General features: G+C 40.9%; 5 protein-coding genes across 13 annotated transcripts in view; 4 read left to right on the top strand and 1 right to left on the bottom strand.

Moving 5' to 3' along the window:
- The window catches only part of ebf1a (EBF transcription factor 1a), a 311,927-nt gene extending 281,237 nt beyond the window's left edge, over positions 1 to 30,690 (top strand). For 2 of the 5 annotated variants that reach the window (XM_072439800.1, XM_072439799.1), the window contains 9 exons: positions 764 to 894; positions 3,265 to 3,391; positions 16,191 to 16,279; positions 21,926 to 21,991; positions 23,511 to 23,670; positions 25,280 to 25,459; positions 26,955 to 27,152; positions 27,434 to 27,502; positions 28,872 to 30,690. In XM_072439800.1, the coding sequence (XP_072295901.1) occupies positions 764 to 894; positions 3,265 to 3,391; positions 16,191 to 16,279; positions 21,926 to 21,991; positions 23,511 to 23,670; positions 25,280 to 25,459; positions 26,955 to 27,152; positions 27,434 to 27,501 (1,019 nt within the window). In that variant the 3' untranslated portion in view covers position 27,502; positions 28,872 to 30,690. Of the gene's footprint in view, positions 1 to 763; positions 895 to 3,264; positions 3,392 to 16,190; positions 16,280 to 21,925; positions 21,992 to 23,510; positions 23,671 to 25,279; positions 25,460 to 26,845; positions 27,153 to 27,433; positions 27,503 to 28,871 lie in introns of those variants that run through there. The other 3 variants (XM_072439801.1, XM_072439803.1, XM_072439802.1) reach the window with 3 other exon arrangements.
- A 32,355-nt stretch (positions 30,691 to 63,045) lies between these two features.
- On the top strand, positions 63,046 to 78,625 carry clint1a (clathrin interactor 1a). The gene is made up of 12 exons (XM_072439783.1): positions 63,046 to 63,214; positions 66,944 to 67,048; positions 67,485 to 67,581; positions 67,665 to 67,773; positions 70,256 to 70,420; positions 70,501 to 70,693; positions 71,639 to 71,852; positions 71,943 to 72,033; positions 72,981 to 73,052; positions 73,530 to 73,804; positions 75,081 to 75,264; positions 76,570 to 78,625. The coding sequence occupies exons 1-12, from the start codon at positions 63,174 to 63,176 to the stop codon at positions 76,872 to 76,874; spliced, it is 1,851 nt and encodes a 616-aa protein (XP_072295884.1). The 5' UTR covers positions 63,046 to 63,173; the 3' UTR covers positions 76,875 to 78,625.
- Positions 78,626 to 81,197: 2,572 nt separating this feature from the next.
- lsm11 (LSM11, U7 small nuclear RNA associated) lies at positions 81,198 to 84,572 on the bottom strand. Its single transcript, XM_072439781.1, has 4 exons — positions 84,098 to 84,572; positions 83,035 to 83,174; positions 82,538 to 82,621; positions 81,198 to 81,724 (listed from the first exon to the last, which is right to left on the bottom strand). The coding sequence occupies exons 1-4, from the start codon at positions 84,531 to 84,533 to the stop codon at positions 81,491 to 81,493; spliced, it is 894 nt and encodes a 297-aa protein (XP_072295882.1). The 5' UTR covers positions 84,534 to 84,572; the 3' UTR covers positions 81,198 to 81,490.
- Positions 84,573 to 85,022: 450 nt separating this feature from the next.
- Positions 85,023 to 88,533, top strand: thg1l (tRNA-histidine guanylyltransferase 1-like). Of its 2 annotated transcripts, none has more exons than XM_072433775.1 (7): positions 85,023 to 85,221; positions 85,499 to 85,693; positions 85,768 to 85,944; positions 86,301 to 86,470; positions 86,558 to 86,646; positions 88,020 to 88,127; positions 88,245 to 88,533. In XM_072433775.1, coding segments are annotated over exons 1-7 (900 nt in total). In that variant the 5' UTR covers positions 85,023 to 85,219; the 3' UTR covers positions 88,404 to 88,533. The 2 variants fall into 2 exon arrangements, with proteins under 2 accessions (XP_072289876.1, XP_072289885.1); XM_072433784.1 differs by having other exon boundaries at positions 85,055 to 85,091; positions 88,245 to 88,532.
- Positions 88,534 to 93,076: 4,543 nt separating this feature from the next.
- On the top strand, positions 93,077 to 120,821 carry adam19b (ADAM metallopeptidase domain 19b). 4 transcript variants are annotated; one of them, XM_072439779.1, is made up of 23 exons: positions 93,077 to 93,235; positions 95,074 to 95,174; positions 95,323 to 95,399; positions 103,499 to 103,577; positions 103,749 to 103,825; positions 107,071 to 107,278; positions 107,368 to 107,433; positions 108,261 to 108,332; positions 110,205 to 110,371; positions 110,499 to 110,583; positions 113,087 to 113,226; positions 113,313 to 113,490; positions 113,575 to 113,664; positions 114,543 to 114,738; positions 116,618 to 116,726; positions 117,091 to 117,307; positions 117,422 to 117,499; positions 118,100 to 118,208; positions 118,288 to 118,417; positions 118,815 to 118,917; positions 118,995 to 119,312; positions 119,597 to 119,694; positions 119,895 to 120,821. In XM_072439779.1, exons 1-23 carry the CDS (start codon positions 93,148 to 93,150, stop codon positions 119,899 to 119,901), a joined length of 2,793 nt encoding a protein of 930 aa, XP_072295880.1. In that variant the 5' UTR covers positions 93,077 to 93,147; the 3' UTR covers positions 119,902 to 120,821. The 4 variants fall into 4 exon arrangements, with proteins under 4 accessions (XP_072295880.1, XP_072295879.1, XP_072295881.1 ...); XM_072439778.1 differs by having other exon boundaries at positions 95,320 to 95,399; XM_072439780.1 differs by having other exon boundaries at positions 95,317 to 95,399; positions 119,603 to 119,694.
- Positions 120,822 to 144,179: the final 23,358 nt, after the last annotated feature.

Below are 144,179 nucleotides of genomic sequence, written 5' to 3'. Positions count from 1 at the left end.
TAAACCAGCACCATCACTTAACCTGATTGTGAAATATTATGTCAAAAATAAACATTTGTTAAAAATAAATATTTGCTCTCATAGCCAACAATGCAAAGTGGCTGTTGTATGGCATAACCGTACTGGGGGGGAAATGCATGTCCAACCAGGAAGTAAAATGATAAAATTCACCAAAATTGACAAACTAGATAAAACAGGGGAAAATATTTGCAAATTCTTCATAATAATCATGTTAACCTTTTATATGGACTTCACTTCAAGCCCACTGTGTCTATTTGTGGAATTGTATCTCATTGCTCACCACATAAACCCGCGTCATTGTTTGTGGTCATGACTGGACAGATACAGCAGGTCTGAGGCAGAGAGCTGAGCAGGAGCTAAGTGCCTGGTGTAATGAAGGCCGTGTATGTGGAGGGCACATCCACAGTTGGCAGTGCGGTGCTCCCCGGTCGCGTGGCCTTTGATCAGACACTCAGCACACCTGACATTTACACGCCCGCACGCCTTGCCACGTGTCGTAAAACAAGCGCACCGCACTGCCCTCACTCATGGGGCAGGGGTGATGTTTAATAACGGGCTCGGTATAATCACTCTGATTAGTATTCCTCACTCGGGCCCCGACCCCTGGGAGCCGAGCGGAGAGGTGATGTGTGTCTAATGTATGTGTGTAAAGTGATGGCAGAAAATGTCCATGTTACCAACCTTTATGGGCTGTCATAAGGATACTAAGGGTCTAATCTATTGTGGCTGTGAATCTCTGCAGCAACCCCCAGCATTAAAGCCATCAGCCCCAGTGAAGGCTGGACCACCGGGGGCGCAACGGTCATCATCATCGGGGACAACTTCTTCGACGGCTTACAAGTCATATTCGGAACCATGCTGGTCTGGAGTGAGGTTAGTCACGTTAATGGCCTTTTTAATAGGATTGTATGGATCAGTTGGACATAAATTCCAGGTCATATAAAGACTGTAGATAGAGCCGCCTCCCATCCTGAGGTGAGCGATGGCAATAGCTGGTCAATGGTTACCTATTGGCCTTTGCTAATGAGTGTTTGTACGACATCTTGTGTAAGATAACTTATAATATTAAGTGAGTTATGGAAATGTTTAGAGATGGGCTACGTCTGCAATGGGTAATTTTTAAGGATTTACACTCACTGCCACTTCACTGCAGCTGAATGTAGTAGATCTTGCATAATATCTGCTGTAACTACTAAGCAAAATATATAGTTATAGGAGACAGTAATGGCTACATATTTAAATCATTTTATGGCACTGATTATATTAAACGTTTCTTAGACAGTCTGTTAGTGGTATATATATAGTATGGAGCGTCAAACTTGAAACTAATAGAGTTAAGTGTATGCCTCTAAAAATGATTAGTGATTGAATGCCATAGGCTACACGGCTGCCTCATATCGACACGCCTTTGTTTAACAACACTATGGACATTCAAAGTTAAAGCAATTACAAATTAGCTAAATTATTTACCTAAAAAATGCTGTCACAAATGTTGACTTTTTATTTTATTTGTGTAACATTTTATCAGGTTTTATTGCACCTGAGAAAAGTTAAGTATGCCATCCCTCACTTGTAAACTTCAGGTTGCTGGAAAGAAAAGTTTTCGACCTAACTTGAAAGAACTTGAGCATTGGACCTTAAGACATCTTCCTTCGATTTTTACCTTATTCATTTCCCCACTAAAAACACCAACTTGAATCCTTGTAAAAGCACTGTGGTGATATTTTCTTATACTTTATGTATTAATCAATAATGAAATGCTAATCATAGACTGTAGAATTGCTATATAGCTTAACATATGCTCAGGATCCTCAATGCCAGCTCCTATTTTATTCACTGCGTCCTGCTGCCTTCCTGTCTTTTATTATGTTGGTAATGAAATGTGCGCTGTACAATACCAATCCCTTCTGGAGCATCTGCCACATGACTAAAATGTAAATTCAGTGTATGTGTGAAATTGAAGGTCAGCTTGCGGTGGCGCTAAACAGCTTTCTCTTTAGTAAAGGAATAATTCTATAAAAAGCTCCTATATTGTCTCACGGAGAGGTGAGCCGGGGCAGACAATGATAAAATGAAAGCCCGGCTAAGTGAGCAATGAAAGGGACATTTACAGCAGCACACACGCCATACACACACATGCACATAGTGTACACAACGGCAGCAGAGTTGATAGCTTTTGAGAGCCCGCTAGCTTTGAGTGCTATAGTACTGGTCCTGTTATAGTTGGCTTCAAAGACCCTTCAACATGCGTACCTGCTGCACATACACAGAACTGTGCAGAAAAAGTATGTGACAGGTTTTAAGAAAGGCTATGAATAAAGAAAGGAGTGGGCAAAAACACACCAATTTGTAAAGCAAATGAAAAAGTAGAGGTACTAGTCTTACTGTCTTACTGCTATGGAAATCATTGGTAAAGATGTACTTCCCAGACCATGACTCAATTTATCTTCTAGTTCATGTGTAGGATGTTATGGTTATAATAAGAGGGAAAAACAACACAATTTATAGATTATACACAATAACTGAACAGTGTAATATTTGATTCTATTATTCTCATCCCACACATTATTGTTCCTCAAGTTTGTGACCAGCTTTATGAAATCCAAACGTTCTCACAGAAAAAATCAGTAAAGTCAAGTAAATAAAACAAGTACTTTACATTTAGAGAATAGATTGACTCAAAAGTAAATACAAACTACTTCCTCTTCCTGCGTTAAGACACCGGAGGCAAGGTTGGAGAAGTGTCATGCCCAAGGACACAACAAATTGTGCATCAATGGTCCGTGGCCAATTTAATTCCCTCAACAGGACTAGATCTGTATTGTCGGGGATCATGCTAATTGAGTTGCATCGGTGCCATTGTGGTGCTTTAATATTTCGCAGACTCTGTTGACAGACACAGACACAGGGCCAAACACAGACGAACAATTTCCATATATTGTGTAACAGTAAATATGCAGAGAAAGGTGTGTTTTATTCATAAACTCTAAACTGCTTTTGAAGCTCTCTTACCGGCTTCATGTCAGCCCTGATAACCATCCTAGGCCTCCCGGTGACATTGCCTTGGGCTGCATGGGCCACCTGAGGGCTTTGGCGCTAACGCATCATTTTCAGGCTGATTATACAAAGCAGAAGAGTCAAAAGCTGCAAAAGGCCCGGACGGTCCCCCTGAGTGCATGTTTTAACGCTGCTGTTTGGTTGCATTAATCTTTACGCCCTCCCTCTCTCTCCCTTTTCCTGTAGTTGATCACTCCGCACGCCATACGAGTGCAGACTCCGCCCAGACACATCCCGGGGGTAGTGGAGGTCACGCTGTCCTACAAATCCAAACAGTTCTGCAAAGGCACACCTGGGCGATTCATCTACACAGGTAATGAGCTAATGTACCAACATCCTCCTTTATACAATTCAACTTTCACTCCCTCTGGTCTCACATGCAGGGATTAGGTTTTTGTTTTAATGTAGATGTTGTGCATGGGATTTTGTTTTAGCAATGCAAACTGCGCTATTTTATTGTCTAAATATAATGCTGTATATTATCACCCGAGCAGCAGATAACACCTTCAAAGAGAAATCAGCATGTTCTTCTTAAAAATGTCATAACAAACCTTTTGCTCTTTCATGGTTAAACAAAAGATGACATTTAGCACTAGGGCTCTTATCAATCCATCTTAAACATTATTTTTTTAAAGCCTTAAAGTGACCAGAGTAAAAGTAAATGTAAAGCCATTGTTCCTCGACGTTAGAGTTTATTTTTTATTAAGACAGAGATCCACGTTTATAGAGAACCAAAACACAAAAGTGCTCTGCGGTTTGATGAGGGTCAGTTTGCCTTGTTGCGAGCTGATCATCTAATGAAATAATTTCAAAACATACACTGTTTGGATAATGAAGCATGTGCCTGGAGCCTCAGGCAGGAGTTCCTAGTCCCACGCATTTGTCACCTCGGATCTTCTCTGTACAAATGAATAATTTAAACAATGCAATAAAAACGGCCAACATTATTTTATGAAGTCTTTGCAATATCTGCTAAAAGCATCTTGGAAAACACATTATTTGCTGTCATAGCTCCGCTCTGTTGCTCCGTGGCAAATGTGCATGCTAAACAATTTTGAATTCAATAACGTGACTCAATAAGAGAAGAAAAAGCCTGTAGACATCATTGGTGAAGCTGCGTTTGGCCTTTTTTATGAAGCAGGTGAAGGTCACGAGGGAGGCTTAACCTTTTGATTAGAGGGATTATTGAGATTTAACCCTGTCGAACTATGAATCAGTACCAAACAGGGGAACTCGGAGACTCTTCATAGCACAACACAAAACATGCATAGCTCCAGTGTTACAACAGAGCTCATAGATATGGTGTGGTGGTGAAAAGAGTGGCAGAGAGAGCAAATGTGAAGCAGTGATTAACCAATGCAAGGCCACAGGTCCCGAGGGAGGCCGCGAATCACAATAAATCTGTCTGTAATCTCAACCGCTGATAGACTTAGGGCCGTAAGCCTCGCCCGCAATTGCCAACATTTGACAAAATCACAATTGAGAGAGCATGTGTGTCATATTGCAAGCGTGTATTTTCTGCGACTCTGTATATGTCCCAATTACTGTGCGAATCCAAGTCGATGCATCACAATTACAGCGCGACTCAGGTCAAATGAAAAATGCTTGATATGTTTATTTGGATATGACATGGGTGTTGAAATGCATGCCATAACATTTGAATGCATGAAGGTGTGTTGATTGTTTTGTTTATGGAGTCAGTGAAATATTTTTGTTTATGCGCCCAATGGTATTAGACGTTACTACGAGTCCACAGTCTTTACAAAATGCATTTCATGTCCATGTAAGTCACCTAGGAAGCGCTTTCTGAAGCAACTCTTTCTGCTTATCAAGACTTGGGACTGGCAGAAACAGCTTTTGAAGTATAAATTATTGTCTTTGAATAGGAAAAATTGACCCATTCTTTGATACTATTGGGGACCTTCTCTAGATTTTGAACTGCGTAGGTTTACACTTCAGACTTTATTGATGCACAAAGAAAGTTACTTGCATAATGTTTAAAAAAAAAGGTAAAAAAATAAAAATAAAAAAAAAGATTCAAAATATATATGCATATATAAAGCCAATACATTAGTTAATTTGCAAAAACAGCTCAATTTAAAAAAGTAATTGGAGGCTTCCAGTTTACTTTTTGTATAGCAATGTTTTCTAAATGTTTTCCTTTCTTCATCATTATTTAGTTGATAGTTGTTGCGTTAACAAAAAGAAACATTTGGACAATTTTTCAAAATGGGGATATATATGTCTTCATGTGAAAGCAAAACATAAATACATTCCCATGTTCCCATGTGAAAATTGCAAGATAACAGCCACAGCAGCCTGGAGTCTGAGCCTTACCGCCGGACTCAAGTTGGACACTATATGTTATTTTACTGCCCTAAAAGAACAGCCTCTGCATACACATGGCATGTAACTACATTATACAACAGAGGGCAGATGGGTAGGCTGCCGCTGCCGTGCCAGAGCTGCCCAACAGCCCGCGCTCTGCCAAACCCGAGCCGTGTAAATGAAAGTGTGCGCGGCCTTCTAATGTGCCAGGCAAGTGTGAACCGTATGCATAAAAGCCCCGTCTCTCCCCTGCCCTTCTCTCTTTCACCTTGTCACATCCACTTATTCAAAACTTGCTTTCTTTCAATAAATGAATTCCCCTTCTCTCTCTGCCTTTGGGCTTTTGCGAGGAAGTAAGGAGAATCTCAACAGGTGAGCAATAGAGAGGGGTCACCCACTTGGAGACACTGAATGTGCTGCTGTTGCCAAGTGCTGGCACCTTCACAGCAACACAGTCAACCGTGTCCAGGCATAGGTCCCATTTTGACTCTTCACACAGCTCGCTTAAGCCAGTGCCCGGGACTTTCTCTGACTATTTGTAGCTCTCCCTTTGCTCTTTTATCATCCTGTGTATTTACTGGCTTCCTTGAGGCACACATTAACTATCTTGATCAAGTGTTTTTGGTTAGCAGACAACAATTAGTGATGGAAAGTTATTTAATCTGCATGTATTTAGAACAAATTACATGAAATGCAGTAAAAAAGCAACATTGTCTTAAGGTGTGTACTTGTTTTGTCTTGGTTTGAGTCTGCAGTTTAATCCTGATGCAGATTTGGTTTGGTCCTGGTCATGTCCTGGATTAGACCTGGTCCAGATTTAGTTCCAGAATAAGACCCAGTGTAGTACCAATTTAGATGTGGTGTGTGTAGCCTTAGTTATATCATACTGTTTATATAGTAAGCTAACAGAAAATATCACAGAAACTGTTTTTGTAGAGCACAATTTGTACACAAAAAAATGCAAAGCGCTTTACAGAACAGGAAGAAATGCAGTCTAATGACAAAACAAATAAAAACATAAATAATATAAGGTAATGGATGGTAACTGTAGCGTAGGAGAAAACAAGGATTATTGATGATTTAATAAAGTGAAGTTATTTCTAGTACTAATGGATGAAGTTATAGGAATATTAGTAGCAGTAGAAGTACTTGTAGTATGAAACTTTATTTTTGTACTTTTAGCCAGTAACAATTTGGCTTGGTTCTTTTGAGTACTTCCACCTCTGTAGACAACAACTCGGCACAAAGCCTTTTGAGAGGAAGTCGATTCAAATGTAGATCTAAAAAAAGGTAGAGGAGAAAGGAAAATGCTAGAAGAGACGAGCGGTGGATTACCATGGGCTATGTTGCCCTCCTGGGTCTGTTTGGCACCGGTTTGCGCCCAGTTGCCAGTGGGTACTAATCATGGAGGATTGGCAGCACTGTGTGGCAGCTGGCAGCGATGGCGTCTACACACACAAACACTCACAAACATGCATAAACTCATATACGGCGCACACACGGGCAGCCACACACATGCGCACACTGAATTACATTGGGGACAGCTGGCATTGCTAATCAACTTCTGCTGAGGAGAGGAAAGCGAGCAGCTAGCAGACCTAATTAAGTCAACACATTCCCAATACTGCTGCTGCCGCTGCTCCACTGCAAACAGCCCCTACCCAGCAAACTGCTCTGCGCACTCCAACGTGCTGTCGAGCAAACTTTCTTCCGGGGACCTACATTCCAAAGTGCTAGAATCATCATGACCCACCTTTACCTGGCACACAAATTTGTCCTTCACTTTGTACCTTTTTCTATTGTTTCAGAGCACTCACTACAATAAGCCATGCACTGGAACGAAGCCAACACTTCAAGCATATTAGAGTTTCCAATTATTTCTACTTTAATGTATGTCTAATCTCATTTGCCAAAAGAAGCAATAGAATTTCCCTTTTTTTTTATTTAAATTGAGTATATTTTTCAGTCAGGACAGAGAAGACAAGTGAGACTTTGCACCGTTGAGGAGCTGTTACAGTAATGTCCTCTGTTGTCTCGGAGGACTCCTTCACCATTAGACTCTGCAAAGCCCCAATTAGTCTCATCAAAGGCAATTAAGCTCTCCACAGATAAGAGTAAGACTATGTTTTTCTTCCAGTGTCTTCTCATCCCCTTGTGTCCTGTGCAGTGCCCTCTGCCTTACACCAGCTCTGGGCCAAGTGCTCTTTGCCGTCCTAAAGCGCCTCTTCTGTGTCATTACCCAACCCCCTGTTTGCTTCTTTACAAATGCATGTTCATGTTTGGTTCTGTATCACCTCACACTGAGCTGCTCAAGCGTTCCTCAATGAAGTGCTGCCTTTTCTTTTCCCTGTGCGATACAGAGGGATAATACTCTGTGGCCCCACGTGCATGTTTGTGCGTGCAACTGTGACACCGGGGTGCTGGACGTAGATTGGGGGGAGTTGATGAATCGTTGGTGTCGTTCAAAAGCCAATCCCCCCTCCTCAGTATGCAGTGTGTCTGCTTAGTGCTTCCTCTACTGCGGAGGCTGATATTAAAAGGCTGTGCTGGCTCACATTAAGGCCCCAGCTCCACGCGCAGCCGCTCTCACACACGCACTAACATTAGGAGGAGTTTTTCAGCGCCGAGTGCAGATTAGGTGAGGAGGAAACATCACTCAAAGGTAGTGAGGAACAGGAGCATGGAGAGGAAAGACAAAAGTCAAGAACAGAATTTAAACCAGCTGAAAGGCGCCTGACACTTCTGCCTCTTGCCTGGACTGTGCACTAAATGATCTCAGGGAGAGGAGCAGGAACTGTCATTCAGGCACTTTGCACACAGGAGAGTTAAACACTGGCTTCTTTAGAACAAGCACGTTCTTGTATGTTTCATTTAAATGTAGATACAGTAATACATTGGCGTTATAATCGAATAGTTTCACGTTCTGCCATTGCACCACCAAAACAAAGCATGTCCTCGTCCATTATTAATTTTTCAAAATAAATTAATTACTAATGTAGGATTTTAGCAAAATTCATTATTTTAAGAAGGTGATGGCAGATAACCTCACAGACAGATTGCATACAATTCCCAACATCACTGTGGTGCCTGTGAGCACTTAACACATGACCAATGACACACATGTAGTCATTTGGTAATAAAGCGCTGTGCGACAGGAGACGGTCAATTACTCGTCTCGCTGCTATTTGTGAATGCTGTCTTTTATTGAGCCTGGGTGGAGACCTGCGGTTGATTAAAACGGCTGGTCTCCAGCTGGAGACGGGGACCGGCTGAGATAGCTGCACACATTTACTGCAGACGGGCCTAACAGTGAGGAAATTCACACCTCGATTTGAGATTGAGATTAATTTTCTGCACCATGTGGCTTGTCTTGCCTCTTTAGCATGCTCCCGTTCTTATTACACCAGCATCTGCTCAATGATGATGATGTAAATGAATGTGGAACCAAGATTATTTTATACCCTGCTGAAATGAGCAGTGTTCACATGGGGAATGATTTCTTATGTTTTCTGACGTCTTAATTCAAGCATGCACTTTTCATCCATGTTTCCTGAATTAGCATTTTCCCTATGTGAATGCTACTGTCAGGTATTGTTAACAGTTGACAGCCACTTTTTGCAAGATAATTAGAGTTTTGCACTGCTAGCGTCCACACCTCCATTGATTTGTAGATCTTTTAGCGCCCTCCTCCCTGGTGCGAGCGCTTCACAGCCTCAACCTTTCCCTTCCTTTTGCAGCCAAAAGCTCATCTGTTTTCGGTGTATGAATTTCCAGCCATGCATTAGTCTCCCTGACATGTTCAAGCGATGCTTTATTTAGCTTGTCGGATTCTGCAAATAAACGCAATCTCGGGGTTTATGGAAAAATGGATAAAAATTAGATTGTAAGGTATTGATCCGGATTGTGAGTAGACGGTGGGGGTGTTGTATGTGTGTGCGTGCCGGGGTGATGGCGATGGGGGGGCAGCTCTCATCTGTGCGAAGAGGGAGGGGCGAGGGGGTAGAAATGAAGCCGTAATTCAGGGCTATTGAACCCCCTGCCACTGGCGGCATCGATCGGCGAGCAGCGCTTATGAGATCACACCTGAGCACTGGAGACTGCAGAGAGGAGGGGAACGCGGGGGCTTTAGATGGGGGTGAGGGGGGCAAAAGGGGGAGACGAGGAGAGAGTGAGAAGGAAACAGAAGGTGGTGATATGATCAGCTCTTTAGCCGCTGTCTAAGGCCTGTTACAGTGTTAACATCAGGACTCCGAGGCAATTACCTATAACCCTGTAACTACAACAACATCTACCTGCTCAGCTTCAATCGCAAACACACTTTACTGTGCAGAACTGTCTTTGTGAGGATGCACAGAGTAAACATTACCATCAGTGTAGATCTGCATTGTGTCCACTGAACTCCTGTGTAGACGCAGGCACCTTTGGCACAGTCTCAATGGACGTTCACTTTGCAGTTACTTTGCAGTTTTATACGACAAGATGAAGCGTGATACGGCAAAAAAGTATCATATTGACATCCAGTGTGTTATAAAAAAGGTAGAATTATGTTAGTTGTTTTCCAAAAATATTAGTTATCAAGCAAGTGGGCTTATTGTATCAGTCCAGTTCAAATAGGGAAGGATTTGTGAGGTTTAAACCAAACAAAGGGTGTAATCCAAGGTTGTCAATAATACAATACAATACAATCGTAAGAACTAAAAAAATATAATTGGGAGAATGGTGGCAGCAACGATGAGTAATTTCAGCTCAATCTATGTCAAACAACACGTAAAGTATCTGGCTGTTTATGTGATAATAACATACATTTTTCATTCAGAATGTTTGATTTCATAAAGCTAGACTCATGAACAAAATCTCATAGTGTGACATCCTTAGCACAATGTTTTGAGCCCAGTTTGATTCTGATATCGACTTGATTTGGTCCTATTTTAGAACTGTTTAGCCATGGTCTTGTCCATGTTTACTGTACTTAAGCGTTTAGTCCTAGTTTAGTCCCAATTTTAATATGGTATTTGTGAATGCACCCAAAAAACTAAAAAAGCAGGTTATTTATATATTTAATCCCTAAATCCCAAATCTGAAAATACTTGGACTGAGGTCAAATAGCACTCAACCTCGTTCACAATTACTGAAAAGCTGTGGCAGACCTTCTCCTTCTGGACACTTACTGCAGCTTCCTCCTCGGCTCTATCTCTCCACTCAGTTACCATTCGTGTGCTCTGACCTCTCAATTATCCCTCACCCCCCCATCTCCTGCTCTTAGCACCCCAAATACCCCCTCCATCTCTCCCCCCCCCCCCCCCCCCCCCCCCCCCCCCCCCCCCCCCCGGCCCAGACCGTCGCCCCACCTCCTCGTCCCTCTCCCCCTGCGGTTCTGTGGGTTATTATAGTGAAATATGAAGCGGTGTGGATTCAGGGCTTCATGAAATTTCCATGAGCATTGATCTGATCTGATGTGGGTGATTGCTAGGTGAATCCCTTCAGTCCAGGGCTGTTGCTCATCTATTCATTTATTTATGGCAGTTATGTTTTACTGGCTTTGATTTGCTCTTCTGGAGAGCGACAGCTAAGGATTATAAATATACCTGGATGGGCCAGTGTGCTCTGAATCCGGGAGTGGACTGTATTTCCAATAGGGCAGCACAAGTGTTTGCTAAGTTATAGTTGCAATAATTGAGCGTCCTTCTTTAGTCTATCAAAGGTGGTAGAAGTTCACCAAATCTGAAGTAAAAGTGTGACAACGTAGCATTACCAATTGAAAGTACAGACTTTTTAAAATGAAATGTACAATATATTTTCACTGATTAACTGACATCAGATCTAAATGCTGATGATTTTAATTATTTACAGTGCAGAAATTCCAGTTAGTTCAAATGTTCTAGCCTGACAACTGCATTTGAACTTCACAAAAGCGTATAATTTGTGGTGAAGTAATAGATCAGATCAAATGAAAAACTATTGTGTGGTCAACAATGTCCAGTAAAACCTAAAAATCCATTGTAATAAATAAATAAATAATATAAAATACAGGAGTAAATGTCTGTCAAACAGGCTCTAATATCACTCACATGTGTCTGAGTGGTTTTCATTTGCCAAAACCACCTAGATTTTTTTTATATTTTGTGATATTCTTGTTTATACATTTTTAAAGGGTATATAAGTGGTCAATTAGTACAAATGTGAAATGTGTTTGAATTTGGAACTACGGCTGCTGTCACACCAAATACTTTGTGTGTATAAAATGTGTCCAAATATAAGTCCTTATCGTCATTACAAAATCCATTATTGTCATCACAAATTGGTATTTTAGTCTATTATTATGCAGCCCTAATTGGCAGTACTTCCTTTTCGCGGCAGATTTTATGCAATAATTCTTGTTGTGAAATCTACCATATTGAGAATAGATATAAACCATACAAATTTAATCCCTGAAGAGCCACATCCAGGTAGTTAGCAACGCATACTGTCCCCCACATCCTTCTACCTCAACTTTATGGTCCTTGAAAATGATATCGCTTCCTTCCTCAATTACCAAAATTGTCTCTTTATTTGTTATAAGGGGTATCTGTGCATGTCTTGGGCTTTTGATGCTATTGTTCACTTGAGGCTCATTTGGCGCGTTGTGGAGAACTGATAAAAAATTCATCATAAAAACAAAAGCCTGGGAGAAGGAGAGAAGGATGTTGTCGGAATCCCTTCTCAAACTGCGGGCCTAATCCAGGGCAAATCCTTCTTAAGTCTTTAGCGAGATCAGAGACGAGGGAAGAAATGTCAAATATTTGTCCTCAGAAATAATTCAGACTTTATTTGTTGCATGTGATCGTCGCGTTGTTTATTTTATCAGTAGACCAGCTGGCCCATAATGTGGAGAAATCAAGCCTCTCACTGGCAACTCTAGTGTTCCTCTTAACTGTCATGTTTATTCCTTAATTTGTATGAGTTACAGAAACCAGAGGCAAAGTACATGTTTTTGTAAGAATTTTGGCTGCATTTATTTGACCTTTTGAGTAGAAACACACACAAACACAAACTGAAACGCACTATTACAGTATTTTTTAAGTACATTTCTGTTTGATAATTATGATTTCACCTTTTTTATTTGAGCGCAAACTGGGATCATTCATTGTGAGTTAAAATACTTTCTTTGTTTATTGGACACATGTAACTAGCTTCAGAGCGTTTTTATAGTTGTAATAGTGACAATAAGTACAACTGTATTTTTGTCCAGTATGGCTTATGATATATGTTCGATTATAATTTAAAGCAATGTACTTTTACTTGAGCACAAACTGGATCCGTCCGTTGGGAGATCTGCCCAAACCCGCCATTGTTGCCTTTTGTGTTTATATGTTGCGAGCCGTGGCGCCTTAGTGCCATGGTGGAGTCAGGTCCAGCAGGACAGCTTGTACTCATAGCCTCTGGGGGCCTGTTTTCTGGGGCCGCCTAGTCAGCCTGGCCGCTCAGATGTGAGAGGAGCAGGGCACCAACCCCCGGGACACGTCCAAGCTGTGACCCACAGGGGAAACAGACGGGCGGCACACACACATACGAACAATACTCATGCATAATGGGCCCGATTTGTCCAAATGATTACAATGGAAACAAATGACGAGTTGTACGAGCAAAGTTATGCAGCCCCCCCAAACTTTGCATAGATGGTGTGTCAAGAGACTTAGACCGGAGTGGAAGACTCTGGAAATGTATGTTAGTCCGTTATACATAGGTCAACTAAGCATGGTTCTGTAATTTATCCAGGCATAGCGGACGTGCACACAGAATTAGATTCATCAACACCTTAAGGCTATGTTTCACTTATGGGGATTGACTATAGGTGGACAACATTTACCATGACCTTGTACTGTATATATGGCAGTGCATAACAGACAAGAGTAGATAAAATTAGTACAAAACATGACCCTTATTTCTGTTTATTATTTATACAATTGGGAATTTAACCAAAACTATCAATAAGTAGTATAATAAGTAGTGGTTAAATGGTTTGTATTAGTAATAGTAGCTTCAGTATGAGCAGCGGGACTGAGCAGTGAGTAGTAGTTCTTTTAGTAATGACAGATGTAATAGAAGTAGTATTAAGGCGAGGCACTGAATACCAAAAAAACTTAAATTTAAAGATATCAATTTGTATTACATGTTTTTTATCATGTAAGATTTCCATATAGAAGTAAGGCAATTTATATGTAAAAACTGCCATAATTGCATATATTTGGTACATTTAAATCTGAAAAATGGAAACAGCCAGGTTTAAATGTCTTTATTCATTTAGTTGATATACAGTATTAGTATGTAGTATTCCTGCTCAGTTTTTGTGAGTTAAAACTGGAATAAATCAGGTTTAGAATGAGATATCCACAAATCATTCAGTACGATCAGTCAAAATCTTGTGTCTCTATGTGAGAAAAATGCACTTTGAGGACACAGCCTTTGTAGTTACAACATCTCATGTGAATATATGGATGCAATTTAATTAAACAAAATAATAAAACATCTTTAGATGCAGATTGGACAATTTAGTTGTTTCATACTATTGTCAAATACTATTTCATATTGAATTCAGTATTTCCTGACTTTATTTTGCTTTTACATGGGAAGTTTGGTTGAACAGGACATACAAAAGAGGTGCGGCATGTTGTATACGCAATTTTAGTCCAGTTTGACCTCAAAAAGTACCTACTTCCTAAATGTATGTCCTGACAAGGCAAATAACACTGAGACTTCAAGGAGGAGGAGAAAAGGGACCAGCTTGGAGTACTTTGGGAAAGAATTATATCAAGAGCACTTATCCAACGATCCTCCTGTGAAGTGTTTGTACTACGAGCCTCAGATCTTCATTGTATTTATTCTAATGTTTAAATATTCATGCTAAATCTTCTCATATTCAATTACGGCAGCGCGACCACAGCATGCCGAGAGTGCTTTCTCCTCCTCCTCCTCCTCCTCCTCCCGCTGCATGATCTGACTGTCTGTAGTAGACGGAGTAGGTGTATGCGCGCTGTGTACGTGTGTGTTTTAGCCCTGTTCCCCGGAGCGATCGAGCCTTTGTTATATTGAAACCAGGCTCTGTAATTGCTTATATTAGTCGCTGATCAACACAGGACCACGGGACACACACAGAGACATGCATTCACACAAACACTAAAGCAACTCTTGATTCCTGACAGTCTTTTTATTAAGAGCCAAAGCAGGCGACGGAGAGAGATTCATTACATCACAGGCAAACAAAGACGCGGCGGACTTAATAGAATAGAGGACACCCACCATTTTCAACATGTTTAGCTTAATGTGGAATAATGAGTGGGAAAGATGCATAATTCGGTCATTTCTGCTGTAGAGTGACTTTTCTCATTGAGCTGTTTGCCCCACAACTTTGATTATCTTTCATAATTAAATGGTGTCTGTATTGGTTCTTCCCAAAGATTTAAACCAATTATTTTTAATTGACAGATGTTTATTGGTGCAGTATTAAACATTCAAATGCGGGTAATGAGGTTCAAGCTCAAGTCACTCAATTACACCTTTAGCCAGATGCGATATCCATGGGTTTCAGAATTATTCAAAATTAGACCGTTGGCGTAGCAATTACTAATTTCGGGGGAAAATATCAAATTGTTTGAAGGGTGAAAAGTTCCCAATTTGAGTCAGTGTCAAAACCTGCTTCTGGGCGAGCTCACAAATGTTGTTCTCTTACTACGGCAATATGCAGGTGGACAAAATACATTTAATATGCTATGAATGTCTGTTACCTTTAAACAGGTATATTTTACGTTAAATATGAGCTCAACATTCATGAAAACACAACATTTAACTGCTAATAAATCTAAGCAAACAGATCAATAAGGCGAAGAGATTTTACACGTCTTAAACAATAAATATCATAAAACTGTCTCAAAAGACTGGCTACAACTGACATAATAGTTTCAATAGTGTTTGACCTTTTAAATAATGAAAATAGTAAAGCGACTATCATGACTAAAATTCTGCAAATAACTGAAATTGAGGAATGCCATTTGTCTATAAACTGAAATCCATGAATAAACAATATTAATACAGAAGAAGGGCATCTGGCCTTATTTGTGTGTGAATAACTGCAATATTTGAGGGAAATTGTTTTCTCCACTTACCCTAAGAAGGTCACGGGCTCGATTCCCGATGGGACTTTTGTCTGTGGAGTTTGTTCACGGGTTTCAGGAGACTGGTCCTGGAGCTCGAAAGGTTCCCCCTGTAACATTGAAGGGTGGGTCAAATGTAGATAACAAATTACTGTATGGGATGCTAAATTACTCCCTACCATACAAAAGGGACAAGCTAAAATGATTGAAAAAAAATGTGTTTAATGTTTTTGTTACTTTCCAACAGCTTGGTGGCTTTGGCTTTGATTTGCCCTCTGCAGATTGTGTGTACATGCTGTAAAATTCACAATAAACAAAACCATATCCAACCAATTTGGCCGTTGTAAGAACCTTCAGCATTTATTCAGAGTGTTGATCGAATTTTCATTGCCTCCAGTTTCCTCCCCCCTCATAATAAGTCTATGGAGTCCAAAGCAATGCATTACTAGTTAAATTGATCAATTCAAATTGCCTTTACGGGCAAATACAACGATGAACGGTTGTTTGTCTTTTCTGCTATTAAAAGGTGATTGCCCTGAGTGAACGATACCTTGTGTCCTAAATCAGCTTGAATTGGCGACCCTGAATACTGATCAGCTGTAGCAGTAACACTAATGAATGTCCTCTCCTCTCGCTCTCTCTTGTTTTTGTATGCAGCGCTGAACGAGCCCACCATAGACTATGGCTTCCAGAGGTTACAGAAGGTCATCCCCAGACACCCGGGAGACCAGGAGAGATTACCCAAGGTACTGTGTGCATCTATAACAACTGCTCTTATGTGTTCACTCTTGCGCCGTTTGTCAGGAGCAATTACTTCATTGGATATCATGTCGGCAACACAGGAATGTATCGACAACTTCTAAGGTTTCACTAGTTTATATATGGAGATGCAAGGACAACATGACCTAACGTACAGAGGAGTAATTGTAGAAGAGGCGGCGAATGACACTGCGCCGCTTTCAGCTAAACATTTTATCATATGTTCATGGTCATTTTCCGCCCAAACAAACACTTTATTTGCTCAGCGGAAGGCACAAGCAGCTCTATTCATCCTTCTCGGCGAGCGCGAGGACGTTTGGACTGGCAAAGAGCTGGAGGAAAAGGAGGTTGGAGAGGAGGGAGTGCTGGTGGAGAGGCAGAAGGAGGTTAGGTGATCCATCATAGCTGTCCACTCTTACCTCCTGCTGGGTCAGTGGATCGAAGTCAACCCCGGGTGGACTTTATTACTTCCAGCACGTACACACAGACACACGCGTGCACAGGCGCCAGATACGCACCTACACACAGCCGCGGCAGCCAGGGGGGAAGTCACCACTGTTCATGGCGAGATGAAGAGGCCAGCGAGATGCAAGAGGAAGATAGAGAAATTACTTGTCCTCTTTGGGTGTCATGTCCGCCCCGGGTACAAGACTGTGTCCCGGAGCGCTCTCGTCTTTAGCCTATCAACCCCCTGTTTCTGTTAAACATCTTTGAATCCATCCATCTCTTCTCAGTCTGTCTCCACCCCGCTCTAAAGGAACAGTGCGAGCTAGCAGGTCCGGCTGTTCATTTCGGCTCTATTGATTTGTGCCTTTATTGAGGTAATAACAGTTTGTTGACCACAATTCTCTCAACTGTTGGCCTCAATCATTAGACAGTGCCAGGACTCGGGGCGTGCGATTCCAAATTCTCGCGGTACACAAATGTCCAGTTGCCGCTACCTACGGGGCAGGTTCTTGTTTGGGAGTTCTCTGGTCAATTTTTAATCGAGATCGAATTGATCCAGAGTTTAATGTATTCCAGTTTCTCAGAGCCTTTTTACAAGAGGTTTCCTAATGAACCTATACACTCACGTAACGATCCGCTGTCCAGCTGGTAACCAGAGCTGGTGAGAAAGAGAGAGCTGCACCAATGGAGGTGCAGAATACAGATGTCTCATGATCAAGTCTTTTTACTTTGATACTATATGGCTGGGCAATATCACAAATTATCACAATATTTCATACGGTATTGATTGATCACAGTTTTTTATTCAAATTTGTTGTTGTCCTATTAAAAAAGCCTTCAATATAGATGTTCAGAATATAAACAAGACAGACTTTTAGTATTTGCTATTTACAACTGTCAAATTTCTTCCTCTCTGCTCCAACCATATATTTTTTACTGATTGTCTGTGGACCTCTCAATAAAGAAGACCCAAGCAGATCATTTACAATAGAATAAAAACAAAAAATAAAAAAGGTTACACAACAAGCGCTGCAAACCTGGAATGTATTTGCAATAGGGACATATAGTAGTGGAGTTGTTAGTAGTAACATTTAAATACTCACACATTTATTGAAGTTAACCTGCACGTCATCCTGCCGCTTTAAGAGAGTTGTCACATCAATTGAACCCAACCTTTAGTTCATTCCATAGTGTTTGGACGGCAGGGTGTTCAGGTGAAGCTATGGTGTAACCGGGGTCTGTGCCCGGCTAATGAGTGACCAGGCCTGTGCTCTGGATCAGGTTCCCCTTCCTGTTGACGTCTCCGCGGAGCTGACTTTACGGGAAGAGACCCCGCGCCCAGGAAATGGTCTCCTCTTACAGCAGCAGCGCGAGGCAGGCAGCACGACGCTAACCACATTTATCTGTTTATCAGAACGACTCTGGAGCGCTGCCTAATCGCGTTTAGCCACTGGACAGATCCCTTCGCTAACGAGAGACTGATAGGTACGGACAGAGCGCAGGACCTGGAGAGGAGATTAATGGAGAAAATGAGAAGGATGGAGAGAGAGAGAAGAGATGTGGTCACAGGTGAACTATGGGAGAGGACAAAAAATGTTGTTGAATTGCGACTTAAAGTAAAGTTGCATATTTACAGGTTGTGGATCAATTAAACAACCAATTACTGTTCATAAATAGTATCAAGCATTTCCTACATCCAAACAATTATAATTTACATGAACGTTGTGCTTAAAATAACATAAAGTTAATATAGAACATAATAATTTAGTAAAAGAGGTTATTTTTTCTTGAGTAAATTCCATATTAGATTAGATATTAGATAGAATTCTCCAAAAAGTTACTCTAATTATGTTGTTTTTTGTGTCTACATAATGTTACCCTCTTTCCGCTCTTCAGTGTTTAGACATGATTGGACCCATGTGTTGAGACATAGTTTGCCAAGTTGTAAATATTCTGCATCGTCCGTCTTTGCCAAGGCAGAAGTTGGTGAGTCTTTAGCTAATCTCATTTGATTAACAACGATCAACAACAAGCATTCCTCTACACCAAATCTCCTCAGATCCCTCCAAATCTGAAATTACATCCACGTTATTGTCAAACAGAAAATAAGTAAGACTTATGTACAGCTGGCACAGTAGGATTACTACAAGTGATACTTTTGAAAAACATTGTTGGAAAAGTCTGCATTTATGTTGTGGCGTCATATGAGCAAGACATAACTCTGAAATTACAATAAAGGAGAACTATGTCACTTTTCTGGTGGAAGGTCTGTCTCCATGGAGATGTTACTTTGTCTGGAATGTTCCACAAACAAATCAATCTCCTCGGAGACTGGTCACGCTTTTGGAGATGAGAGTCATGCTTTTCTTTTACTCTTTTCAATAAAAGTGATAGATAGATGCTTGAAGGATACGTTTAATGCTGTACTGTGGAACATTCTAGCGTAGCCAGGGAGTCAGACCCCCCACCAGAATATTTGCATAGTTTGTGGGAGTGGTTTTGAAACTCAATATCAGAAATGAAAAACTGAACAAAAAAGAAAAAAACAAAAATTAATTCAGACTCTTGATTTATAGTATTTTTTTTGTCAATTTCACATGGATTTTTTTTCTTCTTCTCTTTGGCTGCTTGGTTTCATTAGACAGTGTAGCGCAAAATGAGGGTAAGAGAAGGGAGGACATTCAGCAAATTGCGGACGCCAGAAACCGCTCTCAAAACGCTGAGCCCGGGCGAGTTTATGCTGCTGCTTCAACTACTCAAACTGTCAGGACGCCTCCACTTTCAATGTGAATGTTATCCACCTTAAATGTATAGACATACTGTACCAGAGAAAGTGTTTCATGTGTCGTCCTGTACCAGATGGGGTCCGTTTAAGCCCTAACTACTCACCCGTCACCCCTCCCTCATCCACCCTTCCCATCTATCTATCTCGCAATCCCTGGGAGGCATGGGGCGTCGAGGTACAGCAGTGAGGGAAGGAAACGAGGAGCGGCGCATACATACTAAAGAAGCAGTTACCATCCTTGGGCCTGTATGTCTCTCAATCACCCGCGCCGGGCCCACACTCTCTCTCTCCTACCCCTTTCCCTTCCACCTGCCTCCCCCCCACCAGATAGTGCTGGTAATGGGAGGTTAACACAGAGGCAGCGCTCCCATTATTGAGTGAATTTAGCACCTTGGACAGCGCTCTACAATCTTTATTGCTTTGCTGACCCTCTCGTCATGTCCTGGTCGGCCATCTTTGAGTGTGTGTACGTTCGCCGGTGTGTGTGTATGCCATATGAGGTCTGATTGAAAGGCGGCGTGTCACCGAACAGAGCGCACACATGCTCCGGGGCTTGTTCACAGCGAGGGAGACACACGGGAGGGTATAGCCGCGCAGCGTGAGAGTGCAAGGAGGGGAAGGGGGTGTGGGGGGAACGGCAATTTTCTGGTTGTCGCGCCTCCAGCATTATATCCTGGCCCCGGCACATTAACTTTTAAAAAGGGTTTGGTAGGGCTGTAGGTGTCTACATCATCACAACCGTATAAGAGCGCCCGCAGTCACAGTCATCCACGGCAGCGAGAGAGAAGAATAGAGAGGAGATACAAGCAGAGGAATAGAAGGGAATGAAGCGGGGAAACCAAACGGATAAATGTTTGATCTGGGAAACCCCGCTCTGAGCTGCTCACCTCAGCACTATGTTCTACATTTGTAACACCAGGCAGAGACAAGGCACTTCACTCGGATCATTAGCAGGGGATGGGAACACAAAAGGTGCACTAGGCCAGTCTAAAGTATTGTAACAGCGTTCGTTTGGTTTCTCAAATAGTAAGTATTATGTAATCGCATACTGCTGGGGAAACATGTCAGGAGCAGTGGGCAATCACAGAGCACAGATACTCTCCCCCACATCTTGTACTTGACTTAGGGGAGTGTTTCTCAAACTGTGGTGCACACTGGTGGTATGTGGTCTACCACTCATATGCATTTTAAGTATTTGTTTTATTTAGAGACAAAATTGTTAAGATTTTTGAGGTGAACAATACTTTGAAAGAGGTTTCAGCTCATTTGAGATCGGATTAGCCCTAGTTTAGACCTTATTTAGTCCAGTATTGGATCTGGTCAGAAACCCAAATATTAACTTTTTAGGGTCAGTTGTAGTACACGCTCATTGGGAATTTTTAAGTTGGATTTCTGAAAAATAGCATAATCAATATATAGTGTCCAGATACATGTATGTGTTAGGTAAATATTAGGTCACTTTAAATTGGGTTTAATTGATACATTTGAGTCTAAAGTCTCTGTGTGGATTCTGCGGCAAACTAAACTACCACACTAACCACTTTGAGGAAATTGAATGATCATATTCATCATTATTATTTTAAATACTCATAGTACAGATCTTTACACTGGGCTCACGCCATACACTCTGGCCTCCTCTCCACATGTATACACTGACTTTTTTTTTAGATTACAGCGACTTAGAACTAAGAACCAATGTATCCTGGAAACAATGACCTGCCCGCAACTCGCAGCAACAATCAAAAGCTCATGAAATCAGATTTGTTGACATAATTATGGAGTCCACAAAAGACCCACTAGATTTACCATTGCTGTCGCAGCTCACCCACATCCCCTTTGTCTGTAGATTGTTTGATCATGCCTATGAATTTCCACGTGTCAATTTTCATCCATAAATGACCACAGTGAGTGACATCCAAGCTCCAAACAGCTTTGCAAAAATTCCTGTACTTCAAGCCTGGACCAATTGAGCGGTCTATTTTTGTCAAATGAGCCTCGGGGCTTTCGTGGCGAGACGCAGACATCCCAGTTGACGAGGGCAGTTGTGCAGCCGATGATATGTTTGTGTTAAATGAGATTGATGGCTGATCATGGCGTGGAGATTCACAATGCGGCCGTGACAGTGGAGGGAGGAGAAGACGTAGAAGTTGCTTGACTGATAGAGCGATATGGGCTCATGTTTTATTCACTGATAACACTATCTCGCCCCTCGAACTGCCCCGGCTGCTAACACACAGTCGGGACAGGCTCCATTTCTCTTGCTCCGTCTTCCTCCTTCTTCTCCTCTCCCTCTTTTGCATTCACAGCACAACGCCACAAGTGCAATGCAATAAAAGTGACTGAACTCTTTGCATTGCCACCTTCCTGATCAATCCTCTGCTCTTTTTGCGCTTGATTGTAGGAGGTGATTTTGAAGCGAGCGGCCGACCTGGTGGAAGCCTTGTACGGGATGCCTCACAACAACCAGGTAAGCCCACACACACAGTATAGGTATAAGCCAGTATAAATGTTGACTGAAACATCGATATCGCTCTAAAAAAATATGTTTGCTGGTCGGAGTGCTGCAGCTGGCATCAAAGACAGTGCCTCCACCCGTCCTGTTGCGCCCCACTGTGCAGCGGCAACGCCAGGACCCACCGAACAAGCACAAACATGTTGGAGCTTGTTATTCAATAAGTACAATGGGAGGAGATGTGATAAATACAAAACGAGCAGGAGGGGGAATTGCACTGGAAGTAGAGTCTCTGGGGAGCCAAGTCCTCAGTGACCATTCTGCAGTTTGAACTTTTTAAACTTGCTGCAATCTTGTAGTAATAAACATAATTTGGTATTATGTAATGCATGTTAAAGGCTTTTCTAGTGTCTAGTGTAATTTGTAGTATTAGCGCAACTGTCTTGCCAGTGCTATATTTGGAAAGCCTTGCTTGCACAGCCATTTTTGTACTGAACTCTATACTTTGTTGTATTATAGAGTTTTGTAAAATACAGAATAATAATTGCTAATGTATATATTGAATCCCCAAGGTTTTTACACCTTCACATCTGATAGTTGATACTGTATACCTCTGCTTATTGCATACTAGAAATCACTGCACTGCATACAACACTTCCAGAAGTTCCAAAAAATATGTTAACAATAATAATGCTTTAGTCTTCCTGTAAATAACTATTTTTTTTAAGATTAACATTTTTTCATTCACTCCACACTGGTGATGATTAGCTACTGTAGCCCTATTGTAAAGAGATAAATAAAGTCATCTGCTCCTTTTGAAATCTCACAATTCACTGTGATTGGTTAAATCCTGCTGTCACTCAGAACTTGACAGAGGCCGACCAATAGGATAAGTGTGTGGAGAAAAGTGCTGCATTAAATAAAGAAATGGTGAATCACAACGTGACAATTTCATTAAAAATAGCCGATCGTCACAAGGATGACATCAAGATTTGATTTTTATCACCGTTTCACCCAGCCATACCCACGACCACCACTTACCACTCACTCACTCACCACATTCAAACCAGGCAAAGTGGCACCTAGCATTCTCTGCGATCTCCCATCCAAGTGCTAACCCGGCCCAACCCTGCTTAGCATCGGTTGTATAGTCCAACACTTGATTAGAATCTAAACAACTACAAAATATATAAAATATTCTAAACCAACACCTCGCTCTGATGCCAAATCTGTATTAAAACTGTTTTCTGACTGAGGATGGAAACTGGATAGGCAGCATCAAGCTAAACAATTGATGAGGCTGTTAATGAGCCCTGCCTCCATTTACTGGAAGCAATCCCAGCTCTCCCAGTGACCACTGATAAAAACCACTCAGCCTGCTAGGTTTACAGTATCACTAGTAGACATCTTACATACTCGTGAGGCCATAAAGGCTGGCTACATCATATTTTCTCTGTCCTCTGCTCGTCTCTACCCTGCAGTGCTGACCAAAGCTGTTTTTTTCCCCCTTCTTCTTCCTTTTTGCCATTGTCAGGAGATGATTTTGAAACGAGCTGCAGACATCGCGGAGGCACTGTACACAACGGTCCCGCGGGGGCACAACCAGCTCTCAGGTCTGGGCAGTGGATCAGTGCATGCGGGCATGATGGTCAACTCCTTCACCGGGTCAGAGGTGGCACAAACGGCCAACCAAGGTGAGAGACGGGGAGATAAGTTTACAACATGCACAAAACTGTATTCTCTAATGGAAATGTTTAAGATACTTTTTATGGTACAATGTAATACATTTATTTCTATTCTACTATGGTTCAGTCATTCATTTCAATAAAATTATAAGAAAAGTCTGTAAAGTAAAGGCAAAACTCCCAAATTTAAAAACTGGTTGTTTGTCAAGCTTTTAGTATACCTTTGTTTTCACATTAAAGGTGATAATGCTTTAAAGTAAGGTTCTTTGGTAAACTATTTATATGGCGTTAATAAACAAAAGTATATTAATGCATTATAAACAATTTACTGAGGAACCTTATTTTTAAGCGTTACCAAAAATGTTGACAACATAAATGTACATAATTTAGATATCAATTCAAACAGTTAAATTATAAAAGTTTTAATAAAATATATCCAAAAAGAATAAAACTAGAAACATGGACTTGTAAGTTGGAACACAAATCTAGCTAAGAAGATGCATATTCAATACTCTGTCCAAAGGTTGATGAAGTCGTGCCCCAAAGAGTCATGGGTCAGATCAGGTCCAATGAGGTTACGAGGGAAGGGCATCTGGCGTTATGGTGTAGCTGCATTTAGATGGAAGATTTTAGGTGTGAAGAGAAGCGAAATAGTCAATACAAATGTAATACAGAGTACCGTAGTGAAACTGAGGTTGTACTTGTGACAAATTTGGCAAAAGAAATAAACAGAGAAGGAGGTAAAAGACGCCCCTAACGAGAGGACACTTGAATTGTGTAGAAGAAGAAAAGGAGGAGGAATTGGGGAATACTGGGAGCGTGTGCAAGGTGAGAGAGTGACGGATGGAGCAGAGGAGAGTGGTGGATATGGAGTGGGATGAGTGGGTCCTAGGGGTGTGTATATTAGACTGAGGTCGGCCCCCGCCTGACAGAGAGGGATGTGGGTGCAGTCAGCGCTCATTCATCACTCCTATCAGGGGAACAGCGTCTCAATACATCCAATACACTTCATGTGGAAATATGTATCATCTTCGCGAGTGATAATATACTCCACATACATTGTACCGGCTGCTTGGCTGTTCCTTACTATTATTAGAGTCCTCAGGTGTAGCCCTTTGTTAGCCCGAAGCAGGTAAAAGAAAATCCCACTGTCAGCGATTATTTATAGTTCATTCATTTTATCTTTATTATTTCAGAGTGGTAAATTAAAATGAGGTCTTGTCAGAAATATCACTTCACTTCTTTATAAATTAGAGTTCGACAGCGCAGGCCTGTTACAGTTAATTGCCTTATCAATACATCTAATTCTGAACAGGAGCCATGAGGTTAATGACTTGGTGTTTGAGTAGTCAGATTGCACAACATAGTTCCTGCTCGTATCTTCCTCCTCTGCTCTGTCCAAAGCGCTCCCGCTCTCCCTCGCCATATGCCGTCTAAGATTTCTACTTTGGGCTTACATTGGTGCAGCCATTAACCGTGTAAGGAAAAGGGTAATTGGCACCAGTGCATGTAGTGCTTTCTGAGTTTGTTTTGTCTGCCATCTGCTAAACTCTAACCCCAGTTCTTCTCTCTGTCTCTCTCTCTTTCTCTTTCTCTTTCCTCTCATCTTGCTCCATAGGTTTCAGTAGGAGTACAAGCAGCGTGTCCCCCCACGGTTATGTCCCCAGCACCACTCCTCAGCAGAATAGCTACAGCTCTGTCTCCACTAGCATGAATGGCTATGGTAACTCTGGCATGGCAGCCCTGGGCACCTCGCCCAACTTCCTCAATGGATCAGCAGGCAACTCGCCCTATGCTAGTGAGTAAACACAACACTAACAACATACCTATTACGCATGGTCTGTGGTGTATTACGGGTCGCAAATATGTTTTGTATTCTTGCATTGGAAGTGCTTTGTTGTTATACGGTCAGATATCGGTCAATTTCACATTTTCCAACTTTGAACAAGGTTGAATGGAAAAACTGTACGACAAATTGTATGCCTGTAATGCTTTTTGTTAAAACAATGCTCTTACAATAGTGCATTCCCATCCCCGTTTGCAGCTGTGCACAGGGGCTAAACTCTGAAACAAGGAGCTGAGTTAATGGCTGTGAGAACATAAAGATTTTGTCAGTAAACACAAGTTGAAGTGTGGTGAAAGTGAAGCATCAGGGGAAGTTCAGCTGGCTCATCTGTTTCTCTAAGAACAGTCAAATACAAATCCCCCTTTATTGGCCAAGGGAACATATCACCTAGTGCCCCCCTTGCGCACAGCACACACTCACCCTCTACATTAAAGACCCTTGATTAAATCAATAAACTAATTGCTAGAGAAGCAATTCCATTTCAGCTCTTTGATTCCTGGGTGTTAACAAGTATTTTAACAGGCTCATCGGCCCCACACAGACACTTTCAATCAATGCCCCCTCGGCCTGCCTTTGTAGGTCCAATTTTCATTAATTGATTAGTTAGGCTCCTTCATAAATGGATTATGACTTTATTGCGAGGATTTGTCAGGAAGAGCCATAAAGGCTAAGTGTTGGATAATAACAACAATAAAGGCAGGCGCAGATATCGGGGCAGGTGAAATACGACTTGGCTGATTGTAAAATCACTGAGGGGGAAAATGCTCTTAGACTATCAGCAGACAAAGACAAACCGAGACGAGAGGGATGATGTCAGAGGACGATTTGAGACGTGAGGATTATCTACAACAGTCAAGACCAAAAACAAAAATATTTTTGTATGATTTTAGGTTTGTATCCCATCTGGAACATTTTAATCCTAGAACATAGATTTAAACTGAGCAACAGCTGTTTCCAGGCTGTCTATTTAATTTATTACAATAACTCTATGTTTTATTTCATCTGTGATCTGCTAAAGCTGTATTAGCAAAATTCCCAAAAAACAAATTACAGTTTCATAAAGCTGCCAGAGAGGTGTTTGTGAACCTACAGTAACGCGCACCCTTAAGCCCAGATGAGTCATCAAAACAGGCCCATTTGACGGGATGCCCAGGGAAAAAAATGCTTTGGGCTGTTTTTGGAGTTTTCTGTTTTCAAACTTGTTTTTTTTTTTATATCTGAGCTAGAGTTATCTCTGAGCTAAGTGATTTTCACAAAAGAAAAAGGTTGCAAAAAAAAGTATAAGCAAGATGATTTCAGTTCAAAATGTTATCCCTCCTACCATTGTCCATTGACCAGTCCCTTTCTGTTCGTCCCGTCTCCCTGTCCTGTGCCCTCGCCCCTCTCTCTAACCCCACCCTCTCACCCTCCTCTCACCTCCCCTTGCTCTGCCCCGCTGCCCCTTCAGTCGTCCCGTCTAGTCCCACCATGGCGTCGTCGACCAGCCTGCCTTCAAACTGCAGCAGCTCCTCCGGGATCTTCTCCTTCTCCCCGGCAAACATGGTGTCAGCCGCGGTCAAGCAGAAGAGCGCGTTCGCCCCTGTCGTCAGACCCCAAAACTCCCCTCCGCCCACGTGCACCAGCGCCAATGGCAACGGCCTGCAAGGTATAAACAGAAAAAGTCACCTATTACTGAGTATGATGGAAAAATAGTGTAAATCCCTGAAATATTATTTACAAGCTTGCCAATTTATTATTAACTGATTAAAATGAGTGTCATATTTAGCCATATATTGATGAAATTTTATCATTTGAAGGGCAATTTCTTATAAGTAGCTTTCCCTTCTTTAAATATTAATTCTCTCCTCCCCTTTCCTCCTCTCTGCCCTTCCTCCTTCCTTCCTCGTCACTTCCTGTTTGGTCTCTTCTTTTCCTGCCTCACTTTAGATCAGTCTTTTGTGGACTCTAACAAGTACTCCTCAGCCAGCGCTCTGCAGGGCATGGCCTTCTCCTGAAGTATGTTTACTCTTTTCTGTCCCTTTCATTTTAATTCCCTTCTACCAAAAAAAAGGAGACATTATACAAAAACAACATATTAAACATGTTATAATGGTTCTCTATAGGGCATACTTGAAGCTGTATTTGGAGTTCTTCAAGCATGTTTAAGTACTTCTTCACTGTCCAGGAATTGGGTCACAAACTTCAATAACCATTTAAAAAAAAAAAATCATCATCATTATTAAAATCTGCTGCTTGCCACAATGAAAATGACAATGAAGAGGCGGATAATCAGTTATGCAAGGACCTGTTTCTCATAAAATTGGGATTTAGATACATTTTGCAATAAAGAATACGTAAAATACTGATCCAATAATTTGACACTAGCACTAAATAACACCGGAAAAAGTATCAAATGTCTTCTTTAAACTCAATTCACTCATCCTGCCCAACCCATCCTTCTCTACCTCGAATTCCCTTATTTTTATCCGACACTCCTCCAAGCGTGTTCCCCACCACATGGCTCCTATTTCCTGTTTTTACTTCCCGCTTCCTGTCCGTGCAAGAGCATCGGATAATATAGGGAAAGGGGGGGTCGGATTCTCCATCAGGATGTTGTATGGCGATGAGAAAGGGGTGAAAAAAAGAGATGGATGGGAATCTTTATCACGAGCAGAAGCGAAGCACTTCCTCACTTCCTCTGTCCGCGTTGATGATCACTGACCACGCGACCCAGGGGCCATCGGACACTGCACGCCGCTCCCATCCACGTACACACACGCGCGCGCTGCTCAGTTAATCCCAACACGCCGGAGACACTTAGGAAATAACCAGGGAATTAGTGGATTGAAGAGGTAGAAGGATCAATAGGCAGCCAATATGTTATATGAAAAATTCCTTCTGGTGATGGCTCATGTGAGGGAGACGAAGGAGGTGCAGATATATACCAGATATCAAAGTGTAGGAGGGGGAAAAAAAGAAAACTGGGAATGCAGCACCCTGTGAAACTCTCAAATCTTCCATCTCTTTTTTTTCTTCAAGTGTGAGCCTATAACTTCATCATGTCTGTCATTCCCACATCAATGCATTTCCTCGCTCAACAGGCCGCGTAACTGCTAACAATTAACAGTGTTGAAACTATTCAGACAGCGTGCAAAAAAAAAAGGAAAACATCTGAAATGTTTTGATTCTGAGGGCTTGGTACGGTGAGATAATGAGTGCGTCGTCTTTGTTCAGCAGATGCCCGAGTACATTTGTTATGAGACTGTTGTGATGACAGATATAACGCAGCGATCATGTGACTGACCACTCTCTCTCTCTCTCTCCCTCTCTCAATCTCTCCTTCCCCCCCCATCTCTTCCTCCTCCCCCTCTTTTCCCACAAACAGTGATTCCGGGGATGATCGTCCCGCCCATGTAGAGGATCTGGGATAGGATTTGGGAATGCCGAAAGGAAAAACTGACATGGTGACAGAGCTTGGCCAGTTAATGTTCGCACCCGGAGAAGAAAGCGTTAAAAAAAAAAAAACTCCTCAAACTCAGGCCTTTCCATTTGGGATTTTGCGGAATGGGAAGGAGACGCCGCGGGACAATAGCAACTTTGTGATCTTATTTTTATTTAGTGTAGCTTGTCCGACACCGTGTGATGGGATGTGTGTAGAGAGATAGTTTGCCCACAGAGTGACACTGACCTCATGAAAAGAGCATTTATTTATCCGTTATTGTTTATGTAAGCTTTGGGTTTGATTACCGGGGGGCCCCACGCTGTCTCGCGATCCATAACTCACACAAACAACAGAGGAGTTTGTAAAATGAAGTTTACGTAACATCTCACAATAGAAGTCTGAGCTGAAACCACAGAACAACACACGGGCCAAGTGGAATCAAGGTCAAAAAAAAAAAAAAAAAAAAAGGATCAAATCAACGTTCAACTCTGCTGCTATTTCTCCTCCAAATCGAACCCATGATTTTGACATCAGGCCTTTGTTACGTTCGGGTGGTGGTGGTTTGGCTTTGTTTGTGTGTTTGTTTGTTTGTTTGTTTGTTTGTTTGTTTGTTTGACTTTTAATAAAAAAACTGTGAGGATTGAGCTGTTTGCAATATGCTTTTCTGCTTGTCATTTCAAATTACTAGCCAAATTTGCCATTTTTGTTTTTTAAGATATTTTAGAAAAAAGACTTGAAAAGCCCAAAGGATGTGCGCGTCCAGCCAGCACTGTACTGAAAGCAGTCTAGCGAATATCAAATTAGAATAAAAGTGTGATATATGTGATATATTTTTGTATATACAAATCTTTGGGTTTTCTTTCTTTTTTGCAATAGCTCTAGTTTGAAATGTAATATGTCTTAAGGCAGCTTCTCAATACAGACGATAGAGTTACTGCGTGTTGTCAAATCTCATATCTGCGGAACATGAGAAACATTTGGATACAAAAGGGTTTTTCTGTAAAATATCCTATAAATACTGTATTTATCCTTGTATTTGTAAATTGCCTCTCACTCCTGTTTTGTGTCGTGTGAAGTGGACACATGTCGTCGTGTTTTTGCATTTCATTACTGTCTATTTAAATGTGACTTTTTTACCATTTTGTTATTTTGTATGTACCACGCTTCCATTTTGTTGAGTCAAAAATCCATTGTCTATTTTTGTATGATTTGTAAGTTAATAAACCCTTTCAGTTTTATGTTCTTTTACCAAATGTTTATTGTATGGCAAAAAGTAGCATCTTATTCAGAGTATTTGGTTGAAGTAGTTTTTTTAATGAATATATACACACATTAATATATATTGTAAATGTATATCTTTTGGTTTGAGGCTTTGATAATGATAATATGCATGGGTTCTTCTCCTGAGTGACACGTTTGATTTTGCGTGCAAACCAAGAGGACTTACGAATTTGCAATGTTACTTTTTTCGTCATTTTTCGTTGCTTCCCATCCATCTTGTACTTTCTTTTTCCTGTTACTTATGCCTGCTAACATGCTGTATCTATAAATTTCTTTTTTTTTTCTGTCACTGTAATCTGTACCAGCAGTCTAGATGCCTTAACAATGCAAAACCCATTCTTTTATTCAATCATGTGTACAGTTTTTTCTACCCGTCGCCACAATTGTCTATTGCCACAAAAGGAATTCATGGGAAACTTTGAGGGGGGACAGACAAGCACAAAAACGCACTCTCAACTCTTTTTGGTGGTTTCGAAAAAGCCAGACTAAGAATACAAAGAGCCATAATTCAACAATCACAACCCTTGTCGAGACACAGCAATGACTTTGAAGGACAGTCTACGCAGTGTCTTGCTCTTTTGTAGCCGTTATGTAGCTTTTTTTCCCCCAGTTCTGTTCTTCACAATCAACATAACATCAGGTATAAAAGGCAGCACAACTCAACAAAGCTAACGCAAAAGTCACCAAAACTATTTAGCAGAAGTGAGTAGTTAAAAGCGTGTTTGAGTATTGTTACTCGAGTAGAAAAGCATAAATATTTGATAAATATTTTTTGCTCCAGATTTGTTTTTATAGATAAGAATACAAAAGATAATCACATACTTTTGTTTTTTTGCCCCAAACACTGAATAAAAGTAATTTAAAAATCGGCTAAAACCTGTTTGTACTAGAATAATCCAAAATTGCACTCCCTTTCAAGTATTAAAGATAAATCACATTACTCAAGTAGATGTAAAAATACAGTTTATAAAATGAACTCTAAGGAGGCCTTTTTTTTTTTAACTCAATCAAAGGTAACTCATACTCACTTCTGCTATTTAGCATAACAACAATATAGTTTCATTACAACCTTTCTGAACAAGTGTGCAGGCATGAAAGTTAGCTGATAGCGCTGTCAACCACTTCTAGAGTTCTTTGTGTGGCTTGAATCTGTTACCATACACAGAATAGGGCTTTTCTCCTGCTTTTCTTTTTACTGAAGCCTGGTTTTGTTAAGTGGCCAGAAAGGAGCGTTTTAACAGAGGCGCCCGCTGACAGACGAGTGTTTTTGGGGCACTAGTGCTGGTCCGGGACAGGGCAGAGAGGAGAGGTGAGGGAGGGGCTGCACCGTATCCGTTTCAAATGAACTGCAGAGGTCTGTTGTCATACAATGGCTTCTTTGTAAACGCTAAAGGTCCATCCTGATTATGAATATTGGAAATGGGTGATGAAGTTTTGTACTTAGGTAACGAACAAAAAAGATGCAAACCAAATAGCTGGTGTCTATTTTTCCTCTGTTTTGTCTTTGACTGCAAATACACTGAACAGCTCGATGATATAAGGGAAGAAAAAATCTACTGTATAGATTGTTATTGTTTTTGATGAAATTTGAGCTGTAAGATAACTTTTGGACTCTCACAATGTTGAATTAAAGTTACCTCTTGTCTGTGACCGTGTCAGCTGTCATTGTGTCAATGTAAATGTGTTTAGTTTGGCTCTGCAAAGAAGCTCACTACATGTATGTATATGAAGTGTGTCTTTGTTGATACAAAATGTCATTAGTGGGAAGCTGACAGGCGTATGCGAAAAAATAGACATGCACCAGGTCAGAAACAGGCCTCCCTTTTCTCTAATGAATCTAATTCATTAATGCATTACTGATGGCATGGGGAACATGGTTAGCCTGACAAGTTTCCTCCTAAACATATTAGTTAATGATGATTCCAAGGTTATTAATTGCAAGCGCACCAGCACACCATAATTGAGTCATCATTTGCATAGCCGGTCATCAGCAGAAAATTAATTTCTTTTTTATTTTTTGCATATCTAATTTAGGGGCCATGCTATTGGATTAGTTTATGGCGAAAAATATCAGCATATCCTGAGTTTCTGCTGACCTCAAAGTGTTCAGGGTCTCCACGGTAAAGGAAGGCTTCCGTATACGCCGCGAGGGACCAGTGAGAGCCACCGGGAGGTACAGATGAAATAAGGCCTTGTAAACAGTCAGCTGTATGTGGATGCTGGCGTCTTAATTGCCCATAGATTCATAACAGCGTGTTGGAGCCCATATATCTAATAACAGAGTTGATAGTTTGCTGACAGAGACTAAAGTGGGTTGTAGTGATTTAGCAGTGAGAGGTGGGATATTGAATTATGGAGGTTACACACTCAGTGCTTGGGAAAATGAGTCCTGGAGGCTAATGTTTTTGATTAGCGAGCCAAGCACCGGTGCCGTGTTGCGTACCTCGCCTGGCTCCTGGGACTCCGCTTTCCCGAGCGCGGGGCTATGGCAGCATGTAGCACAGACGCTCACATAAATCATAAATACACACAGACAAAAGGTGAAGCCACTTTGCTCTTTATTTCCAGCATCTTTTCAGGCGCGATAGACTGGTCAGTGTGGGAGGAGGACAATGGGGCAGCCCGGAGCCAGTGGAACCTCCAGGGAACTTGCATTAAAGACGGGCTATTCCTGGAGTAATGCTGGGATGCAGGCGGATACCGAGGCTTCATCAACATCAAGTGGGGTACTGTTCAGGAGCCTCTGTGCTACTAGTCTCCTAATGAAACATATTAATGCACATATTCCAGCACTATCCTACTCTCCTCCCTCCTCCTAAGCGCGGACACATGAAGAGGAAGGCAGTGAGAGGCGTATTTGAAAGAAAAACAGGAGTCCCCCTGGGGATGCCTCATAAAAAAGGGAAAGGAATGGAAAGGGAGAGAGGAGAGAGGAGAGCGGAGCGAGGGGGGTACTCAGACCTAGACAGTGAGCACAAGACAAGCAGAGGTGGAATGAATATTAATAATACACTATATTAGAAAATAGTTGGACATCACACAGAGATGTATTACAATGGGAGGTAGGTTTCTTTCCCCATTTTGGGCCACAGTGGGAATCCACCCCAGATATGTACTCACAGCCTATATATAGTGATATTGTATGGTTTTAGGGCGTGTATAGTTCTGTGTGTTCCATCATAAGTATACTGTGTGTTGTAAATGTTTTTTTGAAAAATAGCTCTGTAAGACAAAAGGAAAATAATATATGTTTTTAGGACAAAAGTGAATCTATGCCACAAAAGTTTATATTCAGCAAAGTGCACAGCAAATACACTAAATCAACATGACAGAAAGCTGACAGAATATGGATCAAAAATTAAACACTCAATTAACCCATTTATGTTTAGAATATTGATCAACTTTGATCATATAATATTTTAAGGTTGTGAAACACATGCAATCGTACAGTTGTTGATGACGATTGATTCAGAAAGCCAATAATACTGTGGATTTTATTCATTTCATTTAATAAGAAATCTAAAAGAAAAAATCTAATAATGTGATAGATGTTTGGAGGGAGATGACGCTGGGTCAGATAGTAAGCAAGCAGGTTTTTTTTTATCATAATGTTATACACAACTGATCCAGTATTGGTATTCGTAACGGCCGCCAATCTATAGGCAATTATAGAATGGATCAGATTTAGTGACTAGATGGGGCTGATACACGGCATAGTGTCCACCACACACAGCTGACACTTCTAATGGTGTAACTAAAACCCAGAGCAGCTTAAACGCAGAGCCTTAAGAGTGAAATCCAAACTTTGGACAAATCGGAGCAGGGCTGGAAGCTGGAAGCCTCTTTCACAAGCCTCAAACATATGGTGTAAATGTTACCTTTAGAGACAGACAGAGGCCTGAAACATCGCTTACTGTGTCTGTCACAGTGAGAGGAATGCTCTGAAGCTTTAAAACAGTAGTTTGCATGCAGTAGTTTAACATATAATTAGTTTAATTAATGTTAATGTTTCCCAGTAATTATAGACCTATTTTAAACTGGTAAAAATGTAATTCAACTGGAGCTAGATTCAGCATTGCATACTGAAGTATTTATAAAGGCACAGGATCAGGTATCGGATCGGTATCAGAAACTGCAAACATTAAAATGTCTGTATCGGATCAGGAGCCAAAAAAACTGCAACAGGACATCAGTTTTGCACATTCGCTTTCACGTGTTCCAGGACCTCGTCTTTAAAATTGGCACAGCACCGGCTCCGTGCGAGTTTGCAGGTGCACAGTTCTTCTGCCTACATCTGCATGGAGGTGTGTGTCAGGAAGACAGAGCAGGCAGCGTTGCTTCTTTGGTGGAGGCATATTGGAAGTGTGTGTGGTCGTTTCCCACAGTAATTATCCCTGAGACTGCGGCTGTCTGTCTATGATCTGTGTGCTACCTGTCACACCCAGCCTATGCTTTATACTGCCTGTAATTGCTGCTGCTAATTTACTGTGCGTTGGTCTAATGAGTGGGGAGGTGAGGGGCTGGGGAATGTAATGGATGTTAGAGAGATATAGAGATAGAGAGATGGATTTCAGCACAGCCGCCAGAGACACAGAGGAGAGGAGGGGGGGAGGCCAGGGAGCTGTGCATGTTAAGCAAGCATGTCGAACACTTATCTTTATTGTTGTACTGAAATGGAGAAGAAAAAAAAAAGACAAGAGATAAGTGTTTTACCCTGCACCGCCTGAGATGACAGTGGAGCCACAGTGTAAAGCGCACACTGTGGTTTGATTCCTCTGCGTATGGGAATGTAAAGTAATATAGATCACCATTCATTTTACTTCAGAAAATTGAGAGTTTACTTTCACTATGTCAATGGATTGCGTTCACATGACCTCACAGTTTTCTAAAATGCCTATAATCTAAAACTGATGCTGGTGGTCAGGTAAGAATTCTGTGGTGGAATTTGCTGTTTAACTATAACGGCTCTGATATTTGTTTCACAGACTCTTGAGAATCCATCTGGTCCAGCTGGCACTGTTGGGTTTGAGCCCGGCCGATTTGTGGCCGACCAATCACAGCGCAGCGTTGTAGTTTGGGCGGAAGTCAAAAGGACGAACCTAAACAAACATGCTGACGCGCGACAATCGTGGATACCAACCTCCATAAAACAAGAAGAAGAACATGGTGACGCTGACAGACATACTTACAGCCTATTTTAGCAGATTTACGGACTATATTGATTTTCAAAAACTTGCACATCTAAGTGCTTTGTGTATTTGAGGACGAGGAAGAAGTCTGTGCTTTTCTTTTAGCTCTATTTAACAGCCGTTTGATTACTTCAGTCAGAATCAGAATCAGAATCAGAAAAGGTTTATTGCTATTGTCAATTAACAGAATTCACAAACATGGGCACTTGCTTTGGTGATACAGTCCAATGAACAATAAAAAAACAACCTATATAATTCATATAAGTGTCCTGTCCTGCTTTCGGCGAGAGTCTGTCCAGACTGATACTGTGTAGAACTCAATTCAGAGATCAATCTGCCGTGAGCCAGGTTAGTCAGATTGCTGATTTGTTGACATGATTTATGGTTCATATCTGTAATTGTGAATATTTCCACATAAAACAAGCACAAAAGTCAGCATAAATAAATTAAAATGTAAATCTTCGCCTAAAAAGTGGTGCCATATTCAACTCCAAAAGTCATGATTGCCATAAGATTATTACAACAAGTTTAGGGGACAATCCCAAACAAACAATAAAAGGGTTTACATTTTGTGTATTTAAATTTGTTTTCTGAAACAACAGAGCCTATTATATAAGCCCCTGTCCAACATTTGAGATTGTGACATCATCAAATTCATCAAACGTGAACGTTCAGGGGTCAGGGTGGACCATGTGCCTGAGGCAAGGCTCATAGTACCTTCTCAAATTCACCAATTTATCAAACCAGGGAGCCCTCATATAACACATGAAGGACATGCAAGGCAAAGATATCTACTCCACCTGGGGACTGAACCTACAACCTCTTTATTCAGGGGGTGGAATCACTTACGACTCATTTGTATCTGCGTTTGATAAATGGTTAGGACTCTTCTGCTCATGTCAATTTATTGAGCAAACTTGTTGAGCTCAGAGCCACTGATGTAGCTTTGAAAGCGCTAAAACCAAACAGCAAAATCTGACTGAAACGTATCCAAATCCTCTGAGTCGCCCACTTCTCTTCTTTTTAATTATAGACGCAAATTCATGAATAATATAGATTTATTCCATTTACTCACGTGCTAATTAGAGCTGGGGCCAGAGCCTTTTTTTCTATCTACAGACGGACCGACGTCAGATATTAATGTCATTCACACTTTGAAGCACCAGTGGTATCGTGTGATGGGGACACATCCACCCTTCATTTCTCCCTAATGAGGTCATGATAGAGGCCAGTGGTTTCGGGACACACACACATACACACCATGGGCCCGGCCCGTCCAGGAGCGGCCGATTGACAGGGTCGCCTTTGATTGATGCACCGCGGCGCTTCCACATGTTCAACAGCTCACTCATTTAATTATGTTTTTTAAGCGTCATTAACTACCATTATATTCTATCATATTCTAATGAGAGAGGTGGCCAGTCGCAGGACAAGCTAATTGGTGATTAATGTTGTGTATCAGTAAGGGACAAACGCAAGATTGGACGTCTAATGGCACAATGCTGTATTTAAATGCTGAATATGGGAAAAGACAGACAGAAGAGGGGAAATTAAACAGGGCTGCTCAGAGCAAATAGATGTTTTCAGTTGGTTAATCTGCCTCCTACAAATGCACTTGCCTATCACAAATGTACAAGCTTCAGGCTGGTGCCAAGAGATGATTGGGTTTATTCAGAAATATTTGTATACATACAATATACAATATATCAATTAAATGTGTAAATTGAAATTTCATCAAATTCTGTGCAGAAATCGTTATATTGTTTTTGTTTTTGTGCACCAATCAAAAGTAATTTTTCAAGATTTTGGGGGGAAAATAGAAAAAAATGAATGGAGCTAATAACACCTAAATATGCTGCAGGATCTGGAGAGTAGATGGCACAAAAAAATAATTTTGGCCAAAAAAATAACTGCTATCAACAATATTTACAATATATGATATACATTACATTATTTACAAACATTTGTTTGAAAATTCATCTATAAAGGTAATTAAGTTTAAAGTACATTTCTAAAAGAAGAAGCTGAGCTCCAAATGAAATTATTTTTGTTTATTATGAATTTTAAGAGGAAAAACATATTAGAAATGGTTGCACTGGCTTCACCTCTTTACCTGGAAATAATATTGAAGTAAAAGTAAGTAGCGTATGATTTCACAATTTCAGACTGTGCAAACTTAGTTTAAACAACTTTAAATGCACCAAAATTAAATAAAATTGACAAATCCATGAGCCGTTCAGGAATAGCTTTCTTCTGATCCAGGCTCAAACTTTATCCTTGAATCAATGGCTTTGTGCCCTTCCGCTGCCCGCTCCTCTGTTTGTCTCGCGGCCGCTTCTTAGCTGCATTACCAACACTTACTGAGATAATGGTGGGAGGCGACGCGACTGACATAACTCACCTGCTCCTCCGGATTAGGCGCTAACACCGTATTGATGCGGCGTTTCACAGGTATGTCCGCACACACACACACTCCATCTCGCGGTATTGATACGATACACGGCTGTAGGTGTTTCCATTTAAGGTCAGTCGATGGCCTTAAGTATGTAATGTTAGGAGGGGGGTCCGTAAACATGTCAAATTAGCAGTAATGAATGAGCGGGATGAGGCAGGGGGGGAGCTGTCAGGGTGCATGGCCGGCACAATACATTACCCTGAGTTATCCTGGACTGGCCCGGCCTCACGCGTGGACGCAGGGTGTAAACTAGTGGGACACATTCAGCGGTCACACACTGCACACGTAATGGTCAAAGAGGCTGATTTGGGGCCTATTGGACAAAAAGGTCTGCCAGAAAAAAAGCTATAGGGCAGCATGGTGGCGGATTGGTTGGCACTTCTATCCTTAACCTCACTACAAAAAATGTCCAGGGTTCAATTCCTGGATCGAAAGGTCTCTTTGAACAGAGTTTGAGCATGTTTTTTTTCCTGCGCAGTCGTGTTTGTCCTACCGCTAAAAACATATACAATAGTGTTACCGATAAGACACACTTGGAAATTTGATTCTGGATCTCAGTTGGATGGAAAGACAAGGTTATAAAAGGAAAAATACAATTAATGGATAATCTAAGAGTGTTCATTCAAAAATGTTCAGACTCTTTTGTTCACTTTTTTACTTTTGTGTTTGCTAATGTATCTCTTTGAATATTTGGCGATCCTTCCAGTAACGTAAAGTTTTGACAATCAATCTAAAACTCTGGCATTTTAAAGTCATTGCCTGTGTCAGAGGGGTTTGGGACTAAGGGTGGACATATGCACACAGCAATTGTTAAATTCATCTTAAATTACTATAGATGGTTTGATTGGTTTGAAATGTATAAAGAACCAATAGATGATGATGGTGGATTTCAGATTGTTCTGGTGATTCAGAAGTTACTGCTTCAAGTACAGACTAAACTCCAACAAGAAAACAATCAGAACATGCTTGGTTGATTTATATAAGTATGTACTATGGCCACTACAATGAGCCCACTCAAAGAAAAATAGAGAATAGAATATTGCACTTGTACACTTTGTATTTGTACTAGTTGAATATTATGTTACTGAAACGGACTCCTTTAAGACCCCGGAAAGCTCAGCTCTGGTATAAAAACAATAAAAGATTGACAGAAACAACCAAGAAGACAGGAAAAATAATTGCAGAAAAAATAGATAGGAAAGAACGATAGAAAGGAGAGAAAATAAACTGCAATATTTATTTTTTCTTCACAGTGTTGAAACAGGAAAAGGACCTCACGTTTAATAATCCATGAATCCTTTCACAGAGCGTTTGTATGTTATTCTATGAAGAAACAGATACACGGGGAAATGGAGAGAGCAGCATGGGGGTACAAGAGATGCCCACTTCCAGGCTACGTGTTGGTTTTGGGCCTGAAACTGTGTGTGGGAGAAGGGGAGACGGGGGAGAGGGGGAGAGGGGGAGAGGGGGAGAGGGGGGAGGGCACATCCTCTCGCTCCCTCTACTCCTGGAAGAGAAAGCATAATTGTGAAAGATATACTTCCCACATGTGTAAATGATTAAAGTCCTCTCCTTTCGCTCGCTCCTTGACAGTTTGTGAAAATGGCTGTTTAACATATCCCCAGTGCTGCGGTGAATAACTACCCGTTCACCACAACAATGTACGGACATCAATATGTGGTGAATACATAAGTGAAGACGCATAAACACGAACATGGATCCTCTGTCCTTAAGTTGTCTCCTTGCCCACTTTCCATCCTTCCTACTCTCGGTCTCCTTCCTGTTATAAAGCTTGTTCCTAAATGAGACGTTATATTTCCACCGGGCCCATCATCGCTGATATGTTTTTCTTGGCAGGTCAACCTTCTACTTTTGTCATTCACTCAGCATATTTTAACAAATTAGAAACATTAGAAACCAGGGATCTCAGCAATGTTTTGGTTTGGTTTCGAAACTTGCTCGGTCCGCCACAATTATATTTCAAAACATGGGTGAATTGTTTGACAGCCGAGCGGAATAAAACCCTAAAACAACTTTTTCATAAGAAACACATGCGGCTGCAATTAGTAACCCGGCATTATGGTAATGTGTATTTGCTGCGGTTCATTTGTTGTTGTCGAGTGTGCGATTGTGTCTTTGTATGTTTGTCTATGCGCGCTCCTGTACTTGTGAGGGCGTCTGCGTGTGTGTGCAAGGGACAAAGGGACACAGTGCTCCATATAACAGCATTACAGATGGCTGTTGTGAGTGGTTGTGACAGTGAAAGCGAGTGAGTTCCCACTCCATACAGATGTACTCTGGGTGACCTTACAAACACACTGGAACTAAAACAGGCCCCCCTACCCTCTCGCCTGCTCTGGCACACACTGTCAATTCTCACTCAGCCCTTGCGGGGCACTAAAACTTCTTTCCCTCGTCAGGAATACATCAATATACGCATAGAGATGCATAGCTAGGGTCCAGGAGAGCATAACTTGGCCTATGTAAATATTGGACTGAAGGATTAGTAGCTTTTGCCACCTATAAAAGCAAAAGACAGGTATGCCAGGCCCAGCTAGAGACCACAAACTACTTCTTCACCCCAAGATTGTTTGAGCAAGCAACCACTCCGCACAAAGAGGATATTTCAACAAGTTTAGTTTATGGAGGAAGAGGAAAGAAGAGGAAAAGTGGGAAAGTTAGAAATGACAAGTGCAATCACAGTCTTCCCTTCTACAAACCAGGGTTTGACATAAACACTAGCCTAACTGCCAACAGCGGATTTACATTTTGGCAGGTAATACATTGACCAGTTGTGTTTCACATATAAATCCTGACTATTTGCTGCAACTGTGGAAGAGCGCGTTACGGATTCACACACTGTGGAAGAGGCCGTAGCAGTTTATTGTTTCCATAGTTGCATTTAGTTGGTGGCAGGTTATATATATATATATATATATATATATATTTTTTTTTTTTTTTTCAGGTTCTTTAATGTTCAACTTCAACATAGGCAAGTCATTTTGCATTTTGTTAATTGTAAAGCACAATATTGATCTAAAACTGCTTGGTAATAGAAGCATGTCCATAGACACATTTAGAACCCTACATGTATCCCACGGAATCTTCATTTTTAGTCTCAAATAAGTACAGGGATGTGGGGGAAATAGTTCTCTTTGAGAACCAATGATAAGGAAACACCTTAAAATGCTCATTAAAGTTTTGCATAATATGTCCTCTTTAAAACCTAAACCATTGAGGCACTGGTTTTGAATCATGACCCTGGAATAATATAAATACAAGCGGACAATTTTATTGCAAATGAAGCATGATTAGTGATTAGTTGAAATCTTGCCACATCATCCATAAGCAAAGAATGAATGGTGGGGTCTTCTCAAAACAACATTTTCATTTGATTTTACCCTTAATGATGTTGACGCTGTTTAGATTTGTATCATCTTGTTCTTCTACTCCATCTGAGCCAGCATTTTGTGTTTTCTCTGATGGTCGATTGTGAAACAACAAGAATGTTTTTATTCTCTGCTCAGTCTCACCCACATTTGTTTCCAATTTGACTGATTTTGGAACATGAATTATTGGGATAGAAAATGACCTGTCCTTCTGCTAAAAGCCTCTCTGACTCTTGCTTCTCTTCACCTCTTTCCGACACTGGTTTGAGTCCGGAAAAAGTCACCTCATGGCATAGTGTGGGAGAGATTGTAAAGTTTTCATTGAGCGCATGTGGAAGTGATTTGGCAGTAATCGTCTATAATTGCGACTGTAACACACAAGCGGCCTGGAACGCATTGCCTTCATAATTCTCCTTCAGGGTCACTCCGAGCTTATCTCAATATTTAGCGTCGTGCCTGATTGAGTTATCATATCACATTTGCTGTTAAGACTGGAGTGATGTCAACAGATGAAACCGGAGAAAATGTTGAAATCACAAAGAGGAAGGACTTGTTTGATGGAAGCGGACATTAGTTGAGCTGAGTTTTTGAAACGCATGACATTTAAGACTGGGCAGGAGATGTTAAACCAAGATGCTGGTGGAAAAGCGCCATTACTGTATCCGGTATGTGAACCTAGTTTTACTCGACCCGTGTCAATCGCGCATCCAAGTCAAGAGCACTCTGTCACGGAGGTGCAAATGGCCTTCTCCTACGCCTCAGTGACCCAACGCTGCTCCTTCTCAGATCTGTCCATCACTGCTCCACCACAGCTGGCCCGCTGTCCTCTCTGTCCTCTCTCTACCTTTTTTGGTCTTGTCATATTTGTCAAAATTCCCATGACTTGGTTTAACACAGAGTCAAGAGAAACCAACTTGGAGCAACTCACTGACCATGGATAAAAACAATTTACGATTTACTTGTAGACATCCATTCTTGAGACAACAGTTGCTAAACATAAGGGTTAGTTGGTAAAGCACATATCTGTCCCATTCCTGGGTAAAATTTGAAGATGTAGGATTTGACGCACGTAAAAACCCAAGAGGTAAACTCAATGAAAAAGGATGATCGACCTAAAACATCTTAAGAATAAGAAGATCCTTTCCCTTCAAAAGCGATGAATAAAAGTGTCATTAGAAAGAACCAATTTTGCAAGACATTCCCTGCACTGTCCCCGGCACTAGAGGCCAAGAAGTGTCTCCAAAACTACTATCAAAGGAGTAAGTTAAATCTTCACCTCAAGCAAAGTGGAGTTGGGGGCAAACGCCTGTATTTATTGCGTCGTACCCCATTCTGATCTCTAATGGCTTTTTTGATTGTTCCTTGTCGTGTTCATTGGACGTTGGAGACTGAGAGCTGGGAGCAAAACTGTTATCATAAAGAGAGTGTCAACTGTGAAGCCACTGAGCTACAAGTGATTAAAACCCTTCAACTGGGGGTTACTTCATCACCGTCATTAGTCTTTTCTTGTCCTACCTCGTGGCTGTAAAACCCACACCGCTGCACCGCCCTGTCCCTTAATAATATTCACTCTGCCTGTGATACATTAGCCAGTGAGTGATAGGCCAAAGCCCTGGCCTAATTGCTTTCTTCTTTTAAAGTCTCAATTCATTTCTGCTGAGGAGCCACGGAGATGTGTGCTTATAACATACGCACATATGTGAACCTCGCATTCGCACACTTACACTTACCCAACCCACCTTCCAACTGGCGTTTTATGATGGATGGGGCTGGAGATGTATGGGGGGAGGAAAGGGAGGGACCATAGCACTTCATGTGTGTGTATGTGTTGGAAAGAAAGAAAAAGGGAGAGAGCTGGGGAAGCTGAGGAGCTCTGATTAACGACACAGAGAAGGGGTCCCAAAGGAGCTGGGGGAAGAGCACAACTATCTGGGACCAGCTCAGAGAGAGAGAGTGAAAGAGAGAGAGACACAGAGAGAGGGAGAGAGAAACAGAGAGAGAGAGAGAGAGAGAGAGAGAGAGAGAGAGAGTTCACAGCGAATACAGTGGGTGAGGAGTCGTGGCGGTGGTGGTGGCGGCGGTGGCGGTGGTGGTGGTGGTGGTAGTAGTGGGTGATGTTTTCTCTTCATTCATACATTTCATTAGAACACATTGGCAAACATGAATCTCTGCATATCCATCATCATCATCATCTGCAATAAGGGCCTTTTTGAACAGCAAGTAGCTCCCAAGCGGCCGCCCCCCGCGGTGCGCACGCCAACACTGAGGTACCACCGGAAGTTTGGCCTTTTACCAAAACAGGCGGTTTGTTTGCTCTCAGGGGCAAAGTCCGCCTTTAATAAAATGTGAGAATATGTTTTATTAACAAGTGCTTCAGTCTTTGCGTCTAATTAGCAGTAACCAATGTAAATGTATATAGATTGTAGTTGGCGGTCAATAATGAAAATGTTCCCATGTGTGGACAATAAAGGAATATCTTATCTTATCTTATAATTCCCTTTCTGCAGGTAGTCTCCACTGTCTACATTTTCATTGTACCTTTACAGTGGCTTTGGTGAGCTACAGTGGTGTCCAAACTGAAATCTTTAAAAAGCCAAATGCCTCATGTTATTCTATTGGGCACAGTCCATGGCCATTGAAGACTCTGGTGATCAAATGTTGCTATATTACAAAAAAATGTGAATGCCTAAGATCCACATGGGAAGCGTTCCCAGAATTAAATGGACACTGTAACTAAAGTTTTCTCTATTTCCTTATACACTTTATGGTAGCTCCAAATGCATTCCGGCTCCATACTTACCGACACTCATCCTTCAGATTAAATCTTCTCACTTTGCTTGGAGCCCTGTCAGGAGGAAGCCGGTGATGGCAGTGTGTTGCCAGAGCGCAGGCCATCACCTCTCCCTGATTGCACATGAGAGCAGAGGTAATGGGCCTGTAATAGCACCTTAAGTACCCCGCTCTCACTGACACTGGCTGGATAGCATTACCCCTTCGGTCCAATACTGTGTGGCAAAGTAGCTGCTCTATGCATAGTGTGCTAAAGGTGTTCCAATGTTTGTGGACTGTGGATGAGTGCGATGAAAGAGCCCAGTTGGAGTGTGTTGTGTTTTCCCCCAGGGTCGCCTGAGCTAAGCGATCAAAGACAGAGATGGAGGTTAACTGACCAGACCCCAGAACCATCACACAGGGGACCTCAGGGACTCGCCGCTGTTAGCCCAGGTACCAATCATTTGACACACGCACAATCAGTGAAGCGGCCAGTGTGGAAGGGGGCATTCTGACTGTTCCGCAGGGGATTTAAAGATCTGTAAGGCCCAAACTAACTTTGTCACTTCACTCAAGCTGCCATAGCCTTTCGCACAGTATCCATTACCTCAGATACATTCTCGACAAACATCAAATAGTTTATCCCGACTTGCACCTCAGAATGCTCAAAGAGAGATGCCTTCGACTGATATGGAAGTCCTGTAAAGTGAGTACAAGTTATATAGCGAGGGGTCCCGAGGGAGACGCTCATTGACTAGTCTTGTACACGTTCGACTATTCCGCCTGTAGCTCAAAGTAACGCCGTCAGGACTGTGAGTATCGCTGGAAGTTTACCTGGAAGTTGTGTTATCAAATGAGAAAAGCAAGAAGAGAACAGCATGAAGCTAGGAAGTGTGCGTTAATGCGAACTGCGTCGTGCAAATGTACATTGGGCCTGAGCGCCTGAAAAAGTGTGTTTGGAAATGAGTGAGAGATAACCATCACAGGCAGCTGTCGGAGTGAAGAGAGACAGCTAGCACCAGCTCCAGGCGCTGGAGGGTGACTCTGAAAACAACGCACGATACTTGTTGATTCCGTTGGTGTCGGCATCAAACATTATTTCAGAAATGTTATATTTTGCGGGTACTTTAATTTCAAACTTGTTATGTATTCACCATGTAGAGGTATATGAGACATGCAAATCATTTATTATTCACAAAGTAGTTGTAGCTCAATGCATATAGTCTAAAAGTTGTCCCGAAGCAAAAAACACATTTATGTTTTAATCAATTAGGGTCACATAAAGCCTATTTTCTCTTCTTGTAATGAAAACACCAATTTTCTTTTTATGCAGACAGGCCCTAAAAATGTTGTTAGGCAGCACTAAATACATAACAACCATATGCAAGTAAATTAATGATACATATGCCAACTTTTATCAATATCATAGTGGTAGAAAAACTCTTTTTAGATAAATATACAGATTACTTTATTTTTCCTAAAAGGACAATTAAGTTTGCAGTTATTGTTGAGTAGAAATAAAAGTAAGTAAGTATTGGTAAGTACATTTTATTTGTAAAGCACCTTTCACAGACAGAAGTCACAAAGTGCTTCACAAAAACACAGAATAAGTTTGGAGACTGTATAAAGGTGCAGAAAGCATCTGTGGGTTATGTACTAATTTACTACTGCCTACTATTTTAGGTGTCAATTCAGGTGTTAGATTAAAAATAAAGGATAAAAGAAGAACGCAAATGGACACGATTACACTAAACCTGCATTACACACTGTAACTCCACATTGTACAGACAAGCCAGATCAAGAACGTGAAAACTGAATCTACGGTACATCATAATGTCACACTCTCAAAATGGCATCTGGTAGAAAAAGCAATATGTGAATACGCTCATACAGGGTGAGAGATGATTTGTAGTTCAGACACTGAAGAAGAAGGCAAAAAGAGTGGCACAAAACCATTCAGTCCAAAGATAAACTAAAGCATCATGTTTGAGGGTTCCAATTTTCACAATGAGAATCAAAAAGTATTTAAATATATCTAATCTGTTCCTCTCACAAACACGCACAAAGTTGATTCTCACATGAGTATATTATCAGGTCAGTTCACCACTTTTGAACAGCATTTTTTCAGTTGGAGAAGTGAGACACAGGCGTACCACTAAAACACTGCATAAACCTTACAGGTTTTCAATTGAGCTGAGCTGAAGACAGCGCACTGATTTTGTCACAAACAGCTGTTTGTATGATATATTCCTTGAGGGAAAAACAAAATGTACATATTTACAAGAATAATGTTGGGTACCCGAGCTGTAAAGAACTACTTCTTGTTATTCCATACACTTTAGTGCACTTCCTGAATGTTAGGAATGGTCAACTGTCCTTTTCCAGGAACAAACCAAATTTACCCCACAAGTTAAACATGGCCTACAGGGTGACATTGAGAGCTGCCCTGTTTGGTGTAGGTGCTGCTGAAATATGTGTGTGTATATAGGGTGTATAGGGAGAGGGGTGAGGGGCACTGCTGGGTAACATCTCTGTCAGGACGGCTCTTCTCTATCACCACCTCGCCCACGTGCACGCTCCTGTCCCGGGGTGTGCACGGGGGGCTCAGTCAGCACCCGCTCAGCCTCCGTCAGTCGCAGCGGAGCACATGTGGCCAGAGTATTCCAAACAAAAGCTTTATAAAGAGCTCGGCCTAAGACGAGACGATGTGACAGGATGGACACTAATGAAGCCTGGAGACCACTAAATATGCCCCGACAGAGCAATGGGTTTCATGTCTCAGACACACAGTATTTTACATGGAAAAACATCACAAGACATGTTTCTCCATTGTTTTTATGTCTTAGAGTCAATGTTCCAAGCAAATCACATTCCCTACATATTGTATTATATTTTATCTTCACTGAATTTATATTATAATATACAATGTGGAGATTATTGAGGCCACAGAACATGTTTATAGGATCTATAAGATATTATGGGGCAGGACAGCTGTTTAATTTTGCATTTGACATGTCTCACACGCAAGTCAAAGAAAAGAGAATCCATCATGTTGGACAATCCATTTTATGTGTCTGTATTTTGTCAATGTTTTTCATGTCAACATTCATCATATGTCACAAAGTGAATAACTATCTAAACTACCTCACTTTTTTCATAAAATAGTAAATAATGACTTATTTACGTGGGCATTTAACTCTTCACTAATATGTTTTACATTAAATGAATCAACTGTTTGCATATAGTGGCCCCGACCTCAGAAGGGATTTAGGACTATGTGAAGTACACACAAACTGACATCCACACCTTGTGCCCAAGGGCATCTGTCCACAGCCTAAGAGCTCCCAACTGTTGAGGAAAAACAGCTCAATTAGCTCTGCAGAGGAACTAACGAAATACATCTATACACACAGCCCCTCACCCTCACGCGCATGGCCGCATTGATCCGCTCCCAGTCTGCACCGCTAATTGGTGCGTTGATGATACTGTGAGAGTGTGGGATCCTTCAGGCAACCATCGAATGTCTTCCAGCTCTTTATTTCTCATTTAAAGTTGAAATACACCCACAGTGCTCAGAGTCGCACGCTCTCAAATATATTCTACCTGATATTCCTTTTGAAATTCCGCTTCCATGTTGGAGTTTAATCTAATTTTTCCTGGTATGTGGTAGCAGCATCACACCAACTTTGCAAAAATCACTCAAAGGAGCCTTAAAAATCAGAGCCTCCCAGTGCCATAAATATCTAATCGCTTGATGACTTTTCCGCTCCCAGTAGATTGTAAAAGGGACGTCTTTCTATTATGTGCATGTCCATTAAAACTAGGCTCACAAATGCCTAATAAGCATGCACAATTCAAATATCTCCACACACATGCACGCACATGATTACAGCCAGTCAGGGAAAGCAAATAGGCAAGAGTTATTTCCATAAAGGGTCTCGGTGGGTCTGAGGATCCCGGGCCTAGTCGACTGGGAGCGATTTAGCATGGCACACACTGGTGTATTAGTAACTGAAGACGTCTGGGGACGGGCTGCTCTGGCTAAAACCCTATCCCTTCGTGTGACCTCCAGAGCATTCACAACTGGGACCTGACCACTCTCCATCTCTCTTCTCAAACTTCTGCACAAATGTGTATTTATGCCTCTCTTCATGGCGTCAGTATATCCATATATGTATTTCAAAATTGCAGTCCTTCTGTTTCCATTGCATCCATTTTCTCGATTATTTTCCACATTCGTGTGTGTTCACTCCTCTCTCTTCCATCCATCCTCTGTCTCTCCCTCCCTCTCTCCTCCTTGGCCCCAGGGACAGACTGCTGATAGACTGTGTACACCAGCTGCCCAGGGGCTATTTTTAAGGAGCATTTGTCCTTCTCCTTTCCTCTGGAGACTGACTCAACCCAACAACATCTCGACCGTGCACACTGGAAATGTGCACACAAACACACACGCATTAACACATGCACTCATTAGGCCGTGAGCATGCATGCCCCATGCTCTCTCTCACACACATCCTGCGTCCAAGGGCATTCAGTAAATGTAGGGGCAGCTTGTAGCACTGGAGCCTGCGCTTAACTACACAGAAGCTCAGGCGCTCCCAACTCAGCCTCAGAGGGCTCATAAAGCTGCCCTCCTCCCAGGACCCGGCTAATACTCCCTCTTGTTCTAGCCCTGCCTTACAATAGTTTGTAAAACAATACTGTAAAACACTGTTGCCCACTATTGCGTCAGGCTGCTTTCATCACAAAACCAGCCGCAGCTGAATAATTCATACAGGAAGTCAGAAGATTTGGGTTCAAGGTACCTTACAATGGTGTTTAATAAGTCGTTGACCCTGCATCACGGGGTGCACATGTCTAACAAAGATAAATTTGCCCAAGCACATGGGAATAAATGTTAAAATGAAAAATTAACGTGCAAATTATAACCCCAAATTATTACCTTATTAAAATGTATATTTTAACCTTGCTTATAATTGTAATGGGATTTGTTAACAAGCCGGAAAATAATGTTCAAAGTCTCCAAATCTCATCAGCAAACCTGACTTTTGTGCAGTGTAGCATCGCAGCAGCTCAAAGAACATGTAACATATAAAACGAATCCTCAAACAACTGCTCCAGCAACCTCGTTAAGACATTATTTACTTTCATCGTTAGCCAGAGAAGAGGACACTAAAAATCTGTCAGCAGCCTGAAACGCCTGCTTGAGTGTCTGAGCACTGTTTAATTGTGCCATTTATCAGCCAAAAAAGCCTACTCCACGCTCATAAATAAACACAATGCCCAGGCAAAAGAATTATAAAAATGTCACGGCTAACACACAACGCATGGCCAGTGTTGATGCATATTAAGCGGTTTAGACGGTGAAGGAGTGGAGCTAAAAAAAAAAAAAAAAAAAAATATGATGGTTAATTTAAGCGTCATTAAAGTTGTATGAATGTGCATTGCGCCTGCTTGGAGTGGGATTTTCTCTGATCAGTAACGAAGGGGGGGGGAAGAAAAGCAATACAAGCTGCCACACATTGTGCTCTATAAACTCTTTGACTGATCTTGGAGGAGGCAGGCGAACCTGAGAGGGACGGACAATCAATGTGTGCGCGCGTGTGGGGGAGATGCGCGTGTTTTTACGTGCGCTTACAAGCAAGTGTTTACCCCCGCGTTCCCACTGTACAACCTCGTGTATATCGTGCATACTGGAGGGGCCGGGGGGGAGAGCTCTGTGCGCGATCGTCTGCTCCTCTCATTTGGGGGCAGAGACGACGTTCTGACATTCCACAGGGGGAAACGGAGTCATTACCGAGGCAGGGAACTGAAAGCCTGGAGGCCGCGGCTCTGCGCGTGCAGCGCGGGGGAGATCGGGCTCGGCTCCTCCGCGAGACGTGCCGTGCGACGCACACGTGGACATTACCGGTGCCCTCTGCGGTTCAGACCCCCGGCCCCAAACTTTGATTTTCGGCTGAGAGAAAGTTGACAAAAACAACCGTCATCTCACTTGCAACGCGGCAGGATGAGGATGGTAGACGCAATAAGCAAAGGTGTATTAGAAGACAGTGGGGGTTTCGTTACATAAAAAAGGTGTTAAGTGAGCATTAGTAAGAAGGTATGAAGAGTGAGGGTCCCATCAGTGTGAAGGCCTCATGTCTGAAGCCCTCTGGTGCCCTCTGTTGGTGGCAGCCTTGCTCTGGTCCTTGTTCCCACGCGGCACAGGTAAACATATGGCAGCTGTCCATCACGGAGCTAACAGGTGTGTGAGTGATTCTTCCTTGTCCTACTCTGCCCCTCATCTTTTGTCAATTTCCCTTTTGGCATCACACAGACAAAGTAGTGGGCTGGGTTAATTTCCCCTGCTGCTCCCACACACAGGTCATTAGCATGGCCCACAGGAAACCATTGTTCAGCCGTAATAGATGGCAATCACCGCCAGGGCCTGCTCACACCTGCTGTCACCTGACGCGCCGTCTGTCGCCGCTCCCACGTCCGACAACTCTGCAACTTTTCTCATCCTAAACCAGCGACGTTCACTTTGATATATTACACAAGTCTTCAACTGGCCATATGCCAGGTGTATACGCGTTCAGACTGGGCTCTGAATTGTACACTCTGATCAGTATCTTCTAAAAAAGATAAAAATTAAAACGTTATTTGAAATTAAAACATTACACGAGACAACAAAAATTAAGTATCCTGATAACGATACTCAAATTATATGATGTCAATCCAATAGAAATGTGTTAATACATCTCTTTAAACGTAGTAGTTGAGGTTTATTTATCCGGCAAATGTAAAATACACAAAAGTGCAGAAATATCACCTTGTACTCTTATTTGAAACTTTTATAATCAGCTCTTTTTGTGGCATTTCTTTTAATTACAATAAGATAAGATAAGATATTCCTTAATTGTCCACACATGGGGAAATTTCATAATAAATAAACAATATCTCTTTCTTTATTTAAAAAAAAAAACAATCACAATATCAAAATGTTGATATATTGCCCAACTCTATTGTATTATGTAATTAAATCTATTGTTGAGTCAAATATTGGTCAAGGCTGTGCTCTAAAAAGTAAGATCAAACAAATAAATTGTATATAGAGAGAGTAAAATGAATCCTAAACTTGGAGAACCAAAACACCACAGGCTCCAAAAAGGCAGATCGTATAAGTAAATGCTCTCATCCACTGAGCCAAAAACGTTTGCACAAAACTAAACAATTAAATATGAAATGACTAAATAACTTATAAATGAGAACTACAGATCTAAACAAGAAATATTGTTTTCCTTAATTTGTTCCTTTCGTGAAAATGATCAATTGCCAGTGACAGTGTTTACATATATGTATATAAAGTACAAACACTCCCATGATTAAGGAGGAGCAGATAAGAAGAATCAAATTCTGGTTTATGTCTGCCCCTTCTGAACATAATTCTAATATGTAATGATCTACCACTTCCATTTCTCATATCATCACCAAATATGAGCACACTAAATCACAACTCTGCGTCTGCAGGCCAAGTCCTCCGCCTTATCTCACCTGTGCAGTTTCTTGACATGTAGTTGCAGATTTACTTTTTATTTCACTGCAATTTGTACTTTTTCCCTTGTTTCTCTTGTTCTCACAGTCACTAAATTAAGCTTGACATATCTGGGTTGCGATAGCCCTATAACACAATACTTAATGCTCCTATACAACACTGACTCTCTTTGATAGCACAGTGACTACACACACAATTGCACCAAGTTACTTCCTTTTTCAACTTCCACATACACTTTTGAAGCCATTTCTTTTTCTTTTGACACAAAACAATATAACAACTTATTTCATTATTTTGAGATGATTTACCTACACTTCTACTTCCCAGGTCCTTCTAGTAGAGCTACCTTGTTTCCAGGACTTGCAATTACACACATTGTTACAGAGATCCTCACGGTCTTCTCAGTATGGCACGATGGCATTGATTTTGATTGACATCGCTCGAGAGGTGTAAGAAAAATATGAATATTTACAGTATTAGTATTAGTCATGGTAAAAATTCCAGTCACATCACATCCATACGCTTAAACCACCCTTGATCTATAAACAGACTGGCAATGAAGGCGCTTGATTGGCTGAGCGGATGATTGACAGCTGAACGAGTGGAACCTTTGAATGTGAAACTCAAAGGGAAAGAAGGGAAGCGTGTTCGTGCTGGTCCCATGGGGGGAAAAGCCTGGGTTTTCGCACACGCACGCACAAGACGCACACTACTCTATGCACACACACATACACACACACACACACACACACATTGTGATGGCGCTCTAGTTTGGGCTGTGCTCCACATGAAAGCGCCGGTGCTTCCTGCTGTTTGAGACGAGGCGCGCTGCAAAAGAACACGCCGGGCTGTATACAGATGCGGATGGACAGGTCGCCGCGGAGACCAAAGCAGGTGAGATCCTATCTGGGCTGGCCTTTATAGAGGAAGGGCCTTTTTCCAATCCTTTTAGCACATTCAGAGGTTTCCTTATCAATTTATGCATTTTGGTGTCTGCTTATCATCTCAATTTTTGACTTCTCGATGTCCCAGGAGCATAGATTCAGTCTCATTCATGTCTTTTAGCCCTCCAGTTAAAAAAAAAAAAACGTATTGTTGCTATTTTCTTTTCAGGTACTCATTTTATTATACTATTATTCTTTTAAAATATTATTGTTCATCAAGTTATACTAACAAGCAAATACCAAGAGTAACAATAATTTTCAAGTATCCAAGTATGAAAAAAATAAGTACTAATTTGTTCAGTCCATCAAATTGAAATATAATTATCATTACAAAATTGTCCGGAGTGAATGCATTTTTATGTTTCATTGCTGAAACTATAACCCTCCCAAAGGCCTTTGGCTGCTGTGAGGATTGCCTCAACATCTCAACAGTTAAAAAGGTTGGGCCATTATTGTCCAAAGTAGACGTGGTGGCGACTCATATTTACATTTCAAATGGCAAACCATAAAATAATATTATGCCCTATAGCGACATCAAACATAACTTAACATTTCCCTGGCTTTGTAAATGCATCACCCCCCGTCTGCACTTAAGACAATTGTAATAGTTGTTCTGAACACCTCTGGACATGTGGACACCTCTGATCCAAGTCCATTAAGGTTGGATTCGTTCACAAACTCAAAATATTATTCAATAGCTGATTGCACACGATTACAATTCCAGCACAAAGGGCTTGTTCATAGTGTGTAGGACTGTGAAGTAGCTCACAACTCCCCCAGCTGGTACAAAGTGATTATATAGACCAGGAAGACAAGATATCAGTGGAAACTACTACACTTTGATGTGTGTGGCTTTGATCAGAGTCCAAAAGTGCATGAGAGGACGTCTGACATTTAGCTTCAGATTAGATTATTCTGAATAAAGCACAGATTGAGAATAAAGACTTACACTGGATGTCCAAGTTAATGCTATAAATCTACAAACGTGCTTCTTATTATAGCTGTTGCCACTGGATTACCAAGCTCTAACTAGTAGCGATTCACATAAAACTGTTCCCATCCTTTTACCCCAGATGCCATTCCTGACCAAATTTATTCATTTATCCATGCTTGGAGCCAGCACAAAGACTTTATTTAGTCCTCCGCATGTGACTGTGTAAACATTAGGAAGTTAAAATTGTCAACTGGTCAAAGATACCTCCAAGAAACCTAACTTTACCAAAGAAAAGTAATCATTTGTGTCCAGTATCTAAATGATTCACGCAAGCATTTTTTATTGACAGAAAATATGCTATTACCACTTTAATTAAAACCATATTTCTTGCTGTCAGTCTGTTCCTGACTCATCACACTCTCCCAAATGATAAACCTTGCAACACAAATGTGGAGGCACTGCGCCCTTGACTATCCCTGCACTGGAAGTAAGTCTTAGCCAATTAACAACATCTTCCACTGGGCCCCCGCGTGCGCGCCAACCCACACCAGTGCTCACCATGACGACGCACGCCCACACCTCGCAGCTCATGGGACTGAACCTCATTAACTGCTCTGAGACAGACACTCTCCCTTTAATCAATCCTTTTCTAAGAGCGGAGAAACTGTGACAATACAACAACCGTGCGCGCATACAAACATGCGTACACACACGCACATTTACGGAGGGGATGCAGTCACGTAGTGGTCTCCCAGCGAGGAAAAAACATGGTCATTTGCCAGGGCGATTCAACTCTAAAACACCCTAATTACATCGACAAAGCCACTTTGTTTTGGTGCGGGATGAAATGTGGATGATTTAGCATATTATTATTATGCCTGTGAAATACTAACCAACCCCAGGGGAATTTATCTGCTCTTTTAAATATATGCAAATTATTTTATTTTGGTTTGGTTTGTTTCCAGTGACTTTTGTGAATTGTGTGTTTGGATAATTAAATGAATGCGTGCAGATGTAGAATCGCAGGCAGTGCCCTACACGCGAGGCGCGAGGAGGATGATGATCTGCCAGATTAGCATACAAATTAGGAATGTTGCACCTCGACTGCTAATCGGCTAACTTTTGTTTTCGCTTCAACCTTGACCTATTTGAAACACGCGCCCAGTGTCAGGCCTTGGAGTGCAAATGTAAACACTGTTCCCTGGCTTCTAATTGATAAGACTCATTTGATATTGTCCTTCGTAATTAATCTACTTCTTGGTGTGTTTTTTTTTTTTTCAATTATCACTGCTAATATCGCTCCTGTTTTTCCTGCAACATCCATGTATTATTTACTCATAACTATATTTTATGCTATATGTAAAATTAGCTTCTTCTCATATCCAACTTAAAACTTTTTTTCTCCTCAGATGATGCAGCCGAATGCAGAGTTCCAATATTTTCTGGTCTTCCCTCTGTGATTGCTTTGTGAATCCCAGGTGACTTCCACAACGTACATAATCATTTCCCTAACATGGGATAATTTGATTCTATTACTCTAACAACAGCGCAAACAAATTGCCTACGTAATTTATTGTGCCAATAACAGCAAAAACAGATGCAGTAATGGCGCTGTGGCTCTCCAATCTTACATTTTATATGGACTTAAACCGAACGGGATCATTAAAATAAGATTGTGAAAAACCACTACTGCGTGTACTTGATTGTTTTGTCCACACTTCTGTTTCACTGGTGATTCACTGCCAAATTAGTAAACATTCATCTTGGCATCAGCTTATAATATGAATGATTTTAACGCGTAAAATAATTCCTGCAACACTGAAGTTCCAAAATTTGTCTTTCAAAGTCCAGATTAATATATTCACTCCAACACAGAGGCCAATTATAATAGAAATAAACCAGGACTACACTGAGACACTACCATGACTGCACTCTCAATGAGACAAAAAGACCCATGAACATTCAGTGGTACTTGGACCAAATGACAAATAAGGTTTAAGGTGTACTTCAACGTTTACTGACGAGCATGCTTTTATTGTTTAATATTATTGGATGGGTCAATATTTGCACTTTTTAGTGTATTGGCCTTAAATCTCCAACGGAGGTCGATATGTTGGCTTGGCTGACAACTTGACTATAGAAAATACATTAGGCTTTATTTGAACACTAAAGTGCAACGACGGCACTTCACAAAATGGGGCTGTAGCTGTCATAAGAGTTTGCAGTGGAACAGGGTTATGGATAACTTTGTTGCAATTTCAAATCATATATTTGGTGGGGAATTATCAAAATCAGCCCTACATATTTTGGCCAAAACCATTCGGCAGAGTTTATCGGACGTCTATTGCCCAGTCGATCTCTATTTAATATCCTCTGGCCTCTTGACATTCACATAATCAGTTTTTAACATCTTTCTTGCTACAACCACAATGGGACTGACACAGGATTAGACTGGGCTGCCTTCATGAATAGTGAAGAGAAGAGAGAGACAAACCTACATACTTAGTCCAAAAGTGCAATTACAGTATGTTATTAACCGTTACCATATACCTAAAGCTACTGTTTTGGCCCACACTGGCCCACAGTTGTCTGTCCTGCCTCATATTCACTGTAGTTCTCGATGCCCTCCAAAGCCCTCTGCTCTGTCCCATTTCTCCCATTGCCTCAGGTCCTTTCTGACACCCCTGGCATGTTAATGGGCCAATCAGAGGCGCTGTCCTTGAGAATCTCACTTTGGCTCATTTTCATATACCCCCCACTCTTCTCACCACCGCTCAGATTTATAACCTCTGCTGCTTACTGCTCCAGATGTTTTGTTCTGCTTTTTACTCTCTGTAATTGCTAATTCAATCTGGTTGTAAAGACGCAGATGCTCTTGAGACTTGAGCTTATATATACCTGGATAAGGTTCCTCTGAGTCTCTGTGCTAAAATCTAGGATGTTCAAAGCAACAGGATTTACTATAGTAACGTCCAGGCTCATAAACATAAACCAGTGCAATTACACCAAGTTCATTTGCCCATTGTGGGAACAATGCAAAGGTAAGTTTAATGTGAGGAAAAGTGCACACTGGCATCAGCTTCCATTGTACTCCCTGTCACTGTCAGTCCTAAATCACTGCTGGTTTGCTTGTTAGTAATAGAGAGAGTTACCGTTTATACTTTCTTCTACCTTCTACTCCCGTTATCTTTGTAGGTTCTCTCCAGGTACTCCATCTCGCTGGATGTGTTGCTGAAAGAACTCTTGTTGTCCCTGTGAGTGTTAAAAATATGATAACATCAGTAATGTCATGATCATAACAAAGACAGACTTTTAATCAATGCTATTAATTTAATGCTTTAAACATGCTTTTACTGCCACAGGATTGGTTGTACACAAAATTGAAATCTCAACATAAATATGTCCTACCAATCCACGGGTTGGTGAAGTGACTCTCTGCGTACACTGATGTGTGAATGAGTGTGTGAATAGGGGAGTGGTTCCTTGGTGTAAAAGCGCTTTGAATGCCTTGAAGGTAAAAGTGCTATATAAATGTGACCATTTACACCTGTCGATTAAAAACCCTCAAACGGATCTCTGACAAATAGAAAAGATCGGATCTCAATTAAATTAAACAGTGATCAGTTGCACAGCCCTATATTATGCAGTACTAGGTACTTACACTAGTATCACAGTCCATTACTATCTACAAAGTCCACAATTTTGTGGCCATTTCTAAAAGGCGTGATCTGTTCAAATGTGATCACCTGCATCCAAATGAGTACGGCTTTCGTCTTATGTCATTCAATTTCAACCTCACTCTTGAGTTGCTAACATATAGCGTATGACAGACCCCCGCAACTCATGTCCCCCATCTAATCACTTTGTCTGATTCATTTGATTTTCGATAATTGTTTTAACAGGAAAAACTTAAAAGAATCAGGCCAAAGTTTTTTTAAAAAGTAGTAAAAAAGCAGGTGCCTGCATTGATGTTTACAGGAGTAGCCTTCAGCAGGTGAAGTCTGTATGCCTTGGGCATCAGTGCTGGCTGTTCTCAAATGGAAGAGGACATTCCAGAGTCTGGTGTAGATGCAGAAAAAGGATCTCTGTCCAAAGGTGTTCCTAAAGGTGGGTACCGGGAGCAGCTCGGATGTGCCCACTCTAAAGTTCAGGAATGTATGATGTTGGCATCAAGGCGGCCGGTGCTGAGGACACACATTTAGTTTGATTTTTGTCTGTTGTACCTGATGATGAATCCTGGTGGTGGACTACTAAGCGTGTGTGCCCCCGCACTGGCCTTAATACCATCAGTGAACTGAACACAAGGTCGTGCACCCAGGAGCAGCTAGCCTCTATTTAGGAACACCTTTAGTCAGGGATACTTTTTCTACTCCTTAACCAGGCTCTGGAATTATGTCTCCCTCTATCTGAGGACAAGCAGCTCTGATGCCCATCTTAAAAAGTCATCCAGACTTTTCCTGGCTGAAGTCTACACTTTAGACATTGATTGTCAAAAACAGTTTTGACTGAGACAGGCCTGATTTTTGTAATCTTCTCCGGAAAAAAAAAAGTAGTGAAATTAAATTAAAGACCCCCAGTTTACACTGGCCGCAGCCGGGATCAGCATGCTACCATCTACTTATACAATGACTACTTTATCACATATGTAATTTTTCTCTTTGAAAAAAATTAAATAATAGCTGAAATGAAAACATTTTATTCTGTATTAATACAAGCAGCCCCATGTGGCTCTGTGGAAATTGTCACAGCAAACTGTGCAAACCAAAGTTAAGTTGGCAAAATGTTCATAAATAAATACAAGTGATCACAAAATATCCACACTGAACATAAACAATCAAAACATGAGTACAATTATGCAAAGGCATCAAGTAAGATTTAAAGCTTTCAAAGCCAAACTGTGGTAGGAGTCTCTCGTCTGTCGAACTGTTTTCTCATGTCCAATTCTTTTTTCTCACCAGTGAAAGTGGCGCTCGAGTCCAGTTTAGAGAGAAAAATAAACAGACTGGTTATCCACAGGAATGTGAATGCTACTTTAGTGGCATTAGGAACATCTGTGAGTGTGGTTTGAGATCACAGCAGGCCGTCTCTGAAACTTTGAACGGATGACAAGTGACCTCATTGTTTTATTCCAAACCAGCACTATGAGAATTATCTGTGTGCACAGACTAAAGTGAAGATATGAACAAATAAAGGGGGATCAATGGGATCAATCAGAAAAGGACAAAATGAGAAGAAACAAAAGCATTCAGAAGATAAAGATACAGACCTCTGCCAAGGCACTAACATAGTAAAAAGTGGAAGTCTAATACCCAGACCTGAACTTCTTATTGTGAGTTAAATGTTATTTTCTTCTCTTATTAAGAGATTTATAATCATTTCTTTAAATAATGAATGAATTTTGTCACTGCCTTTGGTCCTTACCATAATTTTCTTGCTACATGTACTTCTGATGGTAAAAAAAAACAATAAAAGAATATAAAGCAGCACTTATCACAGTCAACTAAACATTCTGCCCAGTGGCGTTTTTTCACCATCTCTCTTAATTTGTTTTTATCATTATGGATTACCAATATCAGCCTATCTTTACCAAGCAGGGACAAAACCGCCTATAGCAACCACTACACAACGTTACGCACACACTGCATCGCTGTTGCCCTCACACACATCCATGCAGCCGCTGGACCTGCCATGTGTCAGGGAGACAGGGGTCAGATACTGTGTTTTGTGTGAGGGTTATATCGCTTGGGAAAAGGACTAAAGATCTCACCGGGGCCGCAGCGGTGCCAACAATAACAGCCTGAAGTTTAACAGCACTGAAGACTTCGCAATGACAAGAGGGAAGCAAAGGGCCTCAAAGTGACTGACTCCAGAAACGTATATGTAGGTGCTTAGAGGCCTGGAGATTCAAGCTAATGCTCAAAACAAAGCACATTGTTGCACAATTTATAAAAGCATTGTACGTTTAAGCTGATTGGAAACACATGTGAGTGGGAAAAGGAATAATAGCACAGTTTAAAAGGAAGTATTTCTGGTAAAGCTGGACTCTGGATATTTTGACCACATTTGTCATGGGAACTTCAGCCATGTAAACACGCAGGCTTGAACCCCTACTGACTGACACAAACAGTCAAGTCCACTGGCCCCTGAGCTGCAGAGCTCTGTAATCACACTGCCCCCTAGTGAGGAATCTTGATACAAAAAACATTGTATCATCTCTATAAAATGAAAATATTTTTTCATGTGTAACCAAAAGCGGTTTTAAGAGTTCTTAAAATTAATAAATAACATTTTGTTAATTCAAAACTCAGTAAAAAGATAACACACAATGTTGCATTTTCCAAATTAACTGAAAAAAGTACATTTTTAATAGTGTTTTTATCATTTTTACCTGTTTTGTAATATCCAATGAAACGCATCTGGGATCAATTACTCAGTTAACCATAATTGTGTTAACTTTGAGGGAGATATTCCAATTAGTTCTAGTTAATTTGACACCAATGGCAAATAAATGGCAATTACTTTAAAGGGGGAAAGTGATAAGTGGCATGTTTGCACATTTAACTGAAAAAGGTTATGAATTGTTCAAGCATAACTTTCCAATAAAGTTATGTACATATATATTTACATTAAACTATGAGAGTACAAACGTGAATCTTCAACCTGAAACTGTTTATCTATGGTGAGCATAATAACTTTTGGAAGGATTTGCAAAGATTCAATTAGCACTTTTTCAATTTGTCAGTGGTTTACATGACTTGAATATACTATCCAATAGGAATAAACTTGTTCTACATTAAGGTCAGCATTAATGCAAAATGTAATTCCATACACTAACTTATAAAAACAAAATATATTTCTCAAAAACAAAATATTACTATTGACATTGACATTAAATGTGTTAAATATGTGCGTTGCAGCTGGAGAACCACAGGAAAGACACTGTTCACCTTAGAAAACCAGAAGTTACTCACAGAAACACTAAATTACCTTTATGCCTCATCCAAATGCAAAAATTGTCCATCTCTCTAAAGAATTGTGCAGTTTAAGGACACCAGATATTTTCAATCAGAGCTTTGATTGAATACTTTGCCGTCCTCAGCAGTGGCATGCTCACAGATACACATACATTGTTGACAGAGAGTGTCTTGAGCAACATCATTTACCACTTAGGCCCTTCCCCGAGGACCGTGCCATTCCTAATGCGTGGCAGATAGGTTGATAGCTCTGGTTTCTGTCGAGAAGTGCATGTCAATCAACAGCTAGCATCAACGTCACTGAGGCAAAGTGTTTCTGAAAGATCTTTTTACTGAGTGCCTTTCCACCCTGTTTTTCCCCATCCACGCACACATGCACAAACACACACAAGCAGCCATTTCCATCCCAGCAATCACTTCTCCTAGAGTTCTCCTCTTCGGACGTGTAACAGTAATTGAGGTTGCTCCCTTGGGTGCGCTGCATTCTGGGCGGTTAAGTGCTGTTTCTTGTTGTTTTTTTCTCAAATGACTTGTATTTTGGCTATTGTGTTGTTTCTTCCTGCTCCTCTACTGAAGTGTAAGCAGTGGGCCATATTTACACGTATCATTAGAGAATAGAGACGTGTGGCCCATCTGAGGGCTTATTTACCCACCGGAATATCAATCAATATGACAAAGAACCTTAATACTTTTTGTATAGTCCAAGTCACAGGAGAGTTGGGGAAAAGAGGGCAGATAAACTTTGGTCAAATCATTCTTTTCAGTTGAAAATACACAATCTTGCAATAGATTTTCTGGAAGAGGCAAAGCCCAGTGCGTCTCCATGTTAGACAGCACTAGCAGTCAGTGAAGGGTGTGCACTTGTTACCGTGACCTCGGCGCTCTCCGCATCAGGCCTGGCTTGAGTACACCGCTCGACCTTTCTGCGCGTTGATGACGTTGTCGTCCGGCAGCAGAGGTGATTGATCTGGATTGACACAAACAGCCAGGGCCCAGCCTGGCCTGTCACACAGGATCACTGGGTCATTGCAGCATGCCTGAATGCCAGATGAGCAGGAGCTGAGAGCACACGGGACACTGACCTGCTGCATACGGGATGGGCCACAAAACTGAAAAAAAAAGGAAGTTGGTGTAGCCACTTTACAGAAAAGTTGGTTAGAATTTTTTCAAATACGAAATCAGGGCTAGGACCTGGTACAGCTTGTCATAAGCCTGTTTCCATGGGAATTTTAATGCTTTCCCTAAAAGGTGCCACAGTATGGCATTAAACTTAATTATACATTGAGGCAAATACTACCAAGGTACAATTCAAATCTGTGGAGAGATGTTATTTTTATTTTTATTACTGCTCACAGTAAGAATGCGTTTTTTTTTTTTGTCTCTTGTTTTGTTTTTTCTTTCTAGTAGTGAAAAAAACCTGTACAGTAATTGAACAAATGCAGGATACATACATTAATCCCATGCTGTGGAATATTCCAGCCAGGCAATGCAAAATAAGATTTGCAGGATACTATATGGTGTGTTTTTGTTTTAATTCTTCGCCATGTTTATATAATAACCAGGTTATTCATTATGGACATTGGAGTATTGAAAATAAATCATGATGAGAAAAAGACATTTACATTTGTTTTATTTTTATTCTTCCCATTTTTGTTACAACCTATAAAACGCCTCTAGTTACTGGATTAACTAAAACATTATAATGACTTACACTTTTTTTTGTTTTACTACTTTGTATAGAATTTTGCATCAATCTTGCATCCTGTACACGTGAATAGCTTTACGTGGCCTCAAAACTAAGTGAGAAAATATATCCCAAAGAATATGTCGAATATTGTCCTCCACCATGACTTCAATTAAATTCAGAAGTTCAAACTATGTATAAAACCAAATGTAAGTGTATATCAATTTCTAATCTTTATTATATTGATGTACTTTGTTTCCATTGAAAACTTCAAAACTGCAGAACAGATAGGCCCTCTTCAGACTGTAATTTAATTTTTGATTTACTTGTTTATATTGTTAAAAAATGTCAACACAACATTTTTTAACCCTGTGTGTTTTTTTCTTCTTCTTCAAATAATCACAACTAAACACAGGGATGTTGGGAGGGGATAGGGGGTTGGTGAAAACTGACATTTTGAAGAGCACTGGAGCCTCAAATGCAGGACAACAGGTAAAGTCTGACTAATGTAACACTTCGAATAAAGTCTGGCGATAATGCAACACTCGGATGCCAACCGCGATAAAACAGCAACAACAACAACAACACTCAAACATCAAAGTACAGAATAAACTAATGACGAGCCAACACTGTTACAACATAAATAGAATCCCATCGACCTTAAAGTCGACTTGGCGTAATATAAAAACCTTTAATTGTAAAAAATAAATTATAAAAGGCTATTTAAATAATAGATATTTAACAACAACAAAAATGGGGGGACACAGTTTGAGACCGGTGGGGAAAAGCAAGTAGAAGTAGCGACCCGTCCAGACCATGTATAACACACGCACAATAGCTCTATTTTAAGAGTAACAAATCCCAAAATAAAAACGAACATTCCCGGTTTAAGCTTTAACACATTTGGTGACGCCACGTGATAATTTCCTGCCTGATCTTTCCTGTTTGTCGGCGGTGCGTTGCGCCTCCTGCCTTCTGTTGTAAAGAGGTGAACGCGCAAGAGTTTGACTTTTCGTGCTCAGGCAGTAGTTTCGGTGGCAGCGGGTTGTTGTTTCGCGGCGGGGGAACGAGACCATTTTCACGGCGGCCAACATGTTGAATATGTGGAAGGTCCGGGAGCTGGTTGACAAAGCGTAAGTAAATTTAAAGCCGTCGTCGTCGTGCTGTTTTTTTTTTGGGCCAAAAAGTTGCAAGTGGCGCGGCCGCTGCTGTACCTGTTTGAAAGAGACACGTACCCAAAACTTTGACGTCACACGCTGTACAAGTTTGCTAGCTTGTGTGTGCGACTTTACTGGGCAAAACAAAGACGAGTTAGCCTCAGAATGCGCTTAAACGACCCGCAAGACGTCGTTTCACAGCCCGGGGTGGTTGTTCCGGGTGTTGTTACGTGAATGTTGAGCCCGTTTGTCCCGAGTGTGTACGCAAACCCACTTAGCTAACAGGCTAATTAGCCGTTAGCTGCGAGTTAGCTGGCTGTCTGTATGGGGTTGGGCTAGCCCGGCTAAGCTAGTTTGACAGCTCATAAGTCTTGCGAATATGACAATGTTTTGGTTGTGTGATTAAAACATGTAGTTGAAGTGTTCTCGGTGTGAAGAGAGACGATACAGAAGGTCAATGAAGTCAGGGCCAGGCTTTTGAGAAGCATTTACAAACTTGTTATGACCTCTATGTGTGAGAATTGGAAGAGAAACCTGGGAAGACGGTGCCGTTCAAAGAGTTTACCAAAACTTCAGCTTTTTTTTTAATATAGTCTCCCATTGGACTTAAATACATAGTTTGGTTTCAGTGTCTAATAAGTTGTGTAAACCTTGAAATAAGTCAGGTTGAAACTATGTCATGTCGCTTGACTCAATAACACTAAAACAGGACGGTCCGGGGAAAAATAAAACGGTTCTAGACAAGTACAATATTGTTTAAAAACCTGAGCTGCAAGAAATTGATCATAGACTGACACTGTAGTTCTTAGTTTGTGTATATATATTAGTCATAGAAGTTACCTGTCCAACATTTTACAGCTCAAATCTAGTAAAAAATGACAAAATATCCTCAGAAATGCTATAAAAATGTGTGTACAATAGTTAGAGTTCCAAAAAACACTGTTCCAGGTATTATTTACTGAATGATATGTCCACCGAGTAATTCATGTGACAGGCCCACACAAATCAATCACAATTTAACAATTCAAGTCAGTATTTTGTTATAAAGTATGATATTCCAAAGATAATAATATTCAAAAATCAATTGATGACACTTGCTCTGGTTTAACTTTGCTTATCTTGCACTATCAAAGGAAGTGCAGTAATTCCGGTAATATTACGCAAAGTGTTGATGACTAATAATTTGTATTATTATTATCATAAACAAGTTCAACACAAAGATGGCGCCCCTGAATACATTTACTTTTGTCCGTGTGACAGTTTTAAAATAACACAAAAATCCATGCTAATAACACCGTCATTGAATGCACACTATGTAATGATTTGGTCTGGCTCCACGGAGATGTTATTGCATTGACTGGATAATGTGCAACATTCCGGGAAAAGCAATAACGGCTCCATAAAGACAAGCAGGTGACATACCCCAAACTAGAAACATTACATAGGACACCTTTCAGATTTCTCACATTGTTTACCCCAGACTAATAAAACGCTGCAGTTAGATTGTCCTTGTTTAGCAGCTACTACCTGTAAGACTACACCTTGCAGCTTGTGTTTCTATTGTGTGTCTTTACTCTGGTTTACTTCAGCCATGTCTTGTTCTGTCATGCTGTTGTTTTCCCTCTTCAAAAGCTTTAATAGCAACTTGTACTGGACAATGGGCTGTTTTAAGTTCATCCAAGCATGCATTCTTCTGGCCCAAAACAGCAGTCTCCCTGGAGTGTGACCTCTGAAACATCCAGTGCTTTCATAAGAAAAACAACACGCTGTGATTGCCGTGGGTGCAGTTCAAATAAAACGACTTTCTTCTTTAACTATTTTCGTAACAAGATCTGTCATTGAAACAAATTTGCTACTTGTTCTAGAAAAGGATCTTTGAAAAAATATAGCTCTACTTTAGTAACTAATGGCGTGTTGTAATGCAACTTTTCTTGTTTGATGATTAAGCTTATTTTTTACCCGGGCAGAAGAATACTCTAGAGATTAAGGAGTTGTAAGTGCATAAAAATAGTAAGTGCATCTTAAATGTATTATATTTTACCAGAATTGTCGCCAATATGTGCCTATTGATTATTCATTAAGCAGTCAAAGTGAGTGAAGGGTGTGATGATATGTCTGTGCAACCAGCATTGCAACTTCCTTTTATCCGCCTCATATCTGGGACATACACTGCCACCGCAGAGAGGAGATAAGATGCTCTGTTCACGCAATAATATCTTCGTCTGCAGTGTTATTTTCAAAATTAAGGGTGTTGTAACTAACTGCTTTGAGATGATCACGTTGAAAGATTGTCTTTCTAAATACGGACTTATACAATAATACATTAGTGGATTTAACTGTTTTACAGGTTTTAAATAAATGATAACGTTTTGATTCGCCAATTCAAACGATTGTTTTGATTAATCAAACGCTGGCAAATTTAAATATACATTAATCTCAATTTATTTCCTCATTGATCAAACAAGATTTGTTATTCAAATCTCTTCCTACTAAGTCTGAACTCTAAATTACATGCTTTTACTGACAGTGGATTGGCTGTGGACCTCGAAGAAAAGAAGAAAAAAGCATTCATATTAGAAAATAATCTTTGAGTTCAATTAAAGTTCTATTTAGTGTGCAGCCCTAGGTTCAAGTTAAAATGAAAAAATCTCAAATTTGACTTTTGTTGTAAATATTTCTGTCAAAAATAAGTCCTTTTTGAAAAACATTTTGTGTCAGCCAAACCTCGATACTACAACATATCTTTGCAACCACAAATAGGGTGTTTTCTCCTGCAGCAAATTGCAGCTCTCACAGACTTGTGCTGCTGATGTGGCATTCTCAGACGGGACGATGGCTCTTCAGCTATACAATTGTTTAAGACTTTGTGTGGTTATAGTATTACAGCTGCTTGGATTTCACACATCCCACCTTCACATGTAAACCTGTATAGCAAGTTAATGCAGGTCCTCAATAGCAATTCAGGGCTAAATGAGGCATGACTAACACAATCAAACAGTTGTGGGTTCTGCTTGCAACACATTGATTGTTTTACATGATACTTAACTTGGCTCTGTTTCTATATCTACTGTGGCAAAGTTATACATTCTCGTTAAAGAGACATTTTCCGTGATTTTGTTAGAACTCAAAGTAAATTCCTTTCACTTCATTCAATATTGTCTGAACAAAAGTAAACATTAGTGCATAAATACAGTCACATTCACTTTTCATTCAGAAAGTTTCATTTCTTAAATTTCATTGATTACTTAAGGAATGGTTATATATTAGAATGGTGTCCACAGATAGTATGGGAAGGAGTATGTGTAGTCTTAAACACCCCACATACGCAGTGGTAAATGTAAAGTCCAATTTTAGATGTATCTAGGCCTGAAAATCAAATCAAGTCCTGGTGTCGGGCAGTAATCCTAAATCTTTGTTAATTGCAACAATGTGACGTCAAAGTGTGTATAAACTGTGCAGAATGAGCAGAATCATAGCATGTTTAGTCCCATCACACTTTGAACAGGTGAAAGTACACAAAGCGCTGCCTTTTGTCATAATGGCCACTGTTTGCTCAAAATGACGTGAATGGACCAGAGAGGGGCGTGGCGGTCATAAGAGTGCCTATAAATCATTTCGCAAGAGAAGGTTCTGTCAGCATTGGTACTTATAAATACTAAATTAATCCATTATTTATGCATTTGCCCTGTTTTTGTCCCTTTGCAGAACCAACATGGTGATGAACTACACTGAAATCGAGTCGAAAGTCAGAGAAGCAACCAACGACGACCCCTGGGGACCCTCGGGGCAGCTCATGACTGAAATCTCACGGTAAGAATCACAGAGAGAGACAAAGGTCCTGCTGAGGCTGCAAGGTCGTCTAAATATTCAACATCTAGTGCAGTTATTCAGTTGTTAAACATGTGATAAATATTTGATTGGATCCTTTGCTTTGTATGAAAGAAACTGAATGTTACTGAAAGTTATTGAATGTCACAAAACCTCAAAAATGTTTTACCCACTGCTGGTTCTACGCCTGGAGGTTTGTGTCCCTGGAGGTTTGGGCCTTTGTTGTGAAAAAGGTTCAATATAATATTAATCTTTGAAGATCAGAAGGCGATTGTTAAGGAGGTAGTTATTATTGGTAATTTAATTTAGGCTTTAAATTTGAAGGGACAATGTACATTAAGGTAATAAAACATTGTATTAACATATCTGCATGTATTGTCATTTATTAACATCATTCTTAAATGTTCTATCATTTCAGAGCAACCTTTATGTATGAGCATTACCAGGAGGTGATGGGCATGTTGTGGACGAGAATGTTGAAGGAAAACAGGAAGAATTGGAGAAGAGTCTACAAGGTTTGTACCAAAGCTTTACATAAGGTGTTAAAAAGATCACAATGGTTAGACGATCATTTACCATTACTATTGTTTCCCCCCAGTCCTTGTTGCTGCTCTCACATCTGATCAGAAACGGGTCTGAGAGGGTCGTGACCAGCTCCAGAGAACATTTGTTTGATCTGAGGTCTCTAGAAAGCTACCATTTTGTAGGTAAGACTGTCTCACAACTCTTTCATGCCCCTTTACATGTTCATTGTTGTAAAAACAACCTCGAGTGTCAAGCAAGGCACCTAATAATAAACTAAATCCATTCTTCTTGTTGTAAACAAGGAAATATGTACATAAACATGTAATAAACTTCTGTATCCTGATTTGATTAATTACAGAATCCTCCTGAATATAAACAAATTTACAAAGAAAAAAAAATGGATATATACAGGCCGCACCTGTCTATTAGCCGCAGGTGTCCACGATATAACATGATATTTCCACAGAAAGATGGTACACAGTACTGATAAGATAAGATAAGATAATCCTTTATTGTCCCACATGGGGAAATTTCATTGGTGCAACGCAGGTAGATACAGAGGTAGATACAGAAGAACAGATCACTTATAGGAAGTCTGATAAACACTTTCAGTAGAAGATCTCCTATAAATAAATAAAAACTCCCATAGACAAATAAATACATAAATACCATTGCATGTGATCCCGACAGTAATTGCACATGAATATGTGTCACGACAGCACATAGATTGCACATGAATTTCACAGTAATTGCACATGAATTTCACAGTAATTGCACATACGACAGAATTGCACATCAGTATTAGGTTAGGTCAGTATTGCGACGGGATAACGTGACGATCTCCGGGTAAGACGACTGTTCTCCGCAGTTTCATGAGTTCCTCCTTTGTGTAAACGCGGTACGGCGCCGGCCGGGGGGCGGGGCCGGAGCCGGGGGGCGGGGCCGGAGCCGGGGGACTCAGAGCCAAGACACATCGCAACGACACGACGAAAACACTCAATCCAGCCGAATAAAGTCAAAACAAGTTAATTTAAAGCGATTCCAGTGCGTGTCCCGATCGTTCGTCAAGTTCCTCTTTCATATAAACGTGTATATAAACGTGTACCGACGACACGCCGTACTTTAGCGCGGCCGGAGGGGCTGGTGGGCTCGCTCGGAGCTAGCTCACGTCACAACAACACAACGAACGCAACGAAAAACGCTCAAATCCAGCCGAAAAAAGTCAAAAACAGTTGAATTAAAAAACTATTCCAGCGCGTGTCCCTATCGTACAGTAAAATAGAAAAAATATACTAACTATATTTACAAAATATAGGAGATAAAGCACAATAAGTGTGAGAAAGAAGAGAGAGCGTTTACACCGGGCTGCCAGCTGTACCAGCGCCTTATGACGTAAATTATAATATTATATGATGTGGGTTGGAGCAGGCCAAGAAATTCTCATTTCATTGTAGGGCGGGTTTTAAAATGCGGACCTCCATACCGCAAGTCCATATTGCAAAAAAAAGAAAAACATACGTTGACTTGTCGGTGTAATCCCTCATTCGTCCAGGCGTGTTCCATAGTAGAAAAAGCTTCAGTTGTAGTCATCTGGACTCAGTTTGAAAAATAGACGTTTCGACTCTCATCCAAGAGTCATTGTCAAAAAAGGGAAACTGAACAGAGAAGGAAGGGTGTTTCTATCCCTTATGTGTCTGGCCTGTCGGAAAAACTGCAGAGAATCTTTAGACAACACGAAGTCCCTGTTTATTTTAAACCAGGAAACACTTTAAGACAAAAACTGGTTCACCCTAAGGACAAGTTGCCGACTCAAAAACAGAGCAATGTAGTTTATTCGATCCAATGCAGTGAAGAAAGCTGTAAAGAACGGTACATAGGTGAGACAAAACAGCCTCTACACAAGAGGCTTTATCAGCACAGAAGAAATACAAGTTCAGGACCTCAGAGTGCCGTGCATCTCCATCTTGAAGCCTCTTATCACTCGTTTGAAGACGGTGAGGTGAAGGTTTTAAGCAGGGAGAAAAGATGGTTTGAAAGAGGAGTCAAGGAAGCTATTTTTGTTAAAAAAGAAATACCTTCTTTAAACAGAAATGGAGGGCTAAGGTTTAATCTTCCTGTTATTTATAATGGGTTACTGAACCCCTGGAAAGGTAAAGGACCAGGACCAGGACATTTAGATGCTAATCAGGTACTCAGGGTGGTTGAGCCAGGGTCTCACAAAGACAAAGAGGATTCTAATAGCCCATTAAGATTCTGAATAGGCTAGCTCGGTAGATACAAGGGGGGAGTTTCTGTTGAAACAAACAACTCTTTTTACTTCAGGAAGGCTCCACCCAATGGGCGGGTCTTACCACAGAACAGTATTAATATCGGAGTTCTCGATCTAAATTCTTTTATTGACAATGACTCTTGGATGAGAGTCGAAACGTCTATTTTTCAAACTGAGTCCAGATGACTACAACTGAAGCTTTTTCTACTAATACGTTGACTTGTGGCGTCACCTGCTTTTCTCCATGGAGATTTATTTATATTCAGAATTTAGTGGACAAGAAAGTTTAGGACCTGCTAACTTACACAGTGCACATAAACTATTAAAAAAGGTTGTTGTTGAATGAATAGTAAATAATCACATTATTAAATGAAATGTTATTTTCTGTTTTGTAGATGAAAATGGGAAGGATCAAGGGACCAATGTGCGTCACAAGGTGAAGGAGTTGGTGGACTTCATTCAGGACGATGAACGACTAAGAGAAGAAAGGAAAAAGGCCAAGAAGAATCGAGACAAATACGTGGGAGTATCATCAGACAGCACGGGCTACAAAAACTACTGTACGTACTCAAACGCAACAGTGACTAAATCAACATTTTCTGAGCCATTAAATCACTTCAGTTTGGTTTTCACTTTTCAGCTGGGGACAGGTACTCCGGTGATTCCAGTGACAGAAAAGGCAAATGGGACGACGACTTTGACAGCAATAAATCACAGTTTCCTTTTAGCGACAAAATTGGTGAGATCAGTGACAAAATCGGCAGCACCATCAACGACACCATCAACACATTCAGGAAGAAGGAGGAGCGAGACGACTCGCCGGACCGATTTAGGTAATCAGTCAATTTAAAATGTTTGGGAAAGGACTGCACAATTCATGAGGAAAGCATCATCATTGCAATATTAGCCGAGGCAATGTAGAACAGAAATATCACACGTTTCCAGTTCAAAAAGTTCAGTTTTGGTCATCATAATCTTTTGTAATTTTGTCCATAATTTAGAATGTTTTTGTTCTAAATTTTGATCTTAACAAAGGCTTTAATCATTTTAGTTTAACATTTTTAACTAAATGGTATTTTAAATGTTGGCAAGTATATTGTATATTAATATTACTAAAAAACTGCTCTGTGTAGGGATGTCACAATATCACATTTTAATGTTAAGATTATTATGAGAAGAAAATTAGATATTATGATTATTCAAGTTTACTGGCACCATGAACAACATGAAATCCTTTTCTAATGCCTCATCATTATTTGCACGTGAGGTGATATCAAACACACTAAATTGACTGAAAGTAAAAGTAATGCTATTGTCCCATAAACAGACATATTGTATAGTTTGTACTATTTTGGCGTGAAGATTAAACAGAAAAGACTCATTGTTGCTGCCTACAATTTTCACAGTTGTGTAATTTATTAATGTTTACTATTCACATTGTGACCTGAAGTATCACAATTTTTGGATTTTTGAATCTTGATATCGCTCGCATTGTTAACAACTCCAGGAGCATTTACATAAGACATATGAATGAAGAAATATGAATAAATTAATACAAGAATCCCATGAATTTTCAAACATTTTTGTAACTGTCTAAATTACAGGTACAAGAATTTCCCACAAAAAGACAGGATATTCAGTAGTTGCAGCCTTTGTAATTTGATAATTACTCGAGATGGGATTTGATTTGTGACCTATTGTGCATCCGTCTCTGTTGTTCCGTCTTAGTTTTAAAGCTGATAGTTTTGTAAGATTTTTTCTGAATCATTTCCTTACAGCGACATGGACGAGGACAGGAGGAGAGCTCACAATGGCCAGTCGGCGAGAGAGTTTAAAGATGAAGAGGAAACCGTGACGACAAAAAGTGTTCACATCGTGCAGGCCACCGAAACAACAGCCACGCGAAAGAAGGGCGTCCCATCCAAAAAGGTGGACCTCGGCGCTGCTGCTAGCTACACGGGAGACAAGACCCCAGAGACCACGCCCAAACAGGTACGTTATATACATGGTCAGGAGTACTCTTTGTGTGTTTTATTATGTAGCGCTTGCTTCTCATCATTTTAATGCATTTGATCTCTGTAGAGCCAATCCACAGCAGCGCCGCAGCCCTCCAGCTCTGGTCTGGCAGATCTAATAATGGTGGACACGACACCAAGCCAGCCGGCGGCCACAGGTACGCGAGAAGAAGTCATTATTATTAGGGAAACGCCCAAAAAGTTGATCTTACATTGATGGTTTGTGTTCACGCTTAAAACGACACTCATTTAGATCAAGTCGATTTTAGTAACTGTCAAACTTGAAGGTGCACTATGTCACTCTTTCTGGAATGTCCCTCAGTGTGTCATTAAATCCAGCCCCATGAAGGCAAGACGGTGATGCCAGGCCAAGTTAAAGGTCAGATCTGTTGAGAGGCGAGCCTGCTCACAGTAAAACGTCATATTTTCTAATCAGGCAATCAGAAAACTTGTTTGTGATTAAATGCAAGTTTAATGCCATATTGTGGTACATTCCAGGAAAAGCGATATTTTCCCCATTTCAGACACAACGATGTATATATTAAATCAAAAACGATTACAAAAACATACTAAAAACTATTATAAAAACATACAAAAGACAAACGGCACAAGCAATTTCTCCATTGTCTCCAGACTTCAGGCGTAACCTGATACTGCTCTGCCACGGCGTTATTAAAACACTTAACAATTACAATGTGCGAGTCCTCAAGGCCCAACATAAACAATTAAATGTTTTCATATAGCATCGTCTGTTCTAAATCCTAACTCTCCAGAAAGGCCTTGTGTTTTCTCGTGCACTTGTCCTCTGATGCCTCGCCGCTGTGACCAGAGCAGTGGACTTTCACGTCAGTCCCAGTGATTTGAGCCTCAGATTCGGGGGACAGCAGTGGGAGGGATGATGTATTCGAGCTAAGTGCGCCAGATGTTTTGGAGCGGTCCCTGGCGAGCGGAGGGCCCGAGTACCGAGCAGATGTTTGGCGTCTTCGCTGCCCCTCCCTCCGCTGTTTCTCTGACACCGAAGGAATGCTAACTACGTCAAAATGACACCTGCCGGTTTACCCCTTTTTTTAAAGCTAACGCGCTAATGCTGGTTTTCCACTCGCAGACTTGATCGGCGGGTTCGCAGACTTCACCTCACCGGGCGCTTCTGCCGTCGCCAGTCCCCCCACAGGCACAGGTTAGTTCCACGGGCCCTCTTCCCTTTAGTTTGTGCATGTGTGTCTTGTGTCTAAGTAACTGCTAGAATATTTAAAAGGATGCTGGGAGGGAGCCCTGGCCATATGGAGCCTGCTACCTGCTCTGCATAACAAGAACAGACACATATCAGCTCCTGTTATGGATGACAAGGAGACGGGGACAGAGCAAGAAGTTGTTGGGGGTGAAGGAAGCTAAAAGAGATTGGAAAAAGGATGGACAGCAGGCTATGGGAGTATGAAATTTTAAAGTGTGGCACAGGTGTTCACGGAAAGGCCTGGATAAATCTAGACCGGTCCCCATGAAACGCCTGCTTCCGCTAAACTGCAGTGACAGGCTCTGTTTTGCATGCGGCGGTTTTTGTCGGAAATAATTCACGCGGTTCATAGTGCAAACAGCGAACAGAATGGACGACTCATAAACGTACGTTAAATTGTCCTTTTGTCTCTCCGCGGTGCAGTGGCGGCGGTCTCCGGCAGTAACGGGGACTTCGGAGAGTGGAACGCCTTCCCCGGGGGGCAGATGCCCACGGTGGTCCAGTCCGCGGACGCGGGCGGTACGGACTTGTTCGGGGCGGTGCTCTCTGCTCCGGCGCCGATGCCCGTCCCCGCCGCGCCTTCAACCGACCTGTTCGACCTCATGGGCCCGGCGCAGAGCCTCACCACGTCACAGAGTCTGAACTTCAGCATGACGCAGAGCATGACGTCCACCATGCTCCCGCAGTCGCTCTCTCAGGTTTGATTTACACCCACGTACACGAGAGCAAGTCATATCTGTTGATAATCACTGAATCGTTGCGGTCGGGGGGAAGAATGTTTGACTTATTGTGTTAATCGATACTCATCTCTATACAGGTCACAAAATATTCACAAGAAATACATTTGAAAAGCAAAAAACTATGCTCCACATGTAAATAGCGCTTTCTTTCTTTTTATCTGTCTGTTTATGTCACAATTTGTTAATTTGAGTGTTTGATTGTGTTAAGCTAGTAACACTTGTTGGATGATAATCGATCAGACAATGTGAAGGAAAGAGAATCAAGGGTTTCTGGGTTGTTCGATGTCAATAATCATGAATTGTGAACCCTTGCAACGAATTGATTTAAAATAATATCACCTAATTTAGATATTAAGTAATTACAGACTTGCCATGTGCCAATAGAAGAGGTTTTGACAAATCAGTTATAGTCCCAAAATTACAAAAGAAATGTGTAAAAAGTAGATTCTCTCGTTGTCAGGCGGCCTCGTTTTAGCTTAATCTGGGTCATATTTAATTAAAAAAATATATAATACTGACAGGCCTTTTGCAATCTAAACAATTAATCAATGAATTGAAAGAATAATTGCCAGACTAATAAATTACCAAAATAATTACACTTGACAATATAACGTTAATCAAAAAGTGAAACCTGTATTTCAGAAGCACAGTTTGTCACTTTAGCTTATCATAATCATTGTGATTTGGCTGAAGTCTTATGATACATGCCCGATGTGTAGTATTTACACAGTTCTACTTTATAATGGAGCTTTATTCAGATCTACAGTGACCTCAAATATTATTCTGCTATTACAATGTAGGTAAATATGAATGTTTTAATATATATATATATATGTGCAGTGTGGGTACAGGACAGACAGGAGAGCAGTGCGTTCCATCACACAGAGCTCCAGCAGACACTCCTCTTCCCCCTGAGACCTCCCTCGAACCACCCACCGCCCCGTCCCCGACACAGAGCACAGATTTAAGATACAAAACATAAAACCGCAGCACGAGCCTGTGCGTGTACCGGTGGATTTCTGTGCTAAAAGGTGGTTGACCTACTTAAACCTTACAGATAAGACGCCCACCGCCTCCTTTATACCTGAGACGATTTGTTTTAATGAGAATTTGTAGCAGCGGGTATCGGAGTCGGAAATGGGTCAGGTTTGATTAACAACAAAAACTCTCCTCTAATCATGTGTTTTTACCGCCGAACCCCAGTGTGTCTGATCTCGTGCACTTCCTCTTCCAGCCTTTCCAGACGGGGGGCCCGCTCTCGGCTCAGCCCATGCAGCCGACGGGACCTGCTCAGGGGGCGGCTCCCAAAGCGGCGCTGCCCTCCACCTGGACCGACAGCGCTGTGAACATCAGCCTGGACTTCCTCGGACACCAGGCGCCCAAAGCCGCACAGCCGAGTCTCAACACTCTCCAGCAAGGTGAGAAGCGACAACGCCAGCGCCCGTTTCTTTAACACGCGGCGAAGTCGCTCGGTGTTTGTTTTCTGGCTCCAGGTGATTAGTGCAGGTGTGTCCCTGGGAAAGACACGCCTCGCCCTCTGTCTGCGTGCACCGGTGTGTGAAGGAGTGAATGAACGGGCGTGTGACGGGTGTGTGAACGGGTGTGGTTCCTTGACCTAAAGTGGTTTGAGTGCACATTGGAGGTAGAAGTGCGGTACATAAACGGCCGTTTTGTTACTACGATGATCAAAAACGCTCTTTTTCAGAAAAATAGAAACTACATTCACACTATACCAACGGCTCCCAACATTTTTTTGGGATCACACTTTGAGTCCCCGCTTACAAATAATCTGATTTGAATTATATTTATGCCATTATATAGAACTAAATCGACTACAATTATTATTTATTTTTAATTCTCTTACTCTAACCTTACCTCTAACACTGCACTATACAACACACAATAATAGTTTCTTTAGAATTGCTATGTTTCTTATTATACTAGTCCTAGTATAAAGAAGGAAAGGTCCAGTTTTATCCTGCATTTGATTCTTTTTCCCAGTAACAACACTTCTCAGTCAGTATTAGTCTTGGTATTGATTAGTCCTTTTCTAATGAAAACATGACCCTTTCCCACTGTTGTGACTGTGTTTTCTCTCTTTAAGCTGACATTACTAGGATTAAGTTACTTGAAGATGCAAACCTGGAATAATGATCCACAATATGGCATAAAACTTAATCTGCCTTTCATATTTGCAATTACGTGTTTTGTTTGTATGTGGAAAAGATAAAATTGCATGCATTATTCTGCCCAGAAAAGAATGTGCGCCGTTTTAAAGATCCACAGATATCCACAGTAATTTGGCCCTGTGGCACCACCTGCTTGTCTCCATGGAGATACAAGTTTAATGTCATCTGTGGAAAGTTTAAGGCAATCTGATGCAACCAAACTTCTTTTATTTGTTTTAACAGAGTACATTTTATAAAGCATCCCACCTTACGAAAGAGTTCTCTAACTCCAGGCCTGTCACAGTAATAATTGAGGGATAGAACAGCATATTTTGGGGCTCAATATTTATTGTGTGTACTTTTTCTTCGCAATAGTGGGGAAATCATGATGTTTTTTGTAATACTTGCTCTATAGAGGGTTGAATAAGTAACATATATGACTCAATATAGATACTAACTTACATTCTGAAGTTTTATTTAATGCACTTTTTTAAATAATATTGCACATTTAAAAGGCTGGGTTAAAGGTCTAATGCAGTTCTGTGTTCTTTTCAGGAGTCCCGCCACAGATGAACATCCAGGGCTTTTCTGCCATGAGCCTGAGCCCAACAGCCGTCAGACCCGCCGCGGCTCCCATGATGCACCCGGGCGCTCAGATGGGGATGGGCATGGGCATGGCTCCCAACCCGGGCATGATGGGAATGGGCATGGGCATGAACATGGGCATGCCTCACTCGGGTATGACCGTGGGGATGCCCTCTGCTGCTATGGCGATGGGAGGAATGTCCGTGAACCCGGCGATGGTCCAACAACCCAAACAGCTCGACGCCTTCGCCGATTTCGCCAATTTCGGGAAATGATGGCGCCGAGTCGAGCGCAGTGACTTGTGAAGGATCGTTGCTCGTTTTATTTTTTTTTTCGTCTTCTCTCTCTCTCCGTCGCCATGGTGAAGAATTGTCATGAGCTACAAACAAAGAGTACTTGAATAATGTCGCCTTTTTTGATTTTGATTTTTTTTTTTTACCAACAACCTCCAATCCTGTTTTTTAATGCTGCATCTACAGTAACTGAATGTGCAAGTCGTTTGAACCAATGATTCTTCCGGCATTGACGCGCCGGGGCAACAGGGGGCGCCAGAGTGCGTGCGCGGCGTCCGTTCGACCCCAGAAGAAGGCGCCGCTGCGAGAACGTTTTAACCCCAATCGAGTCACGACCGTACACGTCGCTGTATAACCTCTATCCTTTCACAATAATGACATTATCCGGCGTTTTAACTTTTAACGAACCTTTTGGAAATTGCCTTTTGTTTGTGTCCTTGTTCTTCCTGAATTGTAAATAGAAGTTTAAAACCCAGATGAAATAATTTATGAATTTCCTGAAAAGCCAGTGACAATGTAAAGAGTTGCATCGTAAAGGCCGACAAATTGATTTGAGCCTTTACGCGGCGACGCCTTTTGCCTGTACATAGATCTACGCACTCCAAATACGGCCTATCCTTGTACCTATCCTATACAAATGTTTATAGCTATAACAAGTTAAGCTTTCTCCCTGACGGCCTTAATCTTTGAACTATATATTCATTTATATAAAACGAGATAATCAGTGAGAATGGTGCAGGGTTCGTGGGGTTTGGGGGGAAAAAACAGAGTGCCTGAAAGACTTTTTTTTTCTTTTTTTCTCTTGCAAAACTTTGCGATTGTGCAATGTACAAACAAGACAAGCGTTTGTATTCGAGCTGAAGCCATGTGTCCAGTTTTCTACAGATAATGCCTTTTTCATTCAGGTAAACAAAAAAACACCCGTCATCGTTTTGCCATTCAATCAACAGGAAATGTACAGGAAGCGTCTCGCCCGTCGGTGCCCAAAGTGCAACCGTGTAGAAAGATACTACCTGCTCACTGCTCACCAAATGACACGGGACTGTTTTTGAACTTCATGTGTTCGACTTTAGGTGCAAAATCTCACAATGATCCAAAATGTTTATTGCAGCGTCGACGCAAAGTATGGTAGAAGTGCAACCCAAAAAAAGGCAGGTGAATCCTTGCGTTTGGGAGTAACTCGTAGTTCAAATAACCAAAGGGGCAGGAGTAGTGGAGTCATAGAAAGTACTAGACCCACAAGCTGCGACTACTGTGCCTTTCACCCAGTTATTCTCAGTAAAGAGCTACGATTTCTCGCTTTAAAGAACGTGGATTTATTTACTCTTTTTTTTTTTTTGGGCTTCACTGCTGTTTGACGTGACTAAACACGATGTCGCCGTTCGGACCAAGTGCCTGACTCGACCCTTTTAATGTTTAACGTGTGGCCTTTTGTTTGTTTGAGAAATGATTCACTCCGACAGTGAAGCGTCAGTAACACGCAATAGCCTATCATTATAGTCTAATCATTTTAATGACCAAAATCTGTTTATTTTTTAATATTTAGCTTATTTTTCTGTGTATTTGATTGTTGAGCTGGGATTGTTACTGAAACACTAGAGTATATGCAAATGTTTAGACATGCAAATCCTTCCAGAGAATTACTTTTTTTTTTTTTTGCATTTTGTATCCATTTTTGATTTGATTTCCAACCAGATTTATTTACAACATTAAACAGTTGATTGAAATTTGTTAATGGCCTGTGTTATTTGCCGTGCTATATGTCATTAGTCCCATTTAAAAGAGCTTCGAGCAGCAAATTTGGAGCGATCGACTTTGAAATTACATTAAGTTGTGATTAAAGCGTTGAACTTTTTTTTTTTTTTTTTTTCTGTCCGGAATTTCAAGGCAAAAAAACAACATGACAAACTTTTGAATCAAGAAGAAAAACTATTTGGGCTAAAACTATATATGTTTTAACTGCACTGCAAATAATTATTTTAGTCAAATTTGCAATAATTGTGTAGATTTTTCGACTAGTTTAACATTTGTATTGATACATTTTACTCCAAGAAATGGTTGAAATCTGACTAAATGCTTAAATGGATAATATTTAGTGTCATTTAACTATACTTTTTTTTTTCAATTCCCTTTTTGAAATGTTTATTAAATAATGTTGCCGTCTTTGTTATAAAATATCTGTTTGTCTGCATTTTAGAATATGTAAAGTCCAGATAACGTTTTCAACTGTCAAAATACAACTATGATTATTGTAGTAGTCGACTAGTTAATACAATTATTATTTTTGTTTAATCGTTGCAATCCTTTAAACTTCCTCCTTTATTTTACTATAGGAAGTCAGTAGCTGGTTTGTCAGTTATTGGACCGGTGTTAGTCATTTGTATTTGCATTTTATTTTCTGGACTCCATTTAATGCTAGACTCCCTTTACATATGTTACTTTCAATTGCTAAAAAAATATTATCAAATCCACATCAATCTACTTTGTTTTCCATCTGATAGTAAGAAAAAGTACAGTTCGTTTTGCTAGAACTGGACCAAAGACTGCGTTTATGTTCCACCTGCTCTGAAACAGTTTGGATTTTACAGTTTAATAATTGATCTGGAAACATTAAAACCGTATTTAAATCTCGCTAATATGAATTTAAGTGCCTAAATGACCTGGTTACGCCGCAGTATATATAGACAAGACAAAGACACATAGAACAGAGCGCTTTGGTGTGACTTCCGTGCCCTCCTCGTGCTCCATCAAAGCTCGTTGGAAACAAATACAAGTAAAACATGGCTCGCGTTAAATAATTGACCCCATTTTCACTCTCTGGAGATCGAGACTGATAAATGGGATACACTAATAATATTCTGAAACATGTGAAAAGTATAGTTTCAACACAGCTCAGCTACTTTGTCCCATTTATGCTTTATTAATGTATGGAATATACTGTATAGGAAGAAGGTCAGACCAACTTATACTCAGAGATTTAAAGATTCAAACGTTTTGAATTTAAAGACTTTAAAAAATTATATATTTTTTTAATTTAACCAATTTATTTAAGGTGATTCTTTAAACTTTACATTTTCTCTCAATAATAAGTAGTACTAAGGTCTATAGCAGTGATGCGTGTTTTAAACAATAGCCAAAAGTGTACTAGTGTTATGATTTTTGTGAGAAAAAAACTTTATATCACAATTTAATGATTACAGAGACTGTGACCAGACAGTGAAATATTGAATTTTCTTTCATTCCCGTGGTCTAACATGTTCCTCCAGTTTGTGACCTGCTTTACGGATCTTAACTTTCTGAAAGACAAAATAGAAAAGACACACACAAAAAAGCATTTACATTTAGTTATTTATGTCTATTTTTGGGCTATATATTGAACATAAAATACTTGATTTTGCTTCCAAAACTGTCAAGATAATGTTTTGGGGGTTCTTACGATTATATTGTAATAATAATCATGATTATCGATCAAATAATCAATCGATAATCAACCAAATAATCTCAACATCCCTTAACTGTAAAACTGTTATTTCTATAAACAATATTTGTCTTGCTGCTGTGGCCGATAACCGATTTCTTCTATACTGATTTTCACTCGTCCATTCAAAAAGACACAAACTGGGAATGACACAAAATGACCAAATATGTCAATGTTCAATATCGATATTACAGAGAACTGATTCCATCTCTAATAAAACGAAGAGTAAAACCATTGATCCAAATGTACTTCGCAAGCTTTACACCTCAATCACTTATATTTGCACTATATTTATTTTATTATCGCTCTTTTCAGTTGCTACAAAGACAATTTCTGAGTCTACCTCCATTAAGTTTTAGACAAGTTTCATAGAAGATTTCAAAAGTAGCAATTCTCCATCGCTCCTTCCATTCGAACAGAAAAACGCAACATCTTTACAACTTCTCGGAGAGGCAGAGATGCAGTAAATTGTGCTTTTATGGGTAATGCGCCCATTAAAGTGTAAAGGCAATCCGAGACGTCAAGACAAATGACAGCTTTTGAGTGCCATCTGCAATCTCGAGCTTCCAAACTCAATTATTCATAATGCATTTAAGAAGCCCGCTGAGACTGCGCTGTCATCCCTGTTCAAACTAACAGAGAGACAAAACATGGAGGGACAGGCTCCGCGAGACGACAATGGGGGGCCCCCCGCGGGTTTGTGCTGCCACCTGCTGGACAATAAACAGCACGACACAAACACACGAGGTGAAGCTGTGCGTGTTGTGTGGAGTGTCAAAGCAAATCCCAGCGCGAGACAGCTCAAAGAAAACAAGACAAGAAATTAGTCAAATTGGTCCAGAGCTGCTTTTATTTCGCGGAATCAAATGATTACTCAGAGTGACAGAAATAAAAATTTATCAATATGATAAATTAGTCTCTATTTGATTCTCAAGAACAGAGAAATTATAACACGCAAAGATATTCCATGTTTTTTCCATTCCATTGAAAAATCCTCAACTAAAAAAAAAAAAACAAGTACACTACAAAAAATCTATGCATGCAATGGATTTTTTGCCTAAACTGTGTCCAATGATGTTTGCTATGGTACAATAAAGTTACCCAATAGTGAGTATCCGGCCTAACTGAGTGTCTGTGGGCTGACGAGCACGACGTTCTCACCGCGGATGAAGAGCTGGTTGATGTGCCGCGTGTGCACTTTGCCGTATTTCTGGGGTACTTTCTCTTTGGAGTCTGCAGGGCTTTTTCCTTTGCTGGTTGTAGACTGTGGCTCAGTGTCTTTCACTTGGATTTTTCCAGTTCTTGTCGCTTCTTCGGCGTCAAAGTTTTCCTGTAGTTTTAACTTCTCAAACAACTGTGAAAAGATTCAGGTATTCTTTATGATAATTATACAAAACCAATTCTACCTAATAAACAAGAGGGAGGCACAATAGTGATAATATTTAAATCATTGTATTTTAAAATTAAAGAGCAAGTATCCAATATATTTGTATGAAAATGAAAATGACTGACGGTAAAAGTCACTCTGAGCTCAGACTCGTGAAAAGTTGGAATAATATCTGGATGATGTGACCTTTTATAATATCTGTTAAACTTATTTGAGATAAATGTTTTCTATATCTATATATAGATATATTACACATATGTAAGTACTTTTTACAAATGTTTGTGAGAACTCTGGAGCGGCCAGTGTGCTCTAGATTTAGTTCAGTTTTCTCCACTTTTGGGTCGTCGTGTTGACATACACTGCTCCTCTTTCTCTCCAAACGCTGCATCATGAGCCACATGAGACGTGATCTGCTCTCCCCGCACAGAGGCTTCACCTACCGTGCAGAGGCAAAGCGGGGTTTGAGACAATTCCAATCACTTCTACTCATGTTTAGGTCGTCCCGAGGTCGGCCACTTTCACACTCGGCCCGCTCCAGAATGCCGGAGAATCTGCTCCGAAAACTTCTTTACATCTCATAACAGGTGGCAGTGTGAAAACTACCTTAATCTGTATTTCTAGTATTCACACCCACATGCTCAGGGACTGCTGGTGAAAATGATCATTCATGCTATAACCTAACGTCAGCATCTTTCTGTCTTGGTTAATGTTTTTGTTGTGCACTGTCCCTGTACAAATAAAAGCACACTTTAATACCACTGCTATAAATAAAGAACATACCCTCGTAACAGTGAGCGCTTTCTCGTGGTAGAGAGCTTGTCCAAGAAGAGGCTCTCTGTACGTCTCGTCAACATCCACCATCGCCTGAAAAATAACAAGCATTTAAAGGACATGGAAATGTTTACACTTTAATGCACTTAACATTTGTGTTGAGCTCAACAGTCGCGCCGACTTTGAAGTCCGCTGAGGCTCCATGTCTTATTATATTGTCTTATCTTATTATATTAAAGAGTTTAACAATGGAGTGTTAAATAATATTCATAACAGTGGTCCAATAAAAAAAAAAAAAACATTTAAAATACAGCTCAATGTGTTTCAGACTCTGTGGTTTCTTACGTTTCTGAAATCCATTATAAATCAAATGATGTGTCTGTCATGCTCAATAGCAAGCTTTCAAACATTTAATACACATACTGTTCAGAACTGTATGAGAAAAATCAATGGGAAATGTGAACCTTGTGGTGGGCGGTCAACGTTGAAGAGTAAAATAAGCTCACCATATTCCAAAACCTGTCGAAAGCCACGATGAAACCGGAGCAGACGCCTCGAAGCCCCTTGAAGGTTCTGATGTGAACTCTGACCCTTATTCGCTCCTGAATAAACCTGTAGAGTTCACCCAGAGGACCACCCTGACACACTGTGGAAATAAACACAGAAATAAACAAAAACAACTCAAAACTAAAGGCTGGCAGCAAGAAATATATATATAGAAACTTTTCTAGTGGAAGGACCACCAACCGCTTGTCTTCATGGATATCATCGGTCCATCATCGTCATCATCACTATTGTCAATAAACATTCTCTCATATTTCATTGTTGTGGCGCGGTCCTTGCTAGTTAAGAGGCCAATTCTATAAGTTAATAAGACTCCAAACTTCTCTAAAGTTAAGTTCAAATCAAATCAATTTATTTTTGTTGTACTTTAGAGAAGTTTTGAGTCTTATTTCACACACTGTACGCACTCAGCCCTCCACTAACGATTGGTGAATAAACTGGTGGACTGAACATGCTCAGAGGAGGTTAACTTGCCAACTTAGCAACACTTTTTGAAAACATTGTACTTTTCCGACTAGTTTTCTGACACCACACTTACATATTATACAATTTAATATGAAGCAACAATACTCTTTCTTGGGTTAAAGTCACGGTTACTTCTCACTGTGAGTAAGTCTATAGTGACTAAAGCTTTATGCTGACAATTGACATGATTTGAACGTATATGTATGCTTCTCAACAATATAACAATATGATAATCGATGTACCTGTATCATTTATTTTTTTCATGACACTAAATGACAATTTGGAAATGAATATTAAAGTAATGTTTGTGTCCAGAATTTTAAATATTTAATGTTCTGTCTGTCTGATTAAACCATAAACCAAAGAAATTTCCCCATGTGTGGACAATAAAGGAATATCTTCTCTTAAATCATGTTTTCACTCTTACTCGAGTAATATTTGGGGTCACGACTTTTGACTACAAGTCGCGTTACTCTTACTTGTGGCTACTCTACCCATCCCTGTAAACTTTGAAAACTACTAGAACATTGGTGCACCCACATGGCATCCTGGTGAGCACGTTCTTGACAGGTTTGCTCTTCCTCCGCCGCTGTGTCCCGCTGCTCTCGCCCTGCTCACTCTCGGTCACAGGGTTGTTCACCATCAGCTTCTTCAGCCTCTCGATCCTCTCCTGGTCCACGACTCCTTTCATGGCCTTTCTCCGCCGTTTCTCCACATTTTCGGGCTTGGCTCCCCTGCCCCTGCTGCCCTTCAAGGCGCTCTCGTACGCGGCCACGTTGTTGAGGCATTTGGCGCTCGGGAAAGGGAGCTTCACGGTGGGCGAATACAGGGCCAAAAGTGGGTTAAACCTCTCCGAGCACACGTCGGTTTCATCCCCGACGTTGCTTTCACTTTCTGCGTCTTGGGGGTCCAATCCGGGGGTTGTTTTGGGCTCTTTAGTATCGTGCGTTCTCTCCTTTCTTTCACTCTCCTCCATTTGTGATGCTAACCCATGTGCTAACCGGGAAAGTAAAACATCCGGGGTTGGCATGTCTTCAATTTGAGTCTTCACTCGGTTCAATTTCTACAGAACTAAAAAACACACAAAACAAATAACAAAGTATTTTTGTTCCGTTTGTGTGCTCTTATTTTGCCACTTAAACCTGACACGGAAATTGTGTTACCCCATTATTTAATTAATCCCTTTAAAAACACAGAAAATAAACGTTGTATTTACTTCATAAACGATCTTTGAGTGCATGCTATTTCTATTTTTTCTGCAAGATGGCGACAAATCCCTATTGTGTTTCCGTCAAGTGAAAATTAAGCTGGTTCCATGGGAGATATCTCGTGTATACAACTCATACATTATGCCTTTAACACATATTAAAGGATTATACATATTTTGCCATGCTGAATATGTTCTCCAACTATTATAACAAATTTAATAGATACACCAGAACCTTTGTTCGTTGCCCTTGTTGGTTGGGGAGTCATTTGGCGACGGACTGTATACAAACCAACGTGTGTACAACAATTCACACGCTTGTGGAAGGTTAATTTGCTTGTTTAACCTTGAAAAGTATGAGCCAGTAAATTTAACTCGTGTTTTGGGACACAAACTTTTAATAATTGTTTGAAAAATTGCTTCTGAAAGTGCCTACACCAAGCATGACCATCTAAATGTAAGTCTGTCTTTTCTAAATCCTTGAAATGTATCGCCAACATAAGAAAACAAAGACAAGATTTTGGCATGCTGTAAACATATCTTAAATGGATTATAGTATTGTAATCCGTCCCTATTTTCATTTGTGTTTATTGTTATGTGTATTTATGTGTGAATTTGAAAGTAGGCTTGTTCGTCAATAAAACAAATAATAAATCAAATTAAATCTGTCTAGTCTAGACGTTGTTCTTCTAGATTTTCTAACAGCAAAAAAAAACATATATTTTGTCTTTCAGGTGGACAGTCATTGGAACCAGCAGATTCTGTAAAGCTTTCAGATCTAGTCTCAGCAAACCTTTAGCAAGCTTATCCATCTCTTCCACTGTTATGGCCAAAAGCAAGTTTGAATATGTGCGCAACTTTGAAACAGATGACACCTGCCTCAGAAACTGCTACATTGTGGTTAGACTTGATGGTCGCAACTTCCACAAGTAAAAGTCTATCCATCCTAACCTAATGTGGTCAGTCATTCAATGTTTAATGCTGTAAATCTGCCTTTTGACAGATTTTCAGAGCAGCACAAATTCACAAAACCCAATGACAACAGGGCGCTCGGCCTGATGACAAGAAGTGCTCGCTCTGTGATGGAGGAGCTTGATGATATCGTCATCGCTTATGGCCAGAGTGATGAGTTCAGTTTTGTTTTTAAGAAGACCACGACTTGGTTCAAGAGAAGAGCCAGGTAATAATGTTCATAAATATTATATTAAATTATTATATATTTTTTTTTTTCACACGCATTGTGATCAGATTTGCAATTTATGTTTAAATTGGTGGAGTTAACAATTTTAACCTGTCCAGGGGCATTGCATGACATTTGAGGGAGGACAAATTCAAGTGCTAAATATTACCAGAATAACATGTATTCAGAACATTTTGTATAGGTCTAAACTACAAGGTTAGAAGGTTTTATCCATAATTATACCATATATTGTATTATTTGCAGAGGACATCATGTGACTTATGATTGGATTTGTTGATATATCTTGTAATCCTCTAATTGTTGCTTTTTGACTCATTTCTCCCATGTTCTTTCAGTAAATTCATGACCCATGTTGCCTCCCAGTTCTCGTCCTCGTATGTGTTTTATTGGAAAGAGTTTTTTGGGGAACAGCCGCTGTTGTATCCACCGAGCTTTGACGGACGTGTTGTCTTGTATCCCTGTAATCGCAACCTCAGAGACTATCTGAGCTGGAGGCAGGCTGATTGTAAGTATACTGAAGTGTACTTTACGCCTGAATATATATATATTATCGGAAAACACTGGAGCTCATGAGTTGTGTATTGTCCAACAGGTCACATAAATAATTTGTACAACACAGTCTTTTGGACACTGGTGCAGAAAGGAGAACTTACGACTGCACAAGCCGAACAGCGTTTAAAGGTAAAAGAGAAACTGAAATATCAGTATTTTTGGGGATTATCTTGATGACAATATCCACAATGTTTTTGCAGCTAAATGTCTTTTTTAGGGTTGAAGTATGGCAATTTTCACATATTCTTATTTTAAAGATTACGCAGAAACTTTATAAGATAAGATAAGCCTATATTTTCAGTTTTACAACGCAAAGTATTTACTGAAGTGAGAGAACAGATAACTTATAGAAAACTTAAAAAAAAACACTTAATAATAGAAAAGCTCTTATAAATAAGTCTTGTAAAAAAAAAAACTCTTATTAAAACTTATATTCTCAATAAAAGGTAAAAAAGAAAGAAAAGAGCAACCAAAGTAACTCTTATTTACAGCAGTTGTATGGACAGAGAATATTGGACCAATATGGTTGACATTATGTCAGAGTATTGCACATGAAAGTATTGCACATTTAAGCCTTTTTAATAGTTATTGTAGATAATATACGCAATATTTATGTTTTGCATTTTTTTATTGATATTGTTGCTGGCTCATTCACATCATGGGTTTACTTGTCAGTTGTCACCCAAATGTTTAATTAGAATTGTGTTACATGTCATTTCTGTTTTATTAATAGCAATAATAACAACAATTTTAAATGTGGTAAGCAAGATCAAAGCAATAGTGATCTAGATACAGAGTCCATCACTGAGATTAAAAAAGCCTACATGTCCACACAGGCCTGTCTCAGGGTGGTCATCAGGTCTGTCAGTTTGTGTAACAGCTGTAGCGTAGCTTTATTCTCTGTGACAGAAACACAGTTGAGGCGACAACAGTTGATGAAATGTGGAAATGTACTGGGTGGATGCTTGTGAAACACGATCCCAAAAACACAAGCAGAGTTTTGTGTATTTTTATGTGGTTATGTAGTGTTAGTACATTATTTGATTTTGATTAATTTTATATTGAAGATTTTCCTGTAAATCTTGCCTAGTTTTCCTTAGTTTCAGTGAATATATATATATATATATTTTATATTTTGATCCAAGGACCAAAACTTGTCTAATTTACACAATAGTTCTTTTTTTGACAAAATATTTTCTTAAATTAAAGTTTAAACCATCAGAAAATCATGTTCCTTGCTCATAAATTGTCCTTCTTTCTGGTATAGAAATTAGTTTGTAATTAGTGTATTGATGATACTAGACTCTAGTGTGGGATTTCTTTTTAGAACTTGGCACTACTCCCTGTAATTTTCAACTTTTTCCAAGCTTTTCTTCACAAACTGCCAATTTAATGGTGTAAAACTAAGATAAATATTTACCAACAAACCCAGGAATACATTAGAAAAACATGAAAGCCTTAACATTTATATTACAGCTCTGACTTGGTATTTCTCATTCTAGGGAACTTTGGCTGCAGACAAAAATGAAATCCTGTTTTCAGAGTTTGATATTAACTACAACAACGAGTCTCTTCTTCACAGAAAAGGAACTGCTCTTATTTGGGAAAAGGTAAACGCTCATTGTGTAAACCTTTTAGTATTTACTAAAATACACAACTGACACATAACATGGAAGTTTTGTTTGTGAAATAAAATTTATAATTTTTGTTGCGTCTCTATTTTCCAGCAAGATGAAACTGTGACTAAACGCATGAAGCTTCCAAATGAGGCGGAGAAAGATGTGAATGTGACACGGAGCAGGAAGAAGGTCCAGGCTCATCACTGTGACATCATCGGGGACCAGTTTTGGGAGGAGCACTCTGGCATTTTAGAGGACGACAGCTAATGGCTTAAGTGGACCCATTCAGACAGTCAGAGTGTACAGCAGATTGATAAGGAATAACGATGAGAAGATTTTCCCACAAGAACTGGACTTTATGTTCTTAGAATTATCACGATTTATCATGGCTAGAATATGTTACCGTTATTTAATATGTTACCGTTATATAATTATGTCATCTTGTTTGGAGTAAATCCACTAATTTCTAATTGCAACATTTTGTAAAAAAATTAATTGGCAGTTGAGAATCTTTTTTTTTTTTTTTTTTAAGATATATATATAGATTTGTTATTTCATAATCAATAAACAAGTCACATTGAATTGTGAATCATGTTACATTTAGGTCAATGCAACTGAACAAGAATGAGGAATATCAACATATAAACCATTGTAACTTTCACCTATCCCCACCCACATCCCTGTACTTACAGTTACTACGGAAGCCTGGTCATTTATGTAACGTGCAAAAATGTTACATAGCCATTTATCAAATATACCACACATAAATACAAATCTGCTTCTTCGGGTGAAATGTATGAAGAAGAAGGGGTTCTCTCCTGCCGTTTTGAACTTTTTGAACTTGAAGGAAGTCAATTCACTTTCTTCTAAGTGTTCCTATTATGAATTTGCTGTATCTAGATATTGTGTTAAAACAAAATATAAAAATAATGATGTACGATATACAGAAATATATATAGAAAATACCTTAAAAATGCATGTGCCTTTGCCAATAGTTGAACACAAAATCACATGTTCCTCCCCACATTCCTTTGAGCACACTTGTATTCTCGTAAACTCAGCTCAGGGCTGTCCAGGGCTTGAATTAAGCAGCGGACAGCAGAAGCTAATACTTCGGCTGCTCTGGAGTGGCCTTGTTTTGATGCCAGGACACCATTTTGAGAAGTGAATGGATTCATGAGGCTGTTGCACTGTCATCAGGGCTAAGAATACCTCACACACCCTGCTCACACACCACTTTGCCATGTGCTCCTGGGCATATTTATCATCACACTTAGGAATGACCTCTTAATATGAATGGCTATGGGCGCTTCAAGCACACAGTATTTTGTTACTCCAGAGGGGTCGGTTACATTTGGATTACTAGTGCAGTATTTTTGGCATGATAACCTTGGTCAAGCATTTCACTCTACTGTAGTACAGCTGGAGAACACTGATATAAATGTCTCTATTTGCTGCAAGAGTGACCCTTATGGTAACAGAAATTAAATTAACTGCAAATTTGCTGATATTGTAAATGGAGAATAAGCTGTAAGCTATAATTGAATAAAGATTTGTTAATAATAAAAAAGTCTACTTTAAATATCTTGTAGATTCTCACTTAAATGTGTTGATAAAGTTTCAGATTGTTGAGGAGTATTAGGTGGGGCTTCGCAATATGGACGATTTTTTTCCAGCAAATTTTGTATCATATTTCCTCGTGGCGTGGATAAATCATTTGTCCTGCCACGTATCAATCATAAAACGCACCTATCGCTCACCTGCAGCCGCGTCAGGCTCGTCCCCACGTTTCCGCGTGCCTAAGCGCATGGATCTAGCATAATATAGTTCCCTCAGAGTACGGGGCAAAATGAAGACGGAGAAAGACAGTTCAAGCTGACGCAGACGTGGACAGAAATCTACGGGAGACGAGCGATGCGATGCGCTCCGTCGCACTAATAAACAAACGCACGTGTGTGTTGTATCAGTCCGCACGGACTGATACAACACACGCACGCATGCGCACTTCCGCCTGCGTTCTCAAATCGCCGAAAAATCGTCCATTGCGCCTTTAAAAAGAAAAAGGTATATATATATTTTTTTTCTCCTATTGATCGATCTGGATTTTTGTTTTGACTTTAATTTATTTTAAGTAAAATGGCTTTCAGTAATGATTTCATGAACATGAACTATACAGAAAAACCTCAAAACCATGTTTTTGCTGCAGAGGATTGACTCTGGACGATGAAAAAACCTCCCAAATAATTGAGGATTTTTCATGACTCGATCTTTATCTTTTGATTAAATTGCCCAGCCCAAGTATAAGGCCTATATTTGAAGTTAAAAATAAAATGTTGTACTTAAAATGTTCTTGTAGATTCTGCAGAAAGAATTTAATCTATTTTATCCCTAATCAAGAAAATGTTTATATTTATATTTTAGCACTGATTCGGAGATCTACCCTCTTTCCTTCATTGATTGAACACATTTTTTTTTTTTAAATACAACTCGACCTGTGATTAAAACATGTCTTTCTCTTCTAGTCCTGGTTTGGTTCTGTTCGTGTCCTGGTTTAGTTCTGTTCTACTCCTGGTTTAGTTCTGTTCTAGTTCTGGATTACTTATGTTCTTCTCCTGGTTTAGTTTTCTTCTAGTCCTGGTTTAGTTCTCTTCTAGTCCTGGTTTAGTTCTCTTCTAGTCCTGGTTTAGTTCTGTTCTACTCCTGGTTTAGTTCTGTTCTGGTCCTGGTTTAGTTCTGTTCTAGTCCTGGTTTAGTTCTCTTCTAGTCCTGGTTTGGTTCTGTTCTAGTCCTGGTTTGGTTCTGTTCTAGTCCTGGTTTAGTTCTGTTCTAGTCCTGGTTTAGTTCTGTTCTAGTCCTGGTTTACTTCTGTTCTAGTCCTGGTTTAGTTCTCTTCTAGTCCTGGTTTAGTTATGTTCTGGTCCTGGTTTTAGTTCTGTTCTAGTTCTGGTTTACTTCTGTTCTAGTCCTGGTTTACTTCTGTTCTAGTTCTGGTTTAGTTCTGTTCTGGTCCTGGTTTAGTTCTGTTCTGGTTCTGGTTTAGTTCTGTTCTGGTCCTGGTTTACTTCTGTTCTAGTCCTGGTTTAGTTCTGTTCTGGTCCTGGTTTAGTTCTGTTCTAGTCCTGGTTTAGTTCTGATTTAGTTCTGGTTTAGTCCTGGTTTAGTTCTGTTCTGGTCCTGGTTCAGTTCTGTTCTGGTCCTGGTTTAGTTCTGTTCTAGTCCTGGTTTAGTTCTGTTCCGGTCCTTAACTGTAACTCTGAGCACAGTTGAGAGCTTATTGATATTCCAGCTCTCAGTCTAATTCAGTTTGAACAAAGACGTGAGTTAAATACAGATATAGCTCTTGCCTCGGTGCAGTTCATCTGGGCATCAGCCAAACCCACACCACACTGATGCGGCTATTGGAAATAAGAAACGTTTAGACAGGCAGAAGCAAGAAAAGCTATTTAAAGGCACCATGTGTTTTCATTCCTTTTGTACAGTATGTGTTAATGTGCGGTGGCAACTTCATTATCGCATGTATTAGCCTTTGAAATGTATGTATAGTATTATTATTGAGTATTTCCCTTGATTTGAAGTATAGATCGAATTGTTTTACCTGAAATGTTCTACAGTATGGCATTAAACTTCCATGGAGACAGGCTGTTGGTGCCACCGGGGCAAATTGCAGTAGAGAATAAGTAAGTAAATAAGTAAATAAGTAAGTAAGCTGATGCAAACTTTTCAAGAGAGTTTTTGAGTCGTTTTTAGAAGCAAAATAGAATGAAATATGATTAATGCCATAGTGTGGACCATTCCAGTCAAAGCGATAACATCTGCATGGTGTGCAGCAGGAAGTTCACCCATCTTCAGAAAATAGGTGCTCGCCGATAGTTGTGTGGTTTAGGGCGTTGCGATGATGTCTTTGTGGATGTTAGTTACCATCTTAGTGTAGGTTCACTTTCGGGCCTCAACCGTTTGTCGAATATCTCCACACTCTCCACACCTGTCGCCCTCCGAGGCAACTGCTGTTGTGATTTTGGGCGTTACAAAAATCAGTTGAATCGAATTGAACCTGTCCTGTTAATTTAGCCTTGGAGCCATAGGTGGGTTGAGAAGCCAAACATTTTACTCAAGTAAGAGCACAAAGTAGTGGTCTAAGAAGTTACTTGAGAATAAAAAGTACTTAAGGAAACTACAACTTCTGTATAGTAACTGTCTGAAAGTACATAGTCTTCCACCTTTGCTCAGGCCCAAATAAGCAGTGCACCTGTAACTATCCATCCATTTTCTACCGCTTGTTCCCTTTTGGGGTCGCGGGTGACTGGAGCCTATCCCAGTGACTTCGGGCCTTAGGCGGGGTGCATCCTGGACAGTGGCCAACTCATCGCAGGGCAAACACAGAGACATAGACATTACAGACAGCCATTCACTCTCATATTCATTCACTAGGGCCAATTTAGAGTCACCAATTTTGCCTAACACATGCATGTCTTTGAACGGTGGGATGAGCCGGAGAACCCGCACCTTTTACTAGCTTAGAGGAAAAGAATAACAAGAATAAGAGAATAAAATTGAATAAATGAATCACTTTTTTGGTCTGATAAAATTGTTCAATAACAACTTTATAACATGACATTACCAGTGGAATACGACTTCAATGGGACGCAGTGTAGAGCATTAAAGCAGACACGTATGGTCTCATCACTGTGAGGACACGTTCTTGCTGGCGTGGGACACATTCTCATCACATCCTGGCTCTTCTTGCCTCACCTCATCAGTATGGACCGGAGGGGCGTGGCTCAGAGCGTGGCGCGCGCCCTGCGTCCAGCGCCAGCAGCAGCATCATCATCATCATCACCACCATCCCATTCACAGAGACCAGAAGAAGAGGCGCGCGTGTCGCCATGTCTCCGCACTACCGCCGGCGGGCTTTGTGACAACGCCCGATATCCGACGCACGCTCCAGGCGGTACACGCGCACGTTGATGCCTCGGTCCGGCGCGGGGCGTGCGGGGCAGACATTGTCGCGAGAATGAGCGCGCGTCTGGATGCGGCCGGGCTGTGCGTGATGGTGCTCCTGCGTGTGGCGGCCGCTCTACCTCGAGGCGCTGTTTACAATGGTGAGTGAGGCCGATTGATTTGAATAAAATGCACACAATTGTTGGCCCGTCATTCATAGTAATTCAAGTTTAATTCGTTACAGTGATGTTTATGTTTATTTTGTTTATGGTGGAACGGTGCAGGAATAGACTGTGTTGCTATTGTTGTGTTTATTACTTGCAACGCGTGGTTCAGTCTCTTGGGCTCGTTTAGCAAGATTCTTACTCGAGTGATGAAATAAAACGGCTTTAAAGACCTATGAATAGTCTATAAATGGCTAAACGACATATATATCTTTGTTGAGTTGGCATATTTTGAAGTTTACTTAGTGTTTCTTGAAAATTGAGACGCCAACATAAAGCTCCTGTAACATTAAAGCCAGTAGGAGCATTGTCATAAGAAATAGACAATACAAAACTAAACTCAAAAGCTTTATAGTTACACTCTTATCCTATCATTGTATACTTACCTTTCTATTTAGCACACTTTATGAAACTGCAAATATAAATTTTAGCTTATATGTTATTGCTCAGTGATACAGCACATTAATTACAGTTTTACTTTTCATTAAATTTATCAATCTTGTTCTGAACTCCAAACCGTATCCTTTACTGATGTGATTTATCACCCCCAAACACATCGTTCACAATGATACAATAACTGACCAGCCTTATCCCTTTGCCTTGAATGCAGTGGTGAAAAGGACAAAAATAAAAGTAATGTATTCTAAGTTAAAAAATTAAGGTATCTGTACTTGTCATTTCTACCGTGGCTACTTTTTACTTTTACTTCACTGCATTTGAGAGCAGGTGTCTGTATTTGTAACTGCACCAAAAAGTTAAATGTTCTTTTCTTGGTTTGTGGAGTTATTTTGTGCACGTTTCTGCCTAAAGGTTTTGAGATCAAGCCCCAGCTTTGGGCAAACCAAAATATACACAGACAATTTTCTAGAAGATTAAGACCTTCTGTGGACAAAAGAGAAGCAGTTATCAAACAAAACAACAACATCTGCATGAAATACCTTTACTTTTTACCTGTAAAGTACAAATCAGCACTTCAAAATGTTTTCTCAAGTAGATTTTTAATGGGCTACTTTTACTTTTACTTGAATTCCCCCCCCTCCTTCATTCTGTATCTGTACTTTTGCTTAAGTAACACAATTGTGCTCTTCATCCAGCACTGCTTGAATGTTCCACCGTATAGCATTAAACACATTGACCTTGCATTTAGTCAATCACAGGTGATGTATTGCATCTTTAAAAACATGCATTCTTACTGTGAGTGGGGTCGCCTCTCCACAGATTTAACCTGTAACTTAGCTTGGGCTGTACAAGTCAATCGATTCATCACAACTAATCAGTTATAGAAATAGTTGTTGATGAATGAAGTAATAGAATAATCTTAAACTGGTCTATACACCAACTCCAAAACATACAGACGGAGCAGAAATCAACAACAACTAAATTGTTTTGAATGAAAACACACATTTCTGTCTAAAATATCCTCCACCCGGATGTCGTCAAATGGATTAAGTTCAGCTGTATCTGGGGAAAAACGGAGTAAAAATCTCATATTCACTGGTCAATTGCGTTCTAAACAACTAATTAGTTAATTCAAAGAATAATTGCTGGATTAATCAATTACCAAAACAATAAATAACCATTAGTTGCCGCCCTAAACGTATCCTGGTGGCGTCAGCTGCTTGTCTCCATGAAATAAAAAAAGCTTAAAACAAATCAGTGAAAGATTTTATGGGCAAAGCTGGAGACAAGCCTGTTTACAAGGTTACATTTTATACTGCACGTTTAAATTATGTTGTTATTAATCCCTCCATCCACATTTTGCCCTTTTTTGCCAGAAAATAAAGTGTCCAGCATCCCTGACCAGGTGCAGGATTACGAGGTCACCTATCCCATCTGGCTGCACCCTCAGAGACTCAGGAGGTCGCCCGGGGAGAAGGTGAGTCACGTGTCTGCGGCCGTTTGTTTGTCAGTCTGTTTTCCAAAATGAGTCCAGACACGGGTAATGGCTCTGTTGTTTTTTAATGAGCGGTTACAGAGATGAATCATGTTGGGTGTTTCCCCCTCCTGGTTTGTGTCAGCAGAAGCAGCATCCTCCCCCCAAAACTCAGGTGGCGATCGCAGCCGAGGGCCAGGAACTCACGCTGCACCTGGAGAAGAATGAGTAAGTGATGAAAACACCGCTCCATTGATGTTATAGAGATGTACAATACAGAACAGAACAACTCGTGCTCAGGCCAGGGCAAATAACTGGTTTTATTAAGTCGTAGTAGTAGTAGTAGTTGTTTATTTGGCCATTATACAAATCGTTCTATCTAAAACGAAATAATATTGCTGAGCTTTACCACTCTAATAATATAATTGTAATGATAATTCAAAATATCACATGCAATCCAAGGGTCGAAAGTCACGACAAGATTTACTCATTTGATTCATATTGTTTTGACGTGTAATAACTCCCTCAATTATCCAGGAAGCGCTTTGTAAAGTTTAAAAAATGGTTTCTGAGAATTATAGCGCGTACAATAATACGAAAGATGATTTATTTAATGTTTTAAATTTCTCTTTACTCTATAGAAAAAACATTTGCCTCGGTCCCGACTCTAATTGAACATTGTAAGTTAGTTTGGTTTTCTACTTAAAAATAAAAAATAATTAAAAAAGTCACAAGTTACCAATCTATAATTTGTCACTTTAAAATAGTCACATAAATGATGGTTGATTCTGGCTGTACATAGTTATACATAGGAAAAGACATGCAAGAACTTCATTTGCCCTTCACATTATGTTGAGTTTTGCGTAAAATCAGGACGCAAGAAACATTATGACACACGATTGTGAACGTTCTGTGCAAACGACAAGATGAGAACATTTCTTCACGGTGCAAGTTCTTCTTTTTAGACCGTTTAACAATTATGCCACAGAGTTGTGAAAACGTCACTTGCACCAAAGGATGGACAGGCCCGTTGTTACTTTCTCTGTGACTTTAGATTAGCTGGAGGTTGTTGCACACCATATGTTTGTTGATGGATTAGGTCAGTGCCCTTGTGTTTTCTGAGAAGCTGTCTCAGAGGAGGCGATGGCTGTTGGTTTGCAGGGGTTTTTGACACCTGATCTGTGTGCCTCGGGCTAAAAGGAAGTAAGATTATTCTCAGCGCCTAATATCGCCTCTTAATCAGATGGAGCGGATCCTGTCTCTTTCAATCCTGCTCTGATAAGACTCAGGCGGCTGCTGGTGTCTCTTTAGTTTATCCTGTGCTGCGGCTTGCTTAGGGTTGAACTACTACCGAACACTGCTGCGTAGACTTGTATGATTAGTACTGCAATAAACTAAAAGCGTCTAAATGATATTGGTGTTTTCTACTTACAGAGATGTATATATTTGGTGTCTAGAGTCTTTAATTTTCAAGTTTTTTAAAGGTTTTTGCTGTATGGATTCCCAGACTTGAAGAGGATAGGCTTATGGCTTTTTAATTGCTTTCATTTAGCTGTTTGGATTGGGTGATACAGGTGAAATATTAATCAATATTTACAATTTTGGTCAGTATAAAACCATATGACAGAAATCACAGTAGTAAGTAAATACATGTTACTGAATGTATTTAACTAAATGCCCAGTTTAGTGTTTAAAATTCCAATTACATAACAAAAACAGTGAACATACATGACTTTTATCCTTTACTTTTCCCTTCAGGTTTTATTATGTTGTAATTCTTTAGGCTAGTAACAGCTAGTGGCAGTTCCAGATGCTTTTTTTTATGCAGGCGGGGGTTGTACAACTGCTGCTTTGAGATTGTCCCAAGACTGGATAAGTAAAGATCTGCATAAATAAGGGTATTTGGTCAGATCACAGATGATTTAGTGCGGCCATGACCCCAGCAAAAAGCCAATGAAAGAAGACATACAGTATATTTTTTTTGTTTATTGCCTAGCCTTAGCTCACAGTAGATGTAGTCTGTGTGACTCCAGTGCGTCTGTCTGCGGGACCGTCCCCTCGGGGATTTGCCCCCTGCTCTGCTTCTGCCCAGCAGGTGGTCACTATGTTAGATTTCCTTTTGAGACTGGAATTTTCATTAATCACATATGCCCAGTGTGTCTCCTGTGTGCGTGTCTTTGTATAGACTTTGGTGAGATTAGGTTACAGTGTATTTGAGAAGATGATATGGTTTTGTCCTCAATGGCTATCTGAACTTTCAAAGCGGATTTATGTTGAGAACTCTTGTGTCGATGTAAAACAGCCACATTGTGAAGCGCTTGTTTTGTCTTTAAAGGTAATTGCATCATTGTTTCGGTTTATCGGAAGGCAGGATACAAGATGTGCTGTGAAAATACTCAGGTACAGGAAATATGAGTACATTTCTTCAGTGCTTGTACTTCTATGTTTAGACATTAGTCATTAAAGAGTAGGATGTTACTTTTGACGTGTATAGTCTCCTTATATGGGTAAGTTGTGACGGCCTTATGTCAATGTATGGATCCGGTTTGATCTCCTTTAACCTTTTTCTTGTTACAGACACTATTTTCTGGATATTTAATTATGCAAAACATAGAATATTTGGTTTCAATGTGTAAGTTACAATGGTAATGGTCCTAATTGAAACCCATGGACATCCCAGACCAAATGTGATTAGCACTGAAACACTATAACCACAAATGAACTGTGAATGACTCTCTCCGCTTCTGCTGACTTGCTAAATGCTACGTGCTAACTCAGTGCTACATCTGGTTTGTGGTTTACAACTTTAACACATCACATTTCTGCACTTGAATGAAAGTGTGAGTTGTCTTGTGGCGCTGTCTGGACTGAAGCCAGGATCCTTAGCCTCTCTGCATTGCCCTCCTTATGTCCTCGCTGCCCCCGCCACAGTTAACATGACACTGAGCAGATAAGAGAGACACTTTATCTTTATCTTATCCCCCAGTCTGAGCCCATGCTGTGCTCTTCATCTCGTCTTTCCCACTGTCACCTGAGCCACACATTAATAGGAAAGATGGCTAGAAAATTAAAAATGAAAACTAGAAAATGGTTAGTCCTGGTTTAGTTAAGTAGAACTGGTCGGTTTATTTCATCTGTAAGATTTAGTGCTGGTTTAGACCTGCTTCTTTATGACCAATGATCAGTGCTGGTTTATTTTGGATTGAGCAGCTTTAGTTCTGGGCTAAACCAGGTTTACCTAGTTTGAGTTGGTTTATTCATGGGTTAAATTTGGTTAGAACTGGTTTAATTGTGGTTTGGACCTGTATTGCACTTGATTTGGTCCTTGTTTAAACTGGGTTAAATCTTGGTATATACTCATAGAGTTTATGTTTTGGAGCTACCACCAGCTCCACCAGTCGCACCAGCCATAATAGAGAAGAAAAAAACATATATAAATGTTACTGGAGTAATAAAGTAATAACAAATAATATCACATATAAGTCGCTGTAAGTATATAAGTATAAATATAAGTATAAGTCGCACCCCGGCCAAAACTATGACAAAGGGTGCGACTTATAGTCCGGAAAATACGGTAATCATCTTTAAACTCCATACTTTTTTGGTGTAACCCAGTATAAGCCAGTTACATGTTCAGTTCAGTGCAGAGGCAGGACTGTCTGTCAACATCTGAACTTGCAAACGTAAGCGCTTCTGCCCTTAAAGTCACCATTTAAAAACATGTAGCTGTAAAGTGTTGTGGCCATCCTGGTTTCAGCATTCGTCTAATCCACTTTCCTCTCCTCCAGTCATACTTGTCCATATGTGCTCAGCATCGATCGTTTATGCATCTTCAGTCCATGAGCTTTTATCTTAATGAAAGGGCTGTGGCGTGGCCTTTGATGGTTGATTTGGTTTGCAGCCAGCGTCAGCATGTTGCTAACTCAGAGGGCAGGGAAAGGGATATAAAAACACACACACTTCAGGGAGGAGGGGGGGAGAAGCTGACTGATGGACCGAGAGGTGAAAGGAGTCAGAGGAAAGTAGCAGAGACATTTTAGGGTTTTGAGTTATGGTGGCAATGTGTGTTATTACAAATGGCGTGGATATCCCGGCTTTCCTCCTCTGCATGACTTTTGAGCGTCCGCCAGTCCGCTGCCCTTCCTGGTCGCCACTAACCAAGCACACTGTACCATTCCCTCCCTGCATTAAGCACTCCCCCGGGAAACCTCTCCACTGCTTTGTCTCCTATCCTTCTACTCACCTCATAAGTCTTACCGAGTGTCCCGGACCGTTTTTTTCCTTTCTTTTTTTGATGCTTTTAAAAATTACAACCCCTACTATTTCATGTCGCTCCTTTCCTCACCTCGTCTGATGCTCCCCGGAGGCCCCAGTGCAAACACACAGCTCCCACTCGATCTCTGCGAGGTCGGGGTTCGGGAGTGCACGGCCACACGCAGACACAAAACACGCCGGCGTACAAACAGCCCCCAAATGACACAAACAAATACATCTGATGGATCACAACATGTAAAGAGCAAAGGAATCGTGACATGTCCTTGTTTAACTTTTGCCTTTTGCTTATTTGGGAAACGCACGCACGATCGCCTCCCGCCAAAACGAAACGCCTGTCCGTCATTGTTGGACGCTACTGCGAGCGCTTTATACCCGTGCGTACCGTGATGTCATCCAATACTATGAGGGAATGCGCCCCACTGACCCTCAAACCATTACCCAACATCCCCTGCTCCAGCGCTATCTCGCCAACTACATTAGCATGACTCCTTCAGCCATTATTCTCACCCTGAAGCATGTCTGTCTACTTTTTTAACTTCTTTTCTTCCCTCCCAGACTTGCAGCCCTGATTCAGCCCGTTACTGCGCTCTTCAATCACTGGGTCTGTCTGATGCCTGGCTGGGGTCCAAACTGTAGTGTGTGGTGTAGCCCCCCCAGTAGAGCTTACGCAGGCCTCCGCGGTCAGAGTGTGAGAGCTGTCATACACTCCACTGGATATAATTAGAGATATTGTTTTTTGGACGATGCCAGGAATTTCACCGCCTGCCTGGCATTGTCACCCACTTAGAGCCAGTGGTCCAGAAATTAGCATGATCATAATGGGAGCATGGAAGGAACATAGCGAGTGGTTTCATTCAGTTTGTATGGGTGTCAAGACGTTCTGTTTGACCTCTTTATAAAGGACCATATGTATTAATTAACATTTTATGATTGAGTAAAATGGTTTGAGGATTTAAATCAGTAAATGCTCTTGTTGTGTCCTTGTGCCAGACACTTAACCCACCTGAGTCACATGGGCCAGTGGTGCAGACTGCATCGCTTCTGTTTTTCTACCCCAGAGACAACCAGTTTGAAGTAAATGAATAATGAAGTGTTTTGAGAGGCTTGTCCAGCTTGTAAAGCACACTAAGTATAAGTTTGGAATCATATATTATTTAATTTTAAAAAGTGTTATTTATTTGAACATGCACGTTTCAAATAGTTTAAGCCGTCTAACATCTTTAGCCTTTACATAATGTCTACATTTTGCATTTTAGAGTCACGAGGATAAGTTTACAATTTATTTAGTTACAATTTAATATTCAATTATTGCACAGAAACACTTTTACTGGCCTTACTAAAGTATAAATTAATCAGTTTATAAAGAATGATTCAGGCTTATTTTTATTTTTTTGCTTTATTATGGCAAGGTGCGGTTAATGTAAAGTATTACGAATATTGTTATTTCAATTAAATTATAAATCTATGTAGACAAGGCAAGTTTATTTGTAGAACACATTTCATACACAATTCAAAGTGCTTCACACAAAATGCATTCAAATCACAAAAAAATTACAGAAATCACAAAACAGTTTAAGACATGAAAGAGAAGAATGCAAAGAAAATCCTTTCAGTCAAATGCACAGCTAAAATGTAATGTATTCCTTAAACTAAAAATAGATCGAATGACAGTAAATGGTGTTATAGTATAATGTTATAGTCTTTTGGCGCTCTGAATGAGATTGGTCAAGGCCAGAGTAGGAAATCCTTGCTGGTCTGCACTTTATATCAACAAAAGCGTTACCTGGTTCCTACCGCTCTGTTGCTGGCCTGTTTCTAAAGTGCGTGGCCTGAGGCAGTGGGCACAGCTGTTCCACTGTTGTGTGTCTCATAGGATTGTGCTGTCGGGGCGCTTTACCTCGGCCTCAGCTGCTGACTGGCACGGCGTGAGAGAAAGAGCCTATCTGTGTTCCCTCATGGTAGAAGTGACTGTCCTTCCTGTGGCACAGAGATGGCACCGGCAGCAGCAGCAGCACAATGAGGAAATGTGGAGCAGGAAACAGAGGAAGAGCAGATACAAACCAGGGTCAGAAGTCACTGTTTAGCATGACATCATTAGCATTGATATATTACATTTGGGATTTTTCTCTGCTACTTACCCTGTGCTGCTGATGTTTTGAAGTCATGATGAAGTCTTGGTCCGATTGTATCAATAGACTGTCATTGTTTTAAGGGCTGGTCTCTGCTTGAGGGCATCTGATGGTGGGATGAAGAGAAATCCCCATCTTCCTGTCATCTGTCTTCATCTATTTTTACTCTAGCAAGATGACCCTTCCTGCTTTTTCCCACAGAAAGTATGAAGTTACAAGGTAGATTTGACTAAACTCAAGTGAGCATTGGCTATTGGGTTAATAGTTTATAGGGATTTGCAAATAATCACATTGAGATCCAGTCATCTCTATTATGTTTGGGTCTTTTTATTCGAGCGGTCCACGGCCAACTCTTTGTCAGAAAAAGCCATTTGGAGCTGTGTTCGTATTTTGTAGGATGAATTTGAGTGTTTATTTATTTGCAATAATTAAAAGTTTATAATTCATGTGCAGGAAAATTACACTGAGAGTAATTTTTAATAGTTTTTTTTTTTTATGAAGACTTTTATTAAACTGAATAAAAAATCATGATCAAAACAAGGGGGAAAATGTATTTATTTTTCTCACAACAGTATGTAATACATTTGAACGTATATAATCTTACAAAATTCAGTTATTTTGGTTTTATTGACATTATTTCAGAGCCATGTGCATTTGGTTTGGTTGATTTTTTTTTCTTCATTATTTTCATTTTAAGTCTGACTGACAGGGAATGCTTCCGAAGCCAGTGCTTGTTGTACTTGAGTCTATGCAAACCTTTCTTTATGCTTAAAACGTACATATTAATTCCATGCCCTGAAGTGTGAGGTCAGTTATGTGACAGACCAAGACAAAGTGAAACAGCTGCGATCTGGACAGAGTTTATGAATGAAAACAGGAAGAAAAGTTTGAGCCCAAGTTGGGGAGGAGAAAGACAGGAAAACAAGCATCTGTCTGAGATGTAAATATTAGGCCGGCGCGATGATAGAGCTTTGCCAGAAGAAGCCCAAGACAGTTATTGAAACACTGGGATGTTTTGGCGAGGCCTAAGAAAAAAATGCATTGTTTGGATTCTGTATTTGTCATGGCATAAAATAAATGGGTTGTGTTAATATTTTAGTATTTGATGATATCATTTCGGATGGAGAGGCCAATAAAACTTGGAGGAAGAAAATGTTAGGGCTTGTGGGAAAAAATCGATCAGACAGATACAGGATTTATGATTAGACAAGAAGTAGGATTCTGTTCAGAGCGCACATTGTAAACCAGCTTTATCATTTCAGAGAAGACTGACATATGAAGTGTTTGCATGAACAAGGCCCAATATGAGTGACCTTACACTGGGTTACAAGGTTACAACTTTAGCACGTTTTGACACTTCTACCAATTAGAACTTGCGCTCCAATATTAAACGTAAACCCCTTAACGTTGTAATGTCATTGTAACGTCTAAAATCTTTAAGTACAGCAAAAAATTATGAGAATCAGATCATTTTGAGGGCTTCACAGAAAATGTATTCAACAAAAGTTTAGAAATCAACATTGAGAAAGAGAAGCTAGGAGGTACACATGATAAATATTGAGCTTTCATTTATTGAACAATACCAGTAGTAGTAATTATGTCAAGATGTGACATGAACACAACATTAAAAGTACCAGTACATATGGATTCAATTACAAGTTTCCACATTCCTCCTGGACCCAAAACATTGAACTACTGTATTATTGCTGTGTGGATCTTCATCTAAATCTTTAAAGCTGCCAGGTTTCGCGAAGTCCTTCAGTCTCGATGAATGATTTATGAGCATTGGTTGCGGCGGAGAATATATCTGCAGTCTTCCCCGCAGGCTTTCTCTGCCTGCTCCGCCGCTGTATCCATTGCTCTGTGAGGATTTTCATATATTTCTTGAAAATCTAACTTTGCTTTGTTCTCCTTTGACTGTAGGCAGCTGCTGGCCCCAGGATATCAGGAAATATGGTACAGCCCCGACGGAACGCGCATGTCCTCCGCTCCTGGCAAAGATGTAAGTCACGCAAGTTTTGATGGAATCATAGGGGCCCGGTGTAAGATCGCGAATAATAGAAAACATGTGCGTTGTTGTGAGAAACGGAGACGTAATAGGTTTGTAAATCATCAGAGAAAGATTTGTGATTTGATTTCTTTTTTTTTCCTTCACTCTTCTTTGGTCTTCCAGGAACATTGCTTGTACCATGGGAAAGTTGAAGGAATAGACGGATCCAGTGTTGTCGTTAGCACCTGCTCTGGACTTAGGTAAGAAAAGTATCGTAAAAGAATATACTGGCGATGCATCTCACAGCAGCATCCCTCAAGTACGAGGTTCATCATCTCCATAAAACTTTAAAAAAGGAATCTAACTTTTTGTTTTCATTGTTCAGTGGGAAAGAAAAAAGTGCAGTGAAGAATATGCAGACTTGAACTATTTCTACACTATCTCTGCACAAAGGGAGTCGTCCGTAGATAAGATTGTGTAAACGAGACATTTGTGATTTATCTGGATAACATGTTGTTTACAGCAAGATGTCCATGTTGCAGCCTCTGTTCATTATTTTCACCCTGACGACGTGCCAGCGTTTCAGGACACGAGATAAGAAAAATGGCTGCACAGCAATTAGCAAAGCGCGAGAGTCTAAACAATAAGTGCTTTTGCTGAGGTTCAGCATCTTCCATTTTGTTAAAGTTGGCAAAATGACAAGATTAGCTCATTTATTACCCTCAGTTTAATGGAAAAAGATGTCTATGTTTTTACTCACATTTAGACAGAGGAAGAATGTTACAACACATTACATTTAATTGAAATTCATGCTTGTTTTCTACTTCAGTGGCAAAAAAGTATAATGCTTAAAAGTGCAGAATGTCACAGTTCTGTTCTGGTGGAGTGTATTTTGTCTGAATGTTTCACAGTATAACTTTACATTCTGTTGTATGGCAGAAAATCTGCATTCACACAACGAGTCACATCACTTCTCCACAGATTGGATCAATAACCTGGCCCTGTTGTGTCACATGCTTGTTTCCATGGAGATAGATTAGTTTCATGAATGTCATACCGTATAACATTTCAGGAAAAGCAATCAAATCTCCCCGGAGACAAGTAGGAGCAGCAGAAAAGTTACATAGTGCATCTTGAATCTTCTGTAAGGATGCGTTCACACATCAAAATTGGGACTAAACCAGGACTATATCAGGACTAAACAAGGACTGGACCAGGACCAAATAAGGACTATATCAGGATTAACAAGGACTGGACCAGGACTAAACCAGGACTATATCAGGACTAAACAAGGACTGGACCAGGACTAAATAAGGACTATATCAGGACTAAACCAGGACTATATCAGGACTAAACCAGGACTATATCAGGACTAAACCAGGACTATATCAGGACTAAACAAGGACTGGACCAGGACTAAACCAGGACTATATCAGGACTAAACCAGGACTATATCAGGACTAAACAAGGACTGGACCAGGACTAAACCAGGACTATATCAGGACTAAACAAGGACTGGACCAGGACTAAACCAGGACTATATCAGGACTAAACAAGGACTGGACCAGGACTAAACCAGGACTATATCAGGACTAAACAAGGACTGGACCAGGACTAAACCAGGACTATATCAGGACTAAACAAGGACTGGACCAGGACTAAACCAGGACTATATCAGGACTAAACAAGGACTGGACCAGGACTAAACCAGGACTATATCAGGACTAAACAAGGACTGGACCAGGACTAAACCAGGACTATATCAGGACTAAACAAGGACTGGACCAGGACTAAACCAGGACTATATCAGGACTAAACAAGGACTGGACCAGGACTAAACCAAGTCCACATCAGGAGTAAAATGTGCTCTATTTAGGACCAAATAACATTAAGTGTGAATGTAACCTAATTATTACAAGAAATAACAGAAGTATTTGGAATGTAGGCAATTTTTACTAAAACATTTTGCCACATCTTTTTTTTTTATTTCCAATTTTATAAACAAATAGATAAAACAGAACACAAATAGAACAAAACACAGAACGACCAGAGAGTACAAATGAAAATGAAAACTCAAGTAGACATCATATAAACATAACTACAATTGCCACATCTTTCTATTCAATTAATGTTGACGTTACCCACAGCAAATCATCTGGCTCAAGTCACTAAGCAATGTCATTTTATAACCATTTATCCATGTTTGGGACAGGCACAAAGAGTCCCCTGGCTTCTGTGTGTCTTCCAATAAGGGTTTCTTCCTGTGAGTGTCCTTCGCCGGGTGAGGATATCACAGGAAAGAGTGTTCAGTGCAGTGCATTGTGCTGTCCAGTGGGTTTCTGGGTCATAGGCTCAGTGCTGGTTCAACGGGTCCGCGCTGATGGAGACACAGAGGCAAAAGCACTGACAGTTTATTTGTGTTGAGTGCATTCATTCTGTACGTGTGGAGGAGTGCTCTTATTAAATCAGATTGTCCGGAGACATGCGAACGCAGCGAGTGTTTCCATGTGGGCGTCTGACCTCGGCAGATGTTCTCCACAGCTGTCTGACCCGCTGCGTTTGTGGATAACTGTGTGTTTGTGAATTGGCGACTGCTTTTGGACAGAGGCCAGAAGAATTCATGTGTTTCAGTTTGTCTTTGTTTACACACATCAGCTGAGCAAAACACTCGTCTGCGCCTGAGACAAAATCATGTACACATCCTATTACTTCTGTATACAATCACACTTTATTGATTAGATTATAGGATGCCCACGTTAACATTGTAAATGAACATTTTAAACCTGATTAAGAAAAAAATATTAATAAAAATACATAGATTATTGGTCTTTTTAAGCAATACTTTTGATAGAGTATTGTTTTTGCCAATCCTAAATTTATGTACATTTGTATTTTTTATTCACCATAAGCACATGTTAAATCACTATAAAACTTGGAGGCAGATTTGACAACTAAATGGCAGTATCTAGATTATGTGTTTTGTCAACACATTTGTCATTTATGTAATAATGGCTGAATCAGATGATGATAAAAGCACAGTACATGCTCTCATAAGGTAAATCACTTGCTGTTACGTTTGTGTACTGCTTTTTTTTTAAACTTCAGGCTTTGTTGGCCCATGGGATTTATTAAAGTGTAGCGCGAAATGGGGATGAGAGAGAGGAGGACATTCAGCAAATTGTCAAAATCAAACCCTCAACACTGCAACTGGCTGCACATGGAGCCCGACACACTGAGCGGAACTCTTTATTGTATTTCTAATGTAGAAAGGGAAGTTAAAAACATCAGTTAGATGCAGTTTCAGACCTTTATAGCTGTGACAGCGCTATAGATTGGATCCCATTATGGCCTGTGACACCAAGTGCAAGTGCTGCCATACATGTGACTCAACTGAAACAAATGTCCTTTGCATAATCGCCTAATGGACTCCCGCAAGCACTATTGACTGATATTGATTGTTTAAACCTATTATTAGAACCATTTCCTATTTGCCTTGTTTTCCCAGGGGACTCATTTCCCTAAACGCCAGCGTCAGCTACCTGGTCGAGCCACTTCCCGTTGACAACGCCACCCGACAACCACTCGCAGTCTTCAGAGCCGACAGTCTCCCTCTCCAAACGGGTCACTGTCCGCATCACCATGGCAACCACGCCGATCTCGACGGGGGTCTTAACAACTTTCTCCACGGCATGACGTCACCTCACAACAAAAGGGTGAGCTCACAGAGGACATGTCGATATCCGGGCAGACGCTTTTAATGGTCCCAGAGTTCTTCTTTGACCGTTCCTGTCTGGTTTCGTAGGAGAAAAGAGATCTCGTTCAGAATATGAAGTACGTGGAGCTGTTGCTTGTGGCAGACAGAGCTGAGGTAAGACCAGACAAGGGCGTGGTTAATTACACTGTTTAACATTGCAGTAACGAGGGCCTGTGCTATAGATCTAACTGTTGTTTTAATGTCTATACAGCATTTAATCTAAACCGCGAGTCCTTTTATAGTCTGCTAGAAACTATAAACTTTCTAAAATATTCACTGTTGTGGGTTACTCCATAAACTCGACCACGATGTTTTTGCTAATGCTGCCGAGTGTAGTGAATGAATAATGTACCATAAAGTGCTCTGGGCGTCTAGATCCAGAGCTTTATTATTATTGTTCGTGGGTAGCTTTTTATTATTTAGCTTTTTCCATAACAAAAGGAAATGTGTTACTTTCCCAACTCCCCACTATCCACTGAACCATCTGTAGGACCAGTTATCCTTAAGCATTTATGACCCAAAACTCACTCACTTATTTTATTTTTCGCAATTTTATATATATGATATGACAATTAGTACGATTGTGACTTTTTTGTTCTATTTCTCATAATTTTATCTTGTATGAAAGACGTTAGTTCATATCAGGAACTTGGACTGACTACAGAAAATTAAATTGCGTTAGGGTTAGTTAATTGTATTCATAGTTCAAGTGTCCTTACTGTCTCTCTCTTTCTCATGTGAAGCATCTTTAAGAGTCCAAAAGGTGCGATTAAGTCTAATGTATTGTGTATTTATATTAAAATGACAAACTATATTTGACTTTACTATTTTCCGCAACCCACGTGGAAATAGTTGTGAGGGTGACATTTCCTTTTGAGGTTTTGGTGGTTTCGGTTTTGGGGGCGCCAGTTTCTAATTGATGTGGCTCGTGTCGTTTGCAGTTTGAAAAGCATGGGAGTAGCCTTGAGAGAACACAACTGAAGTTACTGGAAGCAGCTAACTTGGTTGACAAGGTAACAAACGATGTCAATTTCTACATTAATGTCTATTCAAACCTAACACAGTTTATCATACGGCATTGACCAGCCCAGTGGTTCTCAAATGGTGATTTTGTACGCAAGCTTAACCTCTTCACCTCTGTTATTTACTGAATTTAAAGTCAATTATAGCCACATTTTTTTCTTTGCTTAAAACCTGTTACCACCCACCTGTCCGCCGGCGAACATTTTCTATATCTCAAATATTCTCTTACATCATCACTTTTATTTCCGTGGTCAATACCAGCAAGCCATACATCATTTTAAAGCTTATTTTCTCAACAAAACGAATATGTCATTGATTTACATTGAATAATATGCCCCAAGAAGCAATTGCCAATAGTTTGTGAGAAAGTCTCAACTTTTACAAACGCATGTCCTACCTGTTTGCTGTTTATGACGGACGAAACGGCTTTAATTCTGTACATCCTTGTACTCAGTCTGTCCGTAAGGAATCATTGAAAAACAATATCCACTTGTATTTTTCCTGAAGTTATCCGATTTCGAGATATTGTCAAGTAAACAAACTTTTCTTCGTTTCTCACCGGACGAGAATGCGCTTGTCCGCCGCATTTCTCCGTCCATAACAAATGACCTGTTTGACTTATACGATAGTGTTTGACATCGATCTCTTTCTTAGACTGTTTCCTACAGAATGAGACCATCCACGAATTTTTCTGTCACCGGGTTTGTTTGCTACAGCCTCCGGAGGAAAAAAATTCGGCGCTTCCGAAGCGCGCGTCCATCTTTGTTTTTAGCCCTTAGCTTCTGCTAGCAGGCACGCAGGAGACTTTGAGTGACATATTATTCTAGCCAGTCAGGAGACCTTTTTCCTGATAGGCGGGACAAAGGGTTTATTTACACAGAATTCTCCCTGTTCACGTGCGTAAGGCTCCGGGAAGGCTGTAAAGAGCCAGATTTCTCGGCAGGATTTTGCGCATAACGTTTTCTGATTTTATTAGCCTTTTGGACGTGCATTTTGTGAGATGTATGTATTATTATACCAATACAAAAATAAAATAAAAATATTATAATTCTTTTTTTTTTTTTTTACCTCTATATGGGAAATTCATGGGTAAACTCATATTTACACATTTTCACATATTTTTTTTTTAGCGGTTATAATTGCTATTAGTGGCCTACAAAACATCAAAATGTATGTTTTATGATCATAGAGGAGCTAAAATTGTAATAAAACAGTTTGGCACAGTTGGCACATATTTGGATCACTTGTTCCGAATATACTTTTTGATACAAAAAGGTCAACAGCACCAAAATGCCTGTTCCTAGAGCTCTGAAACTGTACACAGTTGTTGTCAACAAGATAAACATCATGTACAGTGAACAGCATATGCACACAATGAAGTATGTCATGCTCAGGACCATTACAAATTGACAATATTCAGGCGAGACTAAAAAAGGATGTTTTGTTTATGTTTGGGCCTCTGTAGTGTAAGTTCTGAAGCCCTGACAGTGTTCATGTGCACATCTGCAGAAACTAGAAGGCCTAAGCTTTCTAATGATGCATCACACTTGCATGTGGAACATAAGATCCTCTTTTAATAAGCAATGCCATTTGGGTATGTCCAACCATTGTGCACAGGGCGAAAATAGGTGGGTGGTAACAGGTTAAGTTTAGAATGTCTGCTATGCTGTTTTAGACCTGGTTTAGTCCTAGTTTAGACCTAGAATAATCCTGTTCAGTCCATTTTGTTCAGTTTGTACACATGGTTTAGATCTGGTGGTACTCAGAAGGCCACACATTTTCTCTGGTGGTTTCTAAGTTTGAGTGCTACATAAACTAGGCTTTTGTACCTGATGTTGAGACTGAGATATTTGCATTGCCAGTACTACAAGGCCTTGAACATTCGAGTGGCATTAATTGGTCTGGAGGTGTGGACCGGTCAGGACCTGATCAGCGTGTCCGATAACCCTCACAGCACTCTGGCTTCGTTCCTGTCCTGGAGGGGAAAGCATCTCCGCACTCTGCCCAATGACAACGCACAGCTCATTACGTTAGTGCCATTATTTCTTATTACATGACTTATTACATTATCCCTCTGTGGTCCACCTTCAGAGTCAGTGGGTGACGCAGGTTTATGATCAATTTGAGCTGATGAAGAGTTTGATTTATGTCTCCAGTGGGAAGTCATTCCAGGGCACCACCATTGGACTGGCACCGCTCAAAGCCATGTGCTCCGACTTCCAGTCTGGAGGAGTCAATACAGTAAGGAATACAGCTGTATTTTAATATAGAACAATTATGCCCAACATTATGACCACTGAATCCATATTGAATAATATAGATTCACTTCTCACCATTAGTTAGTAGTGCATTACAGCAAGTCATTGTCATTGATTTATACATTGAGTGCTGAGCAGGGTGTTTTATGCCCAATAGTTTTAGATTAGTTTGAAATAATTGTTTATTGTCTGTTTGTTTGTTTTTTTCAAATATTCTCGTTCATGTTGATAAACAATGTTTGCATTTCTGCATTTTCCAGGGAGAAAAGGTTCATTTATGAAATATTTTTAGGCCCGAGCGCCACAAGCTGGCGAGAGGCCTATTAATCTCGTAAGGCCGTGCGAAGCACGGCTGCGAAAGTGCGCACAGAGTGCGCACGAAATCGAGCGCGAAGCGCTCGCCCACTTCCAAACACTCACTAACGCACTCCTTCACTCACGCACGCCCCGTGCATACTAATTAGTAGTAGGAAAATGGAACTTTACCGTTGTAAACGGGCGAAGCCCGTGCAAAAGTACGCACTAAACGAGCACTTTACATTGAGATGACGACCGCGAAGCGGTCGTCATCCCCATATAAAGCACTCATTTGCGCTAAGTAGCTCACGAATACGTTCCCCATATCTTGCATGTTCCATGCATATAAGCATGTAATGCAAAAATTGAACATTATTACTGTATAGAGGGCCAAAAACACAAAGTGGGCGGAGCCCACTCAAAATTAACGAAAGTACCCGTCAGTGACCAGGGACCCACACCATGAGGTAGGAAAGCGCGAGCGCTTTCCGAAAATGTATAGTTTATGATATTTGAAAAATGGGAAACATTGTTTTCGCATCGGAATATTCTTCTTCTTCTTCTTCTTCTTCTTCTTCTTCTTCTTCTTCTTCTTCTTCTTCTTCTTCTTCTTCTTCTTCTTCTTCTTCTTCTTCTTCTTCTTCTTCTTCTTCTTCTCGGGACCAACCCCCCTATTTTTCACCCAGTGAACATTGACGAAAAGTCACAAAAATGTTCACACCTCTAAAAATCGTGCCTCTCTACATTCTGGCTATTTCCCTTTTCTAAAATAAAAAAAATTGGCGCGTCAGCGCCCCCAAATGTACCAAAAATGCATTGAGAGATGGGAAATGACCCAAAAAAAATCTGATCGTAGAATCATGAAATTTGGCGCAGAGGTAGATGGTGACAAGAGAAGTAAAAAATATTATTACGGCAACGCCGTCCGCCCAACCAAATGTCGGCCATATTGCTTCAAAAATGGCTAAACATGACTTCGGAGTTTTTCCAAACGTCGTACTTTTACGAACTCCTCCCAGGGCGTTGGCCCTAAAAAGCTGAAATTTGGTGAAAATGCTACTGAGGAGTGGGACATCAAAAGTTATCCAAATTACATTGATACCTCTCACGGTCTCTGTGCGGCGAAGCCGCAAACTGTAGCTAGAATTTCAGAAATCTCCCATATTTAAAATTTCTGCCGTTTGCGCGGATAAAGTCCGAATTGCGTCAAATTAGAATCAGTTGTTAAACTCTTTGCCCTAAACCTACTTGAAGTGAAATAAATTCATTTGGCGCCACAGCGCCCCCTACAGATTTTATATGGAGGTTAAATGTTTAGTTTTGCGAAATTATATGAAATTTGACACACAACTCAATTTTAGCATCCCCATCAAAAAAGTCAATGAGACCCATGTCATAATTGTTATGGCGTTGCCGTAACGATGACCGAAACCTCCCATGTTATTCCAATGGGGCCAGAACATGTTTACACTTTAGACTTTCACAAACTCCTCCCAGGGCGTCAGCCCTATTAACCTGAAATTTGGTGAGACTCATCTTCAGGACCATCAAAAGTTATCCACATTTTCATTCAAAGAGTCACGGTGTCTGTGCGGCAAAGCCGCACGTTTTGCCAAGAATTCAAAATAAAATTGCTTTTTGATGGTAAAACAAAGGGGAGAAGATGTGACAGCGTCACAGATTCAGCAGTAGGCGTGATAAAAGGACAATTGGGGCGCGTTAGCGCCCCCTCCTCTTGCGGCGTGGCGGCGGTGTGGCGGCGGTGTGGCGGCGGCGTGGCGAGGGCCGATCATTGCCGCTTGCGGCTATATTTATTACTTATTATTATTATGATTATTTTTGAATACTGATTTTTTTGCAATAAAGAAAAGAAACGTACTGAAGGTTTAGTAACAAATGACCATCCCCTTTTATGTAAAGTCTGTTTCTGAAACTTTATTAAGTGCAAAATTATTAAAATATTTAGCAAATTTTAGCCGTGTTTTAAATGTGTTTTTTCGGAGTGAAGACAACCATGACAATATAATACCACATAGCTGGTAAGCTTCCATGGTACATTTAAACTCTAAAAATATAATTTTTCTATAATAAATGGAAAATGTACTTCTTGGCCCTTGGTGGGCTCCAACTTCTGAGCTTGATGCGTATATGCATCATTTAGTCTAAAGTCAGTCTAATTACTTCAACAGGACCACTCCGAGTCAGCTGTCGGTGTCGCCGCCACAATGGCTCATGAGATGGGACACAACTTTGGGATGAGTCATGATGTCCCCGGGTGCTGCCAGGCCAAAGCAGAGGACGGGGGATGCATCATGGCCGCTGCCACTGGGTAAGTTAAAAATACAACCACTATTCATCTCAGAGACAGGCAACAAACAGGACTAATGGACAAATGTGTGTATCTTTGTGACCCAGCCATCCCTTTCCAAAAGTGTTCAATGCCTGTAACATGAAGGAGCTGAAGAACTACCTAAACTCTGGAGGTGGAAAGTGTCTTTTTAACCTGCCCAACACCAGAGCCATGTACGGGGGGCAGCGCTGTGGGAACGGATACCTGGAGGAGGGAGAGGAGTGTGACTGTGGGGAAGAGGAGGTCAGTCACAAATTATGGGGAACGTCATCTTAGAGTTAATGTTGGCAAATATTCATTTTAAATTGTTTTATTGTTATTGTTTAGGAGTGTACAAGTCCATGCTGCAACGCCAAGAACTGTACTTTGAAAGCTGGAGCTGAATGTGCCCATGGCGTCTGCTGTGACAACTGCAAGGTACTACATAGAGAATCACTCAGGCCTAATGTGTTCAACTTCATTACATTTATTTTCCATTTAAGTATCCAATCTAATGTCCTGTTTGCTAAGGCAAGTTTATTTGTACACACAGTAAGTGCAGACACAAATTCATCCTTTCTGTAATATGCCCAGTTACGTAAACAGAGCTGTTTTAGCCTAGATTTGAACATTGTCAGAGTAAAAGCCTGTCTCACACCATGTCTAAGTCAGATTTTAACATAAAACTGAAACTTCGTCAAGGTCAAGTTATTTCATTTATATAGCACATTTACACAATAACTATAACTCCCCAAAGTGCTGCACACATTTACAAATGTAAGAGGAAATGAAAGCACACACTAAAACAAACAGGAATTGAAACAAAACATGAGGTGCAGCTCAACTTGTACTTGAAGCCAGTTAAAGTTCTCAGTGAAGGTTTACAATCATTTAGAGATTGGACCGATCTGATACTAAGGGGCAGGTTGTTCCACAGTCTGGGGGCAGCAGCAGAGAAATACCTGTCTCTTCTAGTTTTGAACTGTGCCCGAACAGGTCAAAGAGGTTTAGTCTTGACCCTGGGCACCAGCAGGAGGCCGGCCCCTGAGGTCTGCAGAGTCTGAGATGGGTCATATGGAACTAACATGTCTCAGATGTCATCCTGTGTGTGACTTTTATAATGGTTTGGTATCCGTTTAATGCTTTATATTGATTCTTTCTTTTGCCATTTCATATTTTGAACAAATTAAAACCATTTATGTACTTTGAAAAAATATATATATATAATTGCAATGGACAAGCAAGATTGTTTGTTATGGTTGTCATTCATCCAGATCTCAATTCAACACCTTTTTCTCTTTGTTTCTCTCCTGAAGTTGAAGAGCCCGGGTGTGTTGTGCCGCGCCGCCTCTGGATCATGTGACCTCCCCGAGTACTGCGACGGGAAGGCCGAATCTTGCCCCGCTAACTTTTACCTAATGGACGGTGCGACGTGTTCGGGGGGCAGGGCCTACTGTTACACCGGCATGTGCCTGACTCTGGAGCAGCAGTGTCGCTCTCTGTGGGGCAAAGGTGAGTGTGTGTGTGTGTGTGTGTGTGTGTGTGTGTGTGCGTGTGCGTGTGCGTGTGTGTGCATGTGTAGGTGTGTGTGTGTAGGTCTGTGTGTGTAGGTCTGTGTGTGTAGGTCTGTGTGTGTCTGTGTAGGTGTGTGTGTGTTTGTGTAGGTCTGTGTGTGTGTGTGTGTGTGTGTAGGTGTGTGTGTGTATATGTGTGTGTGAATTTGTGCGTGCATACGTGAGCCTGCGTGTAGGTGTGTGTGCGTGCGTGTGTGTAAGTGTAGGTATGTGCGTGTGCGTGTGTGTGTGTAAGTGTAGGTATGTGTGTGTGCGTGTGCGTGTGCGTGTGTGTGTGCGTGTGTGTGTGTGTGTGTCTGAGGGATGTATTGATCCAAGATGGTGTGACTTACAATTGTAGACGCTGTGTTTGGATCAGATGGAGAAATCGATAAACCATTGATTTTGAGAAAAAGCCGCCTTTTCTTTCAGAGCGTTTTCACCTTGAGTTTCATATTTTTCACATTTTCTCTCTCAGTTACTGGATTAGATACGCCTAATGGAGTCTTTGTTGTGTTGTAGATCCTGCCAATATCTCACACACCACATCAAAATTGAGACTAAACCTGGAAGTAAAATGGGCCCAAACCAGGCCCATGTGTGAAAGCCCCCTTGTATAGTAAATTCATTATTTATACATTTATTAAAGGTGGTATGGACGATTTTTTTCAGCAAATTTTTTATCATATTTCCTCGTGGCGTGGATAAATCATTTGTCCTGCCACGTATCAATCATAAAACGCACCTACCGCTCACCTGCAGCCTCGTCAGGTTCGTCCCCACGTTTCCGCATGGATCTATCATAATATAGTTCCCTCAGAGTACGGGGCAAAATGAAGACGGAGAAAGACAGTTCGAGCTGACGCAGAAGTGGACAGAAATCTACGGGAGACGAGAGATGCGATGCGCTCCGTTGCGCTAATAAACAAACGCACGTGTGTGTTGTATCGGTCCGCACGGGGGAGTGCGCATGCGCACTTCCGCCTGCGTTCTCAAATCGCCGAAAAATCGTCCATACCGCCTTTAATAAACATTTCTGTATTTTCAACCAAGAATTTTATTTATTAAATTTATTTTATTCTCACAAAATGTAGAAAAAATAAGTAAACATAATCAAATAAATTGCAACGCTTTTCTAGGTTAGACACACTTTGGCTCTTGTTTACACTTCCAGGCAACAGAAGGTCAGTTATTTCCCTCTTGAACGTTGCAAGCTCCAACTTCAGTGCATTCCAGCTGAATTAACTCAAATGTAAACAATTTGGCTAATTTGTAGACTACGGAAAAACATAAAGGTCAAACAAATGACTTTGATATAAATAGAATATTGTCTGATGTGACCTGTAACTAATGTTTGCACCGTTTGTGTAAATGGATAGATACACTTTTGTTGTTGTAACACGTCACAGTTTATCTTATATGTGAAGTGGGAGTTCCTCAACCATCTCCCAGGTCACAAGTAGAAATGACCTGTTGGAGCGGCATTCCAGGGCACTTTTCTAGCCGGAGGTGGGAAAAATCCCAATTACCAGTTAACCAGGAAGTCATATCTTTCATCTAATTTATTTTCAGTGTTATTGCCTTCTTCAACGATGCCATGTATGTTTGTGATCCCTATAATGACTTCAACATGAGCCTGTCAGTGTCAGATGAAGCATTGTTATTGCACAGTGTTGGCGTATGTGATCAGAGAGTGGCAGCAGCTCCCTGGAGAGGCCACAAGAGCCACTCAGAGCAGTGAGCTGTGCCATCTGCTCTCTGTTATGTGACTACACGGTGGATTTGAGCGATTAATCAAACCCTTATCTTTGTATGTGTCACCTGTTTGTCTTTGATAGATGGCCGTCCTGCTCCAGACCTGTGTTTTAGGAAGGTGAACGAAGCCGGGGACATGTACGGAAACTGTGGCAAAGATTTGTATGGCAAGTACAGGAAATGCCCGGAAAGGTAACGAACAACATGTTAAACACTATTTCACCAGATTTTAGCTGCTTGTGCGAACCCAGTAATAAAAAAAGAAAGTGCAAAGTCAACTGAAACGGGTGCTACTATTGATCTGTTGCTAGAAAAGCAAAAACTGTGTTCAACATATGCTGGTGCAGAGACTTGACTTTTTTATTTAGAATGCAAATCTTGCAATAAACAGTCCATTCATTGAAAGGCCCTGAACCATTATCCACAAAACAATAAAAGTAAAACAATAAAACTCAATCTCATAGAACTTGATGTTGTTGGTGTCTTTTATTTACAGGCATTCTAGAAAAGATTGATTATAGTACTTATATAGCATTTGGAACCTTTTATCTTCCAGGGATGCTACATGTGGGAAGATCCAGTGCACCTCTTCAGCCACTAAGCCACTGGAGACCAGTGCTGTCCGTATAGAGACCACAGTCACCGTAGGCACTAAGAAGTTCCTGTGTATGGGGACTCATGTGTACAAGTTTACCCAAGGGGACGAGGATCCTCAGGGGGACACTCTGGACCCCGGGCTGGTCATGACGGGCACCAAGTGCGGAGAAGACTCGGTAATGCAGATCAGAAGTATGAGCGGATAAAGTCATGGATAGTTTTATTGTTTCAAAGGCATTGAATCCATCTATTTTTACCACCACTATAAACTTTTCTTTTTCATTTAACAGATTTGCTTTAATGGAGTGTGCCGCAATGCATCATTTCTCAGAACCGCTGAGTGCAATGCCAAGTGCCACGGACATGGGGTAATTTCCTATATGTGCACAACTCACTAAAGGAGAGGGCTGGCTCTGAGCCGGCTGGCAATATGACAGTAACATTAGGATTAAACCTGTATAATATTCAAACAAGACATAGTATGCCTTTAAACTAAAACATACATCGATCGCTTCAACTTAAGGCTTAATTAAAAAACTTAATTAAAAAATTACTCAAACATGCAGTAGCCAAAAAAATACAACTGAGTAAATGAATGATAAGGGAACCTGATAAAAAGCTCATTAAAGTTGATTTTGCATATGTTTTATTTAAATTGTTAAACTGACGTGGACATAGTTAACACAATTTGCACAACCTATATATATAAATATATATTTTTCTTTCCATACCGTTTTGGATTCACTGATATATTCTCGCTCCACTGTCCACATTTATACTTTAGTCGGGGGTCTTGATATAGAATATAATCTCAGTTACTCTCCTAATGGTTGTCTGTCTGTGTCAACACTGCCCCCAGCTTCTTATGCTGCAGAATAAGATAGGCTTGAGCCACCTACGTTCAATTATAATTGACAGAAAAAGATAACTAAATTAAAGCTAGTGACTGTAATATGTCTATTTCTCAGCTGTGCAACAATAACCACAACTGCCACTGCGACCCGGGCTGGGCTCCTCCTCTGTGTGACCAACGAGGCTCAGGAGGGAGCGTGGACAGTGGACCAGTCATCAGCAACAGTCAGTATCACATCTGTCTTCAGTCAATGTGTAATCATTTGAAGGACGAAGTATAATCTGCATGTATGTGTCCCAATAGATACCCTCCTGCTGGTCCTTGTGATCATCCCGTTGGTGCTTTTTGTCATTTTTGCGGCCGTCGTACTGTGGTGCTGCTACAAGCATAAGCTCCGCCCACTGAAAACCTCCGCTCCGCCCCCAGTGCCAAGGTACAGTACAAAGAATTACTTTTGACCAGGACAAATACGAAAGCCTTTGTGAGATTAAAAATAATTTGATGACCATAATCATCTGGGGTTGATAGTTTGTACTGCTGGTCCCATCATGTGTTTCTGTCAGGAAATGCATCCTTTTCAAAGCCTTTATAATGTAAGTTACTGCAGGATTCAAGGCTGTGATAAACCCAGAAAGTAGAGGGTTTATGAAGAGAAACTACTTCCTACAGCCATCATACTAGGCCTTTAGTTGTTGTGTTGATTAATCTTTCGTTAGTCTCTTAGTTGACCAAAATGTGTCGGTTAATTTTTATTTTATTGGGATAAGGAATTATAGGGAGTGCCTTTTTACACAGACAGACATTATTTTATTTGCTGTGCTTGTGATCAGTTGTTCAGTTCCTGTTGAAGTGAAACCTCTGAATGACTGCTGCCAAGTTAACGGCCATGCCAACCCAACATTCCTATTGAAGAAGCAAGAAACATATCAAATGGTAAGGGAAGACGCACTAAAACAGATACAAATTAACCATAACTGGATCTAGATTAAGGTTTTGATTATTTTCTCCAGGTTAAGTCATCCCCTGGGCCCAGTCCGTCCTGTCCGTCTCGGTCCAAACATGCTGTTGTACGGCCAGCGGTGAGGCCTCCTCCCGTGCCTGCGTATGCAACAGATAAACCATCTAAGAATCAGACAGAAGGAGACACTCAGACCGCTGTAAAATCAACCCAAAAGAAAAATCCTGCTCCTCGGCCTCCACCTGGTCTGCCTCCTTCACTTCCTCCAAACCCTAAACCTGCAACTCCTTCAGGGGCGAAATCCAGACCGGATCCCCCGAACAGACCACCACCGCCGTGTCCTGTGACTCCTGGCAACAAATCAACTATAGTAAGTACTTTGTTAATAATAGTAATAATAATAATAATAATAGCACTTTGTTAATTCAAAATAATAAATAATTTAATTGGAGATACTGCCATTGCTACTAAAATTACTTTTATACTTTTATTTCTTCAAACAACAGCTTCTCGTGCTTTTTATTCCTCAAGAGAATTCAAAAGTACTTCTTTTGACTTCAAATTGGCATTGACTCCTTTTAAAATGATGATGTACATAATGTATTTTATATGTAAGTTTATTTTATTGACTCTATAATGTTTGTTTTAATATAGGAGCAGCCAAAAGTGACAAGTGTCCAAATAACAAGTGATGCTCTGCAAAAGAAGAAAAAGGCTTTGGCTCCCTCTGCTGGACAGAAGAAGTCAAATAGGTAAAACACAAGAATAAAATTCAAGTATCGGTACTTTTCATAATGAAAGGTTGTACCAATTTTTTGATTCATAATAATCTTTTACCCTTCTATAATACTGGTTACAGTTTTACTGATACCTGGGGAATATAATCGTCTGACCTTACCTTTCCTGGTTAATCAATCCTAGTGTGTTGAGTAAATGTTTTTTTGTTTTTTAGGACTTGAACCAGGACCTCAGGAATGCACTGAAGATTACATCAAGTAATGCACTGCCTCAAACCTTTGTATGTGACCAAGAAAATGTGGCATTGTACGTGTGAAATACTTGACACCTTGCAGTAGATACGTCTGAACTGCTTTTAGTGAATGGGGAAATTCAACTTTTTTGTTGTTTTTTTGTATCTTCATTTGAGATTCATGCTGTAGCATTCACTTTTTTAAGTGTAAAATGTACCTGGGAATCAGCCATTGAGTCCCTCCTGGGCCTATTTATTCAAAAACAAAGAAGAATCTCTGAACGTTTACACTGTAGCCTATGTACAAACTACGGTGCCCTGAAATGCAATCAAAGAGGTGCTTGTACTTCCTTTGTGAAAAAAAATAATGGGTCTTAAGCTGGGGCGTGGTGCCTTCAGGGAAGACCCCAAATGCATGCTGTATGTACATTTATGATGAGATACAAGCCTGGAAATAGTGAGGGAAATTTGTGGGGATTTTTGTACATTTTTATTTTGTTCATTGTAATGCACTTTGTCTTTAAGCAGAGATGGCATCCTCACGTGTCTCCATTACATCAGTAAGAAAAATATTTCATGATTAGAAACTCAAAATATGTCCTGACAATCAGTGATCAAATTTGTATCGACGTAGTTTTATTTACCATCTTTTGTCAAAGACTGTTGTGTATCTAAATCTCATACTTCACTGTTGAGGAACCTTGGCTGGTCACCCTCATTCACTTCGGCCTTTTCACCCGTTTTGGACCAATATGGGGTATTTTGCATATGTGTTTCATCCACATTCATATCAACACTTAAATTCAGGAGTAGAGTTCATTTGCATTTGATCATTTTGGCTAGTCAGGTTACGGTTTTGGTACTCTTCAATGTAACTGCCTACAACTGTCATGCCATCTAACTTTTTATTGAACCTATGCAAACCCGGGCACTGTGCAACACTGTGTCTGCTAAAGGTATGAACTTAATAAAGTGAAAATCTCAGTTTTTTTGGGTACTTTTTAAAAGTCTTTCTCAAGGTATGTTCACAACTGCCCACACACCAGTAGTAGTATTAGTAGTAGTAGTAGTAGTAGTAGTAGTAGTAGTAGTAGTAGTAGTAGTAGTAATTTACTCAATTACCATAACTTTTATTATTTGAGTATTTGTATAATTTCCACCCTTGCACAAATATAGCTCTTTGTCTTGTACATTACAATCCAGCAGTGGGAGCTGTATTCCAATCAATGTATAGATTTAAATCCCTTATTATAAATGTGTCAGCTGAAGGGTCTGTGCCCTTTGCATCGCCCCATCTTTCACTGAGATGAAAGCGTCAGAGATTTATTATAATCAAAGGCTCTAAATACCAAGGCCGAACCCCCTGAACCAGACTTTTAGCACTCCCAGGTCGACTATCCGTGGACCAGGAGCCAGGTGATCCTCCATTAATGTAATTTTGCCTTGAATGATTATGTGAATATTGTGCAGTATTATTTTAATCTTTATAGATATTAATGATTAGATGTCAATGTAGTATGTGTTTGGACCAGGCCAATAGACAGGAGCAAATACACACAGTCCCAAACTGTGTATAATCATGTGCTCCAGAAGTTATATTTTAGGACTTATATACTTATATCACAATATATTACTACTATTATGGCTCATGCTACATATAAAGTCAGTTTTATCCATTTTACTGATCAGATTCATCCATAACTTATATCATTTGTGTTAATTAATAGCCAGATTATCGTCTCTTTTATGTCTAATTTAAAATAATTAATGAATATGATAAAGCTATTTTGTATTGCTTGTGCACTACAACTTTCCAACACTAGAGAGAGACCTACACAAGCTTTTTAATGTGAATGAATCAGAAAATCTAAAGCATTTTGAGAAATCCTTATAGCACTTTGTTTTATTGGACTAAGGGGATTAAAACTGGACCCCCTAAGTATATAATTATACATGAGGTCAACTTTATCCAAAACTAATTATTTGAAACTATTTGAAGCCTTTTGGTAGCACATATGTAATTACTCATTGTATGCATAATTATGAATAATTCCATTGAAAAGAGCAAAAAAGTTCTGCAAACAAACTTTAATCAAACAAATAAAATAAACAAATAATTTGAACATTTGAACATTGAGCATTGAACAGAACTGCTGGTCAGACTCCTTCAGAGGCGACTGAAACAAGACCACAAAACAGAGAGTTAGCATTTTATTACTTACTTACTTACTGCTGTATATAATCATAATACCATACAATACCAACTTTATTTATAAAACTAAACGTGCCGTACGCCACATAATAATAACCTCACAGAAAGTTAAAAGCTAACGAGAAAAGGCGCACTTTTAAAAGTGATTTAAAAACAGAGAGAGACTGAGTTTACCTCGTCTCTAAGGATACTGATTCCATAATAAACTCAAAATTCAGAAGAGATGTAAAACATGAGCATCGAGTAAATATATAATAAATGTATTTATAGTTAAAAAAAAAGATACAAAAAAGAGCAAATTAAAAATAAAATGAAAAAAAAAAGTTATGGTGTAAACTTTCAAAGAAGGTATGAGATAATATTATTGTACGCTTGTAATACATGTTTACATATTAACACATTTCTATTGAATATATCGATCCAACCGAAGCGCGAGCTGTGTAGTAACGCAAAGGAAGGAGGAGAGAGGAAGTTCTGGTTAAACTCAACCTTCTTTCTTTTAGTGTAGTTGTGGTCAGTATATTTTGTTTTCAAAATACTCTATACGCTGTATTAAATGTTCTAGTTCAATAGCAGATTATCTCTCCTTTTTATATTGCACATTTGTAATGATAAACAATATTAGGCTATTAATAAAAGCCTACATTGTGTTTCTATAGCCTAGTAGCTCGGAGCCGAAAATGTGTGGGCGCCCCTGATCTACAGCATGTAAAATCATCCACACACCATGAGTTCATTCACTCTACACAGAATTAAAGTAAACTGTGGTTCAAAATAATATAACTCATACAGATACGCACTTGAGCAAATAGTTTTAGAAATGCCGTTTTCCGGTTGTGAGAAGACTATGAAATGTATAATAAATGCATGAAAGGTCAAAACCATGGCTATATATCAACCCTGCTTCACAGGTGGAGTGGCCAAATAAAAAAATAAAAAAACAATCCTTGCAACAGAAAAAAAAAAAAAACATGCACAAAACAAGTGCATGTATTTGAAAAAAAGTATCTGACTCTGATCTTCTATGATCCTGAATATGAGGCTGTGTCCAATGGAAGAAAAGGCCAAGAAGAGTTGATGTGTCTAAATGATTTCAACATTATAATACTGCCTTCACCCATTAGCTAAAACTGAACACATTTTCATTACATACCAAAATTGAGAGTCAAATTGTGTATTATGATACAGTGCTCACTGGTAATACATTTAAATGACTGTCTTTATGTTTATTTATCATTTCCATGATCAATTTAAGTTTTGGGAAGCCAATATTTAAATTTCTTGATGGTGGATAGGCCTATACACCATGTAATAGTATGTTTAATCAAAATGCTATCCCATATGAGGCTTATTTACCTTCTCAAGGGGGGGTTGCAGATCTTCCAGTGCCGATATCCTTTGGTGGAGTTGGAAATCGGACTGGAAGAGCATTAGGATTTGACCCTGGAGGTCCAGCACCTTCTCCTCCAAGGTCTTTGGTTCCTGTGGGAGTGGAGTGCAGAAGAATTAGCACGTTGCAAGATCCACCTTCTTTCTTTCACTAAAGCAAATACAGTAAGTACAAGCCTCCTACTGGAGAAATGCTGCATTGGTGATGATCTTTCAACTGCAACACAGTATTTAAACCCAACTAATACATTTCTGAAACAACCATGTGGAAAGACGAATCCCGTGGTCATGGAAACATGACATGTCTGTGTTGAAAAGGGTCAAATCATTGGCATCGAGCAGAGAAAAGGTCTAAAGGAGAAGCAGAAACTCATCTACATCACCTCTGAACTAGGGATGCATACCTAAACCCACGTTCAGGTTCAAGTCCGGATTCGAATCCAGAGGTTTAGGTTCAGGTCCGGACCTAATGAGTCCGGCTGAACTCATGCCATATTTGCATAATGTAATACCAGCATAACACAAGCTACTTGGCTAAATTAAGTTGAAGACACTTGAACAAGGACGACTATCAAACACAAGGCTTAACTGCAGATTGAAATAAACTCAACTGGTTTATTCACTGTTTATTAACAGAAGTTACAACTTACAAATCACAAGCTACGAGCTAACACACATTCATGTGTTTTACTAGAGGAACAACTTCCGAACAAGAGCAAGTTGAGTATTGGTATTGGAGCAGCTGTTTCAGCTGATACTATGTTTGTCAAGTGTATTACTGGTTTGACTGGGCTGTTTCCCACTCTTGAAGTTTAATGCCTTTAGATACATTTCCACTTTTTAATTTTGCAGATCCATTGGCATCAAAGTCATGTAAAAACCTTCAAAAACTAGCATAAAAGTCAACTAGAACCACTATAAATCAATCAACTTAGCAGTATCAAAAATAGAATATGAAAATATTTTACACTACACACAATACATCATATTAACAATATTAACAGCATTAAACACAAGACCATATTCAATTATTAATAGAATACAAATACTATTACAAAATATAAGCTCCAATTAATGAATCCAGCAATTAAACAATATTACTTAGATGTATAAATATGTATATTGCACATTAACCCACCTAAATAAATGCTACATCACACCACAACATAATAGTTATTTTATTCATATTGTCGCAACCCTAGTCTCTAGTGCGCGTGCGCGGTCTCTGGGGCGGAGCTAAGAGCGGGCTCAGGAGCCATCACCATGGTTACGGCCAACAGTAACTAACTCTGTTCAAGAAATAAAGTGACAACTTGTGAGCACTAAACCAGCATTACTGACCTGAGCGAGAAGTTACAATATTTACACCCAAACCAACCACCCGCTCCTTTAACAAGCGTCTTAAACTAACTCACGGAGCGGCACAAGCGGCGACGCACGCGGCGGCTTCAAACGATTCAATTAAGCCAGCGATCTTCCCGAAGGTTCGGTCTCTCGCGTCTTTAAACTCATTGCGGCGGCTTCAACTTCTGCCGCGCGGAAGACGCGTGCGTCGCTGATGCTCCGGGCCATTGACAGCGATGTCAGAGTTTACGTCTTTTCCAGCGCGAATTTCGCGATCTATGGACGGTTTCAGATGGTTTAGATTCTAGAACGTAAAGGATATAGAATGTGAGTGGTAGATTTTCAATGAGTCCAGAACCGAATCACCGGGGTTTCGTTTTTTTTGGACTTGAACCGAAACGTTTTTACAAGTCCGAATCCGGTCCATCGTAGCGGTACGCATCCCTACTCTGAACCCCAGTGAGTGTTTGGGACGAGCTGGAGAAGGCTTCATGCAGGTGTCACTCTCCATCACCAACACAAGATCTTTTTTGGCTTATTGAAAGAACACCACAGTGAGCGCGTGTTGTTGTCAAAGCTAGATTACCTTCTTTTTGGTCAGGTCCTCTACCAGATTATCAACCATGAGAGTTTTTCCTAGAAGAAATTGTATTCAATGGAATTTATGGACATTTTAACTCTTATTCATTCATTCATTTTCTACCGCTTGTTCGCGGGTGACTGGAGTCTATCCCAGTGACTTTGGGCCTTAGGCGGGGTACACCCTGGACAGGGGCCAACTCGTCGCAGGGCAAACACAGAGACAACCATTCACTCTCACACTCATCCACTAGGGCCAATTTAGAGTTGCTAAGTTTGCCTGCATGTAGTAGGTTGAAAACGCTATATTCAAAAGTTTATATAGAAACAGACACCCCCTCTATTTTTTGTATTTTTGGCTACTGTGTCTTTAATCTTTGGGACATCCATCCAGCAGATGGTGCTCTAAGCGCTCCTGTGGGGATTAGAGCGAGACAATGCGCATGTACAGCAGAATTAAACACGCTGTGCATGGAATGACTCGTCTCCCTCATCTGTCCACAGGTAATCACCAAAAGTTCCGTTGTTTTGACTTAAACTTGGTTAAATGTAATATATGTGTTATGCAGAGTTGGAACAAACCGTAGTTGATGTGATTTGTGAAATTGAAATGTGTTTTCGTGTGTACTTAACACGTGGTTTAAACTTTGCCACAAGTCTGCCATGTGCAGAGGTAAAAGTATTATTTGGACAATTTCAACTGCTTGGTAGCATGCAAAAGGTTACAATTGATTACATACAATTTGGTTTTTGATTAGTTTAGACTGTTAAAGTAGCTGCCGCCATTTGCAGGCACACGTTGCCAACGTGCTTGTGTGTGTGCACGTGCGTGCCTCTGTGTGTGTGTGTGTGTGTCTGTGTGTGTGTGTGCGTGGTGTAAGAGATTTAGTTACCTGTATTTTTATTTATATATTATAGTTTATTTATGTATATCTGTTAAGTTTATCTGTTGAGTCAATTTAGATATTCTTTTATCGTCTTTTGCCAAATATGTGTTTGTTAATTTATTTATTGTCATTTATAATTTTATTGATTATTGATTGTATACGATAATTGAATGTGATAATTGAAAAGTAGAATTAAACACGCTGTGCATGGAATGACTCGTCTCCCTCATCTGTCCACAGCGATATTCTCCTGGCTACACAGTCTAACTCTTTAGCTGTGTACCATTTGCTACCGCCCAGCTTACCCCTAGGGCTGGCGCCGGTAACAATTGGGGGCTCGTCCGGGATAACTAAAGCAACTGCCTGGTGAAGAGTGCGCCTGTATTGTTTGATGTGTCTGGAACTTCAGGGAAGGCTCCCACTACGTGTGTCATCCAAAGAGTATCCACCACCATCAAAAGGACATGGCAACTAATGCACCACGGCGAGCGCTGATTGTTAAGATCCAGAGACAACTTTCCAGTTTGAACACCAGTCAGCTACAAGCCATCACAAACGCCATCGATGACGGCAATATTCCAGTCCGCACTGATGAGCTAAGTGACACTGACTTGTATGAGCTTATTGTTGACTACATTAGAGGTGACCAGCTCAAGTCACTAGAGGATGAAGGCATGTCGCAACTGCTCCTCCTTGATGACTTGATGGCCGATCTGCTGAGACCTACAGCTTCGATGGGTCCTGGAGACGAGGGTCCTGGAGACGAGGGTCCTGCTCACGTCCAGAGGGAAGTCCAGACCACCGTTCCTGCTCCAGCACCGGGTCATCTCAACACACCTCCTTCCACCACTTCAGGAGAAATCATCACTCCATCACCTCAACACAACAATCTCCACTCCTTACCCAACGACTACTCTTCTGGAGAAGACAGAGACGTTGGCACACCAACAAGAAACCTTGCTGCAGACCAAACCAGCAGAAATGTTGGCCGTCATCTGAGTGGGACTAGTCCATCATCCAGTTTGAGAAATCAGGTATTGAGTATCAGTGATGTTGCAAGTCTGCTCCCACGCAGAGAGTTTAAGCTGCATGGCGGACAGATTTCAGACACTGGCTCAGATGTTTCTTATAGTAACTTGTGTAAACAAATTGATGAAGGTTTATCCGAAGGTTTTTCTGAATCAGAAGTTATCAGAAGTGTGCTTAAAATCACAAAACCTGGTACATTTAGAGACATGTTACTCAACAAATGTGATTTAAATGTTAGTGAGCTTAAGAAGTTTCTTCGCTCTCACATTCATGACAAAAACAGTACAGAGCTCTTTCAAGAGTTAAGTAATGCTAAACAGTCGGATAAAGAGAGTCCACAACAGTTCTTATACCGAGCAATGGGTTTAAAACAACGTGTTCTTTTTGAGTCACAACAAGTTGGTACCGGTTTTACATATGATGTTAAACTTGTACAGGGGACTTTTCTCCATACTCTATATCAGGGGTTAAATGAGAAAAATGACTATGTGAGACGTGACTTAAAGCCCTTCCTTAATGACATGCAAATTAGTGATGACCTCTTATTAGAACAAATTACTAAATCGACAAGTGAGGAGGCAGAAAGACAGAAAAGGCTGGGTACAACTGTTAAGACTAAAACTGTGACTATTGCTACACTTGACAGTGGTGACAAGACTAAAGACGACAAAGAAAGACAAACTCAACATGACGCTATTAGAGAACTAACAGCACAAGTGTCCTCACTGACTAAGCATTTAGCCCAAATGACCAGACCACCTGATAACCCCATACCTGTGGACTTAAGCATTCAGGGACACAAGCCACAAGTACGAAGTGAAACAAGGGGCAAATGCAAGTCATGCGTACAACAAAACATAACCACGTGTCATCATTGTTTTGTTTGCGGCCAAACAGGACACCGGGCCATAGGATGTCTTCAGCGAAAAGTGTCGGGAAACGCGACACGGTCACAGGGGAGGGGCAGCCAGTGACCGAGACAGCCCTAAAGCCCCAAATCTCTAACAGTCAAGATCCAAAATCCAAGTCAACTCGCTCATCACCACAGCCAAAGAAAAGACTTGCTCAACTCATTGGTAAACGATGTATGGTTTCATGTGCTCTCAATGGTGCTCCAATCCAAATGCTACTGGATTCAGGTGCTCAAGTGACCATGGTGGGAAAAACATGGATGCAAAAGACATTACCAGCTGTTTCCATTCAACCACTCACGTCCTTTTTTTCAGACCAACCTTTTGAAATTTCTGCTGCAAACGGCAGTGACGTTCCTTTTGAGGGCTGGGCTGATGTAGCACTTGAGCTCAAGAGCAATAACCATGGACATGTAACTATCCAAGTACCAGTGATCATCTCCCAAAACTGTCTAAGTCATCCCATTTTAGGCACTAATGTTATTGCAGAAGTGATTAAATCCCACAAAGAGACAGATACTAACATCACAGCTCTACTCAAAGAGGCACTAAGCGTAAATGACAGTACAGTTGAGGCTTTAGTGTCAGCACTTGAAGTTTTTACCCCAACTGATGACTGCATAGAATACACAGTAAAAACTGGTAAAAAAGGTGTAATATTGCCTGCCGGTCAAATATCTGAAATCAGGTGCAGGGTCAGAGAGTGGCCAGCCGGAGGCGCAATGTTATTTCAGCCCAGTTTTCAAGATGACTGTCCAGATGGTTTAGAGTTGTTCCCTGCATTAGTAGATGTCCCTAGTGGTTTAACAAAGACTGTAAAAATCCCTATTCAGAACATCACTAAACATGACATTTATCTTTCAAAGAGAACTGTTTTGGGAACATTAGAAGAAGTAACCGAAGTGAGACCTGTAAACTGTGTTTCAGACAACTCAGACCAACCAACCAATGTAAACACATGTTCTGTCAATCCCATTTCTACACAGAAAACCAGTAACCAATGCCAAATAACAAAGGATACTCATGTGAAAAGTGAAAAATGGCATCCACCTGTGGATTTGTCCCATTTGGACGAGAATGAACAAAAGATGGTAAAGGACATGCTGTTTGAGGAGTCTGATGTTTTTGGGAAAAGTGACTCAGACATTGGATGCATCCCGAGTCTACAACTCAAAATCAATCTCACAGACAATGTACCTGTCCAAACGTCCTACAACTCCATTCCAAAACCCTTGTACAAGGAAGTGAAAGACTATGTTCAAAAGCTGCTGGACCATGGCTGGATTAGGAAATCCACTTCTCCCTATTCCTCACCAGTGGTCTGTGTCAGAAAAAAGGACATGTCACTTCGCTTGTGTGTTGATTTTCGGGGGTTAAATCGCAAAACTATCCCCGATCGCCATCCACTCCCACGCATTCAAGACCTGCTGGATAACCTGGGGGGCTACTCATGGTTTTCAATATTAGACCAAGGTAGTGCTTACCACCAAGGCTTTGTGGAAGAGAACTCTAAACACCTGACCGCTTTTAGCACACCTTGGGGGTTATATGAGTGGAACCGCCTCCCATTTGGCCTCACCAACGCCCCAGCAGCCTTTCAAAGATGTATGGAAGGGGTCCTTGAAGGTTTGAGGGATGAGTGTTGTTCACCTTACTTAGATGACGTGTTATGTTATTCTAAGACTTTCACTGACCATGTAAATGACTTAAAACTTGTTCTACACAAACTCAGAGAATTTGGTATAAAGTTACGCCCTAACAAGTGTGAACTTTTTAAACGCCAAATCAGATATGTAGGTCGTCTTGTGACTAGTGAAGGAGTCCAGATAGATCCTAAAGATCTAGAAGCAGTTAACCAGCTTCGAGACAGAGAACCAAAGAATGTTGGAGAAGTTAGAGCTCTCCTTGGCTTCTTAGGTTACTACAGGACATTCGTTCAGGACTTTTCCAGGTTAGCAAGACCACTATTTAAACTTGTTGAGAGTCCCAGTGAGGTAGAGTACAAATCTACAAAAAGAAAATCTAACAAGTCCAAGAAAAGCAGTAATGGTCAGCTTCCGTCCAAAACCCCTGTTAACTGGACACATGAACACAGTGCAGTTGTGTCACATTTTGTAGACATGTTAACTAGTCCACCTATCTTGGCATACCCAAACTTTGACTTGCCTTTCGTCCTCCATACAGACGCTTCTAATGAAGGTCTGGGAGCTGTACTTTATCAACAACAGAACAACAAACTACGTGTCATTGCATATGGTTCTAGGACGCTCACACCTGCTGAAAAAAACTATCACCTTCACTCCGGCAAGCTTGAGTTCCTGGCGCTCAAGTGGGCAATCTGTGACAAATTCAGGGATTATCTTTATTATGCTCCTACTTTTACAGTATTCACGGACAATAATCCCCTCACATATGTTTTGAGTACAGCCAAATTAAACGCAGTTGGGCATCGCTGGGTGGGTGAGTTAGCAGATTTTCACTTTACAATCAAGTATCGTCCTGGCAAATCAAATGCGGATGCAGACACACTGTCCAGATATCCTGTACAACTGACAGATCACTTACCAGAGTACACAGAGACAATGCCACCTGAAGTAATTTCTGCCATTTGGCAGGGTGACAAAGCTATGAGAGACAGTGAAGTGCCATGGGTTGCCGCTTTACAGTTAAACTCAAATACCAGTGACACTAAAACTGAAGGTACTCCAGTAATCTCACCTGAAGATCTTCGAGCTGCTCAAAAAGAGGACAAGTCAATCTGTGAAGTGATACAGTTAAAGAAAAGAGGCTGGAATCCAAATGACAAAGATAAGAAACAAATGACTCGTGAAACAAGGAGATTAGTACATGAGTGGAACAGACTAAAATTAGAAAAAGGACTCCTGTACAGAAATACTGGGAAAAGAAAACAGTTAGTTCTACCAGACAAACTGAAAAAAACTGTTTTGAGACATTTGCATGATGATATGGGTCACGTAGGCGCAGATAAAGTAATTCATTTGGCTAGAGAACGTTTTTATTGGCCATTTATGCAACGCGATATTGAGGATTATGTCATTCGACAATGCACTTGTCTGAAACAAAAACGTCCGTGTGTTCCAGACAAAGCCCCAATGGGTTCAATCACAACTAGTGCTCCTTTTGAACTCATATCAGTTGACTACCTTCACCTCGAACCGAGTAAAGGCGGTTATGAGTACATATTAGTTCTGGTAGACCACTTCACGCGATTTGCGCAAGCTTATCCAACGAAAAATAAGTCTGGTAAAACCGCAGCAGAGAAAATATTCCATGACTTCATCCCACGGTTCGGATTTCCTGAAAAACTCCACCATGATCAGGGCCGGGAGTTCGAAAATAACCTATTCCAAAGACTCCAACAACTTGCAGGAATAGCTCACTCTCGAACGACCCCTTATCATCCGCAGGGTAATCCTGTTGAGCGTCTAAACAGAACACTACTACAAATGTTACGCACTCTACAAGAAGAAAGGAAAACACAGTGGAAAGACCATTTGCCTCACATTCTCCATGCTTACAATTGTACGAGACATGAAGCAACTGGATATTCACCTTTTTTTCTCCTGTATGGTAGAATGCCTAGACTACCCATAGATTTGCTTTTTGACATCAAACCTGAAAGTGACTGTAAAACAAAGCAAGAGTATGCTGAAAAATGGGCATGTCGTATGCAAGAAGCCTACAGAATTGCTTCAGAAAACAGCCAGAAAAGCTCTGCTAAAGGGAAAAAGTACTATGACAAACACACAAAAGGTATCCCTTTACAACCTGGAGATCGAGTACTAGTCAGGAATCTCTCTGAACGAGGAGGTCCTGGAAAACTAAGAGCTTACTGGGAAAGATGTATCCATAAAGTGATTGAAAAGATTGAAGATGGACCTGTGTATAAAGTTCAAAGTGAGACAGGAAACCGTAATCTGAGAATTCTACACCGAAATCTTCTATTATCAGTCAATGACTTGCCACTAGAACAAGAACAATGTCAAAAAGATAACCGCACAAGACAGAAACAATGTAAAGGAAAAGAACAAAGACAAATTCAGGAAGCTGCTGAGTCTGAACAATCAGATGAGGAAGAGGAATACACGTACAATTGGCATCGTGTGCCTATACGTCAAAGTGAACCTACACCTCAACGGCGTTCTGGACTCAGGGCCACAGCACCTGCATTTCAAACAGAAAGACAAAGTACTCAACCAGTTAGAGTACCACAACCAAGAGTTCCACCACAAGTTGAGGTACAAACTCCAAATATGGCAATCCCGGCTGTTGAACCTGATTCAGGGCCAAGGTCAGTACCTTTGGCTATTGCTCCAGCTGCGGACATACCAGAAATGGAAACTGTGGACAGTGATGAGTTGGAAACAGAAACAAACATGCATGAGGGAACAGTTCGCCGATCGTCCAGAACCATTAAGCCAAGAGAACTATTCACTTACAGTCGGTTTGGACAACCATCATACCAAGAATGGAGACCTGGAGCGAACATGATGTTTGCCTGTATTCCTCAACCATTGCCCTATTACCAACCTGACATGTACTATTACCCTACTCCTGTATGGACATGTTAGACGTTGAAAGACTGAAGTAACCATTCAAATTAACCAAGTAATATGACTCTTTAAGACTGTATGTGACCTAACTTGAAACACTTAGCATAAGATGCCGGAGTCATCTTTTAAAGCAGGGGAGAGTGTAGTAGGTTGAAAACGCTATATTCAAAAGTTTATATAGAAACAGACACCCCCTCTATTTTTTGTATTTTTGGCTACTGTGTCTTTAATCTTTGGGACATCCATCCAGCAGATGGTGCTCTAAGCGCTCCTGTGGGGATTAGAGCGAGACAATGCGCATGTACAGCAGAATTAAACACGCTGTGCATGGAATGACTCGTCTCCCTCATCTGTCCACAGGTAATCACCAAAAGTTCCGTTGTTTTGACTTAAACTTGGTTAAATGTAATATATGTGTTATGCAGAGTTGGAACAAACCGTAGTTGATGTGATTTGTGAAATTGAAATGTGTTTTCGTGTGTACTTAACACGTGGTTTAAACTTTGCCACAAGTCTGCCATGTGCAGAGGTAAAAGTATTATTTGGACAATTTCAACTGCTTGGTAGCATGCAAAAGGTTACAATTGATTACATACAATTTGGTTTTTGATTAGTTTAGACTGTTAAAGTAGCTGCCGCCATTTGCAGGCACATGTTGCCAACGTGCTTGTGTGTGTGCACGTGCGTGCCTCTGTGTGTGTGTGTGTGTGTCTGTGTGTGTGTGTGCGTGGTGTAAGAGATTTAGTTACCTGTATTTTTATTTATATATTATAGTTTATTTATGTATATCTGTTAAGTTTATCTGTTGAGTCAATTTAGATATTCTTTTATCGTCTTTTGCCAAATATGTGTTTGTTAATTTATTTATTGTCATTTATAATTTTATTGATTATTGATTGTATACGATAATTGAATGTGATAATTGAAAAGTAGAATTAAACACGCTGTGCATGGAATGACTCGTCTCCCTCATCTGTCCACAGCGATATTCTCCTGGCTACACAGTCTAACTCTTTAGCTGTGTACCATTTGCTACCGCCCAGCTTACCCCTAGGGCTGGCGCCGGTAACATGCACATGCATGTGACTGTGGATGGAATAAAGGAGAATTTAACCGAAGCTAAGGTTGAGGGCGCCAGGCGATTGAAAAGTAAGTAAAATGTGACAGCCTGTCTGATGCAGCGCCTCCTGTAACTCCAGCTGCCTCTTCGTCTCAAGCAGCTGAATCTGGGCACGACAGAGTAAGCGTGTAAAGTACCATAATGTTAAATACAGTTTTAACTCAAATATAAATCAAATCAAGGTTGAAATTGGGGTGACTGGATTGTGGAAGTGTAGATACAAATAAAGAGCGCAATTGATTATGTTTTGACATTTGATTTAACAATGCCAGTCTTGGTTATGAATCATCTTTGTCATGTGTTTTAGAGTCTGTCTAGTACAGATAACGATTAAAATGATTAAAATATGAATATTTTTGTGTTAAATGCAGTAAATGTAGCAATGAGCTGCAAACTTTGGGATGTCATGTCAAACAATTGAAACCAGTTTGCAATAAACTCATGAACTCAAAACGGTTCGATGATCTGATGCTTAGCTGAGGCTCAGAAGAAGAGCTCAAAAAGCATCATGAAAAGATGCTTTTAAACAAAGAAACACCGGACATGATGAACGTACTTCTCCATTGTTATCAAGAGGCCCAGGGGGATTATTTGCTGGAGGCGCTGGAGGTTCTGGAAGTGCCTTAAAAGATAAAAGAGCATGTTACAGGACTGCATCTCTATTATTTTAGAAGCTGACTAGTCAAACCATCTTTGTTGTACTAGAGAATTTTCAAATATATTTCTAAGCAAGTGAAGGCGATCGAAGGCTTCCAGATGGACAAGATTTAGTAACGTCCAAGTGGAGGAGGATTTGTAATTGATGAAAATCAGAAATTGTTTGACATCTTTAAAACAGATACAAAAAGACCTTTAAATAGAGTCAGTATAGTCCACATACATATTATTTTTGAGGGTCAATTACGCACGGTTAGTCACTACACCTTATGTCTGATTTATCCTTGTATACAGTATAAAACGGCAGAAACAGGGTTGCATGATTTTGGAAAAATACATTTTTGTCGAGCAAAGCTACAGAGATGAAATCTGCACTTATGTTTTAAGTTTATTTTATTTCATATGAGACAGTGCACATTAATCAACATGTTAACATCCATCCATCCATCCATCCATCTTCTGCCGCTTTATCCGGGGCCGGGTCGCGGGGGCAGCAGTCTGAGCAGGGACTCCCAGACTTCCTTCTCCCCAGACACTTCCTCTAACTCCTCCGGGGGGATCCCGAGGCGTTCCCAGGCCAGCCGAGAGACATAGTCTCTCCAGCGTGTCCTGGGTCTTCCCCGGGGCCTCTTCCCGGTGGGACATGCCTGAAACACCTCCCGAGGGAGGCGCCCAGGAGGCATCCGGAACAGATGCCCGAGCCACCTCAGCTGGCTCCTCTCGACGTGGAGGAGCAGCGGCTCTACTCCGAGCTCCCCCCGTGTGGCCGAGCTCCTCACCTTATCTCTAAGGGAGCGCCCAGCCACACGGCGGAGGAAACTCATTTCGACCGCTTGTATCCGCGATCTTGTTCTTTCGGTCACTACCCAAAGCTCATGACCATAGGTGAGGGTAGGAACGTAGACCAACCGGTAAATAGAGAGCTTTGCCTTTCGGCTCAGCTCCCTCTTCACCACAACGGTCCGATGCAGCGACTGCATCACTGCAGCCGCTGCACCGATCCGCCTGTCGATCTCACGCTCCATCCTTCCCTCACTCGTGAACAAGACCCCGAGATACTTGAACTCCTCCACTTGGGGCAAGGACACCCCACCCACCTGGAGAGGGCAAGCCACCTTTTTCCGGTCGAGAACCATGGCCTCGGATTTGGAGGTGCTGATTCTCATCCCAGCCGCTTCACACTCGGCTGCAAACCGTCCCAGTGCATGTTGCAGGTCCGGGTTTGATGGAGCCATCAGGACAACATCGTCTGCAAACAGCAGAGATGAGATCCTGTGGTCCCCAAACCGGACACCCTCCGACCCCCGACTGCGCCTAGAAATTCTGTCCATAAAAATTATGAACAGAACCGGTGACAAAGGGCAGCCCTGGCGGAGTCCAACATGCACTGGGAACAGGTCTGACTTACTGCCGGCAATGCGAACACAGCTCCTGCTCCGGTCATACAGGGACCGGACAGCCCTGAGCAAAGGGCCCCGGACCCCGTACTCCCGAAGCACCCCCCAAAGGACACCCCGAGGGACACGGTCGAAAGCCTTCTCCAGATCCACAAAGCACATGTGGACTGGTTGGGCAAACTCCCATGAACCCTCGAGCACCCGATGGAGGGTATAGAGCTGGTCCAGTGTTCCACGACCGGGATGAAAACCACTCTGCTCCTCCTGAATCCGAGGTTCGACTATCGGTCGGATTCTCCTCTCCAGTACCTTGGAATAGACCTTACCTGGGAGGCTGAGGAGTGTGATCCCTCTGTAGTTGGAACACACCCTCCGGTCCCCCTTCTTGAACAGAGGGACCACCACCCCGGTCTGCCAGTCCAGAGGCTCGGTCCCCGAACGCCACGCGATGTTGCAGAGACGTGTCAACCAAGACAGTCCTACAACATCCAGATACTTTAGGTACTCAGGGCGGATCTCATCCACCCCCGGAGCCCTGCCACCGAGGAGTTTGCGGACAACCTCAGTGACTTCAGCTTGGGTGATGGATGAGCCAGCCTCCGAGTCCCCGGTCTCTACTTCCTCTTCGGAAGACGTGACTGAGGGATTAAGGAGATCCTCAAAGTATTCCTTCCACCGTCCGACGACATCCCCAGTCGAGGTCAGCAGGCCTCCACCCGCACCGTAAACGGTGTTGGTGAGACACTGCTTCCCCCTCCTGAGGCGCAGGACGGTTTGCCAGAATTTCTTTGGTGCCGACCGATAGTCCTCCTCCATGGCCTCCCCGAACTCCTCCCAGGCCCGGGTTTTTGCCTCTGCGACAGCACGAGCCGCGGCTCGCTTGGCCTGCCAATACCCCTCGATGACCTCCGGAGACCTACAAGCCAGAGTGGCCTGATAGGCCTCCTTCTTCAGTCTGACGGCATCCCTTACTTCCGGTGTCCACCACCGGGTTCGGGGGTTGCCGCCACGACAGGCACCGGAGACCTTGCGACCACAGCTCCGAGCAGCCGCATCAACAATGGAGGCGGAGAACATGGTCCACTCGGACTCAATGTCCCCAGCCTCCCCCGGGACATGGGAGAAGCTCTCCCGGAGGTGCGAGTTGAATACCCTACTGACAGACGGCTCCACTAGACGTTCCCAACAGACCCTCACAATGCGCTTGGGTCTGCCAAGTCTGTCCGGCTTCCTCCTCCGACAGCGGATCCAACTCACCACCAGGTGGTGATCGGTTGACAACTCTGCCCCTCTCTTCACCCGAGTGTCCAAGACACGCGGCCGGAGGTCTGATGACACGACAACAAAGTCGATCATTGACCTCCGGCCTAGGGTGTCCTGGTGCCATGTGCACTGATGAACACCCTTGTGCTTGAACATGGTGTTCGTTATGGACAATCCGTGGCTAGCACAGAAGTCCAATAACTGAACACCGCTCGGGTTCAGATCGGGGAAGCCGTTCTTCCCGATCACCCCTCTCCAGGTGTCACCGTCATTGCCCACGTGGGCATTGAAGTCCCCCAGTAGAACAACGGAGTCCCCGGTCGGTGCACTGTCCAGTACCCCTCCCAAGGACTCCGAGAAGGCCGGGTAATCTGCACTGCTGTTCGGCCCGTAGGCCGCCACAACAGTGAGAGACCTGTCCCCCACCCGAAGGCGGAGGGACGCGACCCTCTCGTTCACCGGGGTAAACTCCAACACGTGGCGGCTGAGCTGAGGGGCTATCAGCAAGCCCACACCAGCCCGCCGCCTCTCCCCGCGGGCAACACCAGAGAAGTGGAGCGTCCAGCCCCTCTCGAGGAGATGGGTTCCAGAGCCCAAACTGTGCGTGGAGGTGAGGCCGACTATATCTAGTCGGTATCGCTCAACCTCCCGCACAAGCTCAGGCTCTTTCCCCCCCAGCGAGGTGACATTCCATGTCCCCAGAGTTAGTCTCTGTGTCTGGAGATCTGGTCGCCGAGGCCCCTGCCGTCGACTGCCGCCAAGATCTCTCTGCTCCGGCCCCTTATGGATCCTCCTGCGGGTGGTGGGCCCACGGGAGGGCGACCCCACGTCGCTCTTTCGGGCTGTGCCCGGCCGGGCCCCGTGGGGTAAGACCCGGCCACCAGGCGCTCGCCATGGAGCACCCATCCCAGGCCTGGCTCCAGGATGGGGCCCCGGTGACGCCGATCTGGGCGACATAAACTGCCTTGTTCGTGTTGTCATCATAGAGGGCTTCTGAACCGATCTTTGTCTGACCCGTCACCTAGGACCTGTTTGCCTTGGGAGACCCTACCAGGGGCATGAAGCCCCCGACAACATAGCTCCCGGGATCATTCGGGCACTCAAACCCCTCCACCACGTTAAGGTGTCGGTTCAAGGAGAGGACACATGTTAACATGTGCACATTAATCAATGTTGTTGATTAATGTGCACATTAATCAATGTTGTTGATTAATGTGCACTGTCTCTTATTAAATATGAGTGCACTGAAAAAATGCACATGTTTAGGTCTAAACTCGGCCTGCACAATATTTTGCAAAAGTATTGATATCGGAACAAACTAGATATAATTACGTATATTCACAAGTTGACTTATTCAGTCCGAATTCGCCTTTAGTCCTGGATTTGTGTGGTACGCTGGATTTTTATTTTTTATCTTGTAGCAGATTTGAATGGTTTTTCATTTTGACTATACTGGTCGTTATCACTCGTTTGGCCGCAGTTATTTTATTACTTGGTTTACAGATTTTTAAATGAAATATATTGCACAGGCGGACGAAAAATAAATATAATTTCAATTTCAAAAGATGTTTTCTTCTGGGTTTGCCCAAAACCCTCTCCTCCACCACGGGAGGAGAGGGTGGGAGACGCTGTGCGCAGGAGCGTGTAACAGTAGATTTAGCGCGTTTTAGACAGACAGAACTGACGCTTAAGTGTGCGCCCTCCCCCACCCACCCAGTCACGGCAAAACGCGCTGAAGAAAATGTGGTTAACAGGTTTAAAATGTGTATTTGCGATATAAAGGCGCGCAGCATCAGGGAAACATGTGCTCTCCCTGGGACTGCGCGCAAGGACAGAGCAGCTCGGAGCGGCTCCGTCACAGACTCCCGCAGGAGTTTGGCGAGAAATTGCTTCACGCGCTCTTATCTTTTTGCCTGACCCGCCAGCCACACTCTGTTCGAATGCGTCTCGGTCTGGAATCGGACAATTGGAGGGCGTCAAAAAAACTTTCCAGCATTTACCTGTCCAACCACCGCCGCTAATTTGTGTCACGTGTCTCTCAAATGCGGAAGACTTTGTGTCACGTGTCTCTCAAATGCGGAAGACATCTTTCAAATATTTTCGGAACATTCAGAACAAAATATATAACTTAATTTACCTCAGATTTACAGAGTTTAGTGCGTCGCTTGTTGACTCAGCAGAAGTCGGCAACGTTTCTCAGTCTGTGTTATTTTTATTCTTTCCTCGAAATCCACCATTTTAGGTTTAGACACGAACGGACAATGCGTTTGTCTGATTGGTTAATCCGCCTGTCAATCACTCAATAAGTAAACTTGTGATTATTATTGTTCTTGTACGTTTGTGATACATGTTTACATATTAACACATTTCTATTGAATTTAGAGAATATATCGATCCAACCGAAGCGCGAGCTGTGTAGTAACGCAAAGGAAGGAGGAGAGAGGAAGTTCTGGTTAAACTCAACCTTCTTTCTTTTAGTGTAGTTGTGGTCAGTATATTTTATTTTCAAAATACTCTATACGCTGTATTAAATGGTCTAGTTCAATAGCAGATTATCTCTCTCCTTTTTATATTGCACATTTGTAATGATAAACAATATTAGGCTATTAATAAAAGCCTACATTGTGTTTCTATAGCCTAGTAGCTCGGAGCCGAAAATGTGTGGGCGCCCCTGATCTACAGCATGTAAAATCATCCACACACCATGAGTTCATTCACTCTACACATAATTAAAGTAAACTGTGGTTCAAAATAATATAACTCATACAGATACGCACTTGAGCAAATAGTTTTAGAAATGCCGTTTTCCGGTTGTGAGAAGACTATGAAATGTATAATAAACGCATGAAAGGTCAAAACCATGGCTATATATCAACCCTGCTTCACAGGTGGAGTGGCCAAATAAAAAAATTAAAAAAACACGTTCCAAAAAGAACCCGCGATAGACGAAATCCGTGAAGTAGAAACCTTTATTTTTTTTTAGTTATTATACAATGAAATACTCCATAAAACATTGAAAGCAAGGAACAAAACCTTTTTTACAGGCCCAAGCAGGGCCGGCCCAAGCCTTCAGGGGGCCCTAAGCGAAAACATTTTTGGGGGCCCCTCACCACGTCATCAGAATCAGTTTTATTGCCATTGTCAGTAAACAATTCACATATGGGAACTTTCTTCAACGCAAACAAAGCGCACCAAAACTGCCAGTTAGTTTATTCTCAACACCTCACAAGCTCAAATATTGATAGCTTAAATCCCACAATGCAACTTGGTATTCCGCTGACATCACGTCCCAGATATGTTTTTGGGCGTATTTGGGGGCGTTAAGGGTCGACAGCCACATTAGAACATTAGTTTAAATTAATGAACAGGGGGGGCCTGGGGGCCCTCCCCCTGAAATTTTCAGACCTTTTTTGGGTCTTCTGGTGCATTTTAATGTGGTCCAGCCGGCTAAAGTAAGAGTAAAATGTTGAGGTTGTAATGCTATAAAATGATGATGTGATGAAACTGTGCCAGGAGAAAATGACTAAAGCCAGTTATTAAAACATTAGTGTACTTAATTACTCAATACAATATTGGCTATGAAAAATAATTATGGTCAAATTTATTCATTTTAACTGAAAATGTAAAAGTAATAGTTATCCTTACTAATTTATCTTTTACAGCTCCCAACTGTTCCTTCTTGCCAAAGTGACAAAACAAGTTATGTTAAATTAAACAAATGGCATAAGCATTGCTTGATAACACTCATAAAGCTGCACAGTGCAAACATGTTATTCCCAGAGAATGAACAGAACTAGAAGTGAAGGTCTAAACCTCGCTATAGTGAAGAGACTGCGTTTCTGCAACTTTGCCACTTTTGTATAAAAATATATAGTATTATTCTATGACAGACGTAATCATAATGTCTGGTTATTTTTCACTATCAATTTATTATAATTTATAACAAATAGTCTAATGATGCTTTTTAAATAAATTTAAATGTTTTATTGCTCTATTAAAAGTTAATTACAATATAAATGTTTGTTCTGATCAGAACATCACACACTGGACTCCTGCATGAAACAATGCTGCGATGTGATTGGCTGATGGACCTTAGGTGCATAAACCTTTACGTTCCTCTTATTGCACGTTAAGAAGTCAAAGTAAAACAGACATCACGAGTCACGATTGCTCTCACACATGGTGATGTGAGAGAGAGGGACGCAAACTCAAACCCGCTCATCTCTAACTGAGGCTGCACAGGGGCCCGGGACAGGGGCCCAGGACAGGGGCCGCACACTGTTCACTCCAAAGTCTCACGTCAGAGGTTCTGGACGAGACGGCGCTAGTCTGGACCGGATCTCCGCCTCTTAGTGACCGGGGCATAGAGGCCCCTCACCGGCCTCACCTGCAGCTGACACTACCGGGCTGGTGTAAATGTTAAGCTTATTATCTTTCATTCAGACACATATTGTGCGCGGGGCAGAGCTCTCGTCGCCTCCAGCCTGAGCGAACTAACGTGACAGAATCGTGTTGTTTCAAACAGCAGCATTAACCGTCTCTTTGTAAGAGAAGTTCAATACCTGGAGAGTGTTGTTGAGTTTGCAGTTTCTTTACATCGTCAAGAAGTTTCTTCTTTCGTTTTTCGGCACCAGGAGATATATTCCTCTGGACATGAGGACCACGCAGGGACCACGTTCTGTTGTGTTTATGTTTTGCTCACGATCTCCTCGCGCACAATGAAGTTGCCCAATCAGCGCAGGTCTGGTGTCTCGGTTGCCAGATTGTCATTACAAATAAATGCGGTTTGTGTGTTATGTTACCATTGTGTGTGCGCTGCCGTGCCAGCAGCGCTACTACACTAGTGGCGCACGCTGCGCTTGCACTTCGCATAAGACGGGTTGCCAGATTGGGGGCCCTATTAACGCCTCGGGGCCCTACGCGGCTGCTTAGTTCGCTTATAGGCTGGGCCGGCCCAGGGCCCAAGCATTTGTTTAACAAATAAAAGTACTGTATAAACGTTTTTTTTTTTTACTGTACTGTACTCTCACCGCTCTCTCCCGCAGCTCGCGTGCCGCTCTCACCGGCGTGTCCCGGAGCTCACGCGCCGCTGCTCTCACCGGCCTCGCAAACTTTAATTTGGCAAGCGGTTTTACGTACGTGTACATATTAATCCATAACGTTATTGACACACAGGTAGAGAAGACCCGGTGAGACAGTTTAGCCAATCAGAATACAGAACACAACGCATGATGCAAATCCGCGAAGCAGCGAGTCCGCGAAAAGTGAACCGCGATATAGCGAGGGATTACATTTTTATCACATTTTAAACCTGTTAACCACATTTTCTTCAGCGCGTTTTGCCTTGACTGGGTGGGTGGGGGAGGGCGCACACTTAAGCGTCAGTTCTGTCTGTCTAAAACGCGCTAAATCTACTGTTACACGCTCCTGCGCGCAGGAGGTGGAGGAGAGGGTTTTGGGCAAACCCGGAAGAAAACATCTTTTGAAATTATATTTATATTTCGTCCGCCTATCCAATATATTTCATTTAAAAATCTGTAAACCAAGTAATAAAATAACTGTGGCCAAAGGAGTGATAACGACCAGTATAGTCAAAATAAAAACCATTCAAATCTGCTACAAGATAAAAAATAAAAATCCAGCGTACCACACAAATCCAGGACTAAAGGCAAATTCAGACTGAATAAGTAAATTTGTGAATACACGTAATTGCCAAGATTCTGTCAGACGACCTCAATGGTATTGCTCTATATCTAGTTTGTTGCAATATATTGTGCAGGCAGAGTTTAGACCAAAAATTTGTGCATTTTTCAGGGCACTCATATTTAATATGAGACAGTGCACATTAATCAACACGTTGATATCAACATGTTGATTAATTTAATATGAGACAGTGCACATTAAACTTAAAACATAAGTGCAGATTTAATTTCTGTAGATCATGCAACCCTGTCTCTTCCGTTTAATACTGTATACAAGGATAAATCAAACATAAGGTGAATTGACTAGCCGTGCGTAATTTACTCATACTATGCATCAGTGTCACCGGATCGTTCTTGCGTTGTGTTACGAATGGCCACGAGACATGGTTTATTCTTTGGAGGCACTCTCCGTTTATTCTTGTTAACAGAAAAACATCAAAAAAAGTTTACACGTGCCCGCGGCAAATCCAGCCCAAACTAAAAAAGGATATAACAATTAAGTATACAACACATTCAACATAAAGGACAACACGATGGACGACTGACCTCTTCCCGAGACAGAGGAAGTCACGATCATCAAATTTATAAGGGGAACACACGAAGAAGTAGGGGCTGGAGGACACTGACAGCACAATAAAACAAATACCAGGTATGTTGAACACCATAATAAACAAAAATACAGATTTTGTGTCCTTATACTGCAATGATATGACATCTGGACTATACTGACTCTATTTAAAGTTCTTTTTGTATCAGTTTTAAAAAGATGTCAAACAATTTCTGATTTTCATCAATTACAAATCCTCCACGTTTCTAAATCTTGTCCATCTGGAAGCCTTCGATCGCCTTCACTTGCTTAGAAATATATTTGAAAATTCTCTAGCACAATAAAGATGGTTTGACTAGTCAGCTTCTAAAATAAGAGATGCAGTCCTGTAACATGCTCTTTTATCTTTTAAGGCACCTCAAGAAAACCCAAATGAATGGGCATCCTGAGGACAACGATGAAGTACGTCCATCATGTCCCTATAGATGGCGGTGTTTCTTTGTTTAAAAGCATCTTTTCATGCTTTTTGAGCTCTTCTTCTGAACCTCAGCTAAGTATCAGATCATTGAACCGTTTTGAGTTCATGAGTTTATTGCAAACTGGTTTCAATTGTTTGACATGACATCCCAAAGTTTGCAGCTCTTTGCTGCATTTAA

Source organism: Eucyclogobius newberryi, unplaced genomic scaffold (genome assembly GCF_026437365.1).
Source record: "Eucyclogobius newberryi isolate DKJ021-1_F unplaced genomic scaffold, fEucNew1.0.hap1 SCAF_11, whole genome shotgun sequence".
NCBI classification, from domain to species: Eukaryota; Metazoa; Chordata; class Actinopteri; order Gobiiformes; family Gobiidae; genus Eucyclogobius; species Eucyclogobius newberryi.
Note: the sequence above shows the minus strand (reverse complement) of the source record. Positions and strands in the feature narration are given on the sequence as shown.

What these genes read in the sequence shown, in the direction of transcription:
- adam19b (XM_072439777.1), top strand. Translation starts at nt 93,148, where the DNA reads ATGAGCGCGCGTCTGGATGCGGCCGGGCTGTGCGTGATGGTGCTCCTG. An exon ending in TTGTGGCAGACAGAGCTGAG is followed by an intron (nt 107,434 to 108,260) that starts GTAAGACCAGAC and finishes TGTCGTTTGCAG; the next exon opens with TTTGAAAAGCATGGGAGTAG. An exon ending in TACAGGAAATGCCCGGAAAG is followed by an intron (nt 116,727 to 117,090) that starts GTAACGAACAAC and finishes TTTATCTTCCAG; the next exon opens with GGATGCTACATGTGGGAAGA.
- thg1l (XM_072433775.1), top strand. An exon ending in GATGGTCGCAACTTCCACAA is followed by an intron (nt 85,694 to 85,767) that starts GTAAAAGTCTAT and finishes GCCTTTTGACAG; the next exon opens with ATTTTCAGAGCAGCACAAAT. An exon ending in TGGTTCAAGAGAAGAGCCAG is followed by an intron (nt 85,945 to 86,300) that starts GTAATAATGTTC and finishes ATGTTCTTTCAG; the next exon opens with TAAATTCATGACCCATGTTG.
- lsm11 (XM_072439781.1), bottom strand. Translation starts at nt 84,533, where the DNA reads ATGGAGGAGAGTGAAAGAAAGGAGAGAACGCACGATACTAAAGAGCCC. An exon ending in CGTGCTCACCAGGATGCCAT is followed by an intron (nt 83,175 to 84,097) that starts GTGGGTGCACCA and finishes TTATTTCCACAG; the next exon opens with TGTGTCAGGGTGGTCCTCTG. An exon ending in AAGCGCTCACTGTTACGAGG is followed by an intron (nt 81,725 to 82,537) that starts GTATGTTCTTTA and finishes ATCTTTTCACAG; the next exon opens with TTGTTTGAGAAGTTAAAACT.
- clint1a (XM_072439783.1), top strand. Translation starts at nt 63,174, where the DNA reads ATGTTGAATATGTGGAAGGTCCGGGAGCTGGTTGACAAAGC. An exon ending in CTCATGACTGAAATCTCACG is followed by an intron (nt 67,049 to 67,484) that starts GTAAGAATCACA and finishes CTATCATTTCAG; the next exon opens with AGCAACCTTTATGTATGAGC. An exon ending in CAGTCCCCCCACAGGCACAG is followed by an intron (nt 73,053 to 73,529) that starts GTTAGTTCCACG and finishes TCCGCGGTGCAG; the next exon opens with TGGCGGCGGTCTCCGGCAGT.